This window comes from Ictalurus furcatus, chromosome 13 (assembly GCF_023375685.1).
Source record: "Ictalurus furcatus strain D&B chromosome 13, Billie_1.0, whole genome shotgun sequence".
Lineage (NCBI taxonomy): Eukaryota > Metazoa > Chordata > Actinopteri > Siluriformes > Ictaluridae > Ictalurus > Ictalurus furcatus.
Window position 1 is genome coordinate 2,472,073 of NC_071267.1, and position 112,701 is coordinate 2,584,773.

A 112,701-nucleotide genomic window follows, 5' to 3' on the forward strand; every position below is an offset into this window, starting at 1 on the left:
CAATTACTATATACAATTCACAAGTTACAAGTACACTATTTTGTTTTAAAGGCAATTGTTTTTTTTTTTTGTTTTTTTTTTGAAAAACAAACAAAAACAAATTGATATGAAATTCTTATAAAACCTTATATTAGGACATAATTACTATGTACACAGTTATTATGCAGTCTGTTAAAAAACCAAAAAGGAATGACCTGCTGGTTTGGGATTTTTTTTTTCTTCTTTTTGCTTGTAACTGTGCACAAATGTTGCTTTTCAGTAAAGAATGATTGATGACTAAAGTGTTACAATTATAGGAAGAAATACGTAATGTTCAGGCATCGAATAACCACAAATGATTACAAATTGGAAGTGCAAAAGAGTACACTATTATATTCTGCCTGTTGTTTAGTATGATGTTGACATAAAGTGTAAAGCCCAAAATGTCAGGGGCATAGGGAATGGGTTATATTCATGGTTTGGGTCTCACAAAAAATAATCGATTTGATGTAAAACTACAATAATAATAAATAACGTACAGCCATAGTGGAGGAGTACTCTGAGCCTGTGCAATAGGAACCTTTACAGATTGTCTTACATCCAAAAATTATAGACTGATGTCTATAATATGTCAGAATTGAAAAGCCCTGAAATATATATTATAGATGCAAACACAAACCACAGTCAAGTATTTATCACCTCAGTGTCCAAAAAAAGCAAAAAAGCAACCGAATTCATTGTTTGCAAGCCCTACACTTTTTAATCTTTTCTATTATTGGAACCTTGACACTCCTGTGATCTCCTTTAATCACATTACTTGTCGCCCAATCAGGAATAAGTATGGTCCACGTGAGAAGTATATAAAATTGTAGATATAAAAAATTATATATATATATATATATATATATATATATATATATATATATATATATATATATATATATATATATATATATATATTTTTTTTTTTAAAAAGGAGATAATAAGATAAGATGAGGCACAAATAACTAAAGTACGTATTTACCCTCGTTTCTGAAATTAGCCTGAGTACTGGCCATGATTTTTTTTTAAGGAAATGTTCGCTGCTGATTCACAGCCACAAATGATCCATTGACAAAAACTCATTTATGTTGGACACCAACGTTCACCATTAAAAAGAAAAAGAAAAAGAAAAGAATTTGTCTTCTTTGGGAATAAAAAGAAGAACCATGAGAAGCCGAGAAACATGAGCAGATTTACATAAAGGCTTGAGAATAATACTGAGTGATAATTCTTGTTCTTTAAAATGTCAACAAAAAAAAGTCGAAAACGAAAAACTGCTTTAAAAAACAAAAACAAACAAACAAACAAATCTCCTGAACCTGAAAAGAACCCGTGAGAATGATCTGGCTGATTTTCCTCTCATATATTTAAAAACCAAACAAGATCAGTTCATGAAAAACAGAATAAGAGAAACAAATGGAAAAGGACCTTTATGATTTATTTGGATTAAACATCCCCGACTTTTATATCATAGATACTCGATTGTGTTTGTCCTTTTAATTTTTCTTTTATTATTATTATTTTTGAATTGAATCACTTTTTTTTGTTTTACATTGGTAACGCATTCCGTTATTACAATTTGGGAAACATATGGTAAACCGATCGACTGTGTTTAATCCGTTTATTCATTATTTTCCAGCACGAGTCCATTGTAGCTCCGTTTAAAGTCTGGGAGGAAAAGCAATCCTTTTATTCTGACTGCGTTAAATAAACGTGTTTGTTATAAAGGTCATGTGTGTGTGTGTGTTTTTAGTCCCACACGAATATTTTGACGATGAAGACGACGATGGACACATTTGTTTTTCCAATTATGAAAAAAAGGAGTTCAGCTCCTCGTACGCGGGCGCGCGCTCGTGGTGGTGGTGGTGCGCGTGCACGTCGTGGTACGGCGGAACGTTCTCCGAATGACCGCTTCCACCTCCGCCACCACCACCACCGCTTCCGCCTCCCCGAGCTCCCGACGGGCCATAGGCGAGGCTGCGCGCAGCTGCGTAGTGCATGGAGTAGTGATGGTATCCCCGGTCCGCAATTTCCGGTGACACGGCCTCGTGCGATCGCAGCGCGAATCCACCGTTGACGCACGTGGGCGTCGGGCTGCGTCGTGCGTCGTAATCGGCGGCGCCCGCGTATTCGGGCTCATAGCAGTACCCATGCGCGCCGGTCTGGCACTGAGGGCCTGCGAGGCGCGCGCACTGGTACGGGTAGGCGTGCGCCGCGGCGGCGAAGGACGCGTCGGGGGCGTGGAACCGCGCCGCCGCGCTCTCTTGATGCGAAAGATCAGTGAGAAAGTTCCGCGCGTTGAGCTGCAAGCAACCGGCCACCAGATTCGTAGTCGGTTGGGAGAGTCCTTTGCACAATGTCTGCACGTACGAAACGACGTCTGGTCGTTTTCCGTTACGCAAGATCTCCGAGAGAGCCCAGATGTAGTTTTTCGCAAGGCGCAGCGTCTCAATCTTGGACAGTTTCTGCGTCTTTGAGTAGCAAGGCACCACTTTGCGCAGGTTGTCCAGCGCGGAGTTAAGGTCGTGCATGCGCGTGCGCTCGCGCGCGTTTGCCTTCTGCCGTCGCAGCTTGGAGCGCTCCAGGCGCGCCGGGGTCATCTGGCGCTTCTTGGGGCCGCGTTTTCGCGGTCTGTCGCCGTTCTCGTCATCGTCGGCGCCTTCGTCGTCGTCGTCGTCGTCATCGTCCTCCTCCTCATCCCCCGCGATCTCCGACTGCGCGCGACTGGTGCTCTTGGCGTCGCCCAACATGTCGTCCGCATCGTCCTCGCGCGACCCCCGCTCGTGCTCGTCATCCTTCGTCTTGGAGTCGTCGCTTCCGCTGTCGTCCGCCCAGGCTGGGAACTTCTGCGCGTCGCTGAATAACCGCGTCAACATGGCACTGGGAAAGAAATAGAATATTTAAAAAAGCAAGTGTTAATTAAATGGTAATTAAAAAATCCCTGAGGCAGTCGCGCGACCCCGAATCACGTGTGTATGAGTTAGTGTGTGTGTGTGTGTGTGCGCGCGCAGAAGCAGCATGTCGCCCAGGTTTGAGCTGATCTTAATTTCTCAAACAGTCTGATAGGCCCCTATATCACATATCATAATAGTTCATACAGGACCTCGAATATGCTCAGATTACACTTTCTGTTTAATGAACTGCAAATACACCAACATTTAGGCCGATGAAGGCATTGTTTTAGTTTTACACAGCATTCATAGTAAACGATAATCATTTTGACAGAATAATAATGTAAACATTTTGATAGGTCCACTTTACATGACACTTTTATTAAGTGCAGACTGATCATCGTCTAACCATTTTTCTGTTCATACCATGAAAAATAAATTGTGTATGTAAGCTAGTGTATAATGTAAAAATCTAATCTAGGCCTAGAATTATGTACCATTTTAATTTGTGTAACATGTAAATTTGCGGTAGAAAATGATTATTCGCTCCAATGTGACGCACTGAAATGTTCAAAAATCTGTATTTTTATTATTATTACATATATATATATTTAAAAAAAAAAAAAAAAAAGACGGGATGCGCGTGCACACTGCAGAAATGTTTGGAGTTGGAAAATCTAAACGCAGTGTAAAAGCGCAAGCGCTTGCGTATTTTTTTTTTTGTTTGTTTTTTGTTGCGTGACGTCACGATGGCTACTATATTCCATGTCGGTTTCCGGTTCGTCCAGATTGCTCTTAGATGGAATGGACAGCCGTGTTTGGCGATTCACGTTGAGTCCGACAGCGCCAGACGGCCTCGCTCCCTGAATTCCCCGCTCGAGCGGCCCTGATCATCGGAAGTTCTCAAGGGGCACTTTGAGCAGCGCGCGCTCCCCCACCCTCCCTCTGTCCGCCCTTTATTTACCCCCCTCCCCACCCCCACAATTCTGGCAGCATTCCAGCACAGCTCATATCACCATAGCATGGGGAGGAAATACAGGTAACAAATTCGATATTCAGATATTCATAACAAAACATAATGGAAGTCACATTAGACACAAAAGAGGCACTGTTCAAGTCCATACCACATATACTGATAAATATTCAATAGTCAAAATTACTGGGCTTGAACAGGCCGTTACACCAGCGTATAAATGTACAGACTTTTATATTACCCTATAATAAATACATAGCTAATACCTACTAATAATACATACAATACATATTATACAATACAATCAATAGTGCTTTGTACAAACATATAGTATTTTTCTAGACTGACGAATATCCCAACAGATAATAAATGTATGTAGGCTGCCATACCAACATATATGTTTTATATATGTTTTAACATTCTGACATAAATTTCTAATCCGTTGTACAATCAAAAAACAAACAAAAAAACCCAACAAAACAAACAAACAATTACACAACCAAAGTGTACTGTAGTAGTAGTAATAATAATAATAATAATAATAATAATAATGTCTTGGGCGCACACACACACACACACACACACACACACACACACACACAGAGTCATAGCATTGCTCCACACGCACCTTGTTTTGCAGACAATGAGACGTCACTGAAAAGTCAAACCGACATTATCGAAATGCATCGACACGCACGTGCACGCACTCCGTCAGCCAAATCTGCGCACAAGCAAGCACATCCGTGTATCGACCTGCATTATTGATTAGGCTTTGATTGAATTGCGGATACAATCTTGCGAGCATAACGGACACATATGTCTACGAACGCCTCGAGCGCAAAACGTAACACCATCTTCGGTTCAAACAGTACTGATGTTTAATTTTTTTCATTTCAATAATCAACTGTGTAGATGTGTAGTTTTCATTTCATAGCATGATACCTCACCTCCTTTCTAGTGCACTTCGTCGTACGAAGGCGCCTTTTCCGTCTACATCATCACCATCATCATCATCACCATCATCATCATCATCATCATCATGAGGGACCGGCACCCTGCTAGGACGCTCCGTTCAAGAGTACAATCGCTCATATGTGTGTAAATGTATGTGTGTGTATGTGTATGTGCGCGCGTGCGTGCGTGTGCTAGTCCTTCCCGGCCAGCGCGCGGAGACGGTGTGGCATGGCTCCACGCACGCGAGAGGTTACATACCAGCTCGGATGCCAGGGCCATATGGTGGGCACGTCACTGGCAGGAGCCATCACACGAGGAGCCGGTGATTGACACGCGCGCGCGTTCGCCGAGATCCCGCCTTTCCCCGAGGGAGGAGAGGCCGGCCATCTGTCGCGCACCGCGCACGCACACACATAGAGACATAGACACATAGACACATACAGACACGCGGGCGCGCGCGGCATAGACAAAAACACGCACATTTGCACCTCCTCGCACGTGCACATATTTAGAGACAAAAAAGAGAGAGAGAGAGAGAAAAAAATAAAGGAGTGTTCAATAAAAAATGTAATAAATAATCTAATTACTGAGAACATTATTTACCAGTGCAAGCGGCACAATTAAGGCTAGGGGCATGGCCACGCCGTGGGGTGTCACAGGGTGCCAGATTCCACCCTTACAATAAGCTCTGCCTCCACCACAACTCTGACCTGAGATCCCATCTAACTCAGCTTTATTCTAACATATATGAAGCCAAAACTGTGACGTCACTGTGCACCAAGAAATGCAAACATTCTGCAAATGCTATTATTATTATTATTATTATTATTATTCATGTACATTACAAAAAAACATGATCTTCACATGTGAGTAATCACGTGATTCATACGTGAATTTTTCGCATTCTTTTTAGACACTTCATGTAGGGCTTTCTTTTTAAACATGATTCATTCACATGTGATGACACATCTATCTATCTATCTATCTATCTATCTATCTATTCACACAGAGCCTTGGTAAAAACAGGGTGCCATTCTTTTTTTTTTTCATTTCAATATCTTTTACACAATGATAATTAAATATTTATGTTCATCGGTGTATTCTCTTTAACAAGGATCCTCTGCCACAAGACATTTAAATACATTTTAATGATTTAATTGAGCTGCTTTAAAATTCAGGGCATGTGAATGTACAGTAGTACAGTAGCATTGTGTGTTTCTATCGTCCTGCAGTAACTTTGTGCAGCAAAATGACAATTCACATGACTACAGAGCTACAAAGGTGTCTAGTGGTAGAGATGAGTGGTAGGGTTTATACCACTGCAGCAGACAAAATAGTGCTTACTATCATTGGATTGAACATATCACTGGAATATCCATCCATCCATCCATCCATCTTCTATACCGCTTATCCTTCTTCAGGGTCACGGGGAACCTGGAACCTATCCCAGGGAGCATCGGGCACAAGACGGGGTACACCCTGGACAGGGTGCCAATCTATTGCAGGGCACAATCACATACACATTCACACACCCATTTCACTGGAATATCATTCTTTTTAATCATATATAAACGATCATACCTTTTGAATCTATAGGCAACATGTTACACTTTAATAGTGCCTCATTTAGATGCGCTTACCTGCTTACGTCCTGTTTAACGTTGTTCCTACTCCCTGGCCACTCGTTAATTTAATATAAAAATATTCATGTGTGCTAGGCTCTTAAAAACATAAGTCTTACTTAACGGTAACTTCATTTCATTTCCCGGTTTCCTGTTACGTTACGGGTTACTCTACAAAAAATATAGGTCAGCAACATTAAAAGCAGTACTCATCTGGAAAAACAGTACATGACAAAGTGACATATATGACTCATTATGTGCTAATTACAAATTACAACCAAAAGAAGCTGTGCATAAAACTGTTTATTCTTCTTTTTATCGGTCATTTATTCATTTGTACTGTGCTGTCTTGATAACGTAAAGCATCACTGTGTTGACTAAGGACTTACAATTTTGCACATAAATACTGTAACTTGCTGCGTCTTTACAAAGCTGGTGCTCCTTTGCCCATTAATTCCTCTGTTTACTCTTAAAAAAAGTTAGTTTTTTTTATGGTTATCCATGTTGCCATGTTATACCGCAACATTATTTGGTGTTTATGCCTACCATCCACTGGCTCTCCCTTGTTTAGAAAGTGCGGCTAACCATGAAGCCGTAAGTGTGTGTTTGCCAATAAAAGAGCAAATTTGTTGTTTTTACACAGGTCAAACTTCTTTCTAGGCAGTGCCCATTGGTGTCAGCAGTGGGATTGGTCGAATCAGCTGGAGAAAAGTCTCCTTTGAGAGATCATCTAGACAGCGATCAGTGAGAGAATAAAGGAAAAGTGAAGAAGAAAAGTGTGGAGGTGAGGCCTCATGGGATCTGGGTACAGAGCATTACACCTGCCCAAATCTTCGCAATGGGGCTAGACAGTCATGATGGCAGCTGTCCAGAGAAATGGATGGCCAGCGAAAGTAAGCCTCAGAGCAATTGGCTGAAAGAGTAGCACAGAACCATCAGTGTGTAGTAAAAAGCCCAGCGCCAAGCACTTGGAGGTCAATGGTGAGTCACAACCAGTGCTCAGGTGACCTGTATGTAGTGGACAAAGGGTGGTGTCACTACCATGGCCAAACTGAATGCAGGGGTGATATTCTACGGGTAGTCGGCCGAGGCAAAGCTGATGCAACTAAGCCTAGCGTAAGAGGGAAAGGTACAGCAGGAGCTGCTTGATGTCCCTAAAGCAGAACCTGGGCAGGTGAATGCATTCAAGACAGCTCTACAGTAGCACTATGGCTGAGTTCCAGCCCCTGAGGCCCAGCACAGACTACTGCTGAGCCGCTGCAGAGAGAAAGGGAAAAGGCTAGGGGGTGTTGGCGGAAAATAGGTTCATGGGTAAAAACAGTTCCCGGAGGCTATTAAAATGAGATGACATACACATCTCAACTAGGCACGATGAAGTTTAGCTGATCAGGGCCTTGTTTCCAGCAGCATTACTGCAGTTTACATCAAAGGGCAAGGAGCAAGGAGGTCGAAATTGACATCATTCTGAGCTCCAGCTACCCATGTCCAAAGTAAGTTGAATGCAGCATAAAATGTAAGGTGTGTTACATGAGCATGAATGGGGTCGTTTCGGGGTCAGTTTTTCAATCCAGCCTGTTTTCGCTCCCAGAGACACTCCCGAGTATGCCGAGACAGGACAGCAGAAGAAAAATCAAAAGTGGCAAATGTCAAAGTGGCCCACAGAATGAATCGTATTAACATCACTTTCAGAAGTTTCTCCAAGAAGTCTGGGTTATTTCTTGACTTTGTTTTTTATTCCTTTTCTGTACATTCTGGTTACACTGGTGGCACTGCCACCTAGTGGTCACATTGTGCTGCTTTGTTTTACTTTTTGCTGAATGAGGTAGAATCGTTAAGGGTCCAGTTGGTCTTTTCCTAGAAAACCTGGACTGTTCATTCACACTCCGTTAACACGATCCAGAAAACAATATCCTGATCAAAGTTTTCTGTTTTTCTCCGATCAGTGTCTGACAAACACACACACACACACACACACACACACACACACACACACACACACACACAGAGAGAGAAGTTCAGCCATCGTGTTTCAAGTTGACAAAAAATACCAATTTTAAGAAATTGAAACAATAAGCCTTTTTTAATTGACGATTATAATTACACTTCCCTCAAAGTATTGGAAACAGCTGAAACTCTGAACTCTTGGAACAGCAAGGCCAGTTTTATTGTTTTTGCTATACATTGATACAAAGATATTTATAGTTGAGATTAAAAGATGAATATGAGACGATAGATCAGAACTTCAGCTTTCATTTCCTCATTTAAATTTATTTTTTATTTTTATTTTATTTATTATTATTATTATTATTATTATTATTATTATTATTTACATCTAGATGTTTTAAACAACTGGCACCTTTAGTTTGAACCCACCAGTTTTTCAAGTGATCGAAAATATTGGAACAGGTGTCAGGTGTCTCTTGCTCCGAATGTCTACTCTTTGTTTGAGCCCTAGGTTTCACCTGTGAAGACTGTATTTGTTGTTAAAATGGATAAACCAACATGAAGACCAGAGAGCTGTTTATGGGAGAAATTGAAGCCATTTTGAAGCTGAGACAAGAGGGAAATCAGGGAAATTGCACAAGCATTGGGCATAACCAATACAGCAATTTGGAATGTACTTAAAAAGAAAGATATTTAGTCTTCCTGTTACTGTATACATACTGTAGAGTTTCCTCCTCCTGATCTAACACACACTCAATCATACTCATTTGGTCCTCATACTCATGAGCAGTGTGTTAATAAGCTGATCAGTGAGAATCAGTGCGTTAGAGCATGTGTCATGTCTTCTACAATGTAGTAATACATAAACAAAGTACATTTGGAAATAATAATAATAATTAAAAAAAAAACCAGACAGCATTCTTGAATAAAAATAAACAAACACATTAACATTAATCTGTGCATTGTAAAGAATAAAAGTACACATTTATTGTAATCAATAATGTGCTAAGTATATAGTATGTTTATAATAATGTTTATATAATAAGACCATGTTCATATTGGTCATATTTTGTGCTGAATCTTTTAAAAGTGATTGGAGACTGCCATCTGGTGGTAGAACGATTCCATTTCATGGTGGATTGTGGACGATCACAGGTGAAAATAAATCAAACTTACAGCAATTAAGTGAAAATTAATCGTATAAAATAATTTCATGTGAAAATAAATAATTTGTGCATAAAGAAATCATCTGTAAAATAAATAACTCACATTTAAAAATAAAAATGAAATACCATGTTTCTGAAACATAACACCTGAATTGCGTAAAAACCCTTAGCAATGTGAATTCCACGTGACTTTTCTATAAAGGGGTCGAATCTAACTGAAGTTATGTTTCCAAAGATTAGAATATGGAATATGTTTCCAATGAATCACTTCCCTGGTTTCTACCTCTAGTTTTCCAAGTCAAGCCATGAAGTGTCTTCATTTTGAGTCTATTTTCAATCTCCAGACAACTTCGTTGATCAGAGTTCTGACCTGGTGTATGAGTTCTATTTCATTTCTACTGACCAGTTTTGAATAAAGGAAATAGAAAACCTTTCATTTAAAATGTTGCATTTTGCTTATTAATGTTATAAGAGTGTTCAAATATTGACTTCCGGGTGGAGGCAATAAGGAAATACCTAGTGTAATCTACAGTAGACAGCTAGAAATCACGCTAACGTAAGATCAAGCAACAAGATTGAACAATTTTTAATTTATTCAATCAAAATGACAGTTAACAAATAACTTTATAAATAATAAATAAAAATTTATTATTGCAATTTATTTATTGGCATAATTAAAGGTAATAATCATTTCCTTCCCAGAATGCATACAAATGTGTTTCAGATGTGTTTAATGTGATACATTTAGCCTTTGATTTAAAAACCTGGATTATAACATATAACCTGAACAGTGGGACGAATTTCAAACTGAATGTCAATGCATCTGGCATCCATCCATCCATCCATCTTCGATACCGCATATCCTTTTCAGGGTCACGGGGAACCTGGAGCCTATCCCAGGGAGCATCAGGCACAAGGCGGGGTACCAATCCATCGCAGGGCACACTCACATACACATTCACACACCCATTCATACACTACAGACACTTTAGACATGCCAATCAGTCTACCATGCATGTCTTTGGACTGGGGGAGGAACCCGGAGTACCCGGAGGAAACCCCCGCAGCACGGGGAGAGCATGCAAACTCCACAAACACAGGGCCACGGTGGGAATTGAAACCCCCAACCCTGGAGGTGAGAGGCTAACCACTAAGCCACCATGTGCCCTTGAAAGACAGTTATAGGAACAATTACAGTGTAGTACAAACAATATGATGAATATGAGTTTTCCTTTTCTAGTCTTTGTTATTCATCTTAGTAGTATCTTTGTAAATGCCAAGAGAACACCAAGTGGATTGGCACCCTGTCCAGGGTGTACCCCGCCTTGTGCCCGATGCTCCCTGGAATAGGCTCCAGGTTTCCCCACGACCCTGAAAAGGATAAAGTGGTATAGAGGATGGATGGATGGATGGATGGAACTGTCTTTCAAAATTTCTTTTAAAAACCATGCATGTAAGATACAGAAAGGCATAGAGTGCGAGACATCTCGCAGGGTTTAATGATTATTTAACAATACCTCAGATTTCCTAGCAGAGTGAAGTGAATATCTATTCAGTACGTGTTGTTCTGTAATTACATTTTAGATTTGTTTTTAAAAATAACACTTTCATGTCAATTTAACATCATGTATGAATAGCTCTGAATTTCTGAAAGTATGGATAACTATCATACTGTGTGTGTGTATACTGTAAATGTTTTATGTGTGTATATGTGAATATATGGTTGTTTTTTTTATAACAAGGGTTACATAATTACATTAAATAACATGGACTACATTGACTATTTTTAATAAATGCAAGAGGATGGCAGGTTCTGAAGGTGGTGGCACGTATGGACGCAGCTTCCCCCCGGCTCCCGCAAATGGTGCTAATTCGTTTGTAAAGTCCGTCCATCTCATGTGTGTTATGATTGTAAGACCATTCTGGACATTGGCACAGGTAACAACAAGGAAAAATCCAGCAACTCACTAATAATGACAGCACTGACGGAGATGCTACATAGCCTCGGGCTACTACGCGGACAAAGGCCCACCACCACGCTGCCAGCTGACACGGCTGCCCGAGAGGCACTGCAAATGGTGCATGAGGAGGAGGAAATGGGGTAAGCGGTCAGGAGTCCGCTCCAGGCTAAAGGCAAACCCTTAACGTCCAGTGCTCCCATAAATAATACTAGCCAATGCTCGTTTCCTGGACAACAACTACACTACCTAAAACTTCAACTAATCACCCAGTCTGAAAATGGGAATTCCTGTATGTATATTTTCATGGAAATGTGGCTGCAGATAACATCCCCGACACAGCCATCCAGCTGCAAGGGCTAACATTGTTCCATGTTGACAGGAATACTGCGGCCTCTGGTAAGACCCACGGTGGCAGGCTGTGTATCTATATAAACAATGATTGGTGTACAAATGCTACAGTAGTTGCAACCTACTGCTCACTGCAGCTAGAGTTTTTAGTGGAAAAGTGCAGGCCATCTGATTTGCTGGGGGAATTCTCCACCATCTCTGTGGTAGCAGTGTACATTCCCTCCAGCGCAAATGCTAATGAGGCGCTGCGTGAGCTCTACAGTGCCATTAGTGAGCAACAAACGGCCCACCCTAATGGTTTTTTCATTGTCGCCGGCGAGTTTAACCATGCCAACGTAAAGTCTGTAGTTCCCAAGTTCTATCAGCACGTGAACTTTGCCACAAGAGGAGATAATATGCTGGACTTAGTTTACACCAACATCCATGAGGCATACAAGGCCATATCCCACCCCCACCATGGCTTCTCAGATCATCTTTGTGTTATGCTACTCCCAGTGTACAAACCACTGCTGAAATGCTCCAAGTCAGCACACAGAACCATCAGAACCTGGCCAGAAGGATACATTTCAGCCCTGCCGGACTGCTTGGAGAGCACAGACTGGAACATGTTCAAGGAAGCAGCTACGTATGACCAGCACACATGCCTGTCCAGAGTTAACCCACACAAAGCTGCAGGCCCAGACAACATACCAGGGCACGTGCTCAAGGACTGTGCTAATCAGCTGGCAGACATCCTCACAGATATTTTCAACAACTCCCTGAGCCAACCTGTAGTCCCCACAAGCTTTCAAAAAACCACCATCATCCCAGTGCTAAAGAAGTCATCGGTGACATGTCTAAATGACTATCGTCCTGTGACACTGACTACTATTATGACGAAGAGCTTTGAAGGACTAGTCATGAGATGCATCAAATCCGCCCTCCCTGCCTCACTGGACCCACTCCAGTTTGCATACCGCCCCAACTGCTCCACCGACAGCACCATCTCACACTCACTGCACTCAGCTCTATCAAACCTGGACACTAAGGGCTCTTAAGTTAGAATGCTGTTCATTGACTTCAGTTCAGCATTCACACAATCATCCCCAAGCAGCTGCTTAAGAAACCTTGACACTTCCCTCTGTAATTGGATTCTTGACTTTCTGACAGACCACAGACAGTATGCATTTGCAGCAGAACATCAGGCACCATCATGCTGAGAACGGGCGCCCCCCCAGGGCTCCGTACTCAGCCCACTGCTGTTCAGCTGCTCACCTGTGACTGTTCTGCCAAGTCTGAATCCAATCAATATCATCAAGTTCGCTGATGACATGACAGTGGTGGGCCTTATCAGCGAAAATGATGAAACATCATACAGAGAGGAAGTGGAGCAACAGGTGAGATGGTGCAGTGAAAACAACCTGTCTCTTAATGTAGAAAAAACAAAAGAGATGGTTGTAGATTTCAGGAGGATTGACTGACCACTTCCCAGTGCTTATCAATGGTTCCACGGTGGAGAGGGTTAGGAACACCAAGTTTCCCAGTGTGCACCTCTCTGATGTTTCTCAGTGTGCACCGCTCCTCACCTGGTCTCTCAACACCATCTCTACAGTTAAGAAGGCACAACAACGTGTCCACTTCCTGCAGAGACTGAAGAGAGCCCGACTACCACCGCCCATCCTCACCACCTTCTACAGAGGCACTTTGGAGAGAGAGAGCGTCCTGGCCGGCTGCATCTCTGTGTAGTTTGGGAACTGAAAAGCATCTGAACGCAAGACACTGCAATGCATGGTGAGGACACAGAGCCTTCTCCATTATGAAGTACCCCTCCCACCCCTCACACAGACTGTTTGTCCCGCTGCCATCAGGCAGTAGGTTTCGCAGCATCAAAACCAAAACTATAAAGTTCTGCAACAGCTTTTCCCCCCAAGCTGTCAGACTCCTACACACACACACACACACACACACACACACACACACACACACACACATTTAGTGCTACTTTACTGGCACAGTCACTTTATACCAGCCATTACCGCTGTACCTCCTATTTTTAATACAACTTTAATACAAATTTATTCATATACTGTGTATAAATACCATTGTTTATAGTTGTCACACATCAGTTTATATATTTATATTTATATTTATATATGTATATATACATATAAAAATATATAACACCAAATGTGTTTGGTGTATAGCACAAACAAATGAATTGGCCTCTCTGCTCCAATGGTTGTAGTGATACAGTAAAGTCAATTGTTTATACTGAGAGTTGAACCTAGGCAACCTAGATGAAAACCATGTGCCCAACCCACTAGACCCTATAGAACCACAAAAAAAAAGGAAAGAAGCCAAGCCTTCAAAAAGTTGTCAGTCAGTCAGAAGCCAGGTAATTTCCAGGAGAGCAGTGGGCAGTTTTTGAGTTGGGTGGGCTCTAGTTTGAGCTCTGTGGTAGTCAACATGTAGCATTAATGCATTTTATTTATTACAGTGTAAAACCAGATAAGTTCATTTAACTCAAAAAATTTGAGGAAACTAATTACCTCAAAATTTTTAAGTTGATAAATCAATTTCTTTAAGCCAAATACACTTAAATTACAAAGTTTGAGTTAAATTTCATTTTGAGGTAATTAGTTATCTCAATTTTTTTTTTAGTTAAATCAACTATCCGGTTTTACAGTGGATTATGACAACATGAAAGTATTCCAGTCAAAGAGCAAACCTGTGTTGGGTCACTGCGCACCCAGCATGGCAGAACATAGTAATTTACTTTAATCATAGGTCTAGGATGTTTAACACAGTCTGTTATAGAATTCTGCCAACTTGAACTCCAAAACAAAATCAAAAACAAAGCTTGCCATTTTTACAGAGAAACCGGTTATTATTTATTTATTTATTTATTTTTATTTTTATTTTTTTTCTTACCAAGAAAATGGGTTTCTATAGGCTACTTTGAGTTACATATAACTCACTAAATCAGTTTGCTTGCTAAACATATGCTCCAGTTGCTTTGTTTCCTAAGTGAAAACAAATCAGCCTATTACATCATTATTAAATGATTTTCTATATAGTTACAGAATATTCTAGCTAAATTTATCGACGTGTATTGCTGCACTAGCTAGCTAGCTAGTAATGAAATCTTAGACTAAGATCAGCACTGTAAAAGCAATATGAAAACAATCGTATCCTTTAGCCTAGTCCAACAATTATCTTTATAATAAGAAGGTAATCTATACTAAGGTATACCTGAGGTCCAAGCTTAAGTTATTTATAAGCCTACATGTTTTTGAATTGTTGGGGTTTGAACCCTATGGTTATTATTCATGGACCCCACTTTGAGAACCATTGAAGTAAAGGATCACCTGACATTTATAGTTTTAGACCTAATATTAATATTGATTTTAATAAATCAGTTTGATAAACACATTATTTTGCGACGATATTTCCCAATAGTGTTCACCAGAGTTACCTAACTTGTAGTGTATCAACAAAGCAGGCACTTAAATCATTCTATGACCCTATTATCAATATCAGCTTATATGAAAGGACTTCAAAATGATTGTATTCTGCAGTTTTCCAGCACACTGCATTAAATCTTTCATTTTCAAAAGGCAGCTGAAGTCACAAGCCACAAGTGTGATTGTCATGTTCTCCAGTTACAAATTCCGGTCATCCTGTCACCTGTCATATAATTTAAAAAAATATCCAGATAACTTAGACATTTTATTAATGGTAAGATCTCTACTCTCTTTAATATCAAATCAGTTCACTGTGACCAATAAATTGTAAGAAAAAGCAAAGGTATTTAATTTTGAGTTAGCAGTTGATGTAAAACACATTCAGCATTGTGGCACATTTCTGCAAAGTGGACCTTTTGATCCTGATTATGACCCTGGCTAAGATCAGACCTTGAAGGAGCATTTTGATGTAGTCCTGTACTATAAAAGCTCTACCAAGCATCTGCACTTCTAAAGAAAGTGAAATAAATAAAGACAAAAAGAGATTCATGGCATCATTGTGTCATTGTGTACTTCCTGAGAGGAAAATATTTTGCATAAATAAACATGGTGTGCACTTCATATACTATGATGAACTTTAAACACACGCAAACACATACGCCTAAAGCGTCACGTCTTTCCAGCAGCAGCCGTCTGTTCAAATCGCACATCGAGTGTATAACTGCGAATGGTAAGGGAAATAATTTTTTTTTGAGAATGTTTATTAAGTATGTGTGTTAAGGTTATCCCCTAAACATTATTAAGTAGTAAACTAGCTTCCTGTATCATGAGATATATTGTCATATTTCCATGTTAGAATAATTTGAACATTAGGAATAAAATGCTAATTGTGCCAAGAATAAATCATTATTGCTTTTAGTAAGTTTATGTTAAGTGATTTAGTTTAAATTGTTTACAAGTTGATATATTACACCACAATGTTCTGTTATTCAGTTGATTCATTAGTATGAAAAATCTAAATCTGTTCTCAACACTGAATAATACATTATTTATAGTCTCGTATATTTACATCCAAGATCTCATTTTAAGGAGACATTTCTCAATTCTTTTAGGAAGTGTACAATATATAAATATATCTATATATAAATGTATGTATGTATTTAAGAGCTTGATCATGACTCAGCATTAAAAACTATCTATGCTAATTACATTTATGTAAAGCAAACAAAAATTTGTTTCACTGCTATTCTATTTTCAAAACTGATTTGCATTTTTAGATTGATAACAGCTGCAGGGAAATAAGGTATGATAAGGCAGGGAATGATGTTGGTATGGTTTAAAAAGGAAATAAATAAAATGATTCAAATAAGATTATAGTGTATTTAAAAAGTCTGCACATCCTTGTTAAAAATGGAAGGTTTTTGTAATTGTAACAAATGGAACCAAGGTACATCAGGTCAGATGTTTTTCCACCTTTAGTGCGAAAAAGTAAAAAAAAAAAACAAATAGAAACATTTTATGGAAAAAAAAGAAAAAGAAAAAACATACTATAACCTGGATCTTTAAGAGTGTACACTAACTGATAATGGGCCTTGTAACTATGCTCAGAATTATGCTCAGAATCACATTCAAACTCATGTTTAAAGATAATTATCATACGCCTTTCATTAATAAAGTGATTATGATTAACCCTAAATAAAGATGAGCCTTTTCTGTAGGATATCTCCTTGGTTTCATCCAATTGCTAAAGCCATGGTCCGCAAAGAGCTTACAAAGCATGGATCTTACTGTCAAAAGACATCTATCAGGAAAGCGGTACAAAAGAATTTCCAAAATGCACCACAGAACACTGTGAAGGCCATCGTGAACAAGTGGAGAAAATGGGGCACCACAGTAATGTTACCAAGAACAGGACGTCCTTCCAAAATAGACAAAAGGACAAGAATGAAACTTAAAAGGCTGCCAAGAGACCTGCAGCAACATTAAAGGGGCTGTAGAAATATCTGTCAAGTACTGGGCACCCCTTACATGTGACAAGGAGAATTCTTCAAATGTCTGGGCTGTGGGGTAGAATGGATAGATGGAAGCCCTTTTTCATGAAAAATAATCTGAGTACACATAAAACACCACAAACCATTTGGCAATATGTATTATGATATGATGAGACCAATGTGATGAGAACACCATACTCATGGAGTAGCATGGTGGTGGCAGCATCATGCTAATGGGCTGCTTGTCCTCACCTAGGACTGGGGCATTAGTCAAGCTAGATTGATGTTTTGTGCATGCTGAAATGTTGTTCTGCTCACCACGGTTGTAAAAGAATGATTATATGAGTTACTATATCCTTCCTGGCAGCACAAACCAATCTTGCCATTTTTCTTAGACCTCTCTTATCAACAAGGCATTTTCACCCACAGAACTGTCACTGTCACTTTTTTTTTTTTGTTTTTTTTTGCAACATTTTGTGTAAACTCTAGAGACTGTTGTATGTGAAAATCCCAGGAGATTTCTGAAATACTCATACCATCCGATCTTATTCCAACAACCATGACTTTACATTCCTCTAGCATCTACCTGATGGTAGGACTGTAAACAGGCTTTGTTGGGGATAGGCTCTGTCCATAATGATATTGTGGGCTCTCCTGGTGAGCCTGGTGTTATGAATGTCCTCCAGTGATGGGTAGGCAGCTCCTGTGAGGGTTGGAGCAGTTCTAACCACTCGCTGAAGAACTTTGCGGTCCTGAGCAGAGCAGCTTCCAAACCAGACTGAAATGCTACTGGTGGAGATGCTCTCAATGGTACCCCTGTAGAAATTGCTAAGAATTTTGGCTGGCATGTCAAATTATAGCCTAAAGCCTAATAAAATTTATGCAAAGAAAGTCCCTGTAGCTGTTATCAATCTGAAAAGGCAAATCATGATTCATATTACAATAGCAGCACCCAAATGTTTTTCATGCATCACATAAATCTTATTACCATATTGTCACAATCGGCTGTTGTGAAATACATACATGTACATTTATTTACAGCACAGAGAAATATCTGCTTTAAAATGATATCCAGTATATAAACAACCCCACAACACACTGATTATATGATTTTATGTGCAGTAATATGAAGTGTGTGTGTGTGTGTGTGATAATCTTTCTAACTGCAGGCGTCCAACTGTTCAGATATCACCACTCTACTGTTGAAACAATACCTCTCACCCATGTATGCTACGGAGTTTGCAATTGGCTTCCTCTTCAATCTGTTTGTGATCCTGTTCTATGTGTTCTGCCTGCCTTCTTGGAAATCTATAAATGTGTACATGTTTAATCTGGCGATTTCTGACTTCATCTGCCTGAGCACCTTACCAGTGTTGAGCTACAACTACATGAACAACCAAGACTTCCCCCCTGTAGGCTGTGTGGTTACTCGCTACATCCTGCATGTTAACCTGTATTCCAGCATCCTCTTCATGATGTGGGTGGGTGTGGACCGATTATTACTGCTGTGGTACCCACAACGCAACCACATCCTGTTGACTTGGAAGGCCTCGTTGTTTGTCAGTTTCCTGAACTGGATTTGGGTGACAGCTGAGATCGGTCCTCTCATCAGCTTTGTTATCAATGACCTAAAGAAAAACAACTGGACCAAGTGTAATGATTTTGCCAGCATGTACCAGACCGACTCTGTTCTGACCTACAGCTTGTTGCTCACCACCATAGGATATGTGCTGCCAATGTTGACCTTGTGTCTGTTATCCAGTAGGATGGTTTCTCTGCTCAAGAAGAGAGAGGAAGTGCTCGGGACATCCTTCCAAAGGCCAGTGAGCATCATGAAGGCTGCGGCGCTCATGTTGCTTGTGTTTTACACGCCATTACACGTGATGAGGAACATACGCCTCGTATCACAGCTGCCTTCATTGGAACTGTTGCAGTGCACAAAGGCCTATATCGAGGCTGTGTACATAATAACACGACCGATTGCATTTGCTCATAGTGTCATAAACCCTGTGTTTTATGTCCTAATGACGGACAGGTTTAAAGAGGTCCTGCAGGACAAGTGGAATCAGTTTAGAAGGTTGGCAAAGCTTAGAAGATTGTCATAAGCAAATCTCAATAAAAAATAACTGCCGTTCAATTAAATCGTATTGTGGTGCATTTTATTACATGTGGCGCTTCTAGTGTATATTATGCATTATATCAGTCTTATTCATGTATCAAAATAATAAAGTAACTTACTTAACTTTGTGAACCCTTTTGAATTACCTGGTGTTCTGCATTAATTACTTATTATATTTGGTCTGATTTATATCCAAGTCAAACTAAAAGACAAACACTTTACTTAAAGTAATACACAAACAGTTCATCGCTGCTGACCACGTGCATCTCCCCATGGCCACAGTCTACCCATCCTACCATGTCCACTTTCAACATGACATTTTGCCATGTCACACAGCACAATTTGTTCAAAACTGGTTCCATTAGAATGACAATGATTTCAGTGTACCTCAATGAGTGCTGGATTTGGCATGAATGAGTAGACTAAACAGTAATAAGTAGTGTTGCGTCAGAGTCCACCTTTTGTTGAGTTCGAGTCGAGACCAAGTCCTTAACCAATCGAATCCATGTCCAGGGATATAGAGGTATATGTAGAACTTTCATTATATTACAAGTGTATGAAAATACAAATTAGCCTGTTTTGTTATTGTATCACATTATATTGTGTCCTCCAGTTGGAGTTTACATTTCAGTGATGTGATGCGTCTCCATCACAGTTATATAGTCTGAGAGAGAGAGTACAGAGTAGACTTACATTCAGCAGCAGCTCATAACAACAAGCTTCATGCTTTATTACTGCTTTTAATCTGTCTGAATGACAACAAACTCATTTCTGAACACGGCTCTGTAAAAAAAAAAATCCCTATCAGCAGGGTTTATGATATTTACTACATTAAGAATTCACATTTTATGTGAAATTCAAGACTGGAATCACCAAATGAGGTCTTATTTCACGGTAACGATATGTTTTCTCAGGTAGGTCTATCAGTATTCAAGTAAGAAACACTATGGAAATTGAATAAAGCAATTACATGTAAAATAAAATAGACTTCACTGTATGACATATACAGTGATTCTTATTCAATTTACCGAAGTTATTCAGTCAAATGAGTGAGTGAGTGATTTTCTCTTTATGTTTTATTGCTTGATGAACATTAATGATTCATTAATGGTTTATTAGAGGTTTATTAGACTGCTGTCACTTTAAGACCTGATGCACAGATCCAATATACTGTATTGACACACCTCCGCTTCCCCCCCCAACTATTTACAATCACTTAAGACGTAACCGACTGTGTTTGCATGAATACTCAGCCAGACCTGCATTTTAAAATGATGTGTGTGTGTATTTGTTTGACCGTCCAAGCATAATACGCCGCTAAAGAGAGCTCAGTTTGGTTTTCTGTGGCTTTCTGTGGTCAGGCAGGGAGATAATCATTAATTTCTTGTTATCTTAATTTTATGTTGTTGTTTATTTTTTATCTTTCTATTCATATTACACCAGGGGCGTTAGCTGAGCCCAGATTCTTCTCCATCAAAAAAAACTTTTTAAAACGCACTTCTAAATAGACTGTTTCGGTGCATTTTTTCTCTTGCACGTGAGGGCTTATTCCTTAAAAAATGTGAAAACTGGACAAAAAGTTGGATTTATCATAAAACTTGCCTTGGGTGTTATCACTGTTTGCAGGAATACCAGTCGAACTTTTTGGCTATCTAATATGAGAATAGGCTAGCTTGGTGTCGCTAGCCAAGGGGAGGCATAACTAAGCTATCATTGCATGGGTTTAGCTGCTACAGTGCATTATCTGTCCTCATGCTCTGCTTTTATCATGTTTACGCAACTTATACATATTCACGAACTCGTACAGACATTTACACACCTTGTTTTCATGCTCAGCATGTTAATGTTTCCGTTTCAACCCATTTACTGCTAAAAAAATCGCTGTATATATCCATTTTTCCTCACACTGACTGTGTGAGCTAGCATTTGGCAGAATTGAGAGACTGTCAGCCAATAAGACCCGAGTATTTCCACACTGTAAACCCTATTGTTGTCTTTACTTAAACAATCAAGTCATCTTGTCTAAACATTACTTAACATTTTGCATTTTGGACTCATAACTCAAAAATATAATTTAGTTTAATTTATTTACCTACAAAATACATAAATTAAGATGTCAAGTGTTATGAACTCAAAATCATGATTCATTAAAATATCTCATGCTGGTCTTCCTTCGATGTGATTGGCCATGCAAGGAGTTCTGCCTGGCAACAAGAGAACTAATGCACTGATTGGTAGATAATTACAAATGGCGGTCTTCTTCTCTTCTTCTTCTGTCTCATCTGTTGGTTGCTGCTGAGACCGGTTTCAGTGTGAAGTTAAAGAAGGGAGTTTTTCATCATGTGCCATTTTAAGTAAGTAAACTTATTATGTTGATATAAACGTATTTTGTGTGATTTTTAACAGTGAGATATGTTTGTTAAATTCCTAATGGTACATTTTATCATAAAGGACAATGCAGCCATAATTACAAATGCTTCCCGGTCAAACTTTGCTAAAGTAGCCATTAATTAACAATATTTTTAATGATGGTTTTGTGATGGTATGATAACTGAGATACCAAATGATTCTTTGTGATTTGAAATATTTAAGCATATAAGTTAATCATAGTTTAATCATGTATTTCTGTGAGAAAGAACATGGCAGCTACTACTGAGACCAATAGTATTTTTCCCGGTCAAACTTTGCTAATGTCGCCATTAATTAACAACATTTTCATGATTTTGTGAAGGTATGATTGCGAACTAAACTTATTTCATATTTTGACTTGTGAGCCGCAAACATTTCGTGAAGTATTAATCATAAGTTAATCGCGTGTTTTGAGAAAGAACATGGCAGCTAAAACTGAGAACAATTAGTGATGTTTCATAGTCGGTGAAGTCTATCTTCATACTCGTCACCGGTAATTATCTACAGAGCGATCTAGCTATTTAACAGCTAAATTTAATTGATCGACCTTACAGCATGTTTGTCACATTTTAAAGCCAGAGACCTTTATTTGCTGGTTTAGGCGTATTTTGAATAACGTTGTTTAATTATAATTTTAATTATAATTAATTATAATGTCATTTTCTTTATTATGTTTTTGCTTTGACTTTGTTAACTTTGATATTTTCAATTGTTTTTATATTACAGGTGATATGAGACAAGAACATGTGGAAATGTAAGCATTGCATTTTTAACTCTGAGAAAAGAGGGGAACTTCACAAACATTATCGTTTGAAACGTGGTGGTCATACAAAAACTGTGTTTTTTCCTTGCCTACACCACGACTGTCTTTGTATGTTCAACTCCTATCAGTAGTTTGAAAGTTCATCCAAGTTTTCAAATTAATAAACTTTATTTATACTGCATCCTTTTAAAAGTGTATACCAAGTGCTTTACAGGGCGGATGTATATTTGCATAAATTCGCATGTATACTTGTCAATATAATTTTGCTTTGTACTAAATTTTGTAGTATGTATCTGTCATATATCAAGGAGGTAACTCTGGACTTCAGTTCCCATCAGCCACTGCACTGTACTACAATATGTCACATGACCACCTGCACCTGAATCACGTTTCTGTTAACGAGCACAACTATATATAGCCATTGTTTGCACTGCTTCCCTGTCTTACGTTTGTCTTAGACTACCGTGTTCCATGTTACCGTGTTTTGGTCTTGTTAGTTTATGTGTAGTCTGTACCACAGCGTTTTGCATCAGTCTAAATATCCTTTGTGTTTTGGTTGGTTTATATAATAAAACATTAAAAATCTGCGATTGCTTCCATAACCATCTTAGAAACGTGACAGTATCTCATATTTTTTTGTCAATACAATTGATTTGTGTGTTTGATAGATTTAGTGAGCATTCTGATAAACATGCATTGATGGTCAACCTTTGATGCATGATCACAATACTCTATTTATACCCATTTCTCCACTAGGTGTCTGATCATCGCAACTCTATCATTCAGTGCGTTTACATGGACAACAATAATCCACTCTTAACCCGATTAAGACGATACTTTGATTAAGAAACTACCATGTAAACAGCAATTTTTAATTACCTTAATCTGATTAAGGACATACTCGAAGTAAGCACTAATCGAATTAAGACATGTGGAGTACACCTGTTTTAGTCGCATTACGGACGAGTATTACAGACATGTAAACACCTTAATCACATTATTAACGTCGTGTGAGAGTTTTCACCGCATTTTGCGACAGGACATGATCACACACAGCAGTGCTCAACATTTTACGGTGAACAAGAGAGTACGACTGCGTCCCAAACCGCATACTTGCCTACTATAGGCCTGTAGTGGGGAAAAATACATGTATCTCGGCTACTACATAGACGGTAAGTACGCGGTTTGGGACGCAGCACACGGCTTAAAGCAGTTGTCTATTTGCACATACAGCATGACAAATAATTAACTGCACTTAAAGCGTTCGTAAAAAAAAAATTAAATAAAAACACCCAAAACTGTATACGGTACCATAACGAAGATGAACTGTATATTGATATGTGAAATTCTGGAGGGACGTCAGACGTTGTGGCGCGGTGACATAATGACGTGTGACGTTAATCTAATTATGTTCTATAACATGTAAAACGGGAACATGAAAGGAGTATTCTAAAAGCAAATCATGTAAACACCTTAATCACATTATTATCTTACTCAGAGTAAGGTCAATAATTAGATTACTGCTGTCCATGTAAACGTAGTCAATGATGGGCCAGTGGGAATCTTATTCGAAAACACCAATCTTCAGCCCCCTAACTCCCTGCATTTGACTTCCTCTACAGGGATAATACTTGAAGGCCAAGTGGTGATGGACAAAATGCAGGACCTCCCGCAAGCAATGTGCCTTCTCTTTGGTCTTATTTATGTGTTAGACCAAAATTACCCAAAATTACTCGCAAACACGTTTGATTTCATACAACGTGTACCGATGTCAATGGGGCAGAACACCCTCAAGCCTAAAGCACAGTCTTTGGCAAACCAGCTTTTTGGTTAAGAAAAATGTTTAGGTCTCATTGTTGTAGATTTTGAGTCAGCACTGTTACACTTACATGCTCAGAGCAATTTTATTTTTTATCAATTTACTCCATTATCCATAAATGAAGGAGAAAAAGTATAAAAGTATTTTAACTTGTTTAAGTACACAGAGTTCTTCCATTGATGTAGTGCAGTAGTTAATGTGGGATATTGTTATTATTGTTACCAACTGTTCAGTGCTGTACAGTGTGGTCGTGACCTATTTCCATTATAGTATCATGTGTACTGTAATTTCATTAATTTTGTGAAAATTGGTCAATTAATATTGGTCAATAAAGACATTCAATATGCTGTTCAGTATGTTTCATTTCAGTTTGATATTTTTGCACAAAGCTGAACCAGTCAAAAGTAATAAAAACGTAGTCAATTCGATTTAATTTATAATTAAAATTAAAAATAATTTTAAATTATTTAAAATAATTTTAAATTATTATTTCAGTTGAATTTTCTAGTTGAGTTCACTTAAATATGTAAGTACACTTGAAATTAACACCAAGTTAAATGAACTTAATTGTTTAAGTACACTATATAAACACCAAGTTCGGTGTACTTAACAATTTAAGTACAGTCTACATGAGAGCCAAGTTAAGTGAACTTAAATATACAAGTTTTGGGAGACTCCATTACTCAATTAAATTGAGGGAACGAGTTTACTCAATCAATTGAGTTCAGTCAACTTATTAGGGTTTTCAGTGCATGTATTCTCCTGGAAACCCTGTCTGATTGGTCTCACCTCCGTTCACTGAAGATACAAAATTCTTTTACTGATGTTCAGTTACATAGTGACAAACGGCTCCAAGTGGAGAATTATTCGGGACTAAAGAAAAAATCTGTCCAGGTCAGATTATGCCCCTGTGTTACATATGACGTGGACTCCACTGTACATTCCGAGTCCAAAATGTCAGAGTCCATGTCAAGTCCGAGTACAGATTTAACCGAGTGTGTGACAAGTCCGAGTTCGTTTGTAATTGGGCTTGAGTCTGAGTCTGGGATCGAGTAACCCAACTCTAGTAGTAAGTATTGATATTTTAGTGAACCATCATAATTTATAGCTGAAGAACCTCCAACAAACTTCTCATGTAGTTCCTAATAAGATAGTGAGGGGGAATTATCGATTATTCCTCCTCACTACTTTAGGGTTGTTGTCTGTAATTCTTGTTAGAGATGTGTCCTCATACTTTTGGCCAAATTAGCACATCTTAATCTGGCTATTTTATTTCACTCTTCCTTGCAAGAATACTCCAGATCTACTTGAAAATAGGATTTAGATCTGGGCTGTGACTGGGCCATTCCAATATACTGATCTTCTGAAGCCATTCCTTTGTACTTTATCTTTGAGGACAAATAAACTAACTAACTAACTAACTAACTAACTATCTATCCATCCATCTATCTATCTATCTATCTATCTATCTATCTATCTATCTCAGTGTCATCAAAAAACAAAAACAAAAAAAAAACAAACCAGAACATAATTAATACACTTATATAGTATTTAGTGTGTAATTCTGAATCTAGTGCTTTCAAATGATACCTTGTTTATGTGTGTAGGCAGAAGGAATGATTAGCAGTGAGCATTTTATTTCGGTTATGTCACTTATGCACTCTCACTGAAATGGTGGGTGCTTGCTTCTTCTTCGTCTTCTTTTTTCGTCTTCTTCTTCGTCGGCAAGACAGTTTTGTACTTTTATGTAACTTCAGGGAACGTGAACAAATGCGCGAATCTCAATGGTCGGGCAGTTTTTGATGTGGTGCGTCAAAAAAATCAACGAACCCCTCTAGGTTAAAAAAAAAATGTATGCTTTGACGCCACACGTTTTACGCCTGGGTGTGAACACTCTCATTGACAGCCATTGGGGCATTAAACGGATTGTTTTTCGCGCTGCGAAAATCCTCCCGGTGTGAACAGGGCTTAAGTTTTGCCCTGATCATCCATCCATCTATCCATCCATCCATCCATCCATTTTCTATAACCTTTATCCTACACAGGGTCACCTGGAGAATGGAGCCCATCCCAGGGGACTCAGGGCACAAGTTGGGGGACACCCTGGATGAGGTGCCAACTCATTGCATGGCACAATCACACACCCATTAACACACTACAAACAACTTAGAGATGCCAATCAGCCGACAATGCATGTCTTTGGGCTGGCGAAGGAAACCGGAGTACCTGGAGGAAACCCCGGATGCACAGGGAGAACATGCAAACTGAAAATCAGACTCCCAAGCCTGGAGGTGTGAAGCAAACAAACTAAAGTTTGAAGTAAATTACTGTAATTCAGACAGACCGACCTTTCCTGTTTGTCTGCGTTTAAGCCACATGTGAAATCAGCAGTTATGAAATTGCTGAAGACTCTTCCTGCTTAGTGACCTACAGTGATAATTAACTGGGACTCTCATCCTCAGTGACTTCTCGGTTCTGACTGAACTGTAAAAAGATGGATTCATGTTGGATCACAGCACAGAGCACAAGGACGTTTGAGAACTTTGCTGTCAAATCAAGTTGCTCCAAGTTGTCTCATTTATCTCATTTATTTCTGCATACATTTAATGCATACTGTAAACATGCATTCTGTTATACACTAAACATACTCCAAGCCTAGTTTTATACATTATCATTGAATTTGATTTTCAGTCACTCATATTCATGGATTAATTTTTTTCATGTACTTTGAGGAGTTTCTAAGATCACTGTTATGCCCTATTTCATGACTTTCTGGCTTGATTTCACCTGTAGATCAATGGTTTGGCACATATATGAGATTTTATCAGAATTTGACCTGTCCATTTGACTTGGAGTGGTCCTGCACAAGAAATGAACATTATGGTGGCCATATAATTTAAATGAAACGACATTAAACGGCAGATAATGTTGCAGTATGAGTGCTGGCTTTCAGTTATTCATTGAGGAGAAACTGTGAAGAAGAGTTAAGAAGATTGCTCTTAGCTTTCGGTAGTTTATCAGAACAATGTGGAAATAACATGTTTAAGAATGGTACACGCTATCGCTTGTAAAGAATCGGAGGCAAAATATTTCAAGTTGTTTTTACATTGTAAAAAGAGACAAAAGTGCTGATGCTTTGAACATGTGCACCACAACAACACAGCGAGAAACATGTAGGACATGGGAACTTAGATCCCCTATCACCTTCCCCTAGTGAAAAAAAGGCAAGTCAGCAAAAAAACAAAAACAAAAACCCGTCTTTCTCATCAGCAGGTGTTTTCTGACCACACCCTTCATATCTTTATTCAGTGCGTTTGTGTGTATACAAAATATCCTTTTACTCATGAACTGGGAATTGCAGGACACAATCACAACAGCGATCGTTTATTATCAAAAATAATTTTCTACATATACATATTCAATACATGTGCAATAACATAGAGCAACCAGCTGAGCACCAAAGTCCTACTTGAGAATAAAAGATATTTTTAAAATAATTGTTATAATTCTAAATTGTTAGAATTGTAACACCTCGTATCATTACATTGTTCTTGATCTTTATGTTATTTAATTGGACATTATCAAAACTTAAATATTAAGTATTTAATTTTTTTTTTAAAGTAGTACTATTTCTATACTATATCAGTTTGCCTTTCTTTTCAGCTGTTAATTTAATTAAATCTGCTTTAACTTCACATTGTAAAGCATGTATGAAAGGTTCTATATAAATAATAATGCAAAGAAGGACATGACTACAAAGCACATGGACTACAACTCAATGAAAGTCTAGACAAAACACACAACATGACATGGTGCTGTAGATAAGCTGAGACTCACCAAATGGAAACATCCATTTATTTTAAACACAATGGCATTAAAAAAAATCCTTACATTGTTTTGTCTGTTTATTTGTTTTTGTTTTCCTTTTGTTCAGAACTGCAGACATGCTCACAGTGTGTTTGGAATGAACCGGTTGAGATTGCTGACATTTTGGTTTAAATGTCAGTAAAGATTTGTTCTTTATTTTTCTCCTGGATCAAAGAGAACGAGTGCCAGTATTGCGCTGTATGATGGCCTTCATACAGTACTGTGTGGTGGACATACTGCAGTATAACACTGCCAACATCCTTGAAATATACCTGATATTCATTTTGTTTATTTCCGTACACATTTGATTTGTAATGCAGTACCTGTTATTGTTAATGAACAGACACAGGATGAAAAAAAGGACACTTCTTGTGCTTGACCCATGTGTTATAGTATAAAGCATGTAAGATAATCTTCACTCAAGTTTAAAAGGTTTCCTTTGAGGTTAGCATTAGATTTAGGTGTAGCATGGCATTGATTTGCTGCATGAATAACTATCTCTGTGGATGGTCCTCAAAAGGACAATAAAGACTAACAGTTAGTTTGAGACCTTAGGTAGTAAAAATTATAGCGTAGTTACACAACGTTTCCAGAGAAACAGGACGTTTCAGACAAACGTCCTTCATCAGCTTTACAAGCAAAGTGATTTGGAGCGAGCATGAGGTTGATAAACCAGGGGATATTCAAAACACCAGCGTGTTTCAGGAGTTTAAATTCAAAAGATCACGCTGTTAAATTCAAACAAGCAGCCAAATGTCCTGTCTAAATATTCCTGTACTTGTGGGGACATTTAGTCCGCACCAAAATAGAAAAACACCCCCCCACCCCCTATTTGTAAAGACATCTAGGACATTGTGAGAGACAATCACCAGCATCTTATTATCAGTCACAGTCTCTTTCATTCTGCCACTCACTCGTTTTCTTTTTTTTAATCTCAATCTGTCACCCTTCCCTCTCTCTTTTATCCCCCCTCTGTCCCTCCTTGTTCATCTCTCCCTGTTTTGGTCTCTCTTGTTGTCACCCCTCCCGTTTTCTCCCTCTATCCCAGCATCTCTTTATTCCCGCCCTCTTCTCTCTTTCTCTCTCTCTCTCTCTCTCTCTCTCTCGCTCTCTATAGGGGAGTGAAAGACATATTACTCCACAACCTGGAGTGTGTCTGAGCAAGAGAAAGCGCGGTCTCATTGAAGACACGGAAAAGAACGTAGTCGTTCTGTTGTAAATGATAAGCAAAGTGTCGAGAAGAGACGCAGGACTTAAGCAGCTTTTTGATCTCGGGACGTCATCGAAAGACCGGTTTATTGAAGAGGGAAAATAACCAGATCTGTTTTTTTTAACCATCTGAGATGGAGGGAGAGATAAAAGAAGGGAGGAAGATCCAGTTTTCTGTTCCCTCCGCGGGTCCGATTCAGCTCGACCCCAGACAAGTGGAGATGGTAAGAAAAACAAGAGAAGTATAAGTCAAATTGGTTTGAATTACACCAAAGTCTGAAATTCTGCTCTGAAAGCAGTGGGATCTCGTGAGGTGAAAGTGACCTGACAGCACATTTTCTTCTGTTATATAAAAACAAAGAGCTCACTTACCACTACAACTGGAACAGAGTGGATAAAAATAGCAGCAGACTCGCTAGTGTGAGTATGAAAATGTGTGCGAATTCCGTTGGGCTCAAGACATGGGATCAGAATTCCCCATAATAAGAATCATGTTTAAACAAAGGTGCTTGTATATTTGCGTTTTATTTCTAGGTAGTTTTTTTAAAAAAAGAAAAATTCATATTATATTATCAAATCATATTTTTTCAAAATAATTAATTTCTAATTAAAATTCCAACCAAAAAATGCTCTTCATCATATTGTATATACATACAATACATTGCATTACCTTTGTCCATAATAATGATGCTTCTAAAAGTTAACTTGGCTGCTGCTGATAGTAAATTAAAATTGTATTGATGGATCAATTAGTCATTAAGTAGTGCATTCAAACCCAAATCATGCCATAGTTACCATAGTCAAGGCCATGTAGTTTCACATGACAAATTCGTACTCAAGAAGTAATTACAATAGCCTCAAACGGTAACCCCGCCCCTCGTGTGAGCTCTACCTCCGCCCTTCAGGCGAACCCAGCTGCTCATCTCTGCTGAAAAATCCAGCTTGATCTGACTACCAGCTGCTAAAACACATGCATGGACCAACCAGCTATGCCAAAGGTACAGTATTTACTATCTTCCTGATTGCTTGACTAACATGCTTAATAAATGTTTTCAAATTGCCTTACGGTTGGGTTTTTTTTTTCCTTAAAAATTCCCCTGTCAATCACAGTGACAATACCCAATCGTGGACATCTCTATGCAGAAGAGGGTAGATAGCACTTTCCTCCAAGTGTGTTATGCTACCCTATAACAGCATAAGCGAAAGTTTTAAAAACTTGAAGAAGCATGTGTTAGCTCCACCTTCCCTGGCTAGTGGGTGGGTATTGGCAAATGACCAAATTGGTGGAGAAAACTGATGTAGTATTAGTAGTTGTAATTCAGAAACTGTTTAATTCCTACCAGTGTCTACAAGCCTGGTCTGTATTTTGGCAGCTGGTAGCTGGTCTGCAGGGATGTTAAACCTGCCCCTGATGTTAACCCCTGCCCTCAAGCTAACCCCGCCCCTTGTGCTAACCTTTCCCATTCAGACCTTTTACAGCTGGATGATCAGTTTGTAGCAACTCATAATTTTTGGGAAAGTAAATTTTCCTTTGGAAATACAGGAGTTTGCTGATGGCATCTAAATGACTCATAGTCATGGAAATATGAATGACATGAATTACAGAATTACAAACTAAACCAATTATGGACTAATTTAAATATTTATATATTAGTTTATATGAATGTTTGATAAAATGAGTTGATCATTTTAGATAATGCTTTTTTATTGTTATATTATTAACAAGCAGTTAATCAGATAGCAGAAACATCGAATAATCTTTGGTTTCTACTAAACCAGTTATGAGAAATGCATTTTGGAGTGGCAACCAGGGTGGCCAATCAGATGTCGGGGGTAAGCAGCAAGCCTGGCCACCTGCTTTGCCTCTGACACAGCAGCGGTTATTGACTTTAAAGCATATATTTCAGTTGATAATTAGTAACTATTACAGGAAACTTGTGTAGATACGTGTGTAGCATGAAGAAGTCTGGACACACCGGCAGCTCCCAGGAGATTAAAGGGTTAAAAACCAAATTATAAAAGTATGCTTTGTGAAAAAACAAACAAACAAACAAAAAAATGGGGGATGTCTCTTATGAGTAACATCACTGCTCAATTTATGTCTTATTAAATCAGGTTCTCAGTGTTGTTATTATAGAAATGTGATTAAAATGAGTTTTTTTTAAAGTATCCTGTGTTGCATGTTGGCAGATTTGGTATCAAAATAGTATTAAAAATATCTTTATAGCTTTTGACAAGTCAGGAAAATCAGAAAACATTCAGATAAAAAAAATATTTCATTGTCAGTGTATATAGGATAAGGTATATAGGGTTTTATGTATACATTTTTGGACATTTGGACAAATTGCTGTCTCATTCACACACACACACACACACACACACACACACACAGTGTATGTATGTATATATATACATATATAGACTTTACATTAGCCAAATCTGAAGCCAGCTTCATTTAAATATTCTATAATTTATTAAAAGAATTTGAGGGTGGTAAATGTTTTTCTTATATCAGTACTGACAGAATTTCTGGCTGTAATTCAAATCACATGCTCATTTTAATTATTCCATTGTTTCTATAGTAACAGCTCATTCACAGGGACTTGTATGGTGGACACTTCATAGAATATAAGGCTAATAATAAACAAATGCGTATAATTGTTGATATGGCAACGTCCATCAAAGTCTTCAGGATAGAGGAATTTGCTCTTTCTGGTATCGCAATAACATGACAAGCTGTGTTTTTTTTGTCTTATGAACTTCAATAGAGAGAGAGAATAAAGAGGATTGTTTATAAAAAAAAGAGGGAACACTTGTTTATAGCTGCTTACACATAAGTGATAACAGGAGCTATTTCGTGGAAATTTCGTCAACATTAAATGTAACTATAAACGGTTAAAAAGCAAAATGTGACCTTGTAATCGTTGGCAAATTCTTTGCGATATAAAAGGAATAAAGCACTTTGGAATGTGCCGTTATAGGAAAATAGTCCACTTCATGGATGTGTTGGGCTGCATCTACTTATGTGCATAGATATCATATAAAAAAATCATAAACTGTGATGAAGGGCTGCTCAGATATTATGATATAGAACTTTAATGCTGACTTATTAACGAAAAAAAAAAATTACATAGTAAACTCAGTGAACGCCATCACTAGTGAAAGAGGATTATGCATCCGTCTGCCTGACAACAGATTACGTAATGTGTGTGTGTGTGTGTGTGTGCACCCGTGTGTGTGTGTGTGTGTGTGTGTGTGTGTGTGTGTGAGGTGAGAAACTAGTTCAGCATCAGGTGCTGTGTCATGTTACGACCCAATTAGCTGGGAGACGAGGAGAGGAACAGAGAATAAGTCGGGGGGCTGAGAAAGAGAGGAATGTAGGGAGGGATTATAGGATGGAGGACAAGAAAAAGAGAGAAAAGGTGGATGAGTGGAGGATAGACAAGTGATTACATAATGAAAAAAGCTGCTGTAGTTAGAAAATGTGAAATGCAGAAGATTGTTTAGGCAACTGTGTGTGTGTGTGTGTGTGTGTGATTAAACACATATAATGATCATAAGCAAACGGACTAAAAACTGGGATTAGCGACTCATTTTCACTTTAATAGATGACCAGTTCAAGTGGACGAGGGGAACACGTTTTGTTTCAAAGTGGATGTTCTGTGAATATTAATGGCTTTGTTAAGCTGCTAAGAGACCCACACACCACATTATGGGTACGTAGCGTGTGTGAGCTTAACAAAAAGGAGCATTTCCATATAAATAGGCCTGGCTGAAGAGGATGCCTATAAAAGAATGATGAAGAGTGTGTGTATATATATAGAGTTAGAGGGCCCCCGTCCCCCTGGTTGGTGGATTTCAAACTAAAAACGTTGTTCATGGCAAATATAACGTGCTTCCAGCAGCTTCATGTGTCTCAAATCTTACATCTAATACTAATGCGTTCAAGGCCCAATTGGCCAAAAGCATTTAAAGTTAAGATCATCTTCAATGGTGTAGAGAGAATGTGACGCTCACTTTACCATTTAACTCTCTCTCTGATGACCAAGGGAAGTGGTTTGATATATTCACTAGTCAAACTTTAAATGGATGATTCACATATTAATTCCAAATGGCTAAGAACATGTACTGTACAGAATGGTTTACAGTCAGACTAGGTAGGAAAATAGTGGTAAGAGAATTAAAAATAAATAAATAAATAAATATGTGCATAGAAATAGAGAAAATGATACAATGAACACTAACTTCTCTACCCCCACACTAACCTATACATAACCTATACATAGATATGTACATACTGCATGCATCATATACACAGAGGTGAAATATCATACTCAAGTAAAAGTACTGTTATGTCGCAAAAAGTTCTGAGTAGAGTAAAAGTACCCATCCTAACAATTACTTGAGTAAGAGTAAAAGAGTAGCTTGTTTGAAAGTGCTCAGAATAGTGAGAATTTTAATTTTATTGTGAGCGCAGCCTTCCCCTTATAACACTGAGATATATACACCAGATGTTCCCCTTATATCTCGATCTCATTTTAGGTAATGGACCATGTTATTCTTAATCCAATGTAAAGCATCAACCTGTATTGTGATATTTTACCCCCCTAATGAAATAACAGAAACTGGCACAGAATTTTTTTCCATGCAATTACGGTCCACAAGATGGTTTTAATTTGGAATATGGACTCAATTTTTTTGGGGGCGAATTGAAGGTTAATCGGCAGTTCCGGCCTGTATATGACTGTATATACCCCTGCTGTACATTGTAATTTAAACTCTGTGTGATCTGATGCATGTTAAAAGTGCATGGACCCTAGCTTTGCTGAGTTCAAAGATTGATCATAAATCTACTGTATATACACATTCAGAGTACACTTGACAGAGAGTTCCAGCCTTAAAACCTTATTACCAATCCTTACTACAAATCCCCATTAATGCTAATCCACAGTACTACCAATCCTCAGTATTACTAATTACTAGTAACCATCAGTACTACTAATACATTAATACTAATCCCTATTACTTAGAATCCCCCAGTATTACTAATCCTCATGACTACTAATCTCCATTACTACTAATCCTAATTTCTAATCCCATTGCGAGTAATCCTTATCTCCATTCCTACTAATCCAAATGACTAATCATCATTACTACTAATCATCATTACTGCTAATACTCATTACTCCTCATTTCCATTGCTACTAATGCCCATTACTGGTATTTATCATTACTACTAATCCTGATTACTACTAGTATGATAATTACTACTACATTACTACTAATCTTCAATACTACTACAATACTTCATTATTACTAATACTAATTACTACCAATCCTGATTATTACCAATCCTCACTGCGACCAATTTACCACTTATCCTCATTATCACTAAGCCTGACAACTATTAATCCTCACCGCAACTAATCCCGATCAGTACCAATCCTCATTACCACTAATCACCATTACCACAAATCCGCGCGACGACTAATCCCCATTACTACTAATTTTAACTAAAAATCCCCATTAATACTAATCTACATTAGTACAGATTTGCAGTTGTGACCTGTTTAGTTGTGATAAACAGTGGATTGGAATTTTTATTTTACTGCAAAGCACAAGAGCTTCTTAACTTAACCTCCCACCACCACAACTGCCTACAGTGATGTGAATCACAGTGTGGCTACACACACACACACACACACGCACACACACACACACACACATACACGAGTATATCTGTGCCTATTTTTATTGCCGTAAAATGAGTATCATACTGTACAAAAACTTTGCTATACAGTTTGAGGTGAGTCATGACATCTTTGCAGATTCTGATTTTAAATAAAGCCACCGCAGCATGTGGGATGTGTGTGTTTGTATTTTTATAAGGAGTTTACACTTATTTGTGACAGTGAAAAAAAAAAACTGTGATAAGCATTTCACGTGTTAGAAATCAACTGAATGCAGCCTTTGATTGTGGTCTACATGAGGTTTCATTTGACCTTTAACTATAAATTGATAAAAATGGCATTGCAATGGTTGGAAAATTACTGTGCTATAAGAGTATAATAATTAAGAATAAAACACTTTGGGACATGCTGTTACAGAAAAACAATCAACTCCTGAGTGCTAACAGTAACTCTGCTTCTTCAAACCACCCTGCCACTCAGTATTTTTCGATCACAGCATGACACATTGTGTTTGTTACTTACTTATCACCTTGTCAGTGCTGGATGAGAATGAAACATAATTTCTGTAATATAAATCCTTACTAGAATTTAATGCTTTAAGTTGTACATCACAGGACTTGCGAGGTGTGAGCTGTGACTGTGGCTAAAAATGGACTCTGTGCTTGGTGGTCAGTGTGGGAATATATGTTGGCGAGGAGTTTATACATAGAATAGTGTGATACCGTCACGATTTGGATTTAGAGGCGGGTGCAATTGCTTGATGTGTTCACTGAGGTTCAGAAGTGGGTCGGTCTCTAACGCACCGTAGGGAGATGACTAGATATTCCCAGCCTGCTTTGAGCACAGAGCGACCACTCCTGCGCAGCCTGTCGGGGGAACGAAGCTCAATGGGGGGAGTGACATTCACCATGATGCTAGTGGGGGGAGTAACATTCTCTGCAAGGTCAGAGGGGGGAGCGAAGTTCTCCACAATGCCAGAGGGGGGAGTGATGCTCTCTCTCTCTCTCTCTCTCTCTCTCTATATATATATTAGCCAAATAAATGTTTATATGCACTACCAGCCAAACGTTTGGGGACATTTGACTGAATTGTTTCTCATGATCTTAAAAATCTTTTGATCTGAAGGTGTGTGATTAAATGTTTGAAATCGGTGTCGTAGATAAAAAATATAATTGTGCCAACATATTCATTTCTTTCATTAGAAAACTAACATTTTATTTACAAAAAAAAAAATCCTTTTTTAAATGGATGACTTGTAGCGAAATATTCCGAAAAGCAGCCGATAAGCATCCAGCGTAGGTGTGAACTCCTTTAATACTGTTTAAAAAGCATCTCAGGGAAATTCCTCAAGAAATCGGTTGAGAAAATGCCAAGAATTCATTTCTGGAAATTCTAAGCAAAAAGGGGGTCTACTTTGAAGATGCTAAAATACTCAATTATTTTCATTTATTTTGGATTTTTTATCAGAACATAATTCCCATAGTTCCATTTGTGTTAATCCAGAGTTTGGATGATTTAAGATATAAGAAAAGTGCTTGCCTTGATGGTGCCCTTGGAACCTTAGGAACATCTACGAATAGGATTTGAAACGGTTCTCTGAAAACCTGACATATTCAACTTTCTTTGAACCAAAAGTTCCTATTTGGAATGTGGCTAAGGAAATGTACAGTTATATACCAAATGACTAAACAAGCACAATGTCACTGATCATGCAGGTAGGCTTAAAAGCACTCGGTGTTTCGGTTTTCTATTTCAGCAAGCTTAAGGACTGAGTCTGGAGACAATGGACAATGTCAAATAAAAGTCGCCTGGGATCTGAACCCACGCAGGAGTAAAATATCAGCCCGATTAATCCTTCTATTCTCTCATTCCACACTGCGGTTACACAAAAACGTCATTATGGATTTAGGACACATTTTAGCGCTGATTAAATGCATCACTCACTTTTTCTTCAATTTCCTGTTATCCTTCTATGTGATGGACGGACATGTTGATTGGATTTCGCCCACTCTTTCTGGATTACTCAGGATGCGCATATGTATATTTGAAGGATTTTACGCCTTGGCTGATACCATCTAATGTCTATTACATAGCTGCCTAACTCTGCCGCTCTGTACCAGGTTACGCCTGAGACAATGATCACACAAAAACCCAAAAAGCAACATTCTAGAGCTTGTGCTATGATCATGATAAAAGCACCCCATAATGTTGTCTTCTTAGACAACGGGAAGGTCTAAACAAATACCATGTTAACGGAAAGCCATTATATTTGGTTGGATGGTTATCAGAGTGGAATTTGTCTTATCATATAAACATCGATCTATACCATAAAACGGGTTAAATGAATTGTAAAGCTCCTGTAAATCGATTATAAATGTAGCACATTTTGTCAAATGTGGATGTTTTTTTTTTTTGGTAATGTACAATATTACAAGGCAACCCTATTTACAGTATATTACTGTTTTTGTGGCATGGAAATTTGAAATGGTGTAAATGATTTCTGTTTTGAAATCAGATTCGGCGTAGAAGACCGACACCAGCCACGCTGTTCCGCATGACAGATCACCCGTCTCCGGAGGAAGAGAATCCCAGCTTTCCGGTGAAGTGGAACCATTAAAAAAAAAAATACACTACATACACTAAAAGCAGCAAACTTACAAATGAAATAATGTTTAGATGAAAAATTAACAATGGAAGATTTTAAAATGTACATTTCAAGATATTTCTCTCTCTATCTCGCTTTCTAGCTTTTTTTTTTTTTTTAAAAAAACAATATAATTGTTATATTATTGTTTAATAAATGTCACGTGTCAAATAACTAATTATGGTAATTATCAGTAATGTCACTATTGAAACAAGGTGTTATTAATATCTTCTTTATAAATATCTTCTTTTTCATTTTGAACTTTTTAAAAAATATATTTTAGTTGTTTGTTTGTGAAAATGGAGTTTCAAAGCCCAAGAATACGGACACAAGCATTTATCAACCTCCTTCACTCAAAGGTAAGAAAAGTTAGATTTATGTCATTTAATTGATGATTTAATTGACTACTGAATTTAAAAATTATACATGAAATTATTCTAAACTACATACATTTTTTAAAACCACAACACTGCTGTGCGTGGGGACAAAGTTAAAGTAAGCGCCCCCCCTACCCACACACAAAGACTGATATCTTTGTACTTTCTTCATCACCTGAGATGAATTTGCTAAATGAAAGCGATGATAGACTCAACATGAGAAATCACTTTTCAATAAGAAGTTGGTGGAACATGCCCACACACACACACACACACACACACACACACACACACACACATACACACACACACACACACACAGATGCCTTATTGTCCACATAACTGTGCTGTGCAGGTGTTCTTTTTGATATGTCAGTCTGTGAGAATGACAGAAACCAAATAAGATAATTGAATCGAAGCAAAATTGACTTTTGAAAAATAAATAAATAAACACACGTAAGCACACGAGGACCAACAACATTCCTATTTCAAACCGTCTGCAGCTTGTTCGTTATTTTATGCCATTTGACCAAACGACCTGAGTGTAGACAAGCTGGGATTGATTTTGCTCATGTTTAACCTAGGTTTACAATTTCACAATCATAGTGATAATATCTTCTTTATCTTCGTTATGAAGGCCTTTCCCTTAAAAACATTTTTTTTTTTTTTACAGGTTCTACACATTCTATTTATAGGTTTAGGAAATGAAGGATATAAAATTGTGTTATGTTAAACACAACGGGACCTTTTCATTGACATCAGTCTATGGCTACTGATATTTCAAAAAATATTAAAGAAATACAGTGCCTTGCAGAAGTATTCGTCCCACTTAAAAGTCATCAGACTCAAATTTGTAATCAAATGACACTTACACAAATAGATCCTTCAAGTATATTTTTTAAATTACAAACCAGTTTGCTCTTAATGCAAAATTTTCAAAGTCATTATTTGTCAGTGGATTAAAAAAAAAACCCAAACAAATAGAAAAATGCTGAAATTGAAACGGAATTGAAAAATGCTATAGTATAGTATATAGTATTCACCCCCTTCAACTTGGAACTTGGTAGAACTACCTTTTGCTGCTATAACGGCTTTAAGTCTGTTGAGTTTCCTACCAGCACTGCACACTGTTTGGGAGCGATTTTTTGCCCATTCTTCCTGGCAGATTTGATTCAGGTTCTTCAGGTTGGTTGTTTTTGTTGACTGCAAACAATATTTTCATATATATTTTCAAACAATGCCACAAATTCTCAATTGGATACAATTCTGGACTTTGGCATGACTGCACTGTTCACTGTCCTTCTGAAACGTGAAGTTTCTTCCAAGCTTTAATTTTTTGTTGTTGTTGTTTTTTCTTTAGCGGAATGAAGCAGGTTCTCTTGTAATACACCCCCCCCCCCCTTATTTCACTCCATCCATTATCCTTTTAATTTTGACATGTAGCCCAGGTTCTAAGGATGATAAGTGTCCCTAGAGCATACTGCTACCACCACCATATTTCACTGTAGAATTGTGCATGGCCTTATGTTTGCACCACAAATAGTGCTTTGCCCAAATACAGTATCTCTATCTTGACTTGGTTACTCTCCTGTCATCTTTCGGATGGCATCTTTCTAGCCACCCTCCCATACGGTCCTCAGTTATGCAGAGCTCTTGAAATGGTGCACCTTTACTCCATTCTCAGCCACCAAGCACAGAGTCCTCTGTGGCTGTCTTGTTTTTGTGCTGAGTTTTGAGAGACTGATTTGTCTAGGTAGTGCTTGGGTGGTTTGATGCAGCTTTCACTTCCTCACCATTCATCCAAAAGTGCTTCCATCCTCTTAGTTATAATTTTACACCCTTTTCCTAAGTTATGAAATTCGATTATCTTATCTTTAACATCCTTAGAATGCAACTTGGTCTTGTTTTCTCTCCTTTCCTTCTGACAATGTTTTTTTTTTTTTTTTTTGTTCAGAAAATGGGACAAGAGAAATGGGTTTTAATATTTCACATGAGAGGCCAGTTATATAAGTCAATTGTGTCCTCATTAAGACAATATCTTTCATCAGGAGCTTATGGAACAACTTCATATTGTAGCTTTCACACTATTACTATTTGTTCGGTATTTCACTCTGCATACAATCTATTTTGAATGTTTATCTTAGCCTGCTTTTAGCCAACCATCCTGTCACAACTGCTTGCCAATTGATATCGCAGTCTCTAGTGTCACTGTGCTATCTGAGTAGCACAGCCAAAGCAACAGTGGATTAGAGTCGGTGCCACCTCAAAAAGAAATCTTAGAACCACCCCTGTTCTAAATACCTGACTATTTACCTCAGATTTTGCATTTGACATAATTAAGGGAAATTTGTATATATAAAAATATTGAATGCATGTCTTAGCGCTAAAACTGATGTACAATTACAGTATGTTATGGGTTATATGAACTATGGTGAACAAAACCCACGTGTCTACAGACAAAAACAAAATAATCACTATCGAGGTAGTTTTGTTCTATTGTCTGAGATGAAACCGTAAAATATTAAGGTGGACACTACAACATGAACACCAGAACAGCGTGTAACTCACTGTAACTCACAGAATATTTTCTGCTTGCCGTTCATTCCATAGCAGTTCAAAAGATGGCACAAGCTCACATCAAAACTCCAGACACTCCTTCATCAGAATCATCCGACAATGAAGATGTTTCTTCAGATGCTCCGAGAGGTGAGACTTTGTTTATTTGAGTAAGCTCTGAAAATCTAACAAAGGTCATAATAGCACGATTCAACTATGCTCCTGCAGTATACTGTAAATCCAAAATGGTGAGTTCATACTGGTGGGAGAGTTGCAGCAATCTGATAAAAAAAAAAAAAAAAAGATATTGAAATAGATTAAAAGATTTTCAAATAGCCAGCAACTCCACACCCCACCATTAAGAGTAGGCACACCACGGGCACTGAAGAAAAATCACAGTTTCTACATGTTTCAGTAGTGTGATGCTGTATGATCTGAGTCTCCTTGCATGCCGTGCCTGACACGATAAGCACCGTCGCCCCCCCCCCCCCCCCCCGGACATAATTGTGAGATAAATTGATTAATCCAATACTTCTAGCTGGCCAAAGAGCTATTAGCCTGCAAAACTGAGAATAAACAGACACAGCTCATTAGAAACAAGGTTAATTAAGTTACCACAGGAGACTGTCGGCAGTTTTGGACGATGTGTGTGCCTGTAACTTTGACTGTAACTGTTGTTACCGGATTACCCGAAATGCAAATGCTTGACGTGTACAAGGTTAGATGACCGAAAAGGGAATGTCTACCATTACTGATGGCTTTTCATAGTACATAGTATGGTCACCATGTAACTTACAGTGGGTCTCTATCAGCTCCCTAGTACAGTACTTAGGGCACTGATCAGGCAGTCAGCCATTTTGAGGGCTGTCTCAATCGCAAAATCGTTCCATTGCACTGGAATGTTCGCTCCCTAAAAAAATCCCAAAATGCATTGCAAAAACCAGCACACATCAATGCTCACTATATTCCCTTACTAGAAAAATGACGCCATATTTTCTGAAGCCTATCAGCTAAAAAAAAAAAAAACAGGGGATGAACTCTCAGCCAACTTTGTCTACAAATGTAAGCAGCTTGTTATTGTTGTTGTACCCCTCAAATGATTACTTACGTTCGTGATATTTAAGTTCATTTGACCTTCTACATACGGTTTGTTTGAGTCTAATGACTTTTAAGTGTTTAATGATTTTTTTTTTAAATACACTAGCTAGCCTATGTTCCTGCTTGGCGTACCGTGACAGAAATGCATATGATTAAGCTAACAAATCAGTAAAGTTATCAGTTATCATGAATGAGTTATCAATATCCCAACGTGTTGTGAGCCAGGGTCCTCACCAGTGCCAGAACTTGTGTACACGATAAACTGATTCACATCCTAGGGAACTAGGGAGCTGATCAAAACATCCTTTAGTGTCAAACGGCCCCAACATCCAGTATCCAGGTGTTCAAACACCATCCCCTGCTGGTTACGAGGGGTGAAACGGAACTATAATACATGTTAATGAGGATTAATTCCATGTAAACATGGAAAAATAAGGGATATTAAAACATTTTCTCTGAAAACCTTATTTTATAAGGTACTATAAAGAAATTTCCCACAGATGTCTTGTCTATTCGGCAAAAGTTTAGACTGTTATTAGGTTTATATTGTTATTAGGCCACTTTGTGCTGCAGTTTATCCATCTAACATTTTACATTTTTATATGAATGTTGCAGAAATAAATTAAATACAGTTGGTGAATCATTTCTTCACAATGGCTCACATGATATTTCCAGATGAGAGCAGATCAGAGCAGAGAGGACAAAACACTGATGAGGAAGGATGGCAGTTAATATCAAGTGTACAGCGCCCTCCACTAATATTGGCACCCTTGTGATGAGCAAATAAATATGAGCAAATAATTCTGTGAAAAATTGTGTTTATTGTTTAACCTTTTGATCCTTTTGTTAAAATAAATTCCCCAAAACACTCTGCTCTCATGGATATCAAACAATTGCAATCACAACACAGGTTTATCAAAAAAAAAAAATCTTTGTTAAATATAGGTGTGCAACAATTATTGGCACCCCTATGAATTCATATGACAAAAATATATTTGAAGTATATTCCCACTGATATTTAAAAAAAAAAATTTTTAGTACACCTGGGTGATTAGGAACAGGAAATTGTTCAACCATGACTTCCTGTATAGGATCCTGTATAGGGGTATAAATATGAGGTAACACATACTGTAGGCCAAATTCCCTTAGTCATTCATAACAATGGGTAAGACCAAGGAATACATCTGTGATGTGTGGCAAAAGGTTGGTGAGCTTGCCATGTATTCTCCAACCTCATCAGGCATTATAGGAGAAGACTCAGAGCTGTTATCTTGGCAAAGGGAGGTAGCACAAAGTATTGACTAAAAGGGTGCCAATAATTCTTGCACACCTAACAGCATTTAACAAAAATGCTTTTTTCGATAAACCTGTGTTGTATTTGCAATTGTTTGATATCCATGAGAGCAGAGTATTTTTGTGAAAATTTTTTTAACAAATTTTTTGTTTGATCTAAAGGACATTTCTTTCACAGCCTTCTTTGCTCATATTTACGAAGGGTGCCAATATAGTAGTGGAGGGCACTGTATATCACTGAAACAGGGGAATTCACCCTGTGTGTGTTAGAAGCGTATGCGTGTTACTGTAACATCAAATTTTACTTATATAAAACATATAGTATTTATTTTACAGAGATGATGTTCAGGGTCATCGTTGAGAACTGTTAAGCATTGGGGTCCGAGTTCCATCAGTACTGCTTATATTCACCATCACTGAGATGTGGCTGTAAAATAAATGTCACGGTTCTATAAAATTTAAATCAATGTCAAGTTTGACCTTTGTGTGTGTGTGTGTGTGTGTGTGTGTGTGTGTGTGTTTCATATATTTCACCTGCAGATCCACCAGAGGAAATAAAATCTGAGAAATCAGAGTGTCTGTCATCATCGGGGGGATTGGCTGAAGTGAAGAAAGGAGAAGAGGAAGCAGAGAATTTAAGAGCAGAAAACAGGGATAGCGAGGAAGAAGGGGAAGAATGAGAGCTGATGAGGTACAAACCAGACAGGAAACTTAAGAAGAATTACATGACAATTTTATGAGAAGAAATAAATATTTTTATAAACATGAGGATAGAAACAGAGAGAGAGAGAGAGAGAGAGAGAGAAAGAGAGAGAAAGAGAGAGAGAGAGAGATACTTTGTGTGGGTGTGAGACAGAGAGAAAGGTCATGTTGAAGGTCAGTATATAAATTAGTGAAGAAAGAGAAGCTGTTCAAGTTATTAATATGGCACAATCGAGCATTATATGAAGTAAAATATGCACATGTTAATAAAATTTTTATTAAGGCCATGATTTATTTGCTTTTGGTCCAAAAGTAAAGAATGACTATAATTTCGTCAGGGACCAAATACAATATTACACATGATTACAGAACATTACACAACGATAGAAAATGCTTCTGATTATTTAATTTGAATGTCATTTTTAAGCATTGATGCCTGAGGCCTTTATCCATAAATCATTTATTTTATGTCATCCATGAAGTCTGTAATAACTAACTTGATAAATTGAGCACAAAAAGTTTGTTTCCTGTTTTCTCTTCAGCAGCCTCAAAACTTTCACCTCATCTTCCCTTAAGGATTTTGAAGCAGGTCCTCACACATGCTCTAAATAGATTTGTCCTCATTAGTCTATGTCTTGATCCAGACCACAGGGCCTCAGCCTCCTGAGGGTTTGTGGGATGGCATTCAGTTGATATATGACACACGGAATAATCATATGTACGCTCTCAAGAAAAGGTACCTAACTGTACCTTTTAGGGTAAAATCACTGGTCTGTAGGGTGGTACCCCAATGCAGACCTGTAATTCAGGAATATAATTGTACCATATTCCACTGTACCCTTTAATAGACTATACTGTTCACTAAGGAAATATTGTGTACCTTATCAAGACCTCAAGAAAAGATACAATTTTCACCTATTAGGGTACCGCTCTGAAGCTTCTTTGTTCCTTCCAGTGGCAAAATTGTATTTTTATTACATACTCCATTTGTGCGTTTACATAAATGGGCAGTATGTACATAGTCAATTTAGTCAATCATGAATACAACCCCAATTCCAAAAAAGTTGGAACGCTGTGTAAAATGTCAATAAATGTAAATAAAAACAGAATGCAATGATTTGCAAATCTCATAAACCCATAGGTTACTCACAATAGTATATAGAAAACATATCAAATGTTTATACTTAGTAAATGTACCACTGTAAAACGAAACAGCTGGAGGATAATTGGCAACAGGTCAGTAACATGATTGGGTATAAAAAGAGTATCTTACAGTATCTTATGTTACTGACCTGTTGCCAATTAACCTAATTAGTTGCAAAATGTTCCTCCAGCTGTTCCTCTATTTAATAACACTTTTTAAGCCTTTTGTTGTCCCCGTCCCAACTTTTTTGAGACGTGTTGCCGCCATCAAATTCAAAATTGCCTTATTTTTTCCTCAGTTTAAACATTTGATATGTTTTCTATGTTCTACTGTAAATAACATATGGGTTTATGAGATTTGCACACCATTGCATTCTGTTTTTATTTATATTTATTTACATTTTACACAGAATTGGGGTTGTACATTCTACTATAAAAATGAAGCTTACCAGCTGATTTATATCTTGTACAATTGATATTTTCTTAAAGAACCCACTGTTTATGAAATACTGAGTGACATGGTGGTGTGATGAAGCAGAATTACTTTTGCCACCTCAAAAATTGATTTCCCATAGCAGTATGTCCACAAGTGTACTCGGGGTATTGGGGTTCATTCTTCAGTAACATATTCCATGAAGGTGACATGAACGTGCAGTAATTAAGGCATCAAGAAGGGAATAACTCATCAGAAAATGAAAAGTTAATAATCAGGGACAAATGAGTAAGTTATACTACTAGAAGGGCGTATTGCTCATCATTAACTAAATGCATGTAGCAAAGTTTGAAATTAAGATCATTAAGGCATCCTTAATGTGTGAGGTTAATATGTGAAGAATACATGTGTTAATAAGCATGATGATTTTTACAAAATATGCATTATAATATGTTATAATAAGGCTTTCTACTACAAAAACAGTTGTATATATAAAAAGCACCATCAAAAGCCCCATAGCAGAAACATTTATTTTAAAGGCCACGCTCTGGAAAGACAGGTTGGTCTTGAAGTCCTTCTACCAGGTACTGGAAGGACAGCTTGCGGATTAGCAGTTCAAGCAGACTTCTGATAAAGGAGCATCTCTCACAAAGTCATAGTTCCAGGCCTGGAACAGTGAGGCTTCTTCCTGCTACCTTATCTTAGTACCTTAGTGGTGAGCTGCTTTCTAGGTGCTTTCCCACCAGTGGACTTACTGATGATCTTCACAGATAAGAAGAGTAAAAATGGCACCAACCAGTGGCCAGAGCACACTACCTCACCTGACATCTTTTTCCATTGATGGTAGCCTCTCTAGCACACTGGTTTTGTTCACTTTAGTTCACTCACCTCTAATTTATGGCCGTTTAGACTTTATTTATCTCGGTATGCTCTTTATTATATGAATTATATACTTATATACATTTACTTGATGTTTTCTGTTTTGGAATTAAAGTTTTTATTGACACACTTCACTCAAACGTTTGACAGCAAATTGTAAAACAAGATTTACAATCAGACCAAATACTTCAAAAGGAGGCAGATCAACAACAACAACAACAACAAAATCAAAACAAACCCATCAGAGAGATAGCAACAACATTAGGTGTGGCCAAATAATTACATGGTACATTCTTAAAAAGGAAGAATGCACTGGTGTTGATGAAATTACACAAAAACTGAAGCGAATATCCAATAGGATATAACCAATATTCATCCAATTTCATTAAAAGTGTTCAATATATATACATAGTTTGTATTATTTTGCTCAAATGTGTGAAAAACTTTAGTTTGGTTTAATTTGTGCAAACGTGTGAGTGCACATAGCCAAGTGTAAGTACTGTAAGTACAGATTGCTATGCTTGCTGTTTAATATTTTAAATCTTGCTTTGAAGATGACTCTTGCCCTGAAATAGAAAGTGGATAGAGATGCTGTTCTCATTGAATACAATTCCAAAAATACTTTGTTGAGTGAAACAAGTTTAAACATACTGGTTAAACACATGGCAATGATGCACAGGTGAGGCCATTCTTCGCATTTTTTAGGCGCACACAGAAAGTCTGAATCAATCAGTATGCTCAGGTTTTACTTGGACAATCAGCAGATAATAAATGAACTGTATAATTATACTTTTGTCCATCCATCCATCCTTGGCGGTTAAGGCTCTGGGTTACTGATCAGAAGGTCGGGGGTTCAAGCCCCAGCACTGCCAAGCTGGCACCGTTGGGCCCTTGAGCAAGGCCCTTAACCCTCACTGCTCCAGGGGGCGCTGTATCATGGCTGACCCTGCACTCTGACCCCAGCTTCCTGACATGCTGGGGTATGCAAAGAAAAGAATTTCACCGTGCATATGTATATGTGACTAATAAAGACTCGTTATCATTATTATTTTCTATACCACTTACCCTACAGGGTCATGGGGAACCTGGAGCCTATCCCAGGGCACGTTTGGTACAAGGTGGTGTACACGCTGGACGGGGTGCCAATCCATCGCAGAGCACATATACTTTTGTTTATTGCCTATATGTGTGTAGCAGCTCTTTTTGTTTCTGTATGTAACATCAGAGACTTGACAGGGCTTTTAGACTTCATGTGCTTGATGTTGAAGTTCAAAGAGTATTCAGAATGCAAGGCCAGGCTCATACACAGGAAATAGGAAGCAAGATACCACGGAATAGCAGCAAGACCTTGCAATGGGACTGTGAATTAATGAGTCTTTAAATAGTCCATGAACAGAAAATGACTGATATTCGACCCGATTTTGCTGTCAAAGGCACATCATAAAGGATAACCTTTGCTCAGGAGTTGAAATTGGTGGTCTAGAATGTGATGTGCTTACCACTGGCTGATTTAGTGCCACTGCGACTAAAGACAGTCAGCGAAAAAGTTCTAGCAGGTTCTGGCAGTGTCCGAAAATTTTTATTAAAATTAAATTAAACATAAATGAAACGTGAGATTTAAAATAAGAGCGGTTTGTCTTTCAGATTATAATTGTATTATATTTTATTCTCCTTATAGCCTTTTGACCAAAGTTTAGGACTGAATATTTTGTGGTTACATTGAGTTTTTGTTTTGGAATACATGGCTGTTAGCATGGTGAATTTTACTTACCTTAATGATTTCTTTTATACTGTTTGTAGCAAAATGCTAAAAATGAACTGCCAGTGAAATTGTAATAGTAAATTGACTAGAATGACATGGTTTGAACAGTACACACCATAAAGGCATTTAATTTGTACTGTTTTATGAACATCTTCACTGGTCTGAGTAGCCAGGATTGGGAATCAATCCAACATAGCCATTACAAAGTCATTGTAAAGAGAGAAAGGTGAAAGGTCATGGTAAAGAGAGAAGTAGAGTGCTCCTGACAAGAACCGGTGGAATTATTTACTGTGCTCCTTCAGAACTTCAAACACACTACCAAGTTAACTGGGTCCAAACACCGTCTTCCATCCAGTTAGAGGGGACATTCACTGGAACCATTTGAAGACAATGTCTTAAATTCCTGTTCCACAGCCAGTTACCTCTCGTCACATGCAGATTCTGAAGGATGTATGGTCAAAATGTCATTTGTACTGTAAATAGACATTTTGTGAATTGACATCGAAATGTTTTCACATGTTCAGTGATATTTCCTGCCATGCATACTTTTTTTGTTCTTTTCAGCTTATTGGTTTAACATTGACAAATGCGATATAATTTTTAGCTCAAGCTTCAATGAATATTAATTGTACCACTATTGGATATTGATCCAATCATAATCTGCTCGGCACAACTGTAAAGATTGCAAGCAAACGCAATATGTCCACCCAACCCTGTTACCCTGCTTTCAAATAAGCATCTTGACTTTTCTATTTTTATAAGTCATGTCAGTTTAAAGAGGCGAATGATTACGTAAACATTTACGTGAGAAAACAGCTAGGATTTAAGTGTCATGGAGGAGAGTTCAGAGAGGTGGATAAACATGCAGACCTTCTTTATTGAAGACAACACAGGGAACAGGCTCAAGGGAACAGACTTAACGAACAAATACGAGGAGTAGACACACTAGGAACCAGTATTATCAGAACTAAATAAACTAGAAAGTAAGCAATAAGAAAAATGGTAAATAATCAGAAACATAGTGAAAATAACACAAACATTAGAAAACCAGAAACTCAAACATAACATGATATGAGTTAATGCTCCAAAAACTAAAGAAGAAACACAGAGAACTTAAATAGAGCAGTAACCAATCAGGGAAACAAGAAACACATGAGTAAGGTTATACAGAAAATGGAGGGAGACAACAGAGAAATAAGTTCTACATGGGGAACAGGGGTGCCCTCTAGTGGTCCATCATCTTGGGGGCCATGACATTAATTCTAAAACTGAGGGGGAAAAAAGATATAAAGAAAATCATATCATGTTAAAGAGTTGCTATAACGCAAATAATGAAAAGCTGATCAGAAATAGCATTTGAATTTCATATGAATTTTCCTCACTCACTGATGATGGATTTATTTGAAACAAACAAAACAAACAAACAAAAAACTCAGAGCAGCAGAGCACACAACACATAAAATGCAACACAAACAATGTATCTTTAGAGTCTGAGCTGGGGAAATCTGATTTTCTCAAGGTTTAATATCTCTTTCCTCTAAAGCAGAAAACACAAAATGAACAAGTTGGTTTTTCAAGATCTCTAACATCTTGCTGCAAACATTAAAGGATCTGAGCTTCTTCAGAAAGTAGAGTCTGCTCATCCCTTTCTTGTATACAGCCTCTGAGTTGAGCTTCCAGTCCAGCTTGTTGTCGACATAGACACCAAGGAATCTGTAGGTGTCAACCAACTCAATGTCCTGACCTATACAAATTACAAAAATTATTGTACAAAAGGACAAATTTGATGCTACAAGTTCTTATATCAGGTTCTACAAGTTCTCAAGTTTTGCAACCTTATTACCTTCATACTTTCAATTCATAGCTTGCTGAAAGCAGGCAGTTGTCACTCTTTTCACAGTTTTTCTTTTTTGCAACACTTGCTGACGAAGGTCCCTAATGTAATCAGTGGACGGAGAACCGGACCTTGGAGTATATTCTGAGAAAACGTTCAACTCATTCTGAATCAGGACTTGATTAAACTTGATTTTCCTTTGATAACAAATTCACACCATGTAGTCTAATAATAGTTTGGTGTGCAGATTGTGTGCTGTTGACAGGAAATCCCCAATTGTCAGATTATGAAAGTAACTTTACTGCAGTCTATCTTTCTTTTGTAGTCCATTTAGTACAATTAACTCAGTAATCAAACCCCCAGTCTGTGATCTTGCACCAGAAACAGAATGCGCTGCAATTTTCAACCAGTTCCATCCTGTTCCTCTTTCATTTTTAAAAGATGTTATTTCCCACATAAATCCCCTCAAGATATCCCTTCTTGTCTCCTAATAGAGACATTCGAGACTATAGGCCTGGGTGTTGTAGCCACCATAAACACTTGCTTAAAGTTTCACACTTGCCACAAACAGTTTTGCACTCAAATCTCCATCAGTGAACAGTTGATAACTTCAACAAAATAGACAAAAAACAAAAAAAATCAACAAATACATCTGGTGTCACCCAGATAAGGATGGGTTCCCTTTTGAGTCTGGTTCCTCTCAAGGTTTTTTCCTCATATCGTCTCAGGGAGTTTTTCCTCGCCACCGTCGCCTCTGGGATACACTTATCATGTTAAAATTTATATCCTGAATTGATATACAGTACTGTAAAACTGCTTTGTGGCAATGTCCATTGTTAAAAGCGCTATATAAATAAAATTTTATCGATTTGAATTAAATACCTTTTCTCTCAGAAGTCCTGGAAAAAAATAGTACTTACGCAATTATGGTCACATTTGAAGAGAAATAATATTTTTTACACATTCCAGTCTGGTTTTAAAGCCTCCCATAGCACTGAGTCTGACTTATTAAATGTGACTAATGACTTACTACTGGCTGTTGATTCCAGTAATGGCACCCTCCTACTTCTGTTAGATCTCAATACTGCGTTTGATACAGTACATCATGATACACGCATTGCACACATTGAACGCATGGTTGGACTGTGGGAGAATGCTCTGAGATGGTTTAGGTCCTACCTCAGTCATCGGACTTTCTCAGTTAACATTGGTAGCATCTATTCATCCACTACTACTGTATCCACTATAATTGTGGCCTTCCACAAAGGATTCATATTGAGGACCCTCCTTTTTTCATTGTACACACTCCCATTGGGAAACAATCTAAAAATACAATATTTCTTTTCATTTTTACACTGATTACACACAGCTCCATCTTCCTTTAAAACCTAATGATCTGTGCTTACTTTAACACCTCAATGTGTGCACTGAGGATATTAAGACTTGAGACTAGCTACCAATTTTCTGCAACTAAATGAAAACAAATCAGAGCTCATTGTCTTTGGCCCATCCAAATCTACAAATATTCTATCAAATAATTTAGGAATACTGGCACAATATATCAGACCACAGCTGAGGAATCTCTGTATTTTATTCAACTGTGACCTTAGATTTTATCAGCAAATCAATTCTGTTGTAAAAAAAAAAAAAAAAAAAAAAGTAGTTAACAAAAATCAACTTAGACCAATCTCTAAAATCAAGCCATTCCTCTCTTTTCAAGAATTAGAAAAAGTTATACATGCCTTAATCTCATCTAATTTAGATTATTGCAATTATCTTGATATCATGAAGGCATTTGTTAATAGCATACAAAATGCAGCTGCAAGATTACTCACTGGCATCAAGAAAAGATAACAGATCACCCGTGTTGGTATCCTTCCTGTCCACTGCAGGATCCAGTTTAAAGATTTATTTTTTGTTTTTAAAGCTCTTTTTGTTTTAAAGTTCTTAAAGGTTTCCCATCTATATCTCTGAGTCAATACTCTACTCTCAAGTCTCTAAATTCCTCAGACCAGTTGCTATTAACTGATCCACAATTTAGGCTAAAAGCATTTGCAGTGGCTGTGCCAAGGCTGCCTCCCACTGGACATCAGGTTGGTAAATGGTCTGCACTTATATAGCACTTTTTTAACCTTAGTGGTTCCAAAGGACTTTGCACTGTCTCATTCACACTCACACACACAGACACCAATGGTAGCAGAGCTGCCATGCAAGGCGCTAACTTGCCATCGGGAGCAACTTGGGGTTCAGTGTCTAGCCCAAGGACACATCGGCATGTGGAGTCATGTGAATCGAACCGCCGACCCAACGCTTAGTGGACAATCTGCTCTACCACCTGAGCCAGAGGATCCCAAGGTTCTTATGATGGAATGCAGTGTTTTCCATTCTCCAAACATAAAAGTTCTCATTTAAACCAAAAAGTTCTATTTTGGTCTCATCCGTCCACAAAACATTTTTCCATTAGCCTTCTGGCTTGTCCATATGATTGTTTAGCAAACTGCAGAGGGGCAGCAATGTTCTTTTTGGAGAGCAGCGGCTTTCTCCTTGTAACCCTGCCATGCACACCATAGTTGTTCAGTGTTCTCCTGATGGTGTTTCCATACTGAACATTAATGAACATTAACATTAGGCAATGTGAGAGAGGCATTTAGTTGTTTAGATGTTACCCTGGGTTCCTTTGTGACATTGTGGACAATTCTTCCACAAGTCTTGCTCTTGGAGTGATCTTTGTTGCTCAACCACTTCTGGGGAGGATATTGAATTTTCTCAATTTGTAGCAATATGTCTGACTGTGGATTGGTGGAGTCCAAACTCTTTAGAGATGGTTTTGTAACCGTTTCCAGTCTGATGAACTCTTTTTGTGAGGCCCTCAGAAATCTCCTTTGTTCATGCCATGATACACTTCCACAGACATGCGTTGTGAAGATCAGACTCTGATAAATCCCTGCTCTTTAAATAAAACAGGGTGCTCACTCACACTTGATCATCATCCCATTGACTGGAAACACCTGACCCTAATTTCACCTTCAAATGAACTGCTAATCCTAGAGGTTCACAACTTTTGCCACTCACAGATATTTAATAGTGTATAATTTTCATTAAAAAATAAATGACCAAATATTTTTTGTCTCATTCGTTTAATAGGGTTCTCTTTATATACTTTTAGGACTTGTCTGAAAATCGCATGATATTTTAGGTCATATTTATGCAGAAATGTACAACCCAAATTCCGAAAAAGTTGGGACAGTATGGAAAATGCTAATAAAAAAAGAGGAACAATTTGTAAAAGTTATTTGAATTTTACTCAGCAGAAACTGTATAAAGACAAGGTATTTGATACCATCTGTGTATTTAACTTTACCGTTTTCTGTGACTGGTGCAATGTATCTCTGGATGTTACCCCAATTGTATCACATATAATTCAGTTTTAATCTAACTTTCTGCAAGCTTTGTTACCTTTCAGTGACATCAATAATATGAAATGTTGAAACCATACTATTGTTTCACTTCATAAAGATTTAGTTAAACTAAATCCCCAGAGTATTTGGTGAAATTTATTCTGTCTACTGTTTTTATTTTTTTATTCACTTGAACTGTTTAACGATCATCAGAGCTTTTGTACCTTTGGATTTCGATGTGGATTTGGATGCGAACCATCTAAGGTCTTGGCAGATCCTGAACGTTTAAAGGAACAACACCAGATTCAGGTCACTGAGAATGAAAAGCCTTTCATTCGATCAATTGGTAAATTCTCAGTGCAACAGAAGGTATTTAACAACTGTAAACTTTTAATAGCAGTTAACGCACATGATGTTTCAGTGAAGAATACAGTCAGGTTTGTTGTCACTATTGCTACCCCAACACTGGAATCACAAACCAAATTTCAGATGTAATTGGCAGGATTCAAACCTGCATGGGGAAACCCCAGTGGATTCCTAGCCCAACACCTTAACCACTGTGGCCATGAGGTTAAGGCAATGGACTGCTAATCCGTTGTGCTCTGCACACGTGGGTTCGAGTCCCACCCTCGTCACAGGCGTGTTATTTCGCCTCCACTTTACAACAATGTCTGGCTTGGTAGCAGTCTGTCTAACACTTACAAGTAGACAGACTTAGACTACAAGTGAAAGGCTTTGTACAGGTCCATGAGACAGTGCAAGAGTGGGTGGAGAAATGTGAAAAGCTAGCGCTGTGGCTACCTGTTTCACAACCCTGAGCTGTATATCAATGCATTCTGGCCACATCTGCTGTCAGGCTCTTGTGTCGCTGGAGGTCCTTGGACACATTTTGCAGTCCAGACAACAATGGTGAAGAACGTGCACCACAGCCTCTTTTTTTTCTCCACAGACTGGGATGTAATTTCATATGTGTGAGTTATGTCAGCAATAGGTTAAGTTGATGGAATGCCAGTCTGCTGTGCACAGTCTGGGTTTGGATCCCGTTTTTCTTGAAAAGACCTTGCTTAAGCGCGTTCTGAACAGGAAGCGTGCATGGTGCAGAGATTATTGGTATCTGCGTGAGCAGTTAGTTTGAAGGTGAAATTAGGGTCAGGTGTTTTCAGTCTACGGGATGACAATCAGGTGTGAGTGAGCACCCTGTCTTATTTGAAGAACAGGGATCAATCAAAGTCTGACCTTCACAACGCATGTTTGCTAAAGTGTATCAGGCTATGAAAAAAATTGATTCGTGAGGATCTCAGAAAACATCGCAGGACGAGGTGGCCGAGAGGTTAAGGCGATGGACTGCTAATCCATTGTGCTCTGCACACGTGGGTTCGAGTCCCACCCTCGTCGCAGGCGTGTTATTTTGCCTCCACTTTACAACAACGTCTGGCTTGGTAGCAGTCTGTCTAACACTTACAAGGCCTACAAGCGAAAGGCTTTGTACAGGTCCATGAGACAGTGCAAGAGTGGGTGGGGAAACGTGAAAAGCTAGCGCTGTGGCTACCTGTTTCACAACCCTGAGCCGTATATATCAATGCATTCTGGCCACATCTGCTGTCAGGCTCTTGCGTCGCTGGAGGTCCTTCAACGCAGGATGCATTTCGCAGTCCAGACAACAATGGTGAAGAACGTGCACCACAGACTGGGATGTAATTTCATATGTGTCAGTTATGTCAGCAATAGGTTAAGGTTTTTTTCCAATAAAGTTTTATTGAGAAGAAAAACAAACCGACTGACACACAGCAACAATCATTCACAGTTTTTTTCTTTTTATACTAACAAAGGAAAACCAAATAAAAAAAGTACAAACACCGAAAACAAACACACCCCCCGCCCCCCCACCCCGGCTCATCATGGCTAACCAATTACTATCGCTGGTTACGTAGATATTGTAAAACCCAACAACAGGCACAAAAATTTAATTGGGAGGTGTCTGTAACTCTATAAAATATGCAATAAAGGGTTGCCATTTACAAAAAAAATTGTCAGTACAACCCTCATCGTATACCGTATTTTCTCGAGTTTTAAAAAAAAGACATCACGTCCTTTAGCCACTGGGAGATAGATGGATATTTAGCAGACTTCCAGTGCAACAGTAGGGAACGTCTTGCTATAAGGGATGTGAAAGCGATAACATCCTTTTGTATTGAGCTCAATGGAACTGAGGCATCAGGAATCCCAAATACAGCAATCAATTGGCAAGGTTTTAAATCTACCCTGAGAATAGTGGACATGATGGAAAATCATGATGGACATGATCAAAAACCATGGAGATCAGGGCAGAAGAAAAACATATGGCCAAGATGACAGGGAGAGCCATGGCATTTATCACACTTGTCCTCTACATCCGGATATATTACAGAAAGTCTCGACTTGGACAGACGGACTCTGTGTAAAACCTTGAACTGGATAAGTCCAAGACCAGCACAAGAAGTGATGGAGTGTACCCTCCCTATAGCACATTCCCAACACTCCTCACTTATCTGTACTCCTAACTCCATTTCCCACACATTCTTAATTTTCGTGCTCGCCTCACTACTTTGCGCCAGAATAAAATCATAAATCCTAGAAATCATTTCTCTCTGATGTGGATTGTTTGTAAACAAGCTTTCCCGAGCCTGTTCAGGAGGCGCCGAGGGGAAATTAGGAAAACATTTAGAAACGAAATTCCGAATTTGAAAATAACGAAAGAGATGCGTCACAGGGAGGTCATAAGCAGATGACAGATTGGCAAAGCTATCAAAGACACCATCGGCATACAGATTTCTAACTTGTTTAATGCCCAGTGTGCCCACACCACACTGAAAATGTAGAGTCCAAACACGATGGAGGAAATAGGTGGTTGTTGTCTAAAGGACCCAAAGAGGATGCACCTACAAATTTAAAGCGCCGTCTGAATTGATACCAAGTCTTAAGTGTGTTGAGGACAACTTGATTATCAGTATATAGGGAGAGTTTTGTAGGTAGAGAGGAATAAAGTAAAGCAGGTAAATTGGATTCCCTACAAGAAGATATTCCAATTTACACCAAGATCCAGGAGATTTAACCCAGTAGCAAAGTTTATAGATGTGTGCAGACCAGTAACAGAATTGAAAATTGGGTAATGCAAGTCCTCCATTAAGTCTACATTTCTGCAACAAAGATTTATGAACCCTTGGTGGCTTCCCATCCCAAATAAAAGTACTAATTATCTTATCCAATGAATCGAAGAATGATTTTGGCAGAAAAAGAGGAACTTGCTGGAACAAGAAAAGAAACTTCGGTAATATATTCATTTTGACGACATTGATCCTGCCAATTAGAGAAAGGGGGAGGATACCCCAACTCTGAATGTTGTATTTAAGCTTTGAGATAAGGGGAGTGAAATTAGCCGATAAAAGATTAGACAAAGAACATGTCACGTTGATAGCTATGTAACCTTTATTACGAGGTAGTAAGAATGTACATAGGTGTAGTAGTCTAAAGTAGTCTTGGAGGTTATCAGTAATATGAATTTGGACCAGAATCAGAAGATGCTAAATTGTTAGCCTGAGAATTGAAGGTCAATAAAAAGAATACCACACCAGAATGACAATTTGCATAAAATGTATTAAACACACATGGGCTGGTACATACATATATACAAAACGGTTATGAAAAAAAAATAACAAACTAAAATAATAAAGTGCGCATGTAATAAATCCCCTTTTAAATTCCCTTGAGTTTAGTTCGTCCTCAGTTTCACTTGCCTTTGTTGACAAGAGTTCAGTCACCAACGTTGGCCCTTTTTAGTTCGTGTTAGTGTTTGTCCTACCACCATTAAGATGAAGAAGATGATCCTGGCAATCCGTCTAAAGTCAGAGTCACAAACGCGGTTGGCTCGCCACCCAGCCACCCGGACTGGGAATCTATGAATCTCTGGAAGAGCGCCTGGAACGTGGGGATCTGTATCATTCCGTGGAAAGGATCTCCGCACGATGTTTCCAACTCTTTACCAAAGCCTGACCTATAAATAAGGCCAGATCATTTCTCTCAATTACCATTCAGTGAATAAATGGACTGCTACAGGCTACTATAAAATAAAATGAGATAATACTTCAGTTCACCTATAATGCAATGTCAAAATCTCTCTCTCGTTGTACAACAGCTCTTATGTTTCTTCTCAGGTATCAAAACTATATGAATTTCTCTCCAGTATCCAAAGTATATTTACATCACAAATTACATCCTTCATAAAAACACACATTTCTAATTCAAGTTGTATGAAACCTTAGTAACGTTAGCAGTATGAAGAATAAAACTGCATGAATTGCATGTACACATCGATCAACTTGTATTACTTTAAATTAGAGGCATTAAGGTGTGAGCGTGCTTATTTATCCCCCTCTGCACCAGTAACAGTGGAAAGAATGCACTAAAAATTGTACTTCTTTAACCTCCAATAAACACAATTAAATCCACAACTTTTAACATCATTATTTAACAAACTAACCATTTAGCAACAGTAAGGAAAAGTGACATTTCTTTTTATAACCCACAACAAAATCATTAGTTGTTTTCAAAGGCATTAACCAGTAGTCCGCTAGCCTATTGTGGCTAATTACGATATTAGCATTTGAATACAGCAGGCTCACATTAGCTTTCCACCATTAGCACCTTTGCATTGCTTACCCATTAGCGGCCATTAGCATAAATGCTAGCGAACTCAGAGGCCTAGCGCCAGGTAAACTCACCATTTAAGCAGAATTCACTGCCTTTAGCTCCGTGACAACAGTGGATTCAGGCACAGCTCTCTTTTACTCTCTATATTACAACAAGATATAGTCAGTATAAGCAATAATGAGTACAGAACTTGTTTAATTCACTCCATGTCATTTTTCGTCTTACCAAGTGGATAACGCAGCCTCCTACGCTCAGGTGCAAGCGCCAAAAGAACGTGCAGAGACACTAACCTAGAGGTGTAACTGTAACAGAGCCTAGCTGGCAGCTGATTGGTCAGTTCACTGCCTCATAGAGTTCACCCATTTGCTCACTTACAAATCCATCAAAGATAACAAGAAAATCAAAGTTAACCCTTTTGTGACTTGGTTAGACAGCTAAATAGTGTTTCTCATTATTAAGCCTGGGCTACACCTAGGTATTTAAACCCTGACTGACTAAATCGAAAAGGTAGATCTGACTGTTGGAGAGGAAATGCTGCAGTATTGATGGGAAAACAGTCGCTTTTGTCCAAATTTAATTTATAACCAGAGAAAACACCGAAGGTCTCCAGAACACCCAAGACAGCAGGCATAGAGGCAATAGGATCGGTTACATACAATAACAAATCATCAGCATATAGCGACAATTTGTATTCTACACCGTATCGAACTATTCCTTTAAACAAGGGAGAAGATCTTAATACGATAGACAGAGGCTCGATAGCGACAGCAAAAAGCAGAGGTGATAAAGGACAGCCTTGGCGACACCCACGTCCGAGAGCAAAATAATACGAATAAATATCGTAAATTTATCCCCGAATCTGAACTTCCTCAAGACTGCAAACAAATACTCCCACTCAACCCTATCAAATGCTTTTTCAGCATCTAAAGAAATCACAATCTCAGGAAGCTCAGCCGAATGCTTTGAATAAATTATATTAAAAAGAGTGTATGGGTATTGAAAAGCAACTGATGTCCCTTTATAAAACTGTTCTGCTCTTCAGATATAATATAAGGGAGTACATTCTCTAAACGAGATGCCATTACTTTCACCAACACCTTTACATCTGCATTAAGCAGAGACAGCGGTCTATAAGAACCACAGGAGGTTGGATCCTTACCCTCCTATAGAGGGCTATAGTGGCTTGTATCAGAGTTGGAGGCAAAGACCCACATTCCAAGGATTCGTTGAACATAGCCAAAAGCAATGGAGCTAATTTCCCAATAAACGTTTTTAAAAATTCAATTGGAAACCCATCCGGGCCAGGAGCTTTGTTACATTGCATAGTTTTAACTGAAATTAAAATTTCTTCAAGAGAGAGTGGGGAGTCCAGTTGCATGGCAGTATTAGAATCAATAACAGGGTTACAAAGGTTTTGAAGAAATGCATTCATTTTAGCATTGTCTGTAGGAAATTCGGATTTATAAAGCGAAGAGTGAAACGATTTAAAAGTAGCATTAATTTCCATGGGATCTGTAGTGACAATATTATAAGTGTTTTTAACACTAGGTATGAGACGGGAAGTGGTCTGTCGCCGTAGCTGATGTGCCAGTAAACGACTCGGCTTGTCGCCATGTTCATAGTATGAACCACGAGTACGTAACAACAAGCGTTCCGCCTCTTTAGTCGAAATAATATTAAATTCTGCTTGTGAGTCGAGACGCTGTTTAAGAAGTTCTGGAGAGGGGTTCAATGCATATCTCTGATCGAGGTTAATGATCGCAGATGTGAGTTCATTAACCCTAGCAGTGCGCTTTTTATTACAGAGAGTGGAGTAATAAATAATCTGCCCTCTGATATAGGATTTAAGTGGGATTTAAGTTATCTAATTGTAGAGGCGAGTGATCAGAAATTACAATACCCAGATAGTCAGAAGAAACTACACAAGAATCAAGAGTACTGTCTATAAAAAAAAATCAATCCATGAATAGGAATGATGCACCTGAGAGAGAAAGAAAACTTTTTAAGAGAGGGGTTACGGGATCTCCAGGGATCAACGAGACCGTTCTGACACATAAAATCGGAAAATGTTTTAGACATAGCAGATTGATTCAGAGTACGGGGATTAGACCGATCTAAGTTTGGGTCAAAAACCGTTTAAATCTCCCCCGAAAATCAACAGGTGAGTATTTAAGAAAGGGAGATTGCTCAACAATCTATTAGCAAATTCCACGTCATCAAAGTTTGGAGCGTATACATTTACCAACAACACCTGTCTTTGCATTAGTGTACCAGCAACTATAATATATCTACCGTTCACATCAGCAATAATGTTAGTGGAGGAAAACTGTGACCTTTTGCCAATTAAAATAGCAACCCCTCTTGCCTTCGAATTAAAGTTCGGGTGGAAGACTCGACTCACCCAAGGGCAGTGTAACCTATGAGGATCTTTAATACGTAGGTGAGTCTCCTGTAAAAATACTATATCGGAGTTTAAACGTTTCAAATGTATAAAAACTTTAGATCTCTTGACAGGATTACCCATACCTCTGACGTTCCAACTAATAAATCTTAAAGGCGTGCCTGTCCCAGCTATGCTGGGATCCATATTACTACTGACCATTTAAATAAATTAAACCATACGGATATAAATAGCCAATTAGAGCCGAAGTGGGATCTCCTCCCCCAGCAATCCCCCAAACACACACACACCCAAAGACTCCATAAAACAAAGGAGACAGCAGTGTTTCCCACAATAACCAAAAGTTGTCCACAATGTGAAAACAACTCGGAGAGTAAGCTGAACTAACCAACAAAATTACCAAAACAAAAATTTAGAGAAAAGGCCCCTACTGACTTCAAGTCTGATAAACAGTCTGCGCACAATAACAAATATAATGTCCTTAACTTTTAAAGACTTTTAACAAATAATATAACAGTGTAGCACGTAAAGCCGAGGAAAAAACACTAATAAAATTAAATAAACAGAAACTCTAACCCAGTCAGAGCATCAAAACAAAGAAGCACATTAATACAGAAGTAGATTTAAGAGGAGTGGGTCGACAAAATCTAGGAGAAGTAATGCAACGACAATATCGTCAATAAAAATCCGAATACTGTAGAGCTGGAAGGTCGAGCGCAAAAAAATAAAAATAAAAGAAGAGGGAAAAAAATTCAGCTGTGTAGGTGATGCAGTTCACCCCGATATCAATAGTTTAACATAGTCTCCTGCTTCCTCTGCTGAAATAAAGTCCTTCTGAACACTGTTATATGTAATGCGAAGCCGAGCTAGGTGAAGTATTCCATAGCGAGCGCCCTCAATACCACGAAGTGGATGCAGACCCTCGTTAAATGCAGCCCGGGCTCAGGCTATCTTGGCTGTGTAGTCAGGGAAAACGGAGATGGTCAAATCCCACAATTTAATACGTTGAAGCTCTCTCGCACGGCGTAAAATGTCAACACAGTCACTGTGATAGTGGAATCTGCACACAATAGCTCGTGGTCGTTCACCAGGCTTGGGCTTCGGCTGAAGGGTCCGGTGGGACCGGTCCAAAACCGGCTCCTTCTCCAGACCAAACGCCTATTTTAACAAGGCCGCTACAGCAGCGGTTGTACAGGTGTCAGCGCCCTCTGGAACTCCTACTATCCTAACGTTATTGTGCCATGACCTCGACTCCAAATCCTCACATTTATTCTCTAATTGAGTCATGGGAGTGACTCGATAGTAGTCTTCATGTGAGCTATGTCATTGGTGCAACCGGAGAGAGCGTGCTCCATTTCCACAACAGTACCTTTCAGTGTTAATATGGTAGCCACGGTAGCAACTTTATCACTAGTCAGCTGTGTTTTCACGGCCTGCAGGTCAAGCTGGATAGTAGACAGCGCATCCCAGAGAATCTCCTGGAGCTCCTTTTTAAAAATATCGGCGATGTCCTTCCTCAGTGAAGCCAGCAGCTCGAGTCTGAGTGCGGCGAAGTCAAAGTCACTGCTCGGCGATGCAGATTCAGGGGAAAAAGGGACTCACTCGCGGCGTGCACACTAGGCCTCAGTTGTGTCTGAATGCTACCACGAGTTTTCATGTTCTTTCCAGACATTTGAATGTGCCACAAAATTAAAAGTGCAAACAAAGAAACAGAGTAGAATAAGTCAAAATCTATTGTATGACTGAAAAGGGCAAATTAATTACAATTTTAATCGAAATCAGCAGGAGCCTAGTCCATCGAACTCCAAATTCGAACCTCCGCCTAGGCCATCTTTATGTAGAGCATCAATTCTTTTTTTCAGATCCTCAGAGAGTTCTTTGCCATGAGGTATGAGGGAGTATGAGAGAGCTGACACCAAATTTAACACACCTGCTCCGCATTCACACCTGAGACCTTGTAACACTAACAAGTCACATGACACTGGGGAGGGAAAATGGCTTATTGGGCCCAATTTGGACATTTTCACTTAGGGGTGTACTCACTTTTGTTGCTTTTGTTGTTTAGACATTAATGGCTGTGAGTTGAGTTATTTTGAGAGGACAGCAAATTTACACTGTTACACAAGCTGTACACTCACTACTTTACATTGTAGCAAAGTGCATTTCTTCAGTGTTGTCACATGAAAAGATATAATCAAATTTTTACAAAAATGTGAGGGGTGTACTCACTTTTGTGAGATACTGTGTGTGCGCGTATATATATAGGGGTGAGGTTTAGAGACTGAATGAGCATGTTCACCTGACCAGAAATGTTGTTGCATCCTTTTCGGAGTCAGTCCTTGCCAGTGCGTTTCAGGGAAACGTGGAGAGGATGTGGTGCTGCTGGGTTAGCCTATGCTAGCGAGCTGTTTTCCTCTTCCAGTGAGTGCCTCAGCTCTTTTTAGGTATTAAACCTTGTTTAAACAGGACTTGTTTACCAATACCCAAATAAATTGTTAAAGTGTTGAAGGTTTATAAACAAAACAGTTGTCACAGCGTTTGAAACCTTTTTTGTGATCTCCATTATGGCTTAGCCACCAAGCTGTAACGAATTTACCTCTGCCTGTTAACTCCTCCCACATTACATTACTAATTCTAAAGATACTTCGTTTTTTTTATTTTATTATTCATTTATAAATTTATTTTTGAATAAATTTGAACCCACACCTCTAGGGGAGACTGCGACCTGAACGCAGCGCCTTAGACCGCTCGGCCACCCTGACACATTGAAGCTGCGCCTCGTGGACCATGCACGACGCCCATTGTGTCGACCATATGAGTCATCATAATACGACCATATGAGTCGTATAAACACTTGTCTAACTGCTCGAATATCTACGGGCAGTGATTTAAAGGAAACCCATGCAGTATTTTGACCCAAATGTTTCCAGGAGAGGAGAACACTTTTTAAGGTGACATACCTGGATTTTTAACAGCTCCATAGCTTGTCATACAAACTTGGGTAACGGCCACAACAAACCAGACACTGAAATGAACAACGCCTGAGTCTGGCATCTCACAATTCACTAGTGGGCAAGCGGTAATATCTCAGTGAAGACTTTGTACAATAGCAGGTATGCAGTGATTGTATACTTTTACTGGTAATTCTTCCAGTTGATAGTGAAGAGGTCAGTCAGCATTATTGTTACAACTGATACCCTAACAATGGCTCTGACCTGCCTGAATCATTTGGTAAGTGCTACTTGTTGGGGTAGTTTTCAGTGATTCAAACAACTGAATCAAGAAGACTTTTTGTGCGGGTTTTAAAGTTTTAAAGAAAGTGCTTACAAGTTGGGGCAACTTTCAGTGAATTTGGACACCACGAATGTGGAGTGTGAAACTATAATCACATTCATCGTTGTTGAGATTCTAACTTGAGTGTTTCTCTTTATAAATATTTCTTAAAATTCTCGCACAGATATTTAGTGAAACATACGCTGAAATCTCTTAGAGCAATACCTTTGAATACATCAGTGAAAGCATCATTTGGCTGTGTACCTACTCTCAATCTAGAGTGATAACTGCCTGTCAATGTGTGAATCACCTGGTTCATTCACATGGAGTGATCTGCCATCATCACTTCTATTGTCACATTGGATTCTGTGGGTTGGACTGTGAATCTTCTCAAGTTATGATCAGACTCTGAGCATTCAAAGGAACAACACTTGACTCAGGCCCCTCAGAATGAAATAGTGGTCAACAGGTAAATTCTCAGTGGACAACTTCTAGGATAGCAGGAATGTAGTGATTATATTTGTTGTGGTAAATATGGCAGGAGAAGATGCAAAGAAGAAGACCACCCATCTGTCTTATTGTCACAGTTGTTATTCTATCAATGGCTCTGACCTTCCTGAATGGTAAGTGCTATTTGTTGGGGTGGTTTTGGGTGATTGAAGCAACTAAAGATACTTCTTCTTTTTTTGCATTCATTTTATTATTTATTTATTGGTTGATTGATTGATTGATTTTTTTGTTTATTTATTTATTTATTCGTTTATTTTTACAATTTATTAAACGTTAAACAGTTTGGACAACGTCCAATACTTTCAAAAGAAAGCACAATTAGATTACTTCAAATAGGAGCACTTGATTGACAATATATTCATAAGCGCCTCTCGTTGGGGCGGTCTCCTCTGTGTATTTGCCTTTACCGTCTTCTGTGACTGGGGTGCAGTGTGTCTCTGGATGTTACCCCAGTTGTATGACATATACTTCAGTTTTAATGTCATTTTCTGCAAGCTTTGGTACCTTTCAGTGACAGCAATAATAGGAAATGTTGAAACCGTAATATTGTTTCACTTCGTAAAGATTTAGTTAAACTGTTCCCAGTGTATTTGGTGTAATTGATTCTGTCTACTGTTCTTTTTTTTTCTATTCACATGAACTGTTTAACGATCATCAGCGCTTTTGTCCCCTTGGATTTCGATGTGGGTTGGATGCGAACCATCATCTGGGCAGCTCCTGAATGTTTAAAGGAACAACACCAGACTCTCGGGTCACTCAGAATGAAAAGCATTCATTCATTCAATTGGTAAATTCTCAGTACAACAGCAGGTATGCAACAACTATAAACTTTTAATAGCATTTAAGGTAGGTGGTGTTTCAGTGAAGAAAACAGTCAAGTTTGTTGTCACCCTAGCTACCCCAACACTGGGATCACAAGCCAGATTTCAGACGTAGTTGGCAGGATTCGAACCTGCGCGGGGAAACCCCAATGGATTTCTAGTCCATCGCCTTAACCACTCGGCCACAACTACATAAAAAGTAAAAAATGGACAGTGCCATAGAATCAAGACAGTGTTATAATTTAAGCCTAGAATGGGGTTCAGTGAACAAGTCTTAACCATAGTGTGGCAAACAGAAGCTTCAACCCGTTTGAAAGCATTCTAAACTATACATTTCAAGTGACTTACTTCAAGTCAATAGTTTGAAGGTGAAATTAGGGTCAGGTGTTTTCAGTCTACGGGATGACAATCAGGTGTGAGTGAGCACCCTGTCTTATTTGAAGAACAGGGATCAATCAAAGTCTGACCTTCACAACGCATGTTTGCTAAAGTGTATCAGGCTATGAAAAAAATTGATTCGTGAGGATCTCAGAAAACATCGCAGGATGAGGTGGCCGAGAGGTTAAGGCGATGGACTGCTAATCCATTGTGCTCTGCACACGTGGGTTCGAGTCCCACCCTCGTCGCAGGCGTGTTATTTTGCCTCCACTTTACAACAACGTCTGGCTTGGTAGCAGTCTGTCTAACACTTACAAGGCCTACAAGCGAAAGGCTTTGTACAGGTCCATGAGACAGTGCAAGAGTGGGTGGGGAAACGTGAAAAGCTAGCGCTGTGGCTACCTGTTTCACAACCCTGAGCCGTATATCAATGCATTCTGGCCACATCTGCTGTCAGGCTCTTGCGTCGCTGGAGGTCCTTCAACGCAGGATGCATTTCGCAGTCCAGACAACAATGGTGAAGAACGTGCACCACAGACTGGGATGTAATTTCATATGTGTGAGTTATGTCAGCAATAGGTTAAGTTGATGGAATGCCAGTCTGCTGTGCACAGTCTGGGTTTGGATCCCGTTCTTCTTGAAAAGACCTTGCTTAAGCGCGTTCTGAACAGGAAGCGTGCATGGTGCAGAGATTATTGGTATCTGCGTGAGCAGTTAGTTTGAAGGTGAAATTAGGGTCAGGTGTTTTCAGTCTACGGGATGACAATCAGGTGTGAGTGAGCACCCTGTCTTATTTGAAGAACAGGGATCAATCAAAGTCTGACCTTCACAACGCATGTTTGTTAAAGTGTATCAGGCTATGAAAAAAATTGATTCGTGAGGATCTCAGAAAACCCCGCAGGATGAGGTGGCCGAGAGGTTAAGGCGATGGACTGCTAATCCATTGTGCTCTGCACGTGTGGGTTCGAGTCCCACCCTCGTCGCAGGTGTGTTATTTTGCCTCCACTTTACAACAACGTCTGGCTTGGTAGCAGTCTGTCTAACACTTACAAGGCCTACAAGCGAAAGGCTTTGTACAGGTCCATGAGACAGTGCAAGAGTGGGTGGAGAAATGTGAAAAGCTAGCGCCGTGGCTACCTGTTTCACAACTCTGAGCCGTATATCAATGCATTCTAGCCACATCTGCTGTCAGGCTCTTGCGTCGCTGGAGGTCCTTCAACGCAGGATGCATTTCGCAGTCCAGACAACAATGGCGAAGAACATGCACCACAGCCTCTTTTTTTTTTCTCCACAGACTGGGATGTAATTTCATATGTGTGAATTATGTCAGCAATAGGTTAAGTTGATGGACTGCCAGTCTGCTGTGCACAGTCTGGGTTTGGATCCCGTTTTTCTTGAAAAGACCTTGCTTAAGCGCGTTCTGAACAGGAAGCGTGCATGGTGCAGAGATTATTGGCATCTGCGTGAGCAGTTAGTTTGAAGGTGAAATTAGGGTCAGGTGTTTTCAGTCTACGGGATGACAATCAGGTGTGAGTGAGCACCCTGTCTTATTTGAAGAACAGGGATCAATCAAAGTCTGACCTTCACAACGCATGTTTGCTAAAGTGTATCAGGCTATGAAAAAAATTGATTGGTGAGGATCTCAGAAAACACCGCAGGATGAGGTGGCCGAGAGGTTAAGGCGATGGACTGCTAATCCATTGTGCTCTGCACGCGTGGGTTCGAGTCCCACCCTCGTCGCAGGCGTGTTATTTTGCCTCCACTTTACGACAACGTCTGGCTTGGTAGCAGTCTGTCTAACACTTACAAGGCCTACAAGCGGAAGGCTTTGTACAGGTCCATGAGACAGTGCAAGAGTGGGTGGAGAAATGTGAAAAGCTAGCGCTGTGGCTACCTGTTTCACAACCCTGAGCCGTATATCAATGCATTCTGGCCACATCTGCTGTCGGGCTCTTGCGTCGCTGGAGGTCCTTGGATGCATTTTGCAGTCCAGACAACAATGGCGAAGAACGTGCACCACAGCCTCTTTTTTTTCTCCACAGACTGGGATGTAATTTCATATGTGTGAGTTATGTCAGCAATAGGTTAAGTTGATGGACTGCCAGTCTGCTGTGCACAGTCTGGGTCTGGATCCCGTTTTTCTTGAAAAGACCTTGCTTAAGCGCGTTCTGAACAGGAAGCGTGCATGGTGCAGAGATTATTGGTATCTGCGTGAGCAGTTAGTTTGAAGGTGAAATTAGGGTCAGGTATTTTCAGTCTACGGGATGACAATCAGGTGTGAGTGAGCACCCTGTCTTATTTGAAGAACAGGGATCAATCAAAGTCTGACCTTCACAACGCATGTTTGCTAAAGTGTATCAGGCTATGAAAAAAATTGATTCGTGAGGATCTCAGAAAGCATCGCAGGACGAGGTCGCTGAGAGGTTAAGGCGATGGACTGCTAATCCATTGTGCTCTGCACGTGTGGGTTCGAGTCCCACCCTCGTCGCAGGCGTGTTATTTTGCCTCCACTTTACAACAACGTCTGGCTTGGTAGCAGTCTGTCTAACACTTACAAGGCCTACAAGCGAAAGGCTTTGTACAGGTCCATGAGACAGTGCAAGTGTTGGTGGAGAAATGTGAAAAGCTAGCGCCGTGGCTACCTGTTTCACAACTCTGAGCCGTATATCAATGCATTCTAGCCACATCTGCTGTCAGGCTCTTGCGTCGCTGGAGGTCCTTCAACGCAGGATGCATTTCGCAGTCCAGACAACAATGGTGAAGAACGTGCACCACAGACTGGGATGTAATTTCATATGTGTGAGTTATGTCAGCAATAGGTTAAGTTGATGGAATGCCAGTCTGCTGTGCACAGTCTGGGTTTGGATCCCGTTCTTCTTGAAAAGACCTTGCTTAAGCGCGTTCTGAACAGGAAGCGTGCATGGTGCAGAGATTATTGGCATCTGCGTGAGCAGTTAGTTTGAAGGTGAAATTAGGGTCAGGTGTTTTCAGTCTACGGGATGACAATCAGGTGTGAGTGAGCACCCTGTCTTATTTGAAGAACAGGGATCAATCAAAGTCTGACCTTCACAACGCATGTTTGTTAAAGTGTATCAGGCTATGAAAAAAATTGATTCGTGAGGATCTCAGAAAACCCCGCAGGATGAGGTGGCCGAGAGGTTAAGGCGATGGACTGCTAATCCATTGTGCTCTGCACGTGTGGGTTCGAGTCCCACCCTCGTCGCAGGTGTGTTATTTTGCCTCCACTTTACAACAACGTCTGGCTTGGTAGCAGTCTGTCTAACACTTACAAGGCCTACAAGCGAAAGGCTTTGTACAGGTCCATGAGACAGTGCAAGAGTGGGTGGAGAAATGTGAAAAGCTAGCGCCGTGGCTACCTGTTTCACAACTCTGAGCCGTATATCAATGCATTCTAGCCACATCTGCTGTCAGGCTCTTGCGTCGCTGGAGGTCCTTCAACGCAGGATGCATTTCGCAGTCCAGACAACAATGGCGAAGAACATGCACCACAGCCTCTTTTTTTTTTCTCCACAGACTGGGATGTAATTTCATATGTGTGAATTATGTCAGCAATAGGTTAAGTTGATGGACTGCCAGTCTGCTGTGCACAGTCTGGGTTTGGATCCCGTTTTTCTTGAAAAGACCTTGCTTAAGCGCGTTCTGAACAGGAAGCGTGCATGGTGCAGAGATTATTGGCATCTGCGTGAGCAGTTAGTTTGAAGGTGAAATTAGGGTCAGGTGTTTTCAGTCTACGGGATGACAATCAGGTGTGAGTGAGCACCCTGTCTTATTTGAAGAACAGGGATCAATCAAAGTCTGACCTTCACAACGCATGTTTGCTAAAGTGTATCAGGCTATGAAAAAAATTGATTGGTGAGGATCTCAGAAAACACCGCAGGATGAGGTGGCCGAGAGGTTAAGGCGATGGACTGCTAATCCATTGTGCTCTGCACGTGTGGGTTCGAGTCCCACCCTCGTCGCAGGCGTGTTATTTTGCCTCCACTTTACGACAACGTCTGACTTGGTAGCAGTCTGTCTAACACTTACAAGGCCTACAAGCGGAAGGCTTTGTACAGGTCCATGAGACAGTGCAAGAGTGGGTGGAGAAATGTGAAAAGCTAACGCTGTGGCTACCTGTTTCACAACCCTGAGCCGTATATCAATGCATTCTGGCCACATCTGCTGTCAGGCTCTTGCGTCGCTGGAGGTCCTTGGATGCATTTTGCAGTCCAGACAACAATGGCGAAGAACGTGCACCACAGCCTCTTTTTTTTCTCCACAGACTGGGATGTAATTTCATATGTGTGAGTTATGTCAGCAATAGGTTAAGTTGATGGACTGCCAGTCTGCTGTGCACAGTCTGGGTCTGGATCCCGTTTTTCTTGAAAAGACCTTGCTTAAGCGCGTTCTGAACAGGAAGCGTGCATGGTGCAGAGATTATTGGTATCTGCGTGAGCAGTTAGTTTGAAGGTGAAATTAGGGTCAGGTATTTTCAGTCTACGGGATGACAATCAGGTGTGAGTGAGCACCCTGTCTTATTTGAAGAACAGGGATCAATCAAAGTCTGACCTTCACAACGCATGTTTGCTAAAGTGTATCAGGCTATGAAAAAAATTGATTCGTGAGGATCTCAGAAAGCATCGCAGGACGAGGTCGCTGAGAGGTTAAGGCGATGGACTGCTAATCCATTGTGCTCTGCACGTGTGGGTTCGAGTCCCACCCTCGTCGCAGGCGTGTTATTTTGCCTCCACTTTACAACAACGTCTGGCTTGGTAGCAGTCTGTCTAACACTTACAAGGCCTACAAGTGAAAGGCTTTGTACAGGTCCATGAGACAGTGCAAGAGTGTGTGGAGAAACGTGAAAAGCTAGCGCTGTGGCTACCTGTTTCACAACCCTGAGCCGTATATCAATGCATTCTGGCCACATCTGCTGTCAGGCTCTTGCGTCGCTGGAGGTCCTTGGATGCATTTTGCAGTCCAGACAACAATGGCGAAGAACGTGCACCACAGCCTCTTTTTTTTCTCCACAGACTGGGATGTAATTTCATATGTGTGAGTTATGTCAGCAATAGGTTAAGTTGATGGACTGCCAGTCTGCTGTGCACAGTCTGGGTCTGGATCCCGTTTTTCTTGAAAAGACCTTGCTTAAGCGTGTTCTGAACAGGAAGCGTGCATGGTGCAGAGATTATTGGTATCTGCGTGAGCAGTTAGTTTGAAGGTGAAATTAGGGTCAGGTATTTTCAGTCTACGGGATGACAATCAGGTGTGAGTGAGCACCCTGTCTTATTTGAAGAACAGGGATCAATCAAAGTCTGACCTTCACAACGCATGTTTGCTAAAGTGTATCAGGCTATGAAAAAAATTGATTCGTGAGGATCTCAGAAAACATCGCAGGACGAGGTCGCTGAGAGGTTAAGGCGATGGACTGCTAATCCATTGTGCTCTGCACGCGTGGGTTCGAGTCCCACCCTCGTCGCAGGCGTGTTATTTTGCCTCCACTTTACAACAACGTCTGGCTTGGTTGCAGTCTGTCTAACACTTACAAGGCCTACAAGTGAAAGGCTTTGTACAGGTCCATGAGACAGTGCAAGAGTGGGTGGAGAAACGTGAAAAGCTAGCGCTGTGGCTACCTGTTTCACAACCCTGAGCCGTATATCACTGCACTCTGGCCACATCTACTGTCAGGCTCTTGCGTCGCTGGAGGTCCTTCAACGCAGAACGCATTTCGCAGTCCAGACGACAATGGCGAAGAACGTGCACCACAGCCTCTTTTTTTCTCCACAGACTGGGATGTAATTTCATATGTGTCAGTTATGTCAGCAATAGGTTAAGGTTTTTTTCCAATAAAGTTTTATTGAGAAGAAAAACAAACCGACTGACACACAGCAACAATCATTCACAGTTTTTTTCTTTTTATACTAACAAAGGAAAACCAAATAAAAAAAGTACAAACACCGAAAACAAACACACCCCCCGCCCCCCCACCCCGGCTCATCATGGCTAACCAATTACTATCGCTGGTTACGTAGATATTGTAAAACCCAACAACAGGCACAAAAATTTAATTGGGAGGTGTCTGTAACTCTATAAAATATGCAATAAAGGGTTGCCATTTACAAAAAAAATTGTCAGTACAACCCTCATCGTATACCGTATTTTCTCGAGTTTTAAAAAAAGACATCACGTCCTTTAGCCACTGGGAGATAGATGGATATTTAGCAGACTTCCAGTGCAACAGTAGGGAACGTCTTGCTATAAGGGATGTGAAAGCGATAACATCCTTTTGTATTGAGCTCAATGGAACTGAGGCATCAGGAATCCCAAATACAGCAATCAATTGGCAAGGTTTTAAATCTACCCTGAGAATAGTGGACATGATGGAAAATCATGATGGACATGATCAAAAACCATGGAGATCAGGGCAGAAGAAAAACATATGGCCAAGATGACAGGGAGAGCCATGGCATTTATCACACTTGTCCTCTACATCCGGATATATTACAGAAAGTCTCGACTTGGACAGACGGACTCTGTGTAAAACCTTGAACTGGATAAGTCCAAGACCAGCACAAGAAGTGATGGAGTGTACCCTCCCTATAGCACATTCCCAACACTCCTCACTTATCTGTACTCCTAACTCCATTTCCCACACATTCTTAATTTTCGTGCTCGCCTCACTACTTTGCGCCAGAATAAAATCATAAATCCTAGAAATCATTTCTCTCTGATGTGGATTGTTTGTAAACAAGCTTTCCCGAGCCTGTTCAGGAGGCGCCGAGGGGAAATTAGGAAAACATTTAGAAACGAAATTCCGAATTTGAAAATAACGAAAGAGATGCGTCACAGGGAGGTCATAAGCAGATGACAGATTGGCAAAGCTATCAAAGACACCATCGGCATACAGATTTCTAACTTGTTTAATGCCCAGTGTGCCCACACCACACTGAAAATGTAGAGTCCAAACACGATGGAGGAAATAGGTGGTTGTTGTCTAAAGGACCCAAAGAGGATGCACCTACAAATTTAAAGCGCCGTCTGAATTGATACCAAGTCTTAAGTGTGTTGAGGACAACTTGATTATCAGTATATAGGGAGAGTTTTGTAGGTAGAGAGGAATAAAGTAAAGCAGGTAAATTGGATTCCCTACAAGAAGATATTCCAATTTACACCAAGATCCAGGAGATTTAACCCAGTAGCAAAGTTTATAGATGTGTGCAGACCAGTAACAGAATTGAAAATTGGGTAATGCAAGTCCTCCATTAAGTCTACATTTCTGCAACAAAGATTTATGAACCCTTGGTGGCTTCCCATCCCAAATAAAAGTACTAATTATCTTATCCAATGAATCGAAGAATGATTTTGGCAGAAAAAGAGGAACTTGCTGGAACAAGAAAAGAAACTTCGGTAATATATTCATTTTGACGACATTGATCCTGCCAATTAGAGAAAGGGGGAGGATACCCCAACTCTGAATGTTGTATTTAAGCTTTGAGATAAGGGGAGTGAAATTAGCCGATAAAAGATTAGACAAAGAACATGTCACGTTGATAGCTATGTAACCTTTATTACGAGGTAGTAAGAATGTACATAGGTGTAGTAGTCTAAAGTAGTCTTGGAGGTTATCAGTAATATGAATTTGGACCAGAATCAGAAGATGCTAAATTGTTAGCCTGAGAATTGAAGGTCAATAAAAAGAATACCACACCAGAATGACAATTTGCATAAAATGTATTAAACACACATGGGCTGGTACATACATATATACAAAACGGTTATGAAAAAAAAATAACAAACTAAAATAATAAAGTGCGCATGTAATAAATCCCCTTTTAAATTCCCTTGAGTTTAGTTCGTCCTCAGTTTCACTTGCCTTTGTTGACAAGAGTTCAGTCACCAACGTTGGCCCTTTTTAGTTCGTGTTAGTGTTTGTCCTACCACCATTAAGATGAAGAAGATGATCCTGGCAATCCGTCTAAAGTCAGAGTCACAAACGCGGTTGGCTCGCCACCCAGCCACCCGGACTGGGAATCTATGAATCTCTGGAAGAGCGCCTGGAACGTGGGGATCTGTATCATTCCGTGGAAAGGATCTCCGCACGATGTTTCCAACTCTTTACCAAAGCCTGACCTATAAATAAGGCCAGATCATTTCTCTCAATTACCATTCAGTGAATAAATGGACTGCTACAGGCTACTATAAAATAAAATGAGATAATACTTCAGTTCACCTATAATGCAATGTCAAAATCTCTCTCTCGTTGTACAACAGCTCTTATGTTTCTTCTCAGGTATCAAAACTATATGAATTTCTCTCCAGTATCCAAAGTATATTTACATCACAAATTACATCCTTCATAAAAACACACATTTCTAATTCAAGTTGTATGAAACCTTAGTAACGTTAGCAGTATGAAGAATAAAACTGCATGAATTGCATGTACACATCGATCAACTTGTATTACTTTAAATTAGAGGCATTAAGGTGTGAGCGTGCTTATTTATCCCCCTCTGCACCAGTAACAGTGGAAAGAATGCACTAAAAATTGTACTTCTTTAACCTCCAATAAACACAATTAAATCCACAACTTTTAACATCATTATTTAACAAACTAACCATTTAGCAACAGTAAGGAAAAGTGACATTTCTTTTTATAACCCACAACAAAATCATTAGTTGTTTTCAAAGGCATTAACCAGTAGTCCGCTAGCCTATTGTGGCTAATTACGATATTAGCATTTGAATACAGCAGGCTCACATTAGCTTTCCACCATTAGCACCTTTGCATTGCTTACCCATTAGCGGCCATTAGCATAAATGCTAGCGAACTCAGAGGCCTAGCGCCAGGTAAACTCACCATTTAAGCAGAATTCACTGCCTTTAGCTCCGTGACAACAGTGGATTCAGGCACAGCTCTCTTTTACTCTCTATATTACAACAAGATATAGTCAGTATAAGCAATAATGAGTACAGAACTTGTTTAATTCACTCCATGTCATTTTTCGTCTTACCAAGTGGATAACGCAGCCTCCTACGCTCAGGTGCAAGCGCCAAAAGAACGTGCAGAGACACTAACCTAGAGGTGTAACTGTAACAGAGCCTAGCTGGCAGCTGATTGGTCAGTTCACTGCCTCATAGAGTTCACCCATTTGCTCACTTACAAATCCATCAAAGATAACAAGAAAATCAAAGTTAACCCTTTTGTGACTTGGTTAGACAGCTAAATAGTGTTTCTCATTATTAAGCCTGGGCTACACCTAGGTATTTAAACCCTGACTGACTAAATCGAAAAGGTAGATCTGACTGTTGGAGAGGAAATGCTGCAGTATTGATGGGAAAACAGTCGCTTTTGTCCAAATTTAATTTATAACCAGAGAAAACACCGAAGGTCTCCAGAACACCCAAGACAGCAGGCATAGAGGCAATAGGATCGGTTACATACAATAACAAATCATCAGCATATAGCGACAATTTGTATTCTACACCGTATCGAACTATTCCTTTAAACAAGGGAGAAGATCTTAATACGATAGACAGAGGCTCGATAGCGACAGCAAAAAGCAGAGGTGATAAAGGACAGCCTTGGCGACACCCACGTCCGAGAGCAAAATAATACGAATAAATATCGTAAATTTATCCCCGAATCTGAACTTCCTCAAGACTGCAAACAAATACTCCCACTCAACCCTATCAAATGCTTTTTCAGCATCTAAAGAAATCACAATCTCAGGAAGCTCAGCCGAATGCTTTGAATAAATTATATTAAAAAGAGTGTATGGGTATTGAAAAGCAACTGATGTCCCTTTATAAAACTGTTCTGCTCTTCAGATATAATATAAGGGAGTACATTCTCTAAACGAGATGCCATTACTTTCACCAACACCTTTACATCTGCATTAAGCAGAGACAGCGGTCTATAAGAACCACAGGAGGTTGGATCCTTACCCTCCTATAGAGGGCTATAGTGGCTTGTATCAGAGTTGGAGGCAAAGACCCACATTCCAAGGATTCGTTGAACATAGCCAAAAGCAATGGAGCTAATTTCCCAATAAACGTTTTTAAAAATTCAATTGGAAACCCATCCGGGCCAGGAGCTTTGTTACATTGCATAGTTTTAACTGAAATTAAAATTTCTTCAAGAGAGAGTGGGGAGTCCAGTTGCATGGCAGTATTAGAATCAATAACAGGGTTACAAAGGTTTTGAAGAAATGCATTCATTTTAGCATTGTCTGTAGGAAATTCGGATTTATAAAGCGAAGAGTGAAACGATTTAAAAGTAGCATTAATTTCCATGGGATCTGTAGTGACAATATTATAAGTGTTTTTAACACTAGGTATGAGACGGGAAGTGGTCTGTCGCCGTAGCTGATGTGCCAGTAAACGACTCGGCTTGTCGCCATGTTCATAGTATGAACCACGAGTACGTAACAACAAGCGTTCCGCCTCTTTAGTCGAAATAATATTAAATTCTGCTTGTGAGTCGAGACGCTGTTTAAGAAGTTCTGGAGAGGGGTTCAATGCATATCTCTGATCGAGGTTAATGATCGCAGATGTGAGTTCATTAACCCTAGCAGTGCGCTTTTTATTACAGAGAGTGGAGTAATAAATAATCTGCCCTCTGATATAGGATTTAAGTGGGATTTAAGTTATCTAATTGTAGAGGCGAGTGATCAGAAATTACAATACCCAGATAGTCAGAAGAAACTACACAAGAATCAAGAGTACTGTCTATAAAAAAAAATCAATCCATGAATAGGAATGATGCACCTGAGAGAGAAAGAAAACTTTTTAAGAGAGGGGTTACGGGATCTCCAGGGATCAACGAGACCGTTCTGACACATAAAATCGGAAAATGTTTTAGACATAGCAGATTGATTCAGAGTACGGGGATTAGACCGATCTAAGTTTGGGTCAAAAACCGTTTAAATCTCCCCCGAAAATCAACAGGTGAGTATTTAAGAAAGGGAGATTGCTCAACAATCTATTAGCAAATTCCACGTCATCAAAGTTTGGAGCGTATACATTTACCAACAACACCTGTCTTTGCATTAGTGTACCAGCAACTATAATATATCTACCGTTCACATCAGCAATAATGTTAGTGGAGGAAAACTGTGACCTTTTGCCAATTAAAATAGCAACCCCTCTTGCCTTCGAATTAAAGTTCGGGTGGAAGACTCGACTCACCCAAGGGCAGTGTAACCTATGAGGATCTTTAATACGTAGGTGAGTCTCCTGTAAAAATACTATATCGGAGTTTAAACGTTTCAAATGTATAAAAACTTTAGATCTCTTGACAGGATTACCCATACCTCTGACGTTCCAACTAATAAATCTTAAAGGCGTGCCTGTCCCAGCTATGCTGGGATCCATATTACTACTGACCATTTAAATAAATTAAACCATACGGATATAAATAGCCAATTAGAGCCGAAGTGGGATCTCCTCCCCCAGCAATCCCCAAACACACACACACCCAAAGACTCCATAAAACAAAGGAGACAGCAGTGTTTCCCACAATAACCAAAAGTTGTCCACAATGTGAAAACAACTCGGAGAGTAAGCTGAACTAACCAACAAAATTACCAAAACAAAAATTTAGAGAAAAGGCCCCTACTGACTTCAAGTCTGATAAACAGTCTGCGCACAATAACAAATATAATGTCCTTAACTTTTAAAGACTTTTAACAAATAATATAACAGTGTAGCACGTAAAGCCGAGGAAAAAACACTAATAAAATTAAATAAACAGAAACTCTAACCCAGTCAGAGCATCAAAACAAAGAAGCACATTAATACAGAAGTAGATTTAAGAGGAGTGGGTCGACAAAATCTAGGAGAAGTAATGCAACGACAATATCGTCAATAAAAATCCGAATACTGTAGAGCTGGAAGGTCGAGCGCAAAAAAATAAAAATAAAAGAAGAGGGAAAAAAATTCAGCTGTGTAGGTGATGCAGTTCACCCCGATATCAATAGTTTAACATAGTCTCCTGCTTCCTCTGCTGAAATAAAGTCCTTCTGAACACTGTTATATGTAATGCGAAGCCGAGCTAGGTGAAGTATTCCATAGCGAGCGCCCTCAATACCACGAAGTGGATGCAGACCCTCGTTAAATGCAGCCCGGGCTCAGGCTATCTTGGCTGTGTAGTCAGGGAAAACGGAGATGGTCAAATCCCACAATTTAATACGTTGAAGCTCTCTCGCACGGCGTAAAATGTCAACACAGTCACTGTGATAGTGGAATCTGCACACAATAGCTCGTGGTCGTTCACCAGGCTTGGGCTTCGGCTGAAGGGTCCGGTGGGACCGGTCCAAAACCGGCTCCTTCTCCAGACCAAACGCCTATTTTAACAAGGCCGCTACAGCAGCGGTTGTACAGGTGTCAGCGCCCTCTGGAACTCCTACTATCCTAACGTTATTGTGCCATGACCTCGACTCCAAATCCTCACATTTATTCTCTAATTGAGTCATGGGAGTGACTCGATAGTAGTCTTCATGTGAGCTATGTCATTGGTGCAACCGGAGAGAGCGTGCTCCATTTCCACAACAGTACCTTTCAGTGTTAATATGGTAGCCACGGTAGCAACTTTATCACTAGTCAGCTGTGTTTTCACGGCCTGCAGGTCAAGCTGGATAGTAGACAGCGCATCCCAGAGAATCTCCTGGAGCTCCTTTTTAAAAATATCGGCGATGTCCTTCCTCAGTGAAGCCAGCAGCTCGAGTCTGAGTGCGGCGAAGTCAAAGTCACTGCTCGGCGATGCAGATTCAGGGGAAAAAGGGACTCACTCGCGGCGTGCACACTAGGCCTCAGTTGTGTCTGAATGCTACCACGAGTTTTCATGTTCTTTCCAGACATTTGAATGTGCCACAAAATTAAAAGTGCAAACAAAGAAACAGAGTAGAATAAGTCAAAATCTATTGTATGACTGAAAAGCGCAAATTAATTACAATTTTAATCGAAATCAGCAGGAGCCTAGTCCATCGAACTCCAAATTCGAACCTCCGCCTAGGCCATCTTTATGTAGAGCATCAATTCTTTTTTTCAGATCCTCAGAGAGTTCTTTGCCATGAGGTATGAGGGAGTATGAGAGAGCTGACACCAAATTTAACACACCTGCTCCGCATTCACACCTGAGACCTTGTAACACTAACAAGTCACATGACACTGGGGAGGGAAAATGGCTTATTGGGCCCAATTTGGACATTTTCACTTAGGGGTGTACTCACTTTTGTTGCTTTTGTTGTTTAGACATTAATGGCTGTGAGTTGAGTTATTTTGAGAGGACAGCAAATTTACACTGTTACACAAGCTGTACACTCACTACTTTACATTGTAGCAAAGTGCATTTCTTCAGTGTTGTCACATGAAAAGATATAATCAAATTTTTACAAAAATGTGAGGGGTGTACTCACTTTTGTGAGATACTGTGTGTGCGCGTATATATATAGGGGTGAGGTTTAGAGACTGAATGAGCATGTTCACCTGACCAGAAATGTTGTTGCATCCTTTTCGGAGTCAGTCCTTGCCAGTGCGTTTCAGGGAAACGTGGAGAGGATGTGGTGCTGCTGGGTTAGCCTATGCTAGCGAGCTGTTTTCCTCTTCCAGTGAGTGCCTCAGCTCTTTTTAGGTATTAAACCTTGTTTAAACAGGACTTGTTTACCAATACCCAAATAAATTGTTAAAGTGTTGAAGGTTTATAAACAAAACAGTTGTCACAGCGTTTGAAACCTTTTTTGTGATCTCCATTATGGCTTAGCCACCAAGCTGTAACGAATTTACCTCTGCCTGTTAACTCCTCCCACATTACATTACTAATTCTAAAGATACTTCGTTTTTTTATTTTATTATTCATTTATAAATTTATTTTTGAATAAATTTGAACCCACACCTCTAGGGGAGACTGCGACCTGAACGCAGCGCCTTAGACCGCTCGGCCACCCTGACACATTGAAGCTGCGCCTCGTGGACCATGCACGACGCCCATTGTGTCGACCATATGAGTCATCATAATACGACCATATGAGTCGTATAAACACTTGTCTAACTGCTCGAATATCTACGGGCAGTGATTTAAAGGAAACCCATGCAGTATTTTGACCCAAATGTTTCCAGGAGAGGAGAACACTTTTTAAGGTGACATACCTGGATTTTTAACAGCTCCATAGCTTGTCATACAAACTTGGGTAACGGCCACAACAAACCAGACACTGAAATGAACAACGCCTGAGTCTGGCATCTCACAATTCACTAGTGGGCAAGCGGTAATATCTCAGTGAAGACTTTGTACAATAGCAGGTATGCAGTGATTGTATACTTTTACTGGTAATTCTTCCAGTTGATAGTGAAGAGGTCAGTCAGCATTATTGTTACAACTGATACCCTAACAATGGCTCTGACCTGCCTGAATCATTTGGTAAGTGCTACTTGTTGGGGTAGTTTTCAGTGATTCAAACAACTGAATCAAGAAGACTTTTTGTGCGGGTTTTAAAGTTTTAAAGAAGTGCTTACAAGTTGGGGCAACTTTCAGTGAATTTGGACACCACGAATGTGGAGTGTGAAACTATAATCACATTCATCGTTGTTGAGATTCTAACTTGAGTGTTTCTCTTTATAAATATTTCTTAAAATTCTCGCACAGATATTTAGTGAAACATACGCTGAAATCTCTTAGAGCAATACCTTTGAATACATCAGTGAAAGCATCATTTGGCTGTGTACCTACTCTCAATCTAGAGTGATAACTGCCTGTCAATGTGTGAATCACCTGGTTCATTCACATGGAGTGATCTGCCATCATCACTTCTATTGTCACATTGGATTCTGTGGGTTGGACTGTGAATCTTCTCAAGTTATGATCAGACTCTGAGCATTCAAAGGAACAACACTTGACTCAGGCCCCTCAGAATGAAATAGTGGTCAACAGGTAAATTCTCAGTGGACAACTTCTAGGATAGCAGGAATGTAGTGATTATATTTGTTGTGGTAAATATGGCAGGAGAAGATGCAAAGAAGAAGACCACCCATCTGTCTTATTGTCACAGTTGTTATTCTATCAATGGCTCTGACCTTCCTGAATGGTAAGTGCTATTTGTTGGGGTGCTTTTGGGTGATTGAAGCAACTAAAGATACTTCTTCTTTTTTTTTGCATTCATTTTATTATTTATTTATTGGTTGATTGATTGATTGATTTTTTTGTTTATTTATTTATTTATTCGTTTATTTTTACAATTTATTAAACGTTAAACAGTTTGGACAACGTCCAATACTTTCAAAAGAAAGCACAATTAGATTACTTCAAATAGGAGCACTTGATTGACAATATATTCATAAGCGCCTCTCGTTGGGGCGGTCTCCTCTGTGTATTTGCCTTTACCGTCTTCTGTGACTGGTGCAGTGTGTCTCTGGATGTTACCCCAGTTGTATGACATATACTTCAGTTTTAATGTCATTTTCTGCAAGCTTTGGTACCTTTCAGTGACAGCAATAATAGGAAATGTTGAAACCGTAATATTGTTTCACTTCATAAAGATTTAGTTAAACTGTTCCCAGTGTATTTGGTGCAATTTATTCTGTCTACTGTTTTTTTTTTCTATTCACATGAACTGTTTAACGATCATCAGCGCTTTTGGCCCCTTGGATTTCGATGTGGGTTGGATGCGAACCATCATCTGGGCAGCGCCTGAATGTTTAAAGGAACAACACCAGACTCTCAGAGTGAAAAGCATTCATTCAATTGGTAAATTCTCAGTACAACAGCAGGTATGCAACAACTATAAACTTTTAATAGCATTTAAGGTAGGTGGTGTTTCAGTGAAGAACACAGTCAAGTTTGTTGTCACCCTAGCTACCCCAGCACTGGAATCACAAGCCAGATTTCAGACGTAGTTGGCAGGATTCGAACCTGCGCGGGGAAACCCCAATGGATTTCTAGTCCATCGCCTTAACCACTCGGCCACAACTACATAAAAAGTAAAAAATGGACAGTGCCATAGAATCAAGACAGTGTTATAATTTAAGCCTAGAATGGGCTTCAGTGAACAAGTCTTAACCATAGTGTGGCAAACAGAAGCTTCAACCCGTTTGAAAGCATTCTAAACTATACATTTCAAGTGACTTACTTCAAAATGAATTCCATGCAAAGAGGAACAACATTACATACAGTCTTTGAGACCCTCAACAGAGTGCAGCAACTGGGCAGATTGTCAGAAGTGGGATTTGAACCCACGCCTCCAGAGGAGACTGCGACCTTAACGCAGCGCCTTAGACCGCTCGGCCATCCTGACTCCGCACAGTACCTCAAGATTGAACCCTAGAATGGGCTGCAAGGAGCAGTTCAAACTTGACTCTAGGCATCCTGAACTACGCAGGGACAGTTCAAGGGATTTCTTGAAAGAGGAACAGCCAAATCCAGCCACTGGAAGAGCTCTAAATGTCAGGAGTGGGATTTGAACCCACGCCTCCAGGGGAGACTGCGACCTGAACGCAGCGCCTTAGACCGCTCGGCCACCCTGACACTTGAAGCTGCGCCTCGTGGACCATGCACGACGCCCATTGTGTTGACCATATGAGTCATCATAATACGACCATATGAGTCGTATAAACACTTGTCTAACTGCTCGAATATCTACGGGCAGTGATTTAAAGGAAACCCATGCAGTATTTTGACCCAAATGTTTCCAGGAGAGGAGAACACTTTTTAAGGTGACATACCTGGATTTTTAACAGCTCCATAGCTTGTCATACAAACTTGGGTAACGGCCACAACAAACCAGACACTGAAATGAACAACGCCTGAGTCTGGCATCTCACAATTCACTAGTGGGCAAGCGGTAATATCTCAGTGAAGACTTTGTACAATAGCAGGTATGCAGTGATTGTATACTTTTACTGGTAATTCTTCCAGTTGATAGTGAAGAGGTCAGTCAGCATTATTGTTACAACTGATACCCTAACAATGGCTCTGACCTGCCTGAATCATTTGGTAAGTGCTACTTACCAAATAGGGTAGTTTTCAGTGATTCAAACAACTGAATCAAGAAGACTTTTTGTGCGGGTTTTAAAGTTTTAAAGTAAGTGCTTACAAGTTGGGGCAACTTTCAGTGAATTTGGACACCACGAATGTGGAGTGTGAAACTATAATCACATTCATCGTTGTTGAGATTCTAACTTGAGTGTTTCTCTTTATAAATATTTCTTAAAATTCTCGCACAGATATTTAGTGAAACATACGCTGAAATCTCTTAGAGCAATACCTTTGAATACATCAGTGAAAGCATCATTTGGCTGTGTACCTACTCTCAATCTAGAGTGATAACTGCCTGTCAATGTGTGAATCACCTGGTTCATTCACATGGAGTGATCTGCCATCATCACTTCTATTGTCACATTGGATTCTGTGGGTTGGACTGTGAATCTTCTCAAGTTATGATCAGACTCTGAGCATTCAAAGGAACAACACTTGACTCAGGCCCCTCAGAATGAAATAGTGGTCAACAGGTAAATTCTCAGTGGACAACTTCTAGGATAGCAGGAATGTAGTGATTATATTTGTTGTGGTAAATATGGCAGGAGAAGATGCAAAGAAGAAGACCACCCATCTGTCTTATTGTCACAGTTGTTATTCTATCAATGGCTCTGACCTTCCTGAATGGTAAGTGCTATTTGTTGGGGTGCTTTTGGGTGATTGAAGCAACTAAAGATACTTCTTCTTTTTTTTTTTGCATTCATTTTATTATTTATTTATTGGTTGATTGATTGATTGATTTTTTTGTTTATTTATTTATTTATTCGTTTATTTTTATAATTTATTAAACGTTAAACAGTTTGGACAACGTCCAATACTTTCAAAAGAAAGCACAATTAGATTACTTCAAATAGGAGCACTTGATTGACAATATATTCATAAGCGCCTCTCGTTGGGGCGGTCTCCTCTGTGTATTTGCCTTTACCGTCTTCTGTGACTGGTGCAGTGTGTCTCTGGATGTTACCCCAGTTGTATGACATATACTTCAGTTTTAATGTCATTTTCTGCAAGCTTTGGTACCTTTCAGTGACAGCAATAATAGGAAATGTTGAAACCGTAATATTGTTTCACTTCATAAAGATTTAGTTAAACTGTTCCCAGTGTATTTGGTGCAATTTATTCTGTCTACTGTTTTTTTTTTTCTATTCACATGAACTGTTTAACGATCATCAGCGCTTTTGGCCCCTTGGATTTCGATGTGGGTTGGATGCGAACCATCATCTGGGCAGCGCCTGAATGTTTAAAGGAACAACACCAGACTCTCAGAGTGAAAAGCATTCATTCAATTGGTAAATTCTCAGTACAACAGCAGGTATGCAACAACTATAAACTTTTAATAGCATTTAAGGTAGGTGGTGTTTCAGTGAAGAACACAGTCAAGTTTGTTGTCACCCTAGCTACCCCAGCACTGGAATCACAAGCCAGATTTCAGACGTAGTTGGCAGGATTCGAACCTGCGCGGGGAAACCCCAATGGATTTCTAGTCCATCGCCTTAACCACTCGGCCACAACTACATAAAAAGTAAAAAATGGACAGTGCCATAGAATCAAGACAGTGTTATAATTTAAGCCTAGAATGGGCTTCAGTGAACAAGTCTTAACCATAGTGTGGCAAACAGAAGCTTCAACCCGTTTGAAAGCATTCTAAACTATACATTTCAAGTGACTTACTTCAAAATGAATTCCATGCAAAGAGGAACAACATTACATACAGTCTTTGAGACCCTCAACAGAGTGCAGCAACTGGGCAGATTGTCAGAAGTGGGATTTGAACCCACGCCTCCAGAGGAGACTGCGACCTTAACGCAGCGCCTTAGACCGCTCGGCCATCCTGACTCCGCACAGTACCTCAAGATTGAACCCTAGAATGGGCTGCAAGGAGCAGTTCAAACTTGACTCTAGGCATCCTGAACTATGCAGGGACAGTTCAAGGGATTTCTTGAAAGAGGAACAGCCAAATCCAGCCACTGGAAGAGCTCTAAATGTCAGGAGTGGGATTTGAACCCACGCCTCCAGGGGAGACTGCGACCTGAACGCAGCGCCTTAGACCGCTCGGCCACCCTGACACTTGAAGCTGCGCCTCGTGGACCATGCACGACGCCCATTGTGTTGACCATATGAGTCATCATAATACGACCATATGAGTCGTATAAACACTTGTCTAACTGCTCGAATATCTACGGGCAGTGATTTAAAGGAAACCCATGCAGTATTTTGACCCAAATGTTTCCAGGAGAGGAGAACACTTTTTAAGGTGACATACCTGGATTTTTAACAGCTCCATAGCTTGTCATACAAACTTGGGTAACGGCCACAACAAACCAGACACTGAAATGAACAACGCCTGAGTCTGGCATCTCACAATTCACTAGTGGGCAAGCGGTAATATCTCAGTGAAGACTTTGTACAATAGCAGGTATGCAGTGATTGTATACTTTTACTGGTAATTCTTCCAGTTGATAGTGAAGAGGTCAGTCAGCATTATTGTTACAACTGATACCCTAACAATGGCTCTGACCTGCCTGAATCATTTGGTAAGTGCTACTTACCAAATAGGGTAGTTTTCAGTGATTCAAACAACTGAATCAAGAAGACTTTTTGTGCGGGTTTTAAAGTTTTAAAGTAAGTGCTTACAAGTTGGGGCAACTTTCAGTGAATTTGGACACCACGAATGTGGAGTGTGAAACTATAATCACATTCATCGTTGTTGAGATTCTAACTTGAGTGTTTCTCTTTATAAATATTTCTTAAAATTCTCGCACAGATATTTAGTGAAACATACGCTGAAATCTCTTAGAGCAATACCTTTGAATACATCAGTGAAAGCATCATTTGGCTGTGTACCTACTCTCAATCTAGAGTGATAACTGCCTGTCAATGTGTGAATCACCTGGTTCATTCACATGGAGTGATCTGCCATCATCACTTCTATTGTCACATTGGATTCTGTGGGTTGGACTGTGAATCTTCTCAAGTTATGATCAGACTCTGAGCATTCAAAGGAACAACACTTGACTCAGGCCCCTCAGAATGAAATAGTGGTCAACAGGTAAATTCTCAGTGGACAACTTCTAGGATAGCAGGAATGTAGTGATTATATTTGTTGTGGTAAATATGGCAGGAGAAGATGCAAAGAAGAAGACCACCCATCTGTCTTATTGTCACAGTTGTTATTCTATCAATGGCTCTGACCTTCCTGAATGGTAAGTGCTATTTGTTGGGGTGCTTTTGGGTGATTGAAGCAACTAAAGATACTTCTTCTTTTTTTTTTTTTTCATTTCATTCATTTTATTATTTATTTATTGGTTGATTGATTGATTGATTTTTTTGTTTATTTATTTATTTATTCGTTTATTTTTATAATTTATTAAACGTTAAACAGTTTGGACAACGTCCAATACTTTCAAAAGAAAGCACAATTAGATTACTTCAAATAGGAGCACTTGATTGACAATATATTCATAAGCGCCTCTCGTTGGGGCGGTCTCCTCTGTGTATTTGCCTTTACCGTCTTCTGTGACTGGTGCAGTGTGTCTCTGGATGTTACCCCAGTTGTATGACATATACTTCAGTTTTAATGTCATTTTCTGCAAGCTTTGGTACCTTTCAGTGACAGCAATAATAGGAAATGTTGAAACCGTAATATTGTTTCACTTCATAAAGATTTAGTTAAACTGTTCCCAGTGTATTTGGTGCAATTTATTCTGTCTACTGTTTTTTTTTTTCTATTCACATGAACTGTTTAACGATCATCAGCGCTTTTGGCCCCTTGGATTTCGATGTGGGTTGGATGCGAACCATCATCTGGGCAGCGCCTGAATGTTTAAAGGAACAACACCAGACTCTCAGAGTGAAAAGCATTCATTCAATTGGTAAATTCTCAGTACAACAGCAGGTATGCAACAACTATAAACTTTTAATAGCATTTAAGGTAGGTGGTGTTTCAGTGAAGAACACAGTCAAGTTTGTTGTCACCCTAGCTACCCCAGCACTGGAATCACAAGCCAGATTTCAGACGTAGTTGGCAGGATTCGAACCTGCGCAGGGAAACCCCAATGGATTTCAAGTCCATCGCCTTAACCACTCGGCCACAACTACATAAATTGTAAAGAATGGACAGTGCCATAGAATCAAGACAGTGTTATAATTTAAGCCTAGAATGGGCTTCAGTGAACAAGTCTTAACCATAGTGTGGCAAACAGAAGCTTCAACCCGTTTGCAAGCATTCTAAACTATACATTTCAAGTGACTTACTTCAAAATGAATTCCATGCAAAGAGGAACGACATTACAAACAGTCTTTGAGACCCTCAACAGAGTGCAGCGACTGGGCAGATTGTCAGAAGTGGGATTTGAACCCACGCCTCCAGAGGAGACTGCGACCTTAACGCAGCGCCTTTGACCGCTCGGCCATCCTGACTCCACATAGTACCTCAAGAACTTGAACCCTAGAATGGGCTGCAAGGAGCAGTTCAAACTTGACTCTAGGCATCCTGAACTATGCAGGGACAGTTCAAGGGATTTCTTGAAAGAGGAACAGCCAAATCCAGCCACTGGAAGAGCTCTAAATGTCAGGAGTGGGATTTGAACCCACGCCTCCAGGGGAGACTGCGACCTGAACGCAACGCCTTAGACCGCTCGGCCACCCTGACACTTGAAGCTGCGCCTCGTGGACCATGCACGACGCCCATTGTGTTGACCATATGAGTCATCATAATACGACCATATGAGTCGTATAAACACTTGTCTAACTGCTCGAATATCTACGGGCAGTGATTTAAAGGAAACCCATGCAGTATTTTGACCCAAATGTTTCCAGGAGAGGAGAACACTTTTTAAGGTGACATACCTGGATTTTTAACAGCTCCATAGCTTGTCATACAAACTTGGGTAACGGCCACCACAAACCAGACACTGAAATGAACAACGCCTGAGTCTGGCATCTCACAATTCACTAGTGGGCAAGCGGTAATATCTCAGTGAAGACTTTGTACAATAGCAGGTATGCAGTGATTGTATACTTTTACTGGTAATTCTTCCAGTTGATAGTGAAGAGGTCAGTCAGCATTATTGTTACAACTGATACCCTAACAATGGCTCTGACCTGCCTGAATCATTTGGTAAGTGCTACTTACCAAATAGGGTAGTTTTCAGTGATTCAAACAACTGAATCAAGAAGACTTTTTGTGCGGGTTTTAAAGTTTTAAAGTAAGTGCTTACAAGTTGGGGCAACTTTCAGTGAATTTGGACACCACGAATGTGGAGTGTGAAACTATAATCACATTCATCGTTGTTGAGATTCTAACTTGAGTGTTTCTCTTTATAAATATTTCTTAAAATTCTCGCACAGATATTTAGTGAAACATACGCTGAAATCTCTTAGAGCAATACCTTTGAATACATCAGTGAAAGCATCATTTGGCTGTGTACCTACTCTCAATCTAGAGTGATAACTGCCTGTCAATGTGTGAATCACCTGGTTCATTCACATGGAGTGATCTGCCATCATCACTTCTATTGTCACCTTGGATTCTGTGGGTTGGACTGTGAATCTTCTCAAGTTATGATCAGACTCTGAGCATTCAAAGGAACAACACTTGACTCAGGCCCCTCAGAATGAAATAGTGGTCAACAGGTAAATTCTCAGTGGACAACTTCTAGGATAGCAGGAATGTAGTGAGTATATTTGTTGTGGTAAATATGGCAGGAGAAGATGCAAAGAAGAAGACCACCCATCTGTCTTATTGTCACAGTTGTTATTCTATCAATGGCTCTGACCTTCCTGAATGGTAAGTGCTATTTGTTGGGGTGCTTTTGGGTGATTGAAGCAACTAAAGATACTTCTTCTTTTTTTTTTTTGCATTCATTTTATTATTTATTTATTGGTTGATTGATTGATTGATTTTTTTTGTTTATTTATTTATTTATTCGTTTATTTTTATAATTTATTAAACGTTAAACAGTTTGGACAACGTCCAATACTTTCAAAAGAAAGCACAATTAGATTACTTCAAATAGGAGCACTTGATTGACAATATATTCATAAGCGCCTCTCGTTGGGGCGGTCTCCTCTGTGTATTTGCCTTTACCGTCTTCTGTGACTGGTGCAGTGTGTCTCTGGATGTTACCCCAGTTGTATGACATATACTTCAGTTTTAATGTCATTTTCTGCAAGCTTTGGTACCTTTCAGTGACAGCAATAATAGGAAATGTTGAAACCGTAATATTGTTTCACTTCGTAAAGATTTAGTTAAACTGTTCCCAGTGTATTTGGTGTAATTGATTCTGTCTACTGTTCTTTTTTTTTCTATTCACATGAACTGTTTAACGATCATCAGCGCTTTTGTCCCCTTGGATTTCGATGTGGGTTGGATGCGAACCATCATCTGGGCAGCTCCTGAATGTTTAAAGGAACAACACCAGACTCTCGGGTCACTCAGAATGAAAAGCATTCATTCATTCAATTGGTAAATTCTCAGTACAACAGCAGGTATGCAACAACTATAAACTTTTAATAGCATTTAAGGTAGGTGGTGTTTCAGTGAAGAATACAGTCAAGTTTGTTGTCACCCTAGCTACCCCAGCACTGGAATCACAAGCCAGATTTCAGACGTAGTTGGCAGGATTCGAACCTGCGCAGGGAAACCCCAATGGATTTCAAGTCCATCGCCTTAACCACTCGGCCACAACTACATAAATTGTAAAGAATGGACATTGCCATAGAATCAAGACAGTGTTATAATTTAAGCCTAGAATGGGCTTCAGTGAACAAGTCTTAACCATAGTGTGGCAAACAGAAGCTTCAACCCGTTTGCAAGCATTCTAAACTATACATTTCAAGTGACTTACTTCAAAATGAATTCCATGCAAAGAGGAACGACATTACAAACAGTCTTTGAGACCCTCAACAGAGTGCAGCAACTGGGCAGATTGTCAGAAGTGGGATTTGAACCCACGCCTCCAGAGGAGACTGCAACCTTAACGCAGCGCCTTTGACCGCTCGGCCATCCTGACTCCACATAGTACCTCAAGAACTTGAACCCTAGAATGGGCTGCAAGGAGCAGTTCAAACTTGACTCCAGGCATACTGAATTATGCAGGGACAGTTCAAGGGATTTCTCGAAAGAGGAACCGCCAAATCCAGCCACAACACAGTGCGGCAAAGGCTCTAAATGTCAGGAGTGGGATTTGAACCCACGCCTCCAGGGGAGACTGCGACCTGAACGCAGCGCCTTAGACCGCTCGGCCACCCCGACACGTTGAAGCTGCGCCTCGTGGACCATGCACGACGCCCATTGTGTTGACCATATGAGTCATCATAATACGACCATATGAGTCGTATAAACACTTGTCTAACTGCTCGAATATCTACGGGCAGTGATTTAAAGGAAACCCATGCAGTATTTTGACCCAAATGTTTCCAGGAGAGGAGAACACTTTTTAAGGTGACATACCTGGATTTTTAACAGCTCCATAGCTTGTCATACAAACTTGGGTAACGGCCACAACAAACCAGACACTGAAATGAACAACGCCTGAGTCTGGCATCTCACAATTCACTAGTGGGCAAGCGGTAATATCTCAGTGAAGACTTTGTACAATAGCAGGTATGCAGTGATTGTATACTTTTACTGGTAATTCTTCCAGTTGATAGTGAAGAGGTCAGTCAGCATTATTGTTACAACTGATACCCTAACAATGGCTCTGACCTGCCTGAATCATTTGGTAAGTGCTACTTACCAAATAGGGTAGTTTTCAGTGATTCAAACAACTGAATCAAGAAGACTTTTTGTGCGGGTTTTAAAGTTTTAAAGTAAGTGCTTACAAGTTGGGGCAACTTTCAGTGAATTTGGACACCACGAATGTGGAGTGTGAAACTATAATCACATTCATCGTTGTTGAGATTCTAACTTGAGTGTTTCTCTTTATAAATATTTCTTAAAATTCTCGCACAGATATTTAGTGAAACATACGCTGAAATCTCTTAGAGCAATACCTTTGAATACATCAGTGAAAGCATCATTTGGCTGTGTACCTACTCTCAATCTAGAGTGATAACTGCCTGTCAATGTGTGAATCACCTGGTTCATTCACATGGAGTGATCTGCCATCATCACTTCTATTGTCACATTGGATTCTGTGGGTTGGACTGTGAATCTTCTCAAGTTATGATCAGACTCTGAGCATTCAAAGGAACAACACTTGACTCAGGCCCCTCAGAATGAAATAGTGGTCAACAGGTAAATTCTCAGTGGACAACTTCTAGGATAGCAGGAATGTAGTGATTATATTTGTTGTGGTAAATATGGCAGGAGAAGATGCAAAGAAGAAGACCACCCATCTGTCTTATTGTCACAGTTGTTATTCTATCAATGGCTCTGACCTTCCTGAATGGTAAGTGCTATTTGTTGGGGTGCTTTTGGGTGATTGAAGCAACTAAAGATACTTCTTCTTTTTTTTTTTTTGCATTCATTTTATTATTTATTTATTGGTTGATTGATTGATTGATTTTTTTTGTTTATTTATTTATTTATTTATTCGTTTATTTTTATAATTTATTAAACGTTAAACAGTTTGGACAACGTCCAATACTTTCAAAAGAAAGCACAATTAGATTACTTCAAATAGGAGCACTTGATTGACAATATATTCATAAGCGCCTCTCGTTGGGGCGGTCTCCTCTGTGTATTTGCCTTTACCGTCTTCTGTGACTGGTGCAGTGTGTCTCTGGATGTTACCCCAGTTGTATGACATATACTTCAGTTTTAATGTCATTTTCTGCAAGCTTTGGTACCTTTCAGTGACAGCAATAATAGGAAATGTTGAAACCGTAATATTGTTTCACTTCGTAAAGATTTAGTTAAACTGTTCCCAGTGTATTTGGTGTAATTGATTCTGTCTACTGTTCTTTTTTTTTCTATTCACATGAACTGTTTAACGATCATCAGCGCTTTTGTCCCCTTGGATTTCGATGTGGGTTGGATGCGAACCATCATCTGGGCAGCTCCTGAATGTTTAAAGGAACAACACCAGACTCTCGGGTCACTCAGAATGAAAAGCATTCATTCATTCAATTGGTAAATTCTCAGTACAACAGCAGGTATGCAACAACTATAAACTTTTAATAGCATTTAAGGTAGGTGGTGTTTCAGTGAAGAATACAGTCAAGTTTGTCGTCACCCTAGCTACCCCAGCACTGGAATCACAAGCCAGATTTCAGACGTAGTTGGCAGGATTCGAACCTGCGCGGGGAAACCCCAACGGATTTCTAGTTCATCGCCGTAACCACTCGGCCACAACTACATGAAAAGCCTTGCTTCAGCATGGACCACTGTCTGTTCGCATTTGATCCATGCACTTTGTTTCAGTCTTTGAGACCCTCAACAGAGTGCAGCAATTGGGCAGATTGTCAGAAGTGGGATTTGAACCCACAAGGAAACTGCGACCTTCACACAGCGCCTTAGACCTCGGCCATCCTGACACATTAATGCTGTGTCTCGTGGACCTTGCACAGGTATTATGTTGACCATATGAGTCGTATAAACACTCGTAGAACTGGTCGAATATCTACGGGCAGTGATTTAAAGGAAACCCATGCAGTATTTTGCACCTTTTGTAGTAGTTGTGTACGAGTCCCTCAGTTGTCCTCAATGTGAAAAGATGTGTCTCAGCATCATATAGCCACTGTTGGAAAGAGGTCAAATATATAGAAGATGCTGGAAACGCAAATAATGTGCAGGACCTGGAGGAATTTTCTGAAGAACAGTGGGTAGTTTAACTGATCAGGACAAACAAGGGACTCATGAACAACTATCACAAAACATAAAAACAGCCGTGGATCATTCAGGTAACGACACACAGTATTAAGAATCAACGGTATGTAAACTTTTGAACGGGGAACTTTTTATAAATTCAGCTATTGTCTTGTGGACTATATGTAAACATCTGTTATGTGAAATAGCTTATTATTATTATTCAGGACAGACCTAATTAAAAAAAAAATTGGGATTTTTATGATCAATCTTATTTTGTTGAAAGTATTAAGATTTTGCAGATTCCACAAGGGGTATGCAAACTTCTGACTATAACTGTTTGTTCTCTATATGTCTTTTCTTTACAAAATATAAATATTTTTGTTTGACTCATTTTGCTATTTGTTAATAAATATTTATATTATATTCATATTGTATGAATTCATATTGTCCATATTGTATTTTTTAATTTTTATATTTGTGTGTGCGTGTGTGTGTGTGTGTGTGTGTGTGTGTGTTGGTAGCTGGGTCGGGGTGTGTGTGTCTGTGTGTGTGAGAATATGTTTTTTTTGTCTTTAAATATACTGTAAATATATTTACTTGTTATTTTGTTGTTTTAAAAAGTGTGTTGCTAATAAATGTTCATAATGTAGTGTATTTGTTAATGTTTAATAAAAGCCCTTAATCTTATTAAATGGTTGAATTTGTGTTTCTCTGCTAAATTGAAGTACATTTAGCAGTTTCTGGGCCACATCTGGCCCGGGGACCAAGCCGACTCTCAGCCAGATCTGTCCTACAGTGTCTGGGCCAGTCCCGGGCCACATAAAACAATATAAGTCACTTTACAGTGTCTGGGCCAGATCTGGGCTGGAGGAAATTGTATGTGTCGGTTTTCAGTGTGTGGGCCAGTTTTGGGCAGGGGACCCAGGCGTATACTGGGTCAGAACTAAAGCATGTGGCCCACAAGTGGGCCAGACAAATTTTGCTATCTGGGTATGTTTATTCCCATCAATCACATGACACAAGCTGTTTTTTGCTTGCTTTGTTTTAATCAGCCACCCTAACAATTAGAAATTAGTTAAATAAACAGCATACAAGTCTCTGCAGATTAAACCCACCCATTATTTTTAGGCTACCATCAACCCATCAACCATCACAACTATACATACAATACAATATATATATATATATTGTATTGTAAAAATATTTTTTTTGCTTGTATCTTTCTCATTTGTAAGTCGCTTTGGATAAAAGCGTCTGCTAAGTGAATAAATGTAAATGTAAATATATATATTGACGAATAATATGATGGACAAGTACTTCACAATATGTGTTGATATTCAGTACCTTTAATATGATTGGCTAACCTTATCCTTATATGATTGGCTGATGCGTCACGTGATTGACACTGCTTATCACGCCCACTAGTTTTCTAGGTGCAGGTTGTAGTTTACATACTTTGCAGTAAATACGGTAAATAGAGCTGTCGGCCTACATTACCGCTACTCTTCTAGTAAAGACGCATAACAACTTGTGACTGCTATCCACGACACAGAGGGCATTTAACACAGCCGCCTTCAAGTATGAATGTCGGATTGTGTGTAGATACTGAGCTGTTTATCTGGTGCTGTGTGAACTGAAGTAGAAGGTATAAGTTTGTCATAGGTGTTTGGTGGAGACAAGAAGTATTATTATTTTAAGTTGACTTTTAAAATAACACAAGTTTCTGTCACGGTGAGATTTCTTTCACTTTTCCTCCTCCTCAGGCTTTGTTTTGAATTGTCTTGCTACCTATTTGTAAAGTCGAGAGGATGAAGACCGATTATCTGAGAAGGAAAACTGCTCCTACACACATGCTGTTTTGCGGTAAGGTTTTTTCAGTAATTATTTTCACATCTGTTTTTCCTTTTCTCTCCGACACTTTGACTGGGTCAGTGTTTGTAACTGCTAGCTGGGTTAGCGAGCCGAAGTCAATGAGGACTGAAAGGGGAATTGACTTTGGTTGAATTCCAAATGGATCCACAGTCCCTATTTAAGTGCACTGCGTAGGGTATGTTATAGAGGAGTTGTGCTCCATGTATAGTGCACTACATGTCCATTTAAGATGGCGCCTTTGTCCCAAACGGACAGCGAGGTGTTTGTGTGCTGTGTTACTTTGTTGTTGTCGTTGTCGTCGTCGTCGTCGTTGTTGTTGTTGTCGTCGTTGTTGTTGTTGTTGTCGTCGTTGTTGTTGTTGTTGTCGTCATCTTCGCTGTTTATTTCAACATTCATTTGTCCAACACAACGCTGCATCACTGCTAACCCTCTCATAAAAGTGTCATTAATGCTAAGCTAGCTGCTTCTGAAGAGAGACTGGGTTAGTAGTAGGAGAATATGACGATGTAGATGGTTCCACATCATTTCTTGGGACATTTTATTGATAAAACATTGTTATTATTATTTATTTATTTATTTATTTATTTATTTTTTATTTTATTTTTTTTTGGACCCCCACCCCAAAATATCATTTCGTTGCCTCAGGGCAAAATTGTGTGACAATGGTACAGAATCACTGAGAAAATGATGAATTCATGGATTATAAGACAATGCTCAGAAAGCAATAGAAAATCTTTTTAAAAATGTAAAACAAACAAACAAAAAAAGAACACTTGAAACTTATTTACATACTGGATATAATACAGGCGTAGGTTTGTATTGTGTAATGTGTCATGCCATGCACTTCATGTTATAAGATTCTACTCTGTGTGAAACTTAAAAAAGCAGTTCTTTCAGACTGTGTGCAGATTGGCATTTGAAGGCATAAAGGCACGTTTGCTCCTTCTTTTTTTTTTGTCATTCCATTGTCAGTACAATCTCGTCTGTAGATAAGCCAACATGTCACCACCGCCGTATCTATGAAATTAAAAACTTTGGTGCTGATACCATTTCTTTGAACGGATGTTGGTGCGATATAAAGCTTTCAGGGAATCCAACAAGTCAACACCTCCCATGTGCTGATTGTATGTGGATACTGCTGCAGGGCATGGGACCTTGATGGGTTTTCTTCTGGCCTCTGTCCGACCTTACTGAGGACGGTGACCATTTGACTACATGCAGCTGGGTATCTCCAACATAGGCCTTTTTTTTTTCCTGGAAGGACCCACGGCCAGATCTTTTTCAGATCAGCGTCTGGCATCATGGAACTTCCTGGCATTTTTCTGTCAAAATAAGTCAAATGAAATAAAAAATAAATAACAAAAGTACATACAAATCTGTTTAGATCTTATATTGTACAGGTTATAATATAAATATCACACGAAAAAATATTCGTGTCTATACTGTATAACTCATATAAAAGTGAGAGTAAGTGCTTGCTGTTCATGGCGAGAGCAGCCTTGTTGATTTGCTGAGCTGCGGGTTGAGGAGACCGTCCCAAGTTTCTGAGTAGGAGTTCTGGTGTTTTTTTTTTTCCTAGCCGGCCTTTAGTCAACTATTTCTTGACCCTTAAGAACTCCAGGCTGTTTCGGTTTCCAGCTTGCACATCTGTTAGCAGTTGAAGTGTAAGCTCTGAACGTAGACGTCCAGAAATCACTTGCGTGGATGGCACACACTACTTTTACTTCATACCTATCTGTAATAGGCATTTTAAACATAGCTATTTTTACAATGCATTCCATTTGATTTCTTTTACAGACTGCAGCTTGTTACACTGAAGATGGGCACAGGAGAGGACAGGTGGCCGAGCCCAGGTGGCTGAGCTGGCACCGAGCTCAGGAAGAATGCATTTGTCTCCGGTCGGCACAAACAGGCGTTGCTTCCTGGCCTCTTCGGCCCTCTGTGCCATCGTGCTTCTGCTGATCCCGACTCTCCAAACGCCGCAGCAGCAGGGCGAGCTGCCCCGACCTCTGCCCCAAAACAGGCCTGCCAGAGGAGACAACACCACAGGCTACAAAGGTGCTAGTAACGCTAAGCACAGCAGAGTCATTGGGCCACCCTTTCCTCGTGACAAATCCCAAAGGGACTCAATTGGTGCTGACATCCTTAGCTCACGGTCCAAGGAGCCTCTGGGACTGAAAGACATTTTCATTGCGGTCAAAACCACCAGGAAGTATCACAAATCACGTCTGGAGCTGCTTTTTCAGACCTGGGTGTCACAAGCCAAGGAGCAGGTAGGGCACACACTCAACTAAAATTTTAGATGACACAGTATTGGACTGGACTTTCAAAACCTTGAAGTGAGAAATCTGCAGTGTGTGACATTCCATTTCCATGAGCTGTTAGGAGCTGAGAGTAGGAGCAGAGTTTATTTGGTTTCTAGACATATTTGGAGCATGTTTCTTTTTTATTTCTTTGTATTCATGCATGCCCTCCCTGATTTTTCTCTCCTGAGCTACACACTGGGCTTTCTACACATGTGCTGTTGTTCATTTGAATTAATAAACTGCCTTGACTTGAACCGTGGCTGTGAGGCAGGAGCAGGATGAATACGTGAGTGAGTGCCAGAGGAGGAGGACAGGCAGCTGTTCTTTGGCAGCGTGCCTGGTGGGGAGTTATTGAAAAATAAGCTGGGAGGGATGTTCGGGGGTGAAAAGACTGTGTTTTCTTTTGTACAAAATTTACTGCGGGCTAAGATACCAGCTGGGGCACTTCTTTACCTGAACAAGGTGCCAGTGGTGGCTCAACAGTTAAGGCACTGGGTCGGGGGTTCAAGCTGCCACTGTTGGGCCTTTGAGCAAGGCCCTTAAACCTCTATGCTCCAGGGGTGCTGTACCATGTCTGATCCTGCCCTCTGACCCCAACCTCCTAACAAGCTGGGATATGCGAAGATATGTGCTGTAATGTATATGTGACCAATAAAGGCTGCTTCTTCTTCTGTAGGGTTAACTGTGGGTTGAACACGTTATTCATCTGCGATTATAAATGACTGCTCAAAAGAATCAGTCGCTCTTTAGTTAATGAACTGGTGTGGCAAAGAAAATGTTAAATTTCTACCTTGGCTGCACACAAACATTTACATAAGTGGTCAGTGTTGAGTAACAGCAATATCCAGAGAGAACTGTTTCACAATCAGCCTCCTAACATCAGATTCTGGGTTCCAGTTAAATCGCATCAGCTTGACAAACACAAGGGATCTTTTCACAGCGTGTCAGTTCGCTGTATAAAGCCCTATTAACAATCCTGTCTATGTTTAACAAAAAAAAAAAAAAAACATTTGATCTCAGGTTACATCTATAAATGTAAGAAGCGTGCTAGATTATATAATGGTATTAATTTCCTGGAAACGAATCGCAGTAAACTTTAAATCAAGCGTGTGTGAAAGTGGCAAAAGGAGGCGCTCTGAAAGAGGCTTTTGTTCAGGCAGTTTATTTTGTCACGAGCCATAATAAAATCACTAAGAGCTTACAGCCCAGACACATTTATTTGGAAAAAATGGTCAGGAGCTATGTTTTTAAAGAGAGCTATAACGATTACTAATGCAGCATAGTAGCTCACATTCCCAACCAACCACAAAAGCTTCCATAATCCACTGCAGGATGGAATTCACTGAACCATTTTATCTCAGCGTTGTATCAGAGTGTTGTTCTGATTGTTCAAAAGGTGTTGATTAATTTTCTCTAACAGCAGCTCTGGTCGTTGTTCCATCTGCAAGGTAAACCACGCGTTTATCTTAATGCGCTCATTCTAATGAGTTACGCAGGCACTTGTATGGTGGAACTTAAGCATAAGCAGATTAAAACCATTTGTAATTGTTGATATGGTGACGTTTTCTGTGAGGAGTTTAGCGTCTCCAGTGTCGGCACTGTGTAACAGTCAGAGGCGTAAAGCTGTAACTTTGCGATTTCTCCGCTTCGCATCGTTCCCATGAACACCCTTTATCAATGCAACACTTTATCCAAGAGTGACAATAGAAAAAACATCCAGTGTTCAGTATATCATTTAATTGATTTATTAATAATGTTTATAAAGACAATTCATCCATCATGCATTCTTCTCACTGTCATCTTTGGATGCTAAGCAACATAACAGGCAAAGATTAGGGTATTATACGGATATGCTGCTGTTCTAAGTGTAACGGTTGTTTTGGTTTAAAACCTGGTGCATTAACACAGGATTCAGGTGTTGCATCAAGGATTTTACAACAACTTAGATTTTAGAACCACAACTATCTGTTGTAAGAGGAATATAACAATTTACAACATGCTGTTGTAGGAAAATAACCAACTTTTGGGATGGTAACACAGCCTGCTTCGGATCAAATCACCCCTTTTTATATTTTATTCCTTACACAATACAAGGCTCAGAAACTGGTCCGAGCTGGCTGGGGTCTCCTCTGGATTGGCTGGGTTGGATTACCCATGGCTTACATGGTGCTAGAGGAGAATGGCATTGGAAATGCTAGTAACACCGCAGTCACACTTGGCTGAGTTCAGACCGATAGAGATGGACGAGAATGTTTTGTAGCTCCAACACCGGAGCCAGTGTGTTTTAAACACTGTTGTTCTGTCTCTTTCAGACATTCATCTTCACTGATGGTGAGGATAAGGAGCTGAAGCAGAAAACAGGTAATAGCCTGTACATAAAGCACACAGATATCCACCCACAATTAATAGCTAAATAACAACCCAGGGCTCCAGGTAATCATCATGGAAACGTCATATAAAGCCATAAAACCTTAATTCAATTTCTCTTCAGGTTTGTACTCCTCTCTCATCTGTGTGTTCTCTTCCTTTATTGTTCTTCCATTCAAGAAGGCAACGTCATCAACACCAACTGCTCAGCCGCTCACACACGACAGGCGCTGTGCTGCAAGATGTCTGTAGAGTATGACAAATTCATCGAGTCGCAGAAAAGGTTGAGTTTTGAAATCGTTGTAATGAATATGTTCCTTGTCCATGTTAGCTGCGAGTAGGGGTGGGCGATCACCATCATGACAATGATCTTCAAAGGAATCTAAAAATGTGTCCAGCACACTCCACACTGCTTTCTTGGATCGTTAGCTTTCCCGATGTCAGGCAAGCCGGTACACGCTGTTTGATCAAGGACAAAAACTTTTCTGAACTAAGACACAGCAATACCAGACATGTCAGCGTTACAGTAAATACACTGTAATAGAACTAACTTATTATCATGCACAGTAGAACGGGGGTTTTCAAACTTGACTACCATCTGTCAGAACACATTAGGTCAAGGTTTACATTATTGATAAGCCTGTTTATAGGCGTATAACTACTTGATGCTTAATAATAAATATAATAACTTCGATAGCAGTGGGCTGTGCAGTTAGACGGTCAATAGGATCCAATGACTAAATACTTGAAACATAGTAGGTTCCTTTTAACCATCTCAGTTTGCCTGTTCAGAATTGCAGTTATACATTATATTATTATAAGTGTTTACAATGTAATTGTGGTACAAACGGTGTCTTTAACCTCTTCTTTGATTTCTCCGTGTCACACTAGATGGTTCTGTCACGTGGATGACGATAATTATGTTATCCTTCCGAGTCTGCTGCAGCTGCTCTCATCCTATTCCCACACGCAGGATGTGTACCTGGGCCGGCCCAGTCTCGATCACCCTATAGAGGCTCCTGAGAGGGTCAGGAGCGATGGATCGGTGAGCAATTCCAACTCGTAGTAGCCCATGAAGCCAGTGCATGCCTGTCATGCTTTCAAGAATGACACTGGTGAATTTAGTGATCAGTAAGGATTATCCAACATAATCGGATATGAATCATTTACCTAACCAGCAACATATAACGATGCAAATATTCTGGGCAAACAACCCCAAATGGAAATTATGAAATTTTATCGACCCCAAGCCTTGATCACCCATCCATTCATCCATCCATCCATCCATCTTCTATACCGCGTATCCTTTCTAGGGTCGTGGGGAAACCTGGAGCCTATCCCAGGGAGCATCGGGCACAAGGCGGGGTACACCCTGGACAGGGTGCCAGTCCATCGCAGGGCACAATCATATACACACTCACACACCCATTCATACACTACGGACACTTTGGACACGCCAATCAGCCTACCATGCATGTCTTTGGACTGGGGGAGGAAACCGGAGTACCCGGAGGAAACCCCCGCAGCACGGGGAGAACATGCAAACTCCGCACACACAGGGCCACGGTGGGAATCGAACCCCCGACCCTGGAGGTGCTAACCACTAAGTCACCGTGCGCCCCTTTAATCACGCTAGATTAAAAAGGACTAGGACTAGTATAAACATATGTGTAACTTAAGTAAAGAAAAGACAAATGAATATTCCTTGCATTGATTTACCCGTATAGTGGGCAAAAATGCCTAATTATATTTGTTATAGCCGTTATCATTTATAAACCACATTTCAGCAGATTCATTAAACATTTGTCGATTAATTCTCATGAATATTAAAATATTCACTTTTCAGCCCCACTTGAAGGAAAATGCAATTAGGAGTTGCATTATTGTTTGTTTGTTGTTTGGGTGTGGTGTGGTAGATGGGGGAAGTGGAGGAAGTTGGGTCAGAATAAGCTAGTGCACCGTTGTAAGGCTAAAGCAGAGGCTACATATGGTATTAGTGGGAGGTTGGTGAGTAACGATTGTCAGGATAATCTCTTAACCATGTATGTTGTTTATGTTCCAGACGTCTGTCAGGTTCTGGTTTGCTACTGGAGGTGCTGGCTTCTGTGTCAGTCGAGGCCTGGCACTCAAGATGAGTCCATGGGCAAGGTATTCAAGAGTATAGTGTTTGAATTAACTTTCCTCCACATTTAATAACCTCTCATTCTGAATTTGCTAAATAACCATTTTGGTGCATAAATATACTCTCACAGGCCACTTTATTAGGAACACCTGTACATTTGTGAAATCAGGCAATTCTATGGCAGCAGTGCAATGCATAAAACCTTGTAGATACAGGTCAAGAGCTTGAGTTAGTGTTGAAATCAAACATCAGAATGCAGTGACTTTAACCGTGGCATGATTATTGGTGCCAGATGGGCTGGTTTGAATATTTCAGAAACTGCTGGGATTTTCATGCACAACTAGAATGTCAACTTTAGAAAAAAAAAAGCATCCAGTGAATGGCATTTCCACAGGCAGAAACTCCTTGATAAGAGAGGTCAGAGGAGAACAACTAGACTGGTTTGATCTGACAGATAGTCTACAGTAACTCAAATAATAACTCTTTGCAACCAGGGTGAGCAGAAAAGCATGTCAGAACGCACAGCACGCCGAACCTTGAGGCGGTTGAGTTACAACAGCCGAAGGTACCACTCCTGTCAACCAAGAACTGACAGGAGGCTACAGCAGGCACAGGCTCACCCAAACTGGACACTCTTGGTCTTTTTCCAATCTTCAGCTGTCCAGATTCTTCTATGCCCACTGCCCAACTGCATGAATGAGCAGGCATTCCTATTTAAGTGGCCATTGAGCAGAGGAGTATTATTAGCATTATTGGGTACCAATATAGTTTGATGTCTCGCTGTCGCAGTCTGGGGAACTTCATCACTACAGCAGAGAAGATCCGTCTCCCGGATGACTGCACGATCGGTTACATCATCGAGGCGCTGCTGGAGGTTCCTCTGATACACACCAACCTCTTCCACTCGCATCTGGAGAACCTGCAGAGGATGCCTGCTGCGGACGTCCTCAAACAGGTCTCTGTCATGCATCATTCTCCCTCCGGGGGAACGGGAATGCATAGAAATGACTGGTGTGGGATGTACGCTTGATTTTACGTTTGTACTTATGGATTGGGAGAGCGAGGAACTGATTTCAAGATCAGTAGCTGCAAATACTTTATACAAAGGAGTCTTAGAAGATAGAGGGGTATTTAAGTTCACGATGATTTGACTGAACGGAGTTAGAGTGACACAGCAGAATGGTAGTATAAGTGTATGTAATGCTTATGTAATGATGATGCTTCGTATTCCATTATCCTGGCCTTAATGTTTTACAAGTATTTTAAACTATCAGATAAGATAAACTCTTTATTATGTTGTAAAAGCACTGGTTTTTAAAGATACGGTATGGAACAGTATCTACAGCTACATCTCTCTCTCTGTGTGTGTGTGTGTGTGTGTGTGTGTGTGTGTGTGTGTGTGTGTGTGTGTGTGTGTGTGTGTGTGTGTGTGTGTGATCTTGTGTAATCCCCCAGCAGGACTTGCCGTATAGGCTGTATAATCTTTCACCCCGCTTTTCCTCACTGTATGCACTCTGTTTGTTCATTCCTTTAGGTCACCCTCAGCTATGGTGGTTTTGAGAACAGGAGGAACGTGATACCTATTGCCGGAGCCTTCTCCTTGACTGAGGACCCTTCACGGTAATATTGTTACCACTGACTGCAGCTATTAACGCAGATCTGCCATCCCACTATCACATTACCATTACCATAAAACAATTCTGATATTAGTGTGGTTAATTTTGCATGGACATACCACAGGCTGCCTTGATTTGTGCAACACTTACGGATTATTTCCCCCCCACCCCTTGTAGGTTTAAGACCGTTCACTGCTTACTTTATCCTGATACTGAATGGTGTCTCCGCAACAGTCATCGCTGACCTCAACGCATTCTTCTGGAGACAAAGCAAATATCTCCTAAGTCTCAATCCCAAAAAGGCTTCTCTCGTGCATTAATATAACTCACTAGCAGGCTGATTACCATGTCAATTTGGCACTGCTGCGTTTTGTACAGACTTCATTGAAAAGTTTGTTGTACTTTTTTTTTTTTTTTTTTTTTTTTTTTTTTAAATAGATTATCAGGGTAATTTATTTTGATATCCCAAAGTCTGAGAAATAGCGAAAGATTCAAAATTGTATTATTATTATTATTATTATTATTATTATTATTATTATTATTATTTCCCCCGAACTTATTGGGGATCATTTAGGGTTTTATGGATCTTGTGTTACTTTTTTTTTTATTGTTTTTTGGCCCTCAAGTCAGCTCAAAGCTTTAAAATGCTCAGCTGAGCTGTAGTTGTAAGCATTTCCTGCAGGAGAAAATAATCTCTTTGGAGAGTCAGGTTTCACCATCAAACAGAACCCTTGAACAAAAATAGAAGTCATGAGGACATACATTTGAATAAGGGTTCACTGCATTACAGTTGCAGTTTAGGCATGAATTCGGCTCCTTGGAAGCCTTGAATTTAGGGTTAAGGATATCTAAAGTAGGTTTTAGTGTGGTGATCTGTGAACATGGATGAATGGAGGCCCTTGCTTGCAAGGTGACGTCAAAGTATGGATTCATATGCATCAGCTGATTAATGACAAAACTGTAATTATTATTATTATTTTTAAATAGAAATATTCCCAACTCTACTGAGCATTATAATTATGCTTAATTAAAAGATGTCTTAACACCAACTCATTTCAAAAAGCTGCCAAAATATTCAATTTTTAATTTTTTAAGATTTAAAATCATATTATGATGTCTCTGCTTATTGATGCACAAGCATGGATTTTTCCACTGCAGGTCAGTGATTCATGTGAACGTGCCAAAAAAAAAAAGACTTTCCTGGTTAGAGATGACAAAAAAACGCTATTGACCTGTGAACAAAAGAGGATTAAGCAATGCCAAGCTGCTACCAAATACTGTTGCTATTTGACTATATCCTGTCCTTCTTTTCTCATGCAAATAAACCATGTTGTTGATTTTTTTTTTCCCCCCCCAAAGTGTCCATTTATTGCATTTATTTACTTTATTTCCCATATTCCAGATTTAGTCTACCTTTGCTGTTATAATAACCTCCACTCTTGTACAGGTGGTTGTGGGGATTTGTCCTTTCAGCTACAAAAGCATTAATGAGGGTAGGCACTGATTTTGGGTGAGGAGGTCTGACGTGCAGTTCATCCCAAAGGTGGTCAGTGCGGTTGAAGTCAGGGCTTTGTACAGGACTTTGTCGAGTTCTTCCACTTCAACGTTGGTGGACCACGTCTCTATAAACCACACTTTGTGCACAGGGTCATTGCAATGCAGGAACATGTTCGAGCCTCTTAGTTGCAGAGAAGGGGAAATCATAACGCTACACACAAAGATAAAACTGTTTGTAGCAACAGTTTTGGAAGAACCACCTATGGGTGTGATGGTCAGGTGTCCACAAACCTTTGGCCACATAGTGTACATCATCTATTTTATATATTTATTGTAAATGACAGAATTGAGATTTTTATTAGTAGTATATTATCCATCCATCTTCTATACCGCTTAATCCTTTTCAGGGTCACGGGCAAACCTAGAGCCTATCCCAGGGAGCATCGGGCACAAGGCGGGGTACACCCTGGACAGGATGTAGTATATTATGTTTACATAAAATGGATCGTTTTCATGCCCTGCGATGGACTGGCACCCTGTCCAGGGTGTACCCCGCCTTGTGCCCGATGCTCCCTGGGATTGGCTCCAGGTTCCCCCGCGACCATGAAGAAGGAGTAAGCGGTAGAAGATGGGTGGATGGATGGATGGATCGTTTTCGTTGAGTAAACCTATGCAAAATGAGCATTCTGTGCTGTGAAAAATGTTAAGTAGCAAGACTGCACTAGGGTCTAGAGCAGTGTTGGCCGCCAGGGGCCGCCCGAGGGGCCTCAACAATTTGGTGTGAAAAATAAATTCTCACTCTGACAACCACACACACACACACAATCAATTCCTAATGTAATGTAAAGATGTAAGATGTAATTATTATTAATAAAAAAAGGGGGGGGGGTATATATTCAGAAGTCTGTATTTTTAATGTGTTTTAAAGACATGTTGCAAAAGGGGGGCCTCGGTCAAATGTTAATGTCATTTGGGGGGCCTTGTCCTGGAACAGTTTGGGAACCCCTGATCTGGAGTGTGTGTTTCTAAGGTATATAGACATTAACCCTGGTGCCTGGTGATAAAAGCCCAGTATATAGTGTATACACCGCGCGCAAAAACTCACCCAACCTGATTTATTATAAAGTTTCAGACTCGAAATCCAACTAAACGTTTAACCCCGTGTCTGTCGTTGAATTCCAGCGATTTAGTCCACTGTAACCAAACAAACTTTGACCTTAAAGAAACCCTTAAACTTTGAACTTTCCCCCTGTATAGTCCCTTCCCGCCCTCCTGCTCTCTCCACTGCTAACCGCCGCGAGGAAGAAGGTACAGCCGTTCTTACCTATTTAACGCTTTTAAACCACTTTGTGTACTGAAATGTGTTGTTTGAATGTGTCTTTTTCCCCCCTCTGATTTTTATTCTCGTAGCTATGGAGATCACATTCACTGGCAAGCGCGCGCTCGTGACGGGAGCCGGAAAAGGTACTTTTTATTTATTTATTTTTAAGACGCAGTGGCGATTATTGTCTTTTTCACGTCAACACACCGGCGAGTGCAACAAGCTCACGTCATTTGCTAGCGTTGTGAAATGTGTACAAATGAAACGCTTTAATGCGCATTAACGGACTGTAACGCGTTCAGGCATCGGGAGAGCCACAGCTTTGGCGTTAGCGCGCGGCGGAGCGGAAGTTGTAGCGGTCACGCGCACACAGGCTGACCTGGACACGCTTGTGCACGAGGTAAATAAACATGCTAGGTGGTAACAGACAGGAAATGACGTTTTGTCACTTTTAAATCCTTTTTCTCCTCCTGCAGTAAAACCTGCTTCCTATTTATCTTTATTTACCTAGTTATTATTTCTTTCTGTCGGGCTTTCAGTCCTTCCGCTTCTCAGTCTTTCTTTCTTTTGTCTGCCTGCCTGTCTTTCTTTCTGGTTTTTCTTTCTCAGTTATTCTTTCTGTCTATCCGATTTAAGACATAGCCTTCTTTCTGTCTGTCTCATTCTTTCTCTGTTTCTCTCTGTCATTCTGTCTGTCTGTCTTTCTCTCAGTCTGTCATTGTTTCTCTCTGTCTTTCTCTCTGTCTGTCATTGTTTCTCTCTGTCTTTCTCTCAGTCCGTCATTGTTTCTCTCTGTCTTTCTCTCAGTCTGTCATTCTGTCTGTCTCTCTCTCAGTCTGTCATTGTTTCTCTCTGTCTTTCTCTCAGTCTGTCATTGTTTCTCTCTGTCTTTCTCTCTGTCTGTCATTGTTTCTCTTTGTCTGTCATTGTTTCTCTCTGTCTTTCTCTCTGTCTGTCATTGTTTCTCTCTGTCTGTCATTGTTTCTCTCTGTCTTTCTCTCTGTCTGTCATTGTTTCTCTCTGTCTGTCATTGTTTCTCTCTGTCTTTCTCTCTGTCTGTCATTGTTTCTCTCTGTCTTTCTCTCTGTCTGTCATTGTTTCTCTCTGTCTGTCATTGTTTCTCTCTGTCTTTCTCTCTGTCTGTCATTGTTTCTCTCTGTCTGTCATTGTTTCTCTCTGTCTGTCATTGTTTCTCTCTGTCTTTCTCTGTCTGTCATTGTTTCTCTGTCTTTCTCTCAGTCTGCCATTGTTTCTCTCTGGCTTTCTCTCAGTCCGTCATTGTTTCTCTCTGTCTTTCTCTCAGTCTGTCATTGTTTCTCTCTGTCTTTCTCTCAGTCTGTCATTGTTTCTCTCTGTCTTTCTCTCAGTCTGTCATTGTTTCTCTCTGTCTTTTTCTCAGTCTGTCATTGTTTCTCTCTGTCATTCTGTCTGTCTGTATTTTCTCTCAGTATGTCATTCTTTGTTTCTCTCTGTCATTTGGTCTGTCTGTCTTTCTCTCAGTCTGTCATTGGTTCTCTCTGTCTTTCTCTCAGTCTGTCATTCTGTCTGTCATTGTTTCTCTCTGTCATTCTGTCTGTCTTTCTCTCAGTCTCTCTCATTCTTTCTGTTTCTCTCTGTCATTCTGTCTGTCTGTCTTTCTCTCAGTCTGTCATTGTTTCTCTCTGTCTTTCTCTCTGTCATTGTTTCTCTCTGTCTTTCTCTCAGTCTGTCATTGTTTCACTCTGTCTTTCTCTCAGTCTGTCATTGTTTCTCTGTCATTCTGTCTGTCTGTCTTATTTCTATCTATCCATCCATTACAATCCACTGAATATTCTTTCATTACAAAGATCCTTCCACATGATGGTAACATTAACAGTGAGACAGGTTTTGACTTGTGGCCCTTTATTCAGACTGGTTTACCAAAGTCATCCATCAGGAAACGTCCTCACATCCTCTTAAATCCCACTTATTCTTAAACATTACTTGTAATTCTAATGAAAACCAAACACTTATTAGAAATATTACCTTCATCTTTTCCTCATTCCTAAGTGTGAAAAGTTAGTAATTTGTGTGGGTTTTAAACATTTTTTTATTTATTTTTTGCATCTGTAAAGTGCCCTTCTATTAAGCCTGTGTGTGTGGACTTGGCGGATTGGGATGCTACAGAGCACACGCTGAAGGATGTGGGTCCTATCGACCTGCTGGTGAACAATGCAGGCTGCGCCAGGCTGCAATCCTTCCTCGAGATCACGCAGGACAGCTTTGATATGTAAAGACATTTTCACTTTCTCTTTATATATATATATAAATTGCACATTTCGACTTGCCATGCTTTCACTGTAATTGCAGGTCTTTCAACGTCAACGTGAAAGCAGCCCTGCATGTTGCACAAGTAAGGAGAGAAACCAAAAAACAGAACCAGTACTTACTCATTAAAATGGCCCATGTTTACTAAAGGTGGTCACTTTAAATATAGATTGTGGCCAGAGGAATGAAAGCCAGGGGAAGTGGTGGCTCCATCTTGAATATCTCCAGCCAAGCGTCCCACCGTGCCTTTAAAGACCATGCTGTGTACTGTGAGTAGAAAGAATCTATTTACTGTTATAGGTGGGGGGGGGAAACCCCTTAAGTAAAGCAGACTTTAATACAGAAACAAAGTAGTTGAACACTGCTACTTCCCACCCTTATACGACAGTCAAAGGAAGACGCAAAACATAAAAATTGATTCATAGGAACATGCAGGATGCATTAAATATCCATAATCTAGAGATGCATTACGATACACACAACTCAGACCTGGTGGTGGATATGAACATTGGTTGCTCTTTAATAGCAGGAGTTTGTACCTATAAAGACTGTGTGTCCTTGTTGGAGTTTATTGTAGAGTATTATGAGTGGGCTTGCACTTGATTATGATTGTTTATAGCTCTATTTATTGGGGCTTTTATGGTTTATTAGGTACAATATAAATGTGTCTAATAAACCGCCAACTCTGTATATTTAATGCTCAGCACAGTTTATTGATATTTAAAGGAACATCCAGGATGATATGCAATAAGGGCCTCTCTGCTGTAAGGAGACAAAGTAGGCTCCATCATTACATTTATTAGACAGACAGTTATTCAAAACATGGCTCTGTGCTAGTCCTGGGATTTGACCAAACAAGCTTCTCTTCGCTACCACAGAACTTTAACTTACGGTAGCCTTTAAGTCCAAAACCCATGAACAAACCAGAAACACAACAGCACATCAGAAAACGCAACAAGAAGACCAACGACATAACGGCATGCTCGGAAACAAAACGGCAAAACCAAAAACAGGACCGCAGATTCGAGCAAAACTACAAACACAATAGTAAATGCAGAAGCAACCCCAATAACACAATAGCAATTTCGGAAGCACATCAACACTAATCGAAACAGACTTGCTGGGCCCTTACTGAATAATCACTGAAATGCTCATGGAAATGGAGAGCTTGTGGATGTTTACATTATACATATACAAACCTAAATTCATTTACTTATGCTTTTATTCTTGCTTTTTTTTTTTTCTTTTCAAGGGCATCATATAGTGCTATTTTCTATATTCTGTCAGCTTTGCACACCATTAAGATCAGTATGCGAACACGGAAACCCCGCCTGAAGGAAGCATACTCCTCACTACAACAACTCCAAGTTAAATCATTTTCCCTCGGCTAACTAGATAACAGACTGAAAAAGTGCAATTCTTTTTCCCTGTGATGCTGATAGACGCCGTGTCCAATCAGCAACGTTCGTGTAATTATCAACGAGTACCCACCTCTTCATTTGGAGTTCATGTTTTTGTTTTTGTTTGGGGATTTTTTTTTTCTTTCTTTTTTTTATTAGTGGTTGCGTTTTTGGTTAGTTAATGTGTTTTGCTTTTACTGCTGTCACTTCCTTCCATCTCTTCATAATCTCTTCTTCTTAAAAAGTATTAGAATATATCAGATAGTGCCTTTTTTTATTAATCACTGTTAATGAAGGTGCTACAAAAGGAGCACTCGACATGCTGACTAAAGTGATGGCTCTGGAGCTGGCGCCCTACCAGGTGAGTCACTGTTACCTCGTTAATACACAATGATGTAGGCAAGTGGAAATACCTTGAATATAGTTAAATTAATCTAGTATGTCCTATTGTATGATTACAATAAACTAAATCGAAGAATTTTTTTTTGAAGAAGCAAAATTATTTGCCAATAATATAAAAAATATATATAAAGCTTGAAATGAGGAAAATGTCTAGAAATAGCTTTAATAATCTTATATTTTTTGCTGTAATATTACAATAGGAAATACTAAATAAATTTGACTTTATTGAAGATATTTTCACTTTTTTTTTTTTTTTGCAGTTTTTTTTTTTTTTTAACCAAAACATAAAATGCTGCTAACAATGGCTCTGTTCTCTGTGTAGGAAAGATTGTGTTTATTTCTCCCATGTCACTCAGTGATACTAACCAATCAAGGGCTTCTGTGAGCAAAAAAAAAATGTCTTAGATGGGATTAAGGGGGCTTAGTCCTGCAAGCCTGTTTATACTAGCTGCACTGGTGATAACTAAATAAGGAGAAAAGGCTGCTTTTTATTCACTTGCATTCAGAAAGTCTAGGTGTGCGCTCAGTAAATCCAGTGTCAGTTGGATGAATGCTTTCTCATACTGCAACAGCAAGCCTACTGATGGTCTAGATTGCTGTAATAAGTGCACTGGCGTCCCATTCCACCGGCGACATGGAAATCGATTTATCGGACATTTTCAATCAGTATATTGAAAATGATTTTATCGTTGTAAGTCTGTTTTAATATTAGCCAGGACTCTGTTGGGTTTCTGTGTGTAGAGTATTGAGATTCTGTGTTTAGCTGATGGTGACCAGGGAGATGGGAAAGGTGTTTTTTTTGTTGTTGTTGTTTTTTTGTGATTGTTGTGACCAAAAAAAACTTGATTTTGCTGCGTCTTTTTTTTTTTTTTTTTTTTTTAAATTTGCATAGTATTTTGTGCTCTTCTTTATTTTTTTGCGTAGAAAGCTGAATTGGTGAAATTTCAATCGCACAAAATTATTTAAATGTCTATTATTTCATTCTTTTTTTTTTTAAATGAGACCTTTTAGCTGTACTCCTGTTTGACGCACGCGAATCGACGAGGGCTTTGGATGAATGTGCGTTGTGATGATATCACATGATGCGCCTTGGTCCGAATCTGTAGAAAATCTGGACAATTTTGAAAAATTGCAAGATCCTCTGAATCTTGCCGAGGTTGCTTCATTTTGTGTTTATTTCTGCGATCGCAAAATTCCTGGACGGAGTGGAAAGGGGAGGGATGTGAGCCCCCTGTTGGCCAAACAATTCCCACCTCTCCACAATAACGTTGGTACAGAGATAATACGGACAGAAACGAAAGCTTTTTCTATAAAAAAAAAATAAAAAATTTAAAAAGTGTGTGCGCAACTATAACAATAAATTTATATCATTTAAACCTAGTGAGGTAGGTAAAAATACTTATGAAACACTGCTTGTTCTTAAAGCCCTGAGTGTCTTGATTATTAACCACCACTGTGTTGTGTGACATCACGAATAAATTCAGTGCTGAACATGGGCACCCCCAAAACAGGCCTCTGGTAAAAAAAAAAAAAGAGTTCAATCCCACAGTTAACCCACAGCTACCTGTTTAATACAAGTATGTGTGTTTTTGACATGAATTTTCCTAATGACTTGTAGTGCTACTGTATTATGAAAGTAAATATTTATTAAATGTTTCTCGCTGAGATTTTTTTTTTTGCGGTCAAATTTGCGCAGATCAGAGTGAATTCTGTAAACCCGACTGTGGTGTTAACAGACATGGCAAAGATAGGATGGAGTGACCCCGTGAAGGCCAACGCCATGATATCACGTATCCCTATGGGCAAATTTGCCGGTGAGTTATAATGAAACGATCATTTAAGAGAGGGGATTCCGGTAAAAAGTCCTACAATTAAATATAGCTTTGGATCAGTGTCAGGTAGTTTAGTATTATAATATTGGCATATACTGTATTGTCAGTTTTATATATATATATATATATATATATGTGTATATGTATATGTATATGTATATGTATATATGTGTGTGTATATATATATATATATATATATATATATATATATATATATATATATATATATATATAATATACATATACACACATATACATATATACATATATACACATATATATATGTGTATATATGTATATGTATATGTGTGTATATATATATATATATATATATATATATATATATATATATATATATATATATAATGTATATGTGTATTAAGATAAGTAAGCTAAATAGTGTTAGACACTAGACAAATTCCATCTTCTAGTACTATATCTGATGAAACGATCATCTGTCGTTTTTGTTTTTACAGAAGTGGAGGATGTGGTCCATGCCATACTGTTTCTGCTCTGTGACAAGAGCGCCATGACAAATGGAGCGTTCCTGCCGATAGATGGAGGCTTCCTGGCCAGCTAGATTCAGCTATGGGAATTGAGGATTGACAGAGCTTGAAGGAAAAATATTAAGTTTCGGACACATACATCATGTCCTACCGTAAAAATTGTATTGTACAGAAGTGAGAGGTTGTTTTCTCCCAATTAGTACTGAGTAACTGAAAATCTGTACAACTGAAAATCTGTACTACTGAGAAGATGGCTGTAATGGTGGCACAAATACAAATACATGGGCTGAATTCAATTGTTCTTGAAGGTATATTGACTATTGTGTATTGCAGTTGTTCACATCCAGTCAGCGTTCTCTGTTTCCAGAAGAGCAGGAGAAACAAGCTCATTCAAAAAGAGAACAATTACAGTATACAGGTACACAGTCAGATTAAATTATTAATTTAGCTAAACAGCTGGGTTTTTTTTTTTTAGGAACTATAAGCTAAAACACTACTACTACATTATTCATGTATTTATTTTCTTTGGCAAGATGGCACTCGGTGTCAGGACACTACCGTCAGTTACACACAATACAAAGGAGGCTTCTATTCGTGGTATTTTTCATAGGCCATTTGGTTTGCTGCCATCACCCCTCCTCAACCTACACAATAATCCTCTGTCCTCCGCTAAGAGGGAACTGACAGCATTAGCCAGTAATGCCCTTGTTCCTTATGCCTTTTGATATCGTTACTTTGAACCTCAAGCTTGACTAAGAAATGAAATAAAGCTACAAATAAAAAAGGGTTTCTATTTTCCAAAAAGATATGGAACTTAGAGTTTTACAGTACAGTTGACATTTTATTCGTTTTGTGCTTTTTTTTTATCCAAAGCAGTTCACAATCCTGAGAGAAAAAACACAAGCACTAATCAGAGCAGCTGGAGGTGAAGAGTGTTGCTCAAAGGCAGTTGAGCTGAGGTTTGAAAGAGGTCAAATTGTCAAGACACCTGACCCTACATACTCGTATGTGTTTCTTCC

General features: G+C 39.5%; 5 protein-coding genes, 2 long non-coding RNA genes and 23 other non-coding genes across 32 annotated transcripts; 13 read left to right on the forward strand and 17 right to left on the reverse strand.

Moving 5' to 3' along the window:
- Positions 1–1,734: 1,734 nt before the first annotated feature.
- Positions 1,735–4,881, reverse strand: neurod2 (neuronal differentiation 2). Its single transcript, XM_053640626.1, has 2 exons — positions 4,833–4,881; positions 1,735–2,901 (listed from the first exon to the last, which is right to left on the reverse strand). The coding sequence occupies exon 2, from the start codon at positions 2,895–2,897 to the stop codon at positions 1,830–1,832; it is 1,068 nt and encodes a 355-aa protein (XP_053496601.1). The 5' UTR covers positions 2,898–2,901; positions 4,833–4,881; the 3' UTR covers positions 1,735–1,829.
- A 12,369-nt stretch (positions 4,882–17,250) lies between these two features.
- On the forward strand, positions 17,251–19,451 carry LOC128617042 (succinate receptor 1-like). The gene has a single exon (XM_053640005.1). It carries the CDS (start codon positions 18,538–18,540, stop codon positions 19,417–19,419), a length of 882 nt encoding a protein of 293 aa, XP_053495980.1. The 5' UTR covers positions 17,251–18,537; the 3' UTR covers positions 19,420–19,451.
- Positions 19,452–29,403: 9,952 nt separating this feature from the next.
- Positions 29,404–44,396, forward strand: LOC128617439 (protein phosphatase 1 regulatory subunit 1B-like). Its single transcript, XM_053640564.1, has 5 exons — positions 29,404–29,724; positions 37,706–37,789; positions 38,118–38,193; positions 40,822–40,917; positions 43,699–44,396. The coding sequence occupies exons 1-5, from the start codon at positions 29,635–29,637 to the stop codon at positions 43,836–43,838; spliced, it is 486 nt and encodes a 161-aa protein (XP_053496539.1). The 5' UTR covers positions 29,404–29,634; the 3' UTR covers positions 43,839–44,396.
- Positions 44,397–54,622: 10,226 nt separating this feature from the next.
- Positions 54,623–54,704, forward strand: trnas-gcu (transfer RNA serine (anticodon GCU)). The gene has a single exon. It is a non-coding gene; the product is annotated as a tRNA-Ser (tRNA).
- A 2,218-nt stretch (positions 54,705–56,922) lies between these two features.
- On the reverse strand, positions 56,923–58,912 carry LOC128617229 (uncharacterized). Its single transcript, XR_008387548.1, has 3 exons — positions 58,221–58,912; positions 58,067–58,136; positions 56,923–57,339 (listed from the first exon to the last, which is right to left on the reverse strand). It is a non-coding gene; the product is annotated as an uncharacterized LOC128617229 (long non-coding RNA).
- Positions 58,913–65,110: 6,198 nt separating this feature from the next.
- trnas-aga (transfer RNA serine (anticodon AGA)) lies at positions 65,111–65,192 on the reverse strand. Its single transcript has one exon. It is a non-coding gene; the product is annotated as a tRNA-Ser (tRNA).
- A 352-nt stretch (positions 65,193–65,544) lies between these two features.
- On the forward strand, positions 65,545–65,626 carry trnas-gcu (transfer RNA serine (anticodon GCU)). Its single transcript has one exon. It is a non-coding gene; the product is annotated as a tRNA-Ser (tRNA).
- Positions 65,627–66,279: 653 nt separating this feature from the next.
- trnas-gcu (transfer RNA serine (anticodon GCU)) lies at positions 66,280–66,361 on the forward strand. Its single transcript has one exon. It is a non-coding gene; the product is annotated as a tRNA-Ser (tRNA).
- Positions 66,362–67,036: 675 nt separating this feature from the next.
- Positions 67,037–67,118, forward strand: trnas-gcu (transfer RNA serine (anticodon GCU)). Its single transcript has one exon. It is a non-coding gene; the product is annotated as a tRNA-Ser (tRNA).
- Positions 67,119–67,784: 666 nt separating this feature from the next.
- trnas-gcu (transfer RNA serine (anticodon GCU)) lies at positions 67,785–67,866 on the forward strand. Its single transcript has one exon. It is a non-coding gene; the product is annotated as a tRNA-Ser (tRNA).
- Positions 67,867–68,519: 653 nt separating this feature from the next.
- On the forward strand, positions 68,520–68,601 carry trnas-gcu (transfer RNA serine (anticodon GCU)). Its single transcript has one exon. It is a non-coding gene; the product is annotated as a tRNA-Ser (tRNA).
- A 675-nt stretch (positions 68,602–69,276) lies between these two features.
- trnas-gcu (transfer RNA serine (anticodon GCU)) lies at positions 69,277–69,358 on the forward strand. The gene has a single exon. It is a non-coding gene; the product is annotated as a tRNA-Ser (tRNA).
- Positions 69,359–70,024: 666 nt separating this feature from the next.
- trnas-gcu (transfer RNA serine (anticodon GCU)) lies at positions 70,025–70,106 on the forward strand. The gene has a single exon. It is a non-coding gene; the product is annotated as a tRNA-Ser (tRNA).
- A 666-nt stretch (positions 70,107–70,772) lies between these two features.
- On the forward strand, positions 70,773–70,854 carry trnas-gcu (transfer RNA serine (anticodon GCU)). The gene has a single exon. It is a non-coding gene; the product is annotated as a tRNA-Ser (tRNA).
- Positions 70,855–73,088: 2,234 nt separating this feature from the next.
- Positions 73,089–75,076, reverse strand: LOC128617481 (uncharacterized). The gene is made up of 3 exons (XR_008387572.1): positions 74,387–75,076; positions 74,233–74,302; positions 73,089–73,505 (listed from the first exon to the last, which is right to left on the reverse strand). It is a non-coding gene; the product is annotated as an uncharacterized LOC128617481 (long non-coding RNA).
- Positions 75,077–81,258: 6,182 nt separating this feature from the next.
- trnas-aga (transfer RNA serine (anticodon AGA)) lies at positions 81,259–81,340 on the reverse strand. Its single transcript has one exon. It is a non-coding gene; the product is annotated as a tRNA-Ser (tRNA).
- A 238-nt stretch (positions 81,341–81,578) lies between these two features.
- On the reverse strand, positions 81,579–81,661 carry trnal-aag (transfer RNA leucine (anticodon AAG)). The gene has a single exon. It is a non-coding gene; the product is annotated as a tRNA-Leu (tRNA).
- A 147-nt stretch (positions 81,662–81,808) lies between these two features.
- On the reverse strand, positions 81,809–81,891 carry trnal-cag (transfer RNA leucine (anticodon CAG)). The gene has a single exon. It is a non-coding gene; the product is annotated as a tRNA-Leu (tRNA).
- Positions 81,892–83,834: 1,943 nt separating this feature from the next.
- On the reverse strand, positions 83,835–83,916 carry trnas-aga (transfer RNA serine (anticodon AGA)). Its single transcript has one exon. It is a non-coding gene; the product is annotated as a tRNA-Ser (tRNA).
- Positions 83,917–84,154: 238 nt separating this feature from the next.
- trnal-aag (transfer RNA leucine (anticodon AAG)) lies at positions 84,155–84,237 on the reverse strand. Its single transcript has one exon. It is a non-coding gene; the product is annotated as a tRNA-Leu (tRNA).
- A 147-nt stretch (positions 84,238–84,384) lies between these two features.
- Positions 84,385–84,467, reverse strand: trnal-cag (transfer RNA leucine (anticodon CAG)). The gene has a single exon. It is a non-coding gene; the product is annotated as a tRNA-Leu (tRNA).
- A 1,950-nt stretch (positions 84,468–86,417) lies between these two features.
- On the reverse strand, positions 86,418–86,499 carry trnas-uga (transfer RNA serine (anticodon UGA)). The gene has a single exon. It is a non-coding gene; the product is annotated as a tRNA-Ser (tRNA).
- A 238-nt stretch (positions 86,500–86,737) lies between these two features.
- Positions 86,738–86,820, reverse strand: trnal-aag (transfer RNA leucine (anticodon AAG)). The gene has a single exon. It is a non-coding gene; the product is annotated as a tRNA-Leu (tRNA).
- A 149-nt stretch (positions 86,821–86,969) lies between these two features.
- On the reverse strand, positions 86,970–87,052 carry trnal-cag (transfer RNA leucine (anticodon CAG)). The gene has a single exon. It is a non-coding gene; the product is annotated as a tRNA-Leu (tRNA).
- Positions 87,053–89,011: 1,959 nt separating this feature from the next.
- trnas-uga (transfer RNA serine (anticodon UGA)) lies at positions 89,012–89,093 on the reverse strand. The gene has a single exon. It is a non-coding gene; the product is annotated as a tRNA-Ser (tRNA).
- Positions 89,094–89,331: 238 nt separating this feature from the next.
- Positions 89,332–89,414, reverse strand: trnal-aag (transfer RNA leucine (anticodon AAG)). Its single transcript has one exon. It is a non-coding gene; the product is annotated as a tRNA-Leu (tRNA).
- Positions 89,415–89,573: 159 nt separating this feature from the next.
- On the reverse strand, positions 89,574–89,656 carry trnal-cag (transfer RNA leucine (anticodon CAG)). Its single transcript has one exon. It is a non-coding gene; the product is annotated as a tRNA-Leu (tRNA).
- A 1,965-nt stretch (positions 89,657–91,621) lies between these two features.
- On the reverse strand, positions 91,622–91,703 carry trnas-aga (transfer RNA serine (anticodon AGA)). The gene has a single exon. It is a non-coding gene; the product is annotated as a tRNA-Ser (tRNA).
- A 1,771-nt stretch (positions 91,704–93,474) lies between these two features.
- rfng (RFNG O-fucosylpeptide 3-beta-N-acetylglucosaminyltransferase) lies at positions 93,475–103,789 on the forward strand. 3 transcript variants are annotated; one of them, XM_053640278.1, is made up of 10 exons: positions 93,475–93,800; positions 93,919–94,018; positions 95,825–96,300; positions 98,646–98,694; positions 98,884–98,983; positions 99,592–99,745; positions 100,763–100,848; positions 101,612–101,777; positions 102,357–102,442; positions 102,616–103,789. In XM_053640278.1, the coding sequence occupies exons 3-10, from the start codon at positions 95,911–95,913 to the stop codon at positions 102,680–102,682; spliced, it is 1,098 nt and encodes a 365-aa protein (XP_053496253.1). In that variant the 5' UTR covers positions 93,475–93,800; positions 93,919–94,018; positions 95,825–95,910; the 3' UTR covers positions 102,683–103,789. The 3 variants fall into 3 exon arrangements, with proteins under 3 accessions (XP_053496253.1, XP_053496254.1, XP_053496252.1); XM_053640277.1 differs by having other exon boundaries at positions 93,478–93,800; positions 98,881–98,983; XM_053640279.1 differs by lacking the exon at positions 102,616–103,789 and having other exon boundaries at positions 93,477–93,800; positions 98,881–98,983; positions 102,357–102,583.
- Positions 103,790–105,165: 1,376 nt separating this feature from the next.
- On the forward strand, positions 105,166–112,494 carry dcxr (dicarbonyl/L-xylulose reductase). The gene is made up of 9 exons (XM_053639956.1): positions 105,166–105,243; positions 105,346–105,399; positions 105,559–105,656; positions 107,350–107,504; positions 107,585–107,627; positions 107,712–107,811; positions 109,239–109,303; positions 111,041–111,158; positions 111,653–112,494. Exons 2-9 carry the CDS (start codon positions 105,348–105,350, stop codon positions 111,754–111,756), a joined length of 735 nt encoding a protein of 244 aa, XP_053495931.1. The 5' UTR covers positions 105,166–105,243; positions 105,346–105,347; the 3' UTR covers positions 111,757–112,494.
- Positions 112,495–112,701: the final 207 nt, after the last annotated feature.

Coding starts and splice junctions, on each gene's coding strand:
- LOC128617439 (XM_053640564.1), top strand. CDS start 29,635: ATGGAGGGAGAGATAAAAGAAGGGAGGAAGATCCAGTTTTCTGTTCCC. Junction 29,725..37,705: donor ACCCCAGACAAGTGGAGATG/GTAAGAAAAACA, acceptor TTTTGAAATCAG/ATTCGGCGTAGAAGACCGAC. Junction 40,918..43,698: donor TTCTTCAGATGCTCCGAGAG/GTGAGACTTTGT, acceptor TTTCACCTGCAG/ATCCACCAGAGGAAATAAAA.
- dcxr (XM_053639956.1), top strand. CDS start 105,348: ATGGAGATCACATTCACTGGCAAGCGCGCGCTCGTGACGGGAGCCGGA. Junction 107,628..107,711: donor CAGCCCTGCATGTTGCACAA/GTAAGGAGAGAA, acceptor CTTTAAATATAG/ATTGTGGCCAGAGGAATGAA. Junction 111,159..111,652: donor CCCTATGGGCAAATTTGCCG/GTGAGTTATAAT, acceptor TTGTTTTTACAG/AAGTGGAGGATGTGGTCCAT.
- rfng (XM_053640277.1), top strand. CDS start 95,911: ATGCATTTGTCTCCGGTCGGCACAAACAGGCGTTGCTTCCTGGCCTCT. Junction 96,301..98,645: donor TGTCACAAGCCAAGGAGCAG/GTAGGGCACACA, acceptor TGTCTCTTTCAG/ACATTCATCTTCACTGATGG. Junction 98,984..99,591: donor TTCATCGAGTCGCAGAAAAG/GTTGAGTTTTGA, acceptor GTGTCACACTAG/ATGGTTCTGTCACGTGGATG.
- neurod2 (XM_053640626.1), bottom strand. CDS start 2,897: ATGTTGACGCGGTTATTCAGCGACGCGCAGAAGTTCCCAGCCTGGGCG.
- LOC128617042 (XM_053640005.1), top strand. CDS start 18,538: ATGTATGCTACGGAGTTTGCAATTGGCTTCCTCTTCAATCTGTTTGTG.